Source organism: Sesamum indicum, linkage group LG2 (genome assembly GCF_026168435.1).
Source record: "Sesamum indicum cultivar Baizhima isolate 11 linkage group LG2, ASM2616843v1, whole genome shotgun sequence".
Lineage (NCBI taxonomy): Eukaryota > Viridiplantae > Streptophyta > Magnoliopsida > Lamiales > Pedaliaceae > Sesamum > Sesamum indicum.
This window is the reverse complement of record NC_142658.1, coordinates 21,563,099-21,683,428: the sequence shown is the minus strand read 5'-3', so window position 1 is coordinate 21,683,428 and position 120,330 is coordinate 21,563,099. Positions and strand designations below refer to the sequence as shown.

Here is a 120,330-nt window from a genome sequence, read left to right as displayed (position 1 = left end):
TTAAATGTGTCGAGTTTTCTCAATTTGAAGATTATTTTGAAAATTCCGTAGGGTATAGGACTAGATGTATCTAATTTTCTTTAAATTTTGAAATTATTTAAAAAAATTAAATTAGAAAAATAAAAGTATTAGACCCTTTATCATATGAGACTAAAAATATAATTTCACCCAATAACGACCAATAATGAAGGTCTGGTAATATTATTATTATATACATAGAAAAAAATATTAATTGATATGAACTATGTTACGTGAATCCCAAGATTTTTTATTCTGTTAATTAATATAATATAATATTTACACTATTTAATATTTTTACATTCAGCATCAACTCATCATATAATTAAAGAAAAAAAAATTAAAATAGGCAAGACGGGATTTGCTGTAGTTGCGTGCTTAACAATCCACTAACAATCAAGTGAACTTGTGATATATTTACTTAATTATTTATTTTTTTTATTTTATTTATATAACAATTGATATAATTAAGTGGCGAGGTTGAAATATTACAAGACTATATCTTTACATAAGTCAGAATTATAATCCTTACAATTATATAAAAATGTGAATATTATCTATATATGTTTAATTAATTAATATCATATAGATATATATACATAGTACGTACGTAGTTGATTGTCGGGGAGAGTTGTTAATTAATAGGTGATGGGTGATTAATTATTAATTAAATATTGACTAATCTTTTTTATTATATATACATACATATATATAATAATGCATATCATGTGTTTGATATTTTTACTCAAGAAAAGAAGGGCACGTAGGATTCAACACTGCTCTTTGTCTCTTTCTTTTGCTTTGGGCTTAAGCAAACCCAGTCAATCTCTTATATTTAATTCCCTAACAAATCTGTTTTCTTTATTTTACGGTCTTTTTAGTATTGAGCTTCAAATACTTCTAGAAGCAAAGTCATCGAATGTAGGAATTCATTTCCATAATTTTATATATTGTTTCGGGTAAAATATTTTTTTGATCTCATAAAATAAGAGTAGAATTTTTTTTGGTACCACAACTATACCAGATGATGCTTTTAGTCCCATAAAACTCAAAATCACGTCTTTTTATTTCCAAAAAATGTGATTTTGAGCCTTTTTAATCCAAAACTTACAACATATTTTTAGTCCCAAATAACGTCTATTTAGCTCCCAAAACCACAATGCACGTAACCTTTTGTGACTAACTTTTTTTTTTTTTATTTAATTTTTTTTTTATATACTCGTGGAGACGGTGGGGTGGGATAACCAATAATGTAAATGAATGTACGATGAGTAGGGGAATTAAGGTGGTACAAGTTAGCTGCAGTTTGGAATTGGTTATGTAAGTCGTTGTCCACTTGGAAAGCACTGGTCCTGGTACATGAATGAGTTCAGCTTAATGAATCCAAACTTTTGTTAATGCGTCAATATCAGTAGCTATATTGGTGGGCCAAACAACCCTTTATCATTAACCTCATAATCATATATTAATATTTCATTAACCACTTCTTCTTCTTTTTTTTTTTCCTCCTTAAAAGAGTTAACTATATATAATTATATAATTTATTGTGTTTCTTATAGAATATTATCTTTTTACATAATTTGATATGTTCAAGTTTTAAAATATAAATTATTTAATAAAATAAATGAGCAAGAAAATATATATTATTAAAATAGATTTATATACGTAAAGGGTCTACAATTAATCATTATTAACCCCTTATGTGCATATTAATTAATCAAATGAAGACAATTTTGTACTCATTCATTATACTTTAAATTAATCCTCTCCTATTTCTAATAGGTTTAAATGCATTTTTATTCAGTAATTTAAATTATTTGGCCTTTTTGTCATTCAACTTTCTAGTGTATTATTTCGGTCCTACATCTTTTAAATTTTAAGATTTTAGTTCTTTTTTTTTTTTTTTGGTCGGAGTTCACCATTCTCACTAAAAAATACACGTGCATCTCACTTCTTAGCATTTTATCCTTTTATTGTTTAAGATAGCATTTTGGTCATTTATCGTTTAAATTTTTGATATTTTAATTTTTTTTTTTGGCAGGAGTTCACCGTTCATACCGATGTAAGTGAACTCCAACAAAAAAAAAGATTGAAATTATCGATAAAATTAAAAGATGCAGGACTAAAATACTATTAGGTATGGTTATATATACTAGGAAAAAACAGATGCTGCTGGACCTCATTAAAATTCTTGTATTCTTTATTCTTGTAAGTTCAGCGTTCATTTGCAATAAATACTACTTAAAAAAATAATAGGATAAAAACACTAAATAACATAATTAAATTACGAGAGCAAATACATTTAATCCAATTCCAATACGTCATATTCTCGCTACTAGCTATATAGTAGGAGCTAGCTAGGTGCCAGAAGCCGAAAAGTATTATTAATGAGTTAATCATAGAGTAAGTATAATTAATTAAAGTGAGATTTCAGAAAGAAAATACCTAGAAAAGATAATAATATAACTATGAAAAAAGTATTATTTTAGTCTGCTAAGTATGTCTCATTTTAATTTTAGTCCGATAACCATGTCCATTTTTATTTAGATACAATAACTTATGAAATTGCTTACTTTTAATCTTCTGGCAGATTTTTGGACAATTTTACCCCTATGAGTGTATATGGACTAAAACTGCATTTCAAAAGTTGCGGTAAAATTGTCCGAAAATCTGCCAGAAGACTAAAAGTAAGCAATTTTGTAAGTTACTGGACCTAAACAAAAATGGACATAGTTATCGGACTAAAATTAAAATTAGACATAATTAACGGATTAAAATAATACTTTTTCCTATAATTATCCTATATATTATATAAACATATGTATGTTTATTTAAAAAATGTGAGTTATTTAATGAAAATAAGGGAGTTATGTTAATTGAAATATTAAGTTTTTAATACTCGTATATATATATATGATGTTGAGTATGTTATTATGAGTAAATGGAGACAGTGATATTCCAACAATATATTATAAAGTGTCAAGACTCTCTTCCGTTTCCGTAATAAGGTGTATTTTCCGTAAAATTACATCAACATCGTGAGTTTTAAAGTGAATAATATTTCACATCAAATTATCAGATCGCGATGGACAAGTGTATGCTGCATTATCCATATCCAATTTATCAAAGTATATAAAACTTACCAAGTATTTGGACTAGGTTTTTACGATCATGCACAAAAAAGTAGATTTTCAAGGAGTAATCCCAGCTCGATTCGTGAAATTGAGGTTCTATGATTATATGGTCATGTATTTGAATTTCATCAATGTACGGGATATTATTATATTTTTAATAGAAGTTGTCGTTCTATTTCAATAATTATTGTTGATTAAATATAGTTATTTGATATTAAGTATTAATATATAATTGATATAGTAGTCGGTAGTTGCCAGATATAAATGATACGGATAGTTACACTCCCTTTTCCTGAGATTTGGTGTAATTACACGTAAATCTTTTGGAGTTTGGGAAATTACAAATAGCACCCCTAAGGCTTGTTTTTGTCTAGCAAATAAATTCCACGTTAGTCAAAATTCACCAAATTTGTTGATATTAATAAAAAAAAAAATCTATAGTTACCCTTGATTGACTTATTGCATGTCAAATAAATCTTTTTAAGATCAAATTACCCTCATATATATCAGCAAATTCAATGAATTTTGACCAACGGATGGATTTATTTGTTAGAGAAAAGCAAACTTCAGGAGTGCTATATACAATTATTTTCCAAACCGTAAAGGGGTTTACGTGTAATTACACCAAATCTTAGATGAGGGGAGTATAATTATCCCTAAATGATATTGATAATTGTAATCAAATTACTCAAAATAATAATTCAAGGGATAAAAAAGAAATTAAATATTCATAATAGGTGATGTTGGATTTGGATGGAGGAAAAACCAAGGCTAAGGGCAGGAGACAGGATTTGAAAACAACCTAATAAAAGAAAGGGAGACGCTCCAAAAAGCAAAATGAAATCGAAAAGTTTGGTGAGCGTGAGAGGTTGATTTTATGTATAGGTGAAGCAGCAGCCAGCATTAATGCCATCAACTTAGCTAAGCTGCTTTGGTATTTATTCCAATTATATTATTAATTGAACTTTAATTAACTTTTTTTTAAGGGGAATTAATTCGCGTGGAATGCATGTTTAAATTTACCCCCCCTTATTTCTCTCTCTCCCTCTCTCTCTCCACTCTTTGATTTGCTTAAATTTCAGCTTCTATGCTCCTTACTATTTAAAGGTTGACTGCTAATTTTTTAACTTATCTCTCTCTCTCTCTCTGTGCATTGACACGACAAAGGTATTTAGAGAGAAAGAAGAAACCCAGCAAATCAAGTGAAAAGTAGCTCAGCCCGGAGACCACTAGGATTAATTCTTTTTCCCTCTCCAAAACCCTAGCTTTCTCTCTCCGCGTTTTATTCTATCATGATGATAGATTGAGTTTGTGGGGTGTGTGTGGTAATTGTGGTTGCCGGAGGATATGGATGGCAAGAGGAAGGCGGATCCGGAGTTCATCGCCGATTCGAGCTGGGAACTTGGGGGTGAGGACGTGGAGAACTTGAATCATGGGTATTTGTTCGGGAGTGATTATAAGGAGAGCAGCATACTCAGCGAGTTTGGATGGAATATTCCCACCGAATCCAGCGGCGTGTGTGGATGCGACGGCGGTTTTGTGGATTTGGACCCGATCGAGTCTGGTTTGCCGGTAAGCAGCGCCGACGGTTGCGTTTTGGCGGGTACGACTGCTCCCCGGGGCGATGATACGAGTAGGAGTTTGGAGCCGATGGTGGCGGTGGAGGAGAACGCTACTTTTGCTTCGGCTCTGGCGTCGAACCCGTCGATGTCGTCAAGCTCGTCCGAGGATCCGGCGGAGAAGTCGACGGCCTCCGGTGGCTCTTCCGCGGCTGCCGCGGCCAATCCGCCGGCGGACGCAGCGTGAGTATAGTGTCGTAGTGTAAAATGCATGCATTTTGTCGCTAATTCCAGGGTTTTTGATCGGTAGCGGAGGGGCAAACTCTGAATAAAAGAACTCATTAATTAACTCCTTTTGGCAGAAGCTATAACAGAACTGCAAAAGTAAACGCAGAAAAGCGCTCCTGCCGTGTCCGTACAGTTTTTGCAGTCTATAGTGTGGTTAGAAGCATCAAATTGTGCACGCAAGTTGGGGGCCGGGAAATTAGGTATTTGCGGAATTAAAGGCCATTTCAGGGGCTTTTATGGGTATTTAGGAAAAGCAAATATTCACGGGCTGGAGCACCGCCGCTATTTCGGCGGCAATGGCGTGCTTGCACAGCCTTTTGTTTTCTACTTTCAACTTTCACTAAAATTCTTCCAAAATACCGATACTTTTTCTCCCAAGTTATTACTAAATTTCCTCACAGAATTTCTTTTGCTTACAACATGAAGATGACGATATAGGCATCTCGTTCCAGACAAAAAGGTTCATCTTATTATATAATTCTTTTTATTTCACACAAGAAAAAGCTGAAAAATCTCATAACTATACACTCTGCATTGCATTTTATTTACTATAGATTTTTAGCTTGTACATTCTGTTCATGCATTTCCCAATCTTAATTGGTACAAATATTACGTTTAATATACATATATATATATATATGTAATCTCTTTTTCACCTCAGTTTGATGAAAGAGATACATAGAAACTTCTTTGAAGTCTTTGGCGACAAGTCATGGTTTTCGTCTTGTTTTCCAGTTGCATTATTCCTTATTTTTTATTTGTCAATATATGGATAAGATGGATACGTCAAAAATCTTATGGCACTATCCTTCTCCTTTTCTTCTTCTTTTTTTGGTTGTGTTTTTGCAAGTATATACAGAAAGCTTTTGATGTACCCATTAATTTTGGAAAATTCGCTAAAACTTACAAATGTCATATTAGGGTTTCCTTTTGTAACATGTGTGCGTTCAATTTTTGTTCCCAAAGTAAAGAGCCGTATAGATAATCCAGAACTTAATTATATGTATTAATAGTGCTTCTTAATAACATTTAGTTTTCCTTTATCCGTGTTTCTGTTGTGTTTGTAAGTACGTAGCCATTTTCATATTTCATGTTTCTTGGAGAGTCCAATTATTTGTTCTAATATTGCATATATCTCCTCATTTAGTTTTGCTAATTTTCTTTGGTGATGGTATATTAGCATTCAATTTTGTGTGACTTTAGTGAGAAGTTTCCTCACTCCAAATGAAATTACTAGTTTCAATTTTTTTTGGATACTTTTCACTATTCTTTTTCCTTCCTAAAATCCGAGGTACGTGTGAACATAGTTAGCATTAAAGTCATGAGCATACATGTCATCTTTATACTTCGTAATTCAGAAGATCAAATACATAATGAAGGTTGAAATATCTTGCAGGAGCAAAGCTAAAAAGAAAGGGCAAAAGCGTATTCGACAGCCACGATTTGCATTTGTGACTAAAAGTGAAATTGATCATCTTGAGGACGGTTATCGGTGGCGAAAATATGGCCAGAAAGCTGTTAAAAATAGTCCTTTTCCAAGGTATGTATTATGCATTCTTCACCTTACATATATATGCTATGATCAAACAAAAGTGAGGTTTAGTTTGATGAGAAATATAATTATTTAGTCATAATCAATTCCTTACATGTGCTAAGGCATATTTCTAATGGTAGGAATACTAGCTAGAGAAGCAGCATCTATGGTGCAGCTAATGACGCGTGTCTATGGATTTGGATATGCTCATACTTTTCGTTAGGTTCCTGTACTAAGTACTGGTCTTTTTCATAATCAGGATGCACTCAGTGTTTTGTGTGGTTATGTGCTTTCCATCTTAAAAAGTACAAAAGAGAAGAACCCAATAATGTGCTCTATCATAATGGGAAAACACTGCAATTGACTTGATTTAGGCTGAAATCTTTCTGAAAAATGGAAATCAATTTGTAGAATAAATTTCTGATAACAAAAACATGAATCTTGAGTGAAGCTCTATCCTTACTGTATTAAGGTACTTATGATTAACTTATATAAGTGAAACATTAGTGATGCTCATCAGTATTACCTTTTTATAATTTTGATTAGCTGATTCAATCCTCTTTCCTTGCAGGAGCTATTACCGCTGCACAAACAGTAAATGCATGGTCAAAAAGAGAGTCGAAAGATCCTCTGAGGATCCCTCAGTTGTGATCACTACGTACGAAGGACAGCATAGCCACCACTCAGTTGGATTTCCCAGAAGTGGACTTGTTTCTCAGGAAGCTGCATTTGCAAGCCCCATGGCCCCTTCCAACTCACAGTTCTATTATCCAAGGCTTCAGACGTATCCTCATGAAAACTCTCTTTCTATATCACAGTTGCCACCTAGCATTCAAGGCAAAGGTGGAGAATCAGGCCATAAAGGGCAAGAGGCGAGTTTGCAGCCTTCTGTTGGTGAAGGACTCCTTGGGGATATTGTGCCTCCTGGAATGCGAAATGGATAGCATGAGGTACTTCTTGCTTCTGTATTAAACAATATTAATTGGTTTATTAGATTGAGTTTGTTACCTTTTCTCTAAGTACAACTTTTTTTGTTAAAAAATGTGTTCGATTCCACCATCTCATAAATGTGTCCTTGCAGTCTGGATAGAGGGGGTTTATATAGTCTCCTAATATGTAAAAAGGATTGATTTCCTTACCTCAGGTCATATTGATAGAAACTTCCTAGCTAAACGAAAACGATCTCCTACAAGCTTAATATAATGATCTCTTTCAAAGCAATTGAGAATATGGGATCTGCGAAATCAGCATATTGAGAAAATATATTTGATCAAGAAAGAAATGTTTTTGGAAGAGGAATTTTCGTTGGTAAGTTTAATCGACTGGAACAGAATGATCCTTTTTCCCAGTGTGAAAGTGACGGAATATTAACACTTTCTTGAGACACACCCGGGCTAAAGAAAGTAATTGGCTTACCTTTGACTTGTGCTCCTTCCCTTTGAACTAGACAAGGGCACCGATCTACATGGTGTTTAAAAGTCTGAGATTTCTCAGGGAAGGGGATCAATTATTAGAGTATTACAAGTTGCCGAGAGTTCAGTGGGACCATTAATGAACTTGATCTTATTAATTCAGTTTAGTTATATATAGCTGACCTACTTAATAGTTCAGACTTCAGACGTGACGTTCACTGTTTGCTAGATTTCTCAAAAGGTGCTTTATTAAGCAATCAAGTAGACTTGGTTAATCTTATAATTTGTTGCAAGATGAACTAGCTATCACTATATATTAGTAATTCCCAATATACTTAATTAGTTGATCAATTTATATATAGCATTATTATGGATCAAATGTATACTTTGATTGACTGGTTTAAAACACTCAGCAGGTCTTATCCAAGAATGATGATGGTTACAGTGTTTGTGGCTGAATTTTGTTTACAGTTTGTATTCAGGCAGAACAGAATATATTAGAGATGATAGAGTATGGGCTACTGACAACTATATATTCGTGCTCCACATTGGTGAAATTTTGTTATTCACCTTTTCCAAAATGCAAGTTCTACTTTTGGGGGAAGTGCTAACTTGCTGCCCCCATTTAAGTGCAAAGTACTATATAGATGTAGACGTGCAATTGTCGTCCACAAAAGTTTTTTCTGTACAATATCATAAAGCTCATTAAAATGACATACTTTTTCCTAAACTCGTTCCCACCACAGCTTTTAATTTATTTATTGTTTGAGAGGAAGCTTTATTACATCTTGTAATGAGCATTATTTGTGGTTAGATGAATCAATAATTGATGATTCGAGATCAGTACTAGCTATCTAGCTATATATAATCTGATTACAAGATATGGTGGTCCTAATTATTAATGTCTACATTCAGAGACGAATCAAACTCACTGCGGTGACAATTAATAACATAGAGTATTACATATAAGATAACATATATAGAAGAATAGCATAATGATAAAAACTGCTGGCACCTCATCTATATCGATCAGATGCCGCATGCCGGCCTAAGTTTAAATGTCTTGTCTGAGCCTGTACATTTGCTGTGTTTGCTTTTCTGCAATATCATTATCATCTTGTTCAAAACATACAACCTAATCATTGTTATGAGTTCTTTTTGTATCAGCATACATAATCAAATGACGTCTACACGATCTTTTTTTTTTTTTTTTTATTGTAATTCATTGATATTGTAAATCATGTTGCATTTTATATATATACGTGTGTACGTCATATATGTGAAAATATTTTCTTAAATATCCAGATATTACATATTTCATACACTTCACACTTTACTTATGTAATTGAAGTTTATACAAAATACAATTTTAATCTACAATGGATGAATCGGGTTAATGCATCGTATCTAAGCTCTTTACTAGATCATCCAGAGATTATATTGCATGATATGGGGGCAGTACTGTTTTATGGTTATAACCTTAAATTGAAACATAAGTAAAATTTAACACTATATATATATATATATGTTTGTTTTACAGGCAGCAGTGCAGGAGGTGGGTGAATGGTGATGTAGTAAGCAACAATTAATTCATTCCCATTGATCAGGATTGATTTACTCTTCACAAATTGAAGTTCAATGCACATATAAATATTGTTGCCATTGCAGTTCATCCTTATTTACCATGGTATAAGTATTGATTGACCTAATTCCAGTTTTTAAGGGCTGGGGCTGTAAATTCTATATATATATCCATGCATAGAAAAATGTGTAATATTTTTCTGATGATTTATTGCTTTGAGGTAAATGTTAGTTACTGTTGAGATCTATATATTTAATTTGGTGGGAAATGGGACATGTTACTTTTTTGGCGTTTTTGTTTCTTGGGCATAACAATTTCTTTTGGAATGAATGTAAATATTTATTTGTGATATTGTAAATTAATAAATTATTTTTTATAAAAAAATAATAATTTATATCACTATATTAATTAAAATGGAGCGATAGGAAGATAAATTATTTCATCTTTAAAAATACAGGAGAATTTGTTGTATTTTAAAAATATAAAATGGTAAATTACTAAAAAAAATTATAAAAGAATAATTTACTAATATATAAACATGGGAATTGGTTGCATTTTTTCAATTCTTTAAAACACATATAGGTTTGAGTAAAATTCTACTAGTTATAGTTGGGCTATAGTAAGTGCATGTTTTCACTTTTGACATTGCGTGGAAATCAATGTTGCTTCTGTCGGCCGACAACATTACTTACTTTTAACCTTTTTCCCTTGGCTTTCGCAGTCAAAAGCTAATTTTCAACTTCATTAAATGAATGACCAACATATAATACCTACCCACCCACGCCCACTGTTTGAATCTCATTAATTGCGCCCCCCATTTTCTGTTTTATTTTTTTGTAACTGGACAAAATTAAAAGTTAACAATATAGGACTATCTTGTTTTAATGTTAGCATCCTCGCTATAATATGCATTTAATTTTGAAAAATAGATACATAGAGTTTCTCCTATTAAAATCTAATTATACCTCGCAAAACCCACTTTTGGATATTGATTCAAATTTTGCTTCATCATCAAACCTAATCAATTCATTTACTTCACTTTACAAGAGGGACTAAGGTATAAGATGAATACTTTTTCTTTTTTTTTTAAAAAAAAAACTACCAACTCAAATATAAACTAAAAATTTTAATTATTTCAAACTGGATGAATAAAATAGTTTTTGAAGGATGTATTGAATTGTTGACAAAGTAATTATCGCTGCGGGCGTTTGGTCTAGTGGTATGATTCTCGCTTTGGGTGCGAGAGGTCCCGAGTTCGATTCTCGGAACGCCCCTATTTTCAATTTCAGTTTTTCACATCCTCCAAATCCAACAAGCACTGTTCAAAATTTTAGAAACTGACCGGACTCCCACTTTGAGTAATTGGGCCCACAAAACCAACAAGTAGCTGGTGGGCCACATAACGGCCCAACGCAAGTAATTTTTTGCTGAAGAAACGTGCAATGTATGTCACTCTTACAATACAACACCTGTCCCTCTTACCCGTTTCCTCCTCAAAATAGTTTTCACTATTTTATTATTGCCATTCCCACACAACAACAACAGATCAACAGAATGGGCTTTCAGGAAACGCCCAAACATATTTCAAAATTCATATCTTCAACAAAAACAAAAAAACCCAAGTTGTCCAAAGAAAATGCAAAATTATTGCAAATGCTGTTTCATTTTTTGAAAAGATAAATTAAAAAATCTTGAAGCAGTAGCACTAAGACTTGTATGTAGATGGGACACTTTTTTGGGCTTTTAAAGGTTTGTTTAAGTGTACCTTTGCTTTTTATATCAATCACACTATTAAATAGAATTCAAAGTCAAGTAATTAAGTCTTTATTGATTTCATTTATTGATTTCATTAAAAAACTAAAGAACCAAACATAGAACAACCCACTCAAGAGTAATGGGATGATAAACGAGTCGGGTTCGAGTCAAGAACAAGTCAATTTTTTTTATTTTATTTTTTTTAAAATGCTTTCAAGAAATGACAAATTTAGCCCATTTTTTTTAGATTTAAATGGAACGAACGGTTTCTAGCACACACGAGTTTTGATCAGTTGCAAGTGGTACTCAAAATTTGTCGAAACGAGGAAATATCATCGACGAAGATGTGTCTAGTGGATAATATCAAGAACTTACTGAGCAAACTGTTCTGTCATTTTACTCCTAAACATTTGTCTTCTCTATATCTAGAGTTTGCTTGGCATACTTCACTGTATCTATCAGGCTCACCTTACAGCAGTGGAGTTAAAGGCAAGAAGACAGACTATGATGCAAGAAAAGGATAAAAAGTTGTGGGGTTTCAAATGAGCATGTGCATTGACAGTCTCTTGTGCTCTCAAGTCAAAAAAGAGGGGCTTCAAGTACTCAAATGGATCTCAAGGTTGGTTGAGTTGTGATAGTGATGATATCATGTTTCTTGAAATTCATCATTTCTGTCCGATTTGCAAAAGTTCACAAAAGATTAACTTGTCCCATGTTAGTAGCTTTTAGTTCAGTGCAAGGAACCATATATAAAAAGACAATGACTGCTGATAAGAAATGGCTGTTCTGTGAGAGCAACTCTACTTTCTTAGGAAGTACTAAGTTCTATTGATTGATGATTGAGACAAGATAAATACGACCGCCCGGCTGAATAACGACAGAGTGTGGCTTAAGGAACCAATGAAGGTGTGATCGAGGGAAAAGATTTGACAATATTAAAACTATGTAGTAAGCTGAATGTTTAGAACATTAGCCCTCTTCTTGAAATGCCCGATGGTAGTACATCTCTTCATGTTTCTGGGATTGAGAAAACCTCTAAAGACAATAGCTGAAGCAACATCAATGTATTATTCGGCCAACACTAATTAGTCTGAACTTATGAAAGAGGGAAGCACAACTGACTTCACCATCTTCAAATTGAATAACTAGAAGAAATGAAATGCTAACAGTATTCTTGGATACTACTCTGCGATCAGAGAACTAACATGCCAACAAAACTTCATTCTAGATATAATGTTGATGCTTCTAAATGAATGAAAGATAAATTTGAAGTAGTCTGCAAAAATTGCAGCATATTCAGGGAACATGCAGAAAGGGGTCGCAACGAGAGAGGATAACGAGTGCTGCTCACAGTCGTCATGGAGCAGTACGACTACTGCAGTTCCAATCCATCATCGAACAAGCAACATGAGGTTTGCTGTCCACCAGTTTTGCTATACACTAGCATCTTTGGGAATTAGCAGGACCACCTTTACACTTAAGTATCAGCCAAGAAGCCTTTCATGAAGTGTTTTTGTCTCAAGTCTACCAGGGAGAAAATCGTTCACGCCCGTCATCCTCATCTTCCTCGGGTGCAGGAAGATTAAGATCAAGCATATCAGGCTTTACCACTGGACTTCTATGGTTATTTTCTTCATGCCCACCAATGAAATGTGACCTCTTGTGGCCACCTAAGGCCTGGCCATTCTTGAAAACCCTGTTGCAGAATGGGCAAACATGCCCTTTGTTCTTCTTAGCTTTGATTTTCTTCTCCACATAGTGAGATGAGTTCTTAGCACTTGATCTTCTGTTGCTAGCAGACTCGACAAGCTTGCCAGTTGTTACGAATTCAGTAGAGTCATCTAGGCTGTTCTCACCACTTTCGTATCTCGATTCATAGAAAGCATTGTTTCGTTTGTGGCACGGTCTGTGTCCTCCAAGAGCCTGATAAGACTTGAAGGCCTTTTTGCAGTTGAAGCATTCATATTTACTTTTCTTCTGAGAAATGTTGCACGCCTCAGCATTAGGAGGTTCGTTTCTTGTTATCCTGCCATATTCATTGCATAATTCTGGATTTTCAGAAATATACCTTCTCCTTCTTGATTCAATCCTAGCAGAGTTTGAAGCCGTATTGTAGTCATTTTCCTTCACCAATTCTCTTTTTAGCTCTGCTCGATAACTCTTGCTTCTGTTCAAACTATGTCCAAATTCAGCACCATACTCCTCATAACTTCCATTCATAAGGGACTTACTGTATTCACCAAAAGCACCATTCCTTCGAAATCCATCAACAGATACATCAGACTCGGCCTTGGCACATTCATCCAAGAAATACCCAGAATCAGAGTTATCCGCTTGAGCAACTTCCAACACACTATCTTTTAACTTCATCATATCACCAATTTTCTTCATCTGGGGAATCTCATCTACCTCTTTGGGTGCTTCCCTTCTTTTAGTTCTCATGTCAATGGAAGAAGATTTAGTCTCTAAAATGACTGAATTATTATCAGAAGACTCCACAACTGAATTCACACCACCCTTGTTCCCAGAGTCCCTTGACAACAACATCAAACACATAGCTACTTCCTCTTGCTCTTCTCCATCAATCTCAGAAACAGATGAAGAACCATTATTAGCTAAAGAAAAAGAAGGTGACTTGACAACTATTTTCTTGTACCTCTTATTACTCTTTGAGGATCTGGTTCTCAGAATCCGGTCCTCGGCTTCGGTATCCGAATGACTATCCATCACCAGCTTCTGATTCTCACTGGTCCAAGAATGATCATCTTTCAAACCCCTATCCCTCTCAGAGTGACAAGCCATATGCCCACACAATGCTTTCAGAGATTGAAATGCTTTACCACATTGCTTGCAGACTCTCTCTTGGGACAAAGGGAAGCTAGAATCCACAGCCCTCCAAGATTTCCTAGGATTCTCTCTGAGGCCATAACTAGACTGCCCATTTCCAAATTCAGCAATTTTTGACTCATTCATCACACTCTGCTGCCCAGCAACACCCAAAGATGAAACCCTTTTCATGTTGGCCTCAACTTTTTCCTCAGATTCAGCAGAATTTGCTAGTACATGAGACCTCATGTGACCTCCTAAAGACTTCCCACATGGGTACTTCTTGTTGCACAACTTGCAAACAAACCTCAATTCTTGATCCTCCTCCATCCTAATTCAAGACCCAACAACTGAAGCAAGAAAAACCCAACACTAGAATCAAGATCAGCAAAAACAACTAACTCAACTTAAATTGCGCTAGAATGCAGCATTTCTCGATCTACCACCGCCCAAACAGTTCAAGAAACATAGGAACACGGCCCAGATCAGAGAACCAACATCGAAGTAGAAAAATGAAGTTGAAAAGGCTCAAATCTGGGACATGGGTTTGGGCACAGATCACACAAGTGATAGGACCAGGATCATCAAACTGGTCAGATGTGACAGTTCTTGGGAAGTAAACAATCAGACCCACAACAAAGAGAACACTCTTGAATCCCAAATCGATGTAATCTCGCAGAATAGAGAAAAAAAGGCATATAAATGACAACCCTCCTACCCTATATTAATGTCCCAAGATTTTGAAGGATTAAATGTGGAAAAAATCAAACTTTTGAACAGATGGGTCGCTAATGATGGCCTTGAACTAGCCACAGCCTATCAAGATAAAGAAATAAAACAGAAGCCAAAGACTCTTTCTTCCCAATATTTCTCTCCATCATATACATACAACACCTCTCTCTTTCTCTCTCTACATCTATATATCTTTTCTTGTTTGTGTGTGTGTGTGTGTGTTATAGTAGGAGGAGAATTCCATGCATGGAAGCAAAAATATGAGAAAGAGAAATAGAGAGAGAAATGAAATGAGCGTCAGCACGTGTACTTACTAGAGCAGAGTTCGTTCCCACTCAAATCAAACGGCCCAGATCTCTTGAATTCCTATTTTTTATTATTAATAATTAATAATAAAAATAATTCACACTGCTCATCATCTGAGTCTGACCCAGACACAATCCAAAAGGGCATATCGTAATTTTCATTTCTTGATTTACAAAACTATAAAGTAGTCATCTTTTTTATTCTTAAAAACTGCTCTGAAATTCCCAAAGCTTTTAAGGACTTTATGTCTCGTCTTCGTCTTGTCTTCTGCTCAAATGTCACACCATATGAAAGCTCCGAAATCCCGAACCCCTCAGCCGTTATTACCCTCTCAAATTCCCCCTTTTGCCCCTAGGAAACCACACATCCCTCTCACATGTTTTGCTTCATCTATATATTCCGGATCGCTTATAATTACATCATAATTTTAATTATTAATAAGTAAATATATTTATAATTAATCAATAATTATTATTAAATTACATTAACACCGTTATATTAATTAATGTACTATAAGATCATCCATGAGTTACAATTTCATCAATTAAGATTAGATCTCATCAATTTACAAGACTTTGCTTATTGGCCCTCGTGAAAATCTTAATCAGCATAATTAGGCCCTGTTGTCAAAAAAGAAAAATAAAAGAATTATTTTGAACTCGAATTAGAAAAATTTTGTCCAAATCAGATTCGAGTTTGTGAGTTAAATATAAGAAATAAAATTTAGAAGAGATGTTTGGAAGGAAGCAAGCATGCATTGTGTTGAAGAATGTAGCTTTTTGGTAAAGTTGATTAAGCTTTACAATCTTTGAGTATCTTTCATTATCAATTTTAGATGATGTTCAATTTTGTATTTCACTCTGTTATTAGCTACATTTTTGGGATTTGGAGAGGGACATTTCACTAAATTAGACTCATAATTTAAGTTTATCTCATGCAAATAACTCCAAAAATCTATGCCATTTTTTTCCAATTTGCTATAGGCCTATTTTTAGGTCGTAGACGTAACCAAGGCCTTTTCAGTGTGGTTCTTACCACTTCTTGTCTTGCAGGTCATGTATTGGAGACTCAAAATCAACCTAAATTTATCTACCTCATACGGTCTACACATCTGACTGAAACAAATGTTTATATTTAAAATTTATTTTTTTCAACACGAATGTAAAATAATTAAATTAAACCTGTAAAATTATAGATATCTTTCATATTGATTCTACTTCAACTTCAAAGCAACCCAATGTTCTCAACTTCTCAGCTACCACCAGAAATTAAAGAAAAGAAATGGCAGTAATAAAGAAAGGCTGAAAAAACCAATGTATGTATAATGATTTATTCTTACAGAATGTATTTCTACCAACATATGTATAAGATATTAGGGGTTGTTTGGTTTGAGGAGGGTACGTGTCCCAAGTGTGTGAAGCTTCTTAGTTGAGGGGGTTAGTTATGTAATAGGCCAACAGCCCAACCCAAACACATTAACTTTTCTTAATTTTAAGTAATTATGGTGGGCAATCTGAACTGATTTCTGCATTTATTGTCAATCCCAAGGATTTCGGACAGACGGGTCGCAATCAGATTGTGTCAAGTGCAACAAACAAGTTCTCACTTAGAGGCCTTCATGTTTATTTAAGTTAAAAATAGTTGTAAGGTTTTTTCTTTGTCAATGTTTGTAGTTTACTTTCATTTTTCATCTTTCTTTTTTTTTTTTCCAAACGTTTTTAACTTACGTTATTATACTAAAGTTTGTGCAAATGATCGTCTCAACTATCGGTAAGAATATAGTGTACCCTGTAATTAAAATATATATATATATATATATATATATGCAGTGTACTCAATACTATTTATATCTTTTTTTTAAATAATCAATCTAGAATGTAGTGATATTTTAGAATACTAGTGTCAAATGGCCATTTATCAGATATCATATCAATCACGACACGTTCTTAATATTATGTCGGACACGTCAAATAACATGTTTATATTTAAGCAAATTTTGACACAATTAAGAACGTATTTTGTATTTTTTAATGTCATGTCAGACACATTCACGTAGCATATCAAATATAATTTCAAATTCAAATAATTTTTTTTTAATATGTAGAGAAAATCAACAAAAAATATTAAAATTGTGTTCATGTCCATATATCATAGAAATCGAATTCGCTTCCATTTTAGCTCATCCCAATAGAAAGTGGACGATATTAATATAGCTCTATATGTGTCCATTTATAATTGAGGTGCAGGCTATAAAGATGAGTTCACGCGAACCCATCCTATAACTGTACCGCTGCTTCTCCGCTGAAGCAACACTTTCGATGTTGTTAGTTGGACCCTTAATTTTGCTTGATCTTTTATTTGAACTGACTTAAATCTTTGATTGATCAATCCTAACCGCATTTGTATTCTGAAGCAGGACAAAAAGGGGCTTGACCCACTTCTAAATCGGATCCACCATCCTGCCCGACCCTTGTAGGTACACTACTATCCATCACCTATAGCAGAAAAGGTCCTACCAAACAGTTATTACTAGCTGGCCAAGAATCAGAATGAGCTCATTGCGACCAAATAGCTTAACAAGAATCGAAATTCCAAACTGTCTGGACCATCATCTATTTGAGGAAATCCTTTTCCAGCTTCACAACAGCTACAAGAATTAGTTGATGCTAGAACGACAGCTTTTTCCCGCACAACAGTTTGTTGTTCTTGTTGATGAGGTCTTATTCAAGAGGTAAAATTGAAATTATCTCTGTAATCATGATAGTGCTTTTGTTTGTTTGTTTCTTTTAATGGGTTTTTATTTAACACTATTGATGTATTCTGTCATCTTTTGGCCTAATGAAGTGTATATGTATGAATTTGATTGGATCTTCCGAGTTTTCAGTTTCACAAAAGCCAACGCATATGTTGCCACCCAAATTTTCATCATTTTCTGAAAGGTTTTAGATAAAAAGTTGTCTGTCCTTTGAAGGTTCTGTTTGTATTTAATTTAGGTGATGACTTCAAAGTGATTTGGCGTGTCCTTTGGAGAGTGGATATTCTCTTTACCTACCTAATACCATGGGGAAAGAGGGAAAGACCATAACTGATCTTTCATTATTACTACATAATCGAGTGCAACATCCCATAATAATAAGCCCACAAATAAATTTTAGGATGGCCAAGCTAACAGCTTTTGTACTTGATGAAGCTCACGTCAATAAATTCTGTAAACTGAGATAGCAACTAGAGAGGGGCAAGACAGACTCTTTCGTTGCTAGACTTATTCCAATTGAGCATTAACATCTAGACACAAGTGCAATTTTACAATGTCTGAACAAGGTTGCGCCATTTCACCTCGATAGAGCATGATGAATACACCCAAAATCATCATTCAACCATCTAAAATCGAGGAACTGACATTGGCTACTGTTGGACTGAAATGTTAGTCCGATGCAATCAAGAATATCGACTCAACTTGTGGAAGAACAAAATTTCTTATGTATAAATAGATCGCTTCAATCAGCCACATATCAGGAAAAGGTTTTAATTTTTTGCTTTTCCTTCCCCTCCCCCCACCCACCCCTCCTACTATGTCTACTTTTACACAGTAATATGAAGTTAAGAATCAAAACTGTGGTCACCATACAACTTATTGGTCTCTTGACTGGACATTTTCTCTGTTCTATCATCAATGTCGACACCATCTTGCTTTTCAAAAATGCTGCCAGCAGCGTTGTCATGGTTTCGCTTGCTGCCCTCATCGTGGCTGACATGTTCGGGCTCAGACCAGAAGTCATCCACCCAGCTAGTGTCCAAATCCTGATCACCAAAAGACTCAACTGTGGAGTCTTCCTCTTCTTGTCCAACTGCATAGCACTCCCCATTGGGGCCTTGCTGATCATCATCATTATCAGTATCCGGATCCAATGAATAAGATCCATTCTGATACAAGTCTCCATGGGCACCTTTCTGGTCTTCATCGTCGTCGCTATCTATGTCCAGTGAGTAAGATCTGTTTTGAACAGCCCGCCTATGGAGCATAAAGACATTGAAATAGTAACTTACAAGTTCCCTCTTAGTTCGAGCTGGGAATGCGACTCTGAGGTGCTTCCAAAATTTTCTACCATGTGACACAGGATTAGAGAAAACAACCTCGTGAAAGACTTGTTCTTCCTCAGGGGTCCATTTGCATGCCACCTCATCACCCATATTAGAGAATCCCAACTCCTCAAAATTCTCATCCCCAATGGTCTCCCGTAATTTTTCTCTTGCTTCCGTTACATGTTGCTGCACACATCTCATGGAGCCCACATCGAGGCAGTCACAATCTGTTCTGCCACGTCCAACTCTGAATTCACCAATGGTTGAATCATTTGCGTCAGGCATTGAAATGATACAAGTCCCCATTAGTTCTTCCTCTCTGTTGTTGTCCCTACTAGCATTTGGATCCCACAGTGGGACTCCAGCTTGATGATCTGGTCCAATAGGAACTTCCTTCCTAGGAGAAGAATTCAGCAAAGATATGTATGGATCCTCAAACTGCTGCGGGAGTCGCCTTGGTAAGCCGAAATCAGTAAATGCTGGAAAATTAGACCAGACAGAGGTGTCCCCATTCACAACATCTTCTTCTCTACTGCTGCTGGTGACCAAAGATAAGGGTGCACTTGGCTCAAACTCTTTGCCCGCTAGAGATGCACTATATAAGTCACCATTTTCTAGCCGCCCATCGAACTGTGACTTACAAAAAATGCTCTTTGTTCTACCTAAAATATCATATGAAATCAATCAGGGATCAATGGCTACTGACTCGACATTATGCCAGATATAACCAGATAACAGATGTGTAATTTGCGTTATCACATGGTTCACCAAGAAGTCTTCATACAGAGGCAAAAACTTTTTTTAGAATATAAAGCATAAATAAAAAAAATATGTATTTATGCAGCTTATATTTTCTCTTCCAGTATGAATCTTAAGGAGAATGGTGTCAAATAGCAAACTTTTACCCGGAGAATCAACTGTTAAAGTAGTTAAGTGAGATTCCTCTGTATTCAACGTCAGTTTTTTGTTATAATCAAGCTGCTTAGGTTGCTTGAAAGAAGGCTCTGGAAAATCTTCTTCTTCTAAAGGACGTTTCATTCCCATCATCTGTATGGAAGAACAAAAGGAGGGACATATTGAATAAGATCGTCCCGGGGAAGGAAATTATAACCAGCAGGGAATGGATTATATAGGCAAAGCAAATGGTAATTTAATACATGAAAATCTCTCCAGAAAAGCTACAGGTGTCAAGAACCAATCCATTGCTAAAAGCAGAGGATTCAAGCTAACATGAGACAGACATGCACACAAAAATAATCTTGCAATAAAGAAGCAGATAATAAACTAACAATGACTAGTATAATTATGATCTTGTCGCACATGCATACAACAGAGTGTCATAAACAAGATACTGCCTACATCATTCCAGGAAAGTAGGAACTAGAATAAATATCTGACTTGTCAGGACATGGAAAACAAATAGACAACCTATAAAAACAACATACAACCATAAATCATCAACAAATGAGGCAATGTAAAAACCAACATGATTAAAGCAAAATAGCGGCAAGAAACATTAAATCACATTGTCATGATTCCGTAATGGTCGAAGCAAAGCGCGATCAATCAAAACAATGGATAACCAACCAAATCCAGGCAGATGATAACTGAACCCTCAAATATGCTTTCTTAATGATGAACGTAATTATTTCTTCACGTGCTATATCAAGTTTATAACTATTTTTTTCAGTGCCCCAGTAAGACAAGAGTAATCTACCACGTGGAATGGCATTTAAGTTTTTTTCCTGAGGACAACAATTAGTAATAGTGAACAACCACATGCAGCAAAATAACAAACAGTAAGATTAAGCAAAAACTTGGAAAAGATTAGAAAATAGTCATTAATTTTTTCTTCAATTATTCCACTCCATGCAGAACAACAAGAATAGTCCACAAGTAATTACGTAGAAGCCATACTACTTATTTTACTAAACTAACTACCTCAGTATATACAATAAAGAAAATTTTCAAGACCCAAACCACCTGAACATGCCCTCCCAAAGAATTATCGCCTATAGAAAACAGAGGTAAAGAAACCAAATTGATAGAAAAACCCTAACCCTGGATTCACAAAATCCACATAAAGAAAGCCACAAAAATGATACTAAAATTCAATTTAGAGAGAGACGTACCAAAACCCCAAGTCAATTTACGGGGATCCAAGGAGCCTTAAGATTCTTCAACCACGAATATGCAAACCCTAGATATCAAAAGATTTCCGAACAAAATTACAGTTTCAAATTCTATTGGCAGAGGGTAAACGAATTATAAACACCGTAGATAGCGAAAACAAAATTTTAAAATAAATAAGATGAATAAATTGTACAGATCGGAAGATTTAAAGTGAAAACCTAGAATTTCTTGGAATCAACGAATTGGTTTGATAGAGGGATCAATAGAAAGAGAATTAACAGAATTGAATGAAAGAATTGTCGAATTTGAAGATTGAAACCTACAACTAAAACAATTTTGGAAACTTCATTGCAGTGAAATTTGGAGGGAATTGGGAGAATTTGGGGGAAAAATTAGGTGCGGATCGCGCTTCTTTGTAGATGCGATGAGGATCCGAATACGATGACCCGGTTTCGATACACGTAGGAAAGCTCTTTACATAGCTGGATTCGGATTCTTTTTGTGCGTGGTTTCGGATATTTCAATTTTAATTGGTTTTGACTTCCTATTAAATCCAAAAAGAAGAGAAATAATAATAATAATAATGTTGGAAGAAAAAGTGAGTCCAAATAATAAAGCCTAATTAACTATTACAGATAATTGTGTTACAAATTTATATTACAGAAACAATAAAAAAATATTAATAAATATAATTACATAACAATATCAACAGCAAATGAGGAACAAAAACAAAAAGTAAATAAATGGCTCTGAGCCAAATCCGCTAAGGATAACCCAAAACTACATCAATTTCTAAAACCTAAAACACACCACCAAAACTCAATCATTCAAATAGCCACCAATGCTCAGTCACATATACCCAAACAACTACTTAGGTTTTCACTTTGGAAATTGTTCGCGAATAACACTTTGATCGCATAAAAGAGAGAGATGTAAATGTTCAGTTTTCTTCCGTTATTCTTCGCAGAAAAACTGGCAGCTAAAATAAGGAGGAACACATTGATGTCGGAGAGAAAGGGAGATGGCGGCGCAAGAAACTGAGAAAAGATTAGAGGTAGAAAATCGGCGAAGAAGGGAAAAACGAGAAGAGGGAAAGAATCACGGTGGAAGAAATGAGGGGTCAGGTGGAAATGGATTAGAGTTAGAGTTTTGCTAAATAGAAAAAAATAAATATAAAAGAAATCGGGTCAACTATGAGTGGGTCGGGTGGAAGAAGTGGGTTGAACCAGAGGACTCAGCCTGAGCAATAAAAATGAATAGCCATTCAGGTAAGTGATTTGTGGTGTGGGCTGGGCCTACCAACAAAAGATCATGGTCCATATTTTTGCAAGAAATAATAATATAAACATGATTTATTTTATTTTCTAATCTAGAAAGTGAAATTTATCTTTTATTATTAATATTCGATTTGATAAATTAAATGTATATACTAATATAATCATTCTATTTACAACATTTAAGACATAACTCGTCAATTATTGCTTTGATAAATTGCATCATATGGGAATAATTGTGGACATCCGGTCATCACTCATAGCAACGTACCATTTGAATATATTGCATCTCTTCAACTAATATTTTATAAATTCTAATAAGTATTTTATGATATGTTGAACTTTATAATAGTTTCTTAAATAAATTTATTAAAAATACTCTTTAATATAAAATTTTAAAAATATCTAAAAACTTATAGATGTTTAAAGTGTTTAGTAAAACATTTATTATATGAGATATATAAGCTAACTCCTATAATAAAATATTAAAAATCTTATAATAAGCTTACATATGCTTAGTTGATTTTTAAAAAATAATAATAAAGTATCTTCATATATATTTAGTTTAATTATTATATATTATGTTACAAAGTGTTATATCTATTTAAATATTTATATCAATAAATCGTATTTCTTTTACACATTTCACTTGATAAAATGTTTGATATGATAGTAATAATTAATTAGAAATATATTTTAAAATAATCCAAAAAAGAAATAAAATATGAACACGCACTATCCAATATTTTTTTTGAAGTGTCATTTTAAAACAATCAAAACCAAAAGAATTAAAAGATAATACCGAATTAATTTGTAAGATTTTAACACGCTCTTTTGATCTTAATTATATTAGTTAAAAAATTAAATTTTTTTATTCAAATATTAAATAATTTATTTTTGACATAATAAGATAATAAATTTTTTTCAGTGAAAAACTATATTAAATTCTATGTAAAATTTAAACAACTTAGTGAAACACTCTTTAAATTTAATTGAGTCCACAAAGAATAACAGCCCATTAGGAGGCCCAATACTAACAGGCCAGCCCAGGCCCACTCCAAACTGCGATGTATTTACGTCCTACATTTTCTCCTCTCCACGATCTCAAATTGGAAAATATCACCGGAAAGGCCCGACCCGAATATGGAACCCGAAGACGACGAAGAGCCGCCACCGGCTATTGCAATCAACGCCGACGTCGTCGTCGGCGAGACCCCACCACATCCATCTGATGTACTGCGCCCTAGTCAACGGCCAGATTTTGCAGAAGCTCCGGCCGTCGGTGTGACAGTTATCACAGGATATCTCGGCGCCGGCAAGTCGACAGTAAGGAAGAAATTGTAGAAACATAAAAAGTTTAAGACTCATAATTTAATTTAATATGCAGTATTTAAATTCTCAGGAGTGAATATTTTTGTGCATAAATGAATGCCAGTTTTAGGAAATGCGTATTTTTGTTTGTTAAAGGTTGAAGCTGAGGTCTCTGCTAAGTTTGAGCTGAGCACGAGTAGCTCGGGCTTCCGGTCTACTTTGAACTTTATTAGCTTGTATAGGATTACAATTTGATCCCCTGGTCAACTTTAGTCAATCTGAAGCAACTTGGCATAAAACTCACCAGAGTTGAGTGCCACTCGATTTGTACTTTGGTTTGTATGCGCATGTGGTGTGTGCATGTTTGTGTGAGAAAGACCGGGCGCTCATGTTTTTATTCATGTTATGCAGCTGGTGAATTATATACTGAATGGACAACACGGGAAGAGAATAGCAGTGATATTGAACGAATTTGGGGAGGAGATAGGAGTTGAGAGAGCAATGATCAATGAAGGGGAAGGTGGAGCGCTTGTGGAGGAATGGGTAGAACTTGCAAATGGGTGCATTTGCTGCACTGTCAAACATAGCTTGGTTCAGGCTCTAGAGCAACTTGTGCAGAGGAAAGAAAGGTAGAATCATGTTTCTCTGTGCTTCAGACTTGTTCCGTACAATCATATATTTTTAGAGGTCTGCGGGTTTCAAACCGCATTAAGCAAGGTATGGAATATGTAAGTGGGCACGAGACAACATTAAATTTCTTAAGTTTCACTGGATAGACTTTGCACATGGATCTTCACTTCCTACTCAAACTACTGAAAATTACATAGCATTGTAAAGCATCAATATAGAATTTTCCGATTTCAAGTTACTTTTTCTATTGTCCACAGGCTTGACCATATATTACTAGAGACCACAGGACTGGCGAACCCTGCCCCTCTAGCATCCGTGCTGTGGTTGGATGAACAGTTGGAATCAGATGTTAGGCTCGATTCCGTTATCACTGTGAGCTTCTTCTCAGGGTCACTGAATATCAAACTTCTTGTACTCATATTACTGATGACTTTGATATGCAGCTATTCGCTTATTCCTAAGATAACTTTTTAGGCTAATGAGTTTGCTCCTTCTCAGGTTGTGGATGCCAAAAATCTCCGATATCAGCTCAAATCAAACCATGACTCGTCATCTTTTCCTGAAGCATATTATCAGATTGCATTTGCGGTAATTGTTTAATTTGTTAGTGATCTCTTCTTCAAAGGTCAATGCCTCCTGAATCCTTTTGCTAGCTGCTACTTTTGGGAATGACAGTGCAGATGCTCCTTGATTTTTGTTTGCCGTAGGATGTTGTGATTCTTAATAAGGTTGATCTGATAGCTTCTGATGATTGTGGAGTTGTCCTAGAAGATCTTGAGAAGGACATACATAATATCAATTCCCTTGCCAATATTATTCATTCAGTTCGCTGCCAAGTTGACTTGTCCAAGATACTGAACCGCCGAGCATATGATGCTACAGTTAGTTACTTGTCTTACTTTATCTTTGCTTTCCGTCACGTATGTAGACATTCTTGTTTGAGATTAAGGTAAATGAAATTAACTACATAAAGTTTCCTTCTCATTTCAGCATGCCGCTCATTTGGAAGCTTTATTGAAGGAAAATAGCACTCTGTCAACCAGTGCTATCCATGACAGTGGTGTAAGAACCTTATGCATTTGTGAGCTGAAGAAAGTTGATATTGATAAGGTACTTTATTAACTAGATACTAGATAAGTGCATGTGAGGATAACTATAACATCCAGTGCTCAACCACTATTTCAAAGACAGATTATTTTAAATATGAATTCTGTGGGCATTCTGGGAGTGAAATATCTTGTCACCTGATTTCTGTATAAATTTTATGTTTTGGCAGTAAAAGATATTATATAGATTTGTGATCTCCTCTCCACCTTTACCCTTAATTTGTTTTAGATACTTAGACATTCTACTATAGTAATGTATTTGAGGTCTACCATGAAGCGGCTGTTTATTTGCATGTTCTGTCCAGGTAAAGATGTGGATTGAAGAGATCCTCTGGGATAAGAAATATGGCATGGATATTTATCGGTGCAAAGGGATTCTAACTGTTGTAAACTCTGATCAGCTTTACACGCTGCAGGTAACCCTTTTGAACTAGATTTCATAAGGTTCTTTCTTGAGCTGTGGTTTAGTAGGGTTTACTAACACCCAACTTACGCGCCTGTATATTTATGATCATGATTTTTGTTGTGGATGCAAGCTCAAATATGGTCCTGTTATTAGTTTATCACACTATAATTGAAATTTACTCGTTGAAGTTAGGGCTTGTTGGTAATGACAAAGAAGTTGTTCTTTTCTGTGGAGGACTTCACTGTTTCTCCAGTAACCAGTATACTTGAAAGTCTGGTTAAGTCTTTTATTTATTTTCCTCTCTTCACAGAAATAGCTAAGTGTTCTTCCTAAATGAAGCAGTAGAAGTACTATGCATATCTACTTAATGAATAAGAAAATCCTAAATGTATGCAAACAGATGTGCCTTTTTCTGTAGTAATGAATAGGAAAATCTGTAAATGTACTGTTACTGAGTGATACTTGAGAAATTTTCATATTTTTGTTTGAAACAGTAAATTGTGATAATAATTACTTTGAGCATCAGCCCTTTTTTAATCCTTGAATGGTCTTTCAACATGTTGCAGGCTGTGAGGGAAATATATGAGATTGTTCCGACCCGCAAATGGAAAGAAGAAGAGAGTAGAATCAACAAAATTGTTTTTATAGGTATCAATTTTCTCATACCCACTCCGACAATTTATTACGCGTACATCGGCATATTTTCAACATGGAATTTGTTTTTTTAGGGCGTTCATTAAATGAAGAGATTCTTGTTAATACCCTGGGAGCTTGCACCATGTAATACCCTGCCAATTTCCTGACCTATGGCATGCTGGTATTTTTCTTTGTTTCCTCCCTTCCCTTTTCTCGACTGATAGCGGATTGTAGTTCTCTTGTAATTTAACTAGCATACCTTGCCTGTTAATATTTTTCCCTTTTTCTCTTCATCTTGATACTGAATCTTATAATTTGTCACGACAAAATTTTGACTAGTCTATGAACAAACTAGGTCATTCTTACTCATTTTCCCCAGCAATTTTCCTTTGTGAATTTGCATTTATTAATCATTTATTTTAAGCACGCACTTGAAGTTCAAACACAAGACCTTCAATAAAAAAGTTTTTGTGCACAAAGCATTGATGACACATTTATTGATCATTTGGTTATTTGAGCAACATTGTGGTTTAAAAGGGGAAAAAATATACGCTATGTTTGGTTTCATGTTTTGGCATTTCTCGAGACAAGATAAAATACGCTCAATGTTTGTTTTTGTGTTTTTTACACCTTATTTATGTATTTTTTTGTTTTTCAATTTTCTATATATAATATATATATATATACACTTCTATATATAATCTAAAACAGACATGATTTGACAATGAACTATGCTTTTTGTCTCCCAAAATTACAACATTAAACATACAATATTTATATATAAAAATACATTAAATATACAATATTTATATATAAAAATATATATAAAGATATATGATTTGACTATGATTCAATAGTTTGTTTTTCAAATCCCAACATCAAACCTACACCACTTATTTTCAAATATTTTAAATTACCTCAACACACAAATTCAATATACCATCTATTTTCAATACATATTTATCTATCTCTATTTTTCTCTTTCTATCTCCAAAACATCAAAACAAAACAATCAAAACACAAATCCAAATATTATGGCAATGTTTGGATTCATATTTTTGTATTTTTCGAGATAAGATAAAACACACACAATGTTTATTTTTGTGTTTTTATACCTTATCTGTGTGTTTTTTTTATTTTTCAACTTTCTATATATAATATATATATATATATTTATATATAATATAAAGAGATATGATTTGATAATAAGCAGTGATTTTTGTCTCAAAAAAATACAACATTAAACATACAATATTTATACATAAAAAGATATGATTTGACAATGAACAGTGAATTTTGTCTCCCAAATCTCAATATCAAACCTACACCACTTATTTTAAAATATTTTAAATTACCTCAAAACACATATTTAAACATACTATTTATTTTCAACACACACCTATTTATCTCTATTTTTCTCACTCTATTTTCAGAACACAAAACAAAACACTCAAAACATAAATTCAGATATAAGGTATGATACCATTTCACAGTTGAGGACTATGCTTTTGGGAAAGTTCTGACTCACATGAGTTTGGCCAGATTTAAACTAATTATATGACAAGTACAATATTATTACAGTTTAAAAATTTGCGATTGCTTTAGTTTGGCAAATTTAACTTGGGTGAGAACTTTTCCAAAGTACTAATAACAATCGCAACCAATTAATTAATTCTTTACTTATAGAAATAGACTAGAGTTTATTTCCCAAGTTACCATAACATGAATTAACCCCTTAGGACGAATTATCAAATAATTCCCGACCTTTTTCTTTTATAGAATGCTGCCATCATGCTAGTTATGACACAGTTGTGTGAAACTTTCCCTACATATCCCGGCCACACGACATGCTTCATTTCATGCAATGTGGTTGATTTAGTCCGGCATGAGGCAATGCCTAAGTAACTGTTATTTACATTATCACATGTATACTCACTTGAATGATTTTCCTAACCTGTTCTAACCATATCATTCCTTCCTGCAAAGGCGTTGTTGGCGGGGATGGATTATCATTTCTGAAAAGGTTGGTCTGATAGAGAGAGCAGGGATTCTTGTCACACAGCTTCCCGGGGAAGCCGCGGAGATTGATCTGCAAAACGGGAGTGACTAGCGCCTGCTTGTATGCCAAAAACCATTTGTTAGAAAACGACGTTCAGGAACAAGAACTGTATGGTGATCATCTTGTGTATGAACATAATCTTGACTCCTCGTAATCACATCAAGTATCCTGGTATTACTGCCAACTAGGATGCGTGCCTGTTCGATAGAGGTTACATATAAAACTGCCTTGTGCTTTTATCTGGAAAAAGATGTCCTCAAAAGGCGGAGTCAGAGGTTATGACACGATGTAGATCAGAGGAAATGGTGCTGCAGAAGTAGCCAGGTTCAAGGAAAACAGTTAAATTACTAGTTACCAACAGTTACTGCCATAAGCCATGGAATATAAGACATTATAAGCAACAATTCTCATCCCAAATTTTGTACCCAGCATGAATGTCATTGCTTTAAAGGCTATCAATTTGTCTTGTTTCTTATCATCACATTCTGAGTTATAGCTACAAGCCACAACGACGAACAAATTCTCTTTAACCAAGCACGCATCAGATCACACCCTAGAAGTAGGTGGTAATGTAAGTGAAAGCTCTTCTAATGATTTGGTTGCTCTATTTCTTCGTCGATCTCTAGTTGACATTTTCTGGCCATACCTAGCAAATATATCTGCTAAATCAAACAATCCAACTTCTCTCAACTTCTCAGCCATAACCTCAAACATAACTACACCTTCTTCATTAGAAAAGTAATGCAAGAACTTGTTGTAATCAAACCTCGGCACCTCATGTCCTCTGTCTATCACTCTCTCCACATACTTGGTTGCTTCCAATGACTTCCCTGCCTTAACCAAACCTCCAACAAAAATCGTGTCAAAATTCACCAACAGATCTTCCCCTTTCCTCCCTCTCTTCCCCAAATGTCCCTGCAACAACATGACATATGTATGCATCGTTGGCTCACAACCTCGTTTTATCATCTCCCTGAAGACTTGTGTAGCCTCACTGGGTTTCTTCAACTTCAAGAGCCCCTTGATCATCCCATGATACACACGTATATCAGCATTTTCAGCCCCTTCAAGAACCTTAAAAGCCTCATTCACCCTTCCTCGACTCATAAGCCCATAAATTATGGAGCCTAATACCTCATTATCAGGTTTAATCCCTCTCATTTGCATTTCCTCAAACACCACATAGCTCTCCCCCAATTTGCCTCTCTTACACAACCACTTGATCACAAGCCGATACGTAGACAGCCCCAAATCATCCATCCTCTTCACCCTCATTGACTGAAAAAGCTTCAATCCCTCATCTAACTTATTATTCTTGAATAGGGTCTCCAACATAATCTCTGCTGCATCAACGTCAGGCTCGAACCCCTCATCCACCATCAAATTCCACACCTTTGAGGCCTCAATCAAATCGCCTACATCGCAAAATCCATATATCAACCACCTGTAAGTCACCCCATCAGGCTCAATGCGATCTCTCAACTTCACTACTACATGCTTAGCCTCCAGTACAAGCTTGTTTCTACACAAAGCTTCAACCACCTTGTTAAAGGTCTCAACTTTGTACTCGTATCCAAACCCATTCATCAAATGGAAAAACTCAACACACTTCTTTAACTCTCTAGCAGCAGCTAGTGTTCTCAATGCGATTATGTAAGTCTTGAGGTTAGCCAAACGAAGTTTTCCTATTTCGTGGCAGAGATCCCAGAAAAGGTCAATGTTTCTTGATTTTCCCACTATGTCAAGAGTCTTGTTAAACGTGGTTGAGGTGTGGGTGAAATTCTGTTGGGAAAGGGAGAATTTATGAAATCTGTAAACTGGTCGCCAAGAATATGGGAACTTGTTGCATACTTGGAGGAAAAACTCGTGACTGAGATGGAACGGTGTTTTGCTGAGGCTGGCATGCAGTTTCGTATCAGGTGCGTTTTGCTGTTGGTAGAGGACTGTGCAAACTCTAAGGAGGTGGGCTTCATCAATAGGGCCTACGGCACTTGGAACTGGTGGAGGAGAGGCTGCGGCGGTGGTGGTTAAGGATTGAAGGTGTTGGTGGAGGTGGAGGAGGTTTATGGAAGGTTTGGTGAATTTTGCAGGTCGAAGCATTAGGGACATGTCTTTGATCTGGGTTAAAACTGGAAACTTCTTTTTGGCTGGAAATACAAAGATAGGACTAGAGAAACAAGGACCGAAAGAAAGGAGGGTAAAGTGCAATTTGTCCCATATTTTCCTAAAAATATTTTAAATACCCCTATGTACACTAAAAAATTCTATGTGATACTCAAAATATAGCAAAAAAGCCCCTCGCCTCCGGAGATGCATTACACGCGCCCGTTTTCTTTTTTCTTTTTTAAATTTTATTATTTTAAATAATATTTTTACCCTTATTTTTCTATTGTTAGATTTCATATTATAAATGAATAGTTTAGATCTTATCAATACTATTTAAGTTTATAATTATATTTTAAATGTATTTTTATATATTTAATATATTCATTTGTATATCTTTAAAATAGATATTTATTTATATGTTTTATATATATATAGAAAGAGAGGGTGAGGAGCATTGGCGCGGCCAGGAAGGAGCGGGAGGGCGTGCGGAGGAGCCAGACAGAGAGCAGGCAGATCAAAAGGAAGGAGGAGGGGAGCGGGGAAGGGGGCACGAGCAATGGCGGACAGCGTTGGCTAGGTGTCAATTGTTGTGACTGTGAGGAGGAAGATAGCGATGAGGAATGACGTTGGCGGCAGTGAGGCGTTGAAGAGGCGGAGGTGGTGGGAGACGGTCGGTTGGAGAAGATGATATATTTATATATATATATATATATTTAATATATTTAAATATTTTATTCATATTTAATAAATAAAAATATTGTAAATGTTTACATAATATGGACTGTTAATTTAAACTAAATAAAATTTGAACTATTAAATTATGTGTTGAATCTGAATTTTTTATTCAAAATCTAATAACATTTAGCCGTTGATCTATTTTTTACAAATCTTAACCATTAGATATATAAAACGGAAGATTTAGCATAAATTAAGATACAAAATTAATTTATTGTTGAAAATTAAAGTGCAATTTCAAGAAGGGCGAGTGTGCTACAACTCCGGAGCCAAGAGGATAGTTTACTATATTTTGAATATCATCGAAGGGGGTTTTTGTGTTTTAATTTTTTATAAGGGGTATTTTAAATATTTTCAAAAACTCAGGAGGTGAATTGCATTTTACCCAAAGAAAGGATTCACATTGAACGAATCCAACTCAAACCTTAAAAAGAACAAGAACACACGTCTGTCCCCTGCAAGTTCCTAAAATTCCATGACTTCCGGGCCTGTTTTCTTGAAACGACACAACTGTCCCTGATCCAACAGTCCCGATTTTTTGTTTCTTTCCCCACCTCCAGTTTCTCTGAGTAATAAAAACCATCACGTTGGTGTCCCATTCATTCACTCTTCCGCAAAAACATAGAAGCTGCAGAAAGAAAAGGCCATAGATTCCTCGCAAGTTCCCGTTCAGATCTTCAATTCTTGAAAGCAAATACAATAAAAGAAATTAGGAATAATGTCGACGGAAAATGAAAGAGAGAATCATGTTTACATGGCAAAGCTCGCAGAACAAGCCGAGCGTTATGACGGTATAAAATATTTCTGTACAACTATGTACATTGTTGATGTGGTGTTGCATTTTGTAGATCAATGCATTTCAGTGTATCTTTATATGCAGATTTATTACAACGGATGATTTGTAATTGTTTTTTTATGCGGATTTGTTGTGTCCATATGGCTGTCTGAAATGCACACAATGTAAATATCAAGTGACCTCAATGGCAAACACGTATGCCCAAGGATAATGAAAAAGATCATTCATTTTTGCCTATGTAAATTAGCTTGCATCTTGATAGGTGGGAGATCAGAGTTGAGCTAAATTTATCTCGTTCAGTGTTGACGTTCAGATTGAAATCGAAATGAATACGAGGTTCATTTCCGGAAATTATGGTGTTTTTTATTTGGTTGACATTAAATAGGATAGTAGACATAGAATCCACAAAAATGCCTTTTTCTGAAACTTACATGCCATTTGTTTCACAGAAATGGTTGAAAGTATGAAAAAGGTTGCTAAACTAGACGTTGAGTTGTCGGTTGATGAGAGAAACCTACTCTCTGTTGGGTACAAGAATGTGATTGGTGCCCGTAGAGCTTCATGGAGAATCATGTCCTCGATTGAGCAGAAAGAGGAGTCCAAGGGAAACGAGAGCAATGTGAATCTGATTAAGGGCTATCGCCAGAAGGTGGAGGACGAGTTATCCAATATCTGCCACGACATTCTATCAGTCATCGACAAGCATCTAATTCCCTCTTCTCGTTCTGGAGAAGCTACTGTTTTCTACTACAAGATGTAAGATAATTTGAGATTATGTGAATTTATGCTTCGCTCTGTTCTTGATATTGCTTACTACTTTGATTCTTGCCTTATTATGATTATATCAATGGTGGTTCTTGATAGCTTTATCTATCTACTACCTTGTTTTGCTAGGAAGTCTAGAACTATTATAGCTTATTGCAGCATCATTAATTTCATATTGAATCCATTTGGTTCAGAAAAATAATAAACAAAAGTTTGGTGTTAAAATAGTGTTAAGAGGTAGGTTTTGATCGTACAGGTTGTCTAGAAAGTAGATAAGGAAAATTTGCCAGGAAGTTGCATAAGTTGATGTAATGAGAGACAGATGTTCAATGGGTTCCTCGTTAGAATGTCATCTTATTTTGTTGCTGCATTAGTTCAGTTGAACACATTTCACCAATCAATGTACTTGCATATTTTTTATTATCTGCCTATCAACAGAGTTAAAGCTAAGCGAATCTGTAGTTCTGCATTTACGGTCTTCATTCTTATTCTCTCACTTCTGGCTTACTCTAATTCAGGAAAGGTGATTATTACCGCTACCTTGCTGAGTTTAAGACCGATCAGGAAAGAAAAGAGGCGTCTGAACAGTCACTCAAGGGATATGAGGCATGCTAATCTATCCAAACAGAACAATTTATGAATCAGAATTAACAAAAAGAGTAAATTGTTTTTCTAATGTCTCTCTCTCTCTCTCTCTTTTTCATTCTCTATAGGCTGCTTCAGCCACTGCAAGTACAGATCTGCCATCGACCCACCCTATCCGTCTGGGTCTAGCTTTAAACTTCTCAGTGTTTTACTATGAGATCATGAATTCTCCTGAGAGGTACTCTTTCGTACTAATAGCTTTGCATGGTCTGATCATTCTTTCAAGAATATTGGAATCACGTGTGATAAGCTGTTAATATTGGCAGAGCTTGCCACTTGGCTAAACAAGCATTTGACGAGGCCATTGCTGAGTTGGATACTTTGAGCGAAGAATCTTACAAAGACAGCACCTTAATTATGCAGCTGTTGAGAGACAACCTCACTCTCTGGACCTCCGATTTGCCTGAAGATGGAGGTATGTAACAATATCGTAGTTACAGGACATACAAGTAACATATTTGTCATTGCCTCTCCAATTTCAGTTGAGTGATGATGGAATCCCCCAAGTTGTTTCATAGTCTAGACATAGATTGAATCTGTTCATTATAATTCACAGCAATATCCAGAGTTTCAAACGCTTAAACATGTAAATGAACTGGTTTGCACTATGCAGGTGAGGAGAATGCTGCCAAAGCTGAGGAACCCAAGGAAGAAAAACCAGAGGTGAAAATTCAACTCAATTCCCCTTAACATATCATCAATCTTTTCCATTATCAAGACATTTTAAGATGCCGTTTCTTTTGCAGAACTAAGTGCTCGACAGCACCTGCATCGAGTTACGTAGGCCAAGAACGTGTTCTTTGAAGGGTGTAACATTTCCAAGCCTTATACTGACTTGGGCACTGCGGACTGTTGGCAGTTTTGAGATATCTGCAAAAGAAGAGATTTTCAGGATTAACCTGCCTGCGTATTGCCTACCGTTTTCCCACCTTATTCCTACTGTCAAAAGCTTTTGGCTTTCGAGAAATTGTGTTTTTTGCATACAATGAAAATGCAATGAGACAATATCTATATTTCATGACATTCTATATATATATACAATTGGCTTGCTGCAAGTTTTATCCATCTCTTTTCATGATTGCATCTGCTCTATATTGGCAAATACTATCCTCAACTTCAGTATACCTGTAAATTCACCTGCACATTTGCACTTGCCTTCTGCTGATTTTGACAATGATGTAGCAAACACACACCCTCAATAAACGATCAGCTGGAATGTTGTTGTAGCCAATAAATCAATAGTAGTATAGGTACAGCTGTAGGCTCAACGAACCCAAAAATTAAACATAAATAAATAAAATCCATGTTGACTCACCATCAATTTGTTTCTATCCTATAGCCGTCATGCTCCACGCACCGCTTTATTCTTTTTCTATTTCTATTCTGATAATTCTCTTGATTATAATTATATAAGCTGAGTCATTTCAAGTATTCTTGTGGGGTTCAGACATCAGAAATGGGTGTTGATGCTGACGGCTACGGACACTTCCTCTTGAAGGCAGAATCTCTAATAAGAGAAATATTATAGCACACACAAAGAAAAGAAGAAAAGGAACTTCACCAGGCATGGAAAGTGATTCCCACCAATAAGTTGAAAATTAGTAATAGTTTGATAGTTTCCTTCTTGAGTATTATTTTCAGAAAGTGACTCATAACAGCCACGGCGCTATAATTTCCCAATCAGAACAATTGCAAACTCTACCTCTGAAAAGATCTCTCTCAAAAGGATATAATTAAACAAAAGGTCAAAGCATAAACAAGTTCTTAATCGTTTTTGTGGAAATCAAGCAGTGATAAAAAGAGAGCGTATACTATATGAGAATCTCTCTCTCTCTCTCTCTCTCTCTTGTTGAGTCTAAAAGTATTTACTCATAATTACCTGAAACTGATGTCTCAAAATTCCCAACTGTAATATGCTGTTAGTTTCACAGTCTCAAAGTTCAGTTTCTAGTTTCTTTGCTTGTTTTCACCCAACAGCTAGCAATCCTTGTAGTTTAAAGCCGTCTGATTTTCAGAACTTGTGTCTTGGATGATTAAGAGTACCTTTTCTCTTTGATATCTCCGCAGCGCTAAACTTAACTTTGGTGTCAACGTTAGATTTTGTTCCTTCATATGTTCTTTCTTGTTTTTTCATATTCCGATCATAACATATACTGTTTGACTTCGAATTCTCGTGAATTGAAGTTGGACTCTTACTTACTCTCCGAAGTTTAACATCAGATCTTTGCTTACCCATGGCTTCAATCTCTAATTCTGCTCTCCTTCAACAATCAAGATTTTCTACTTTGTACAAACAGCATTGCAGAAATTCAGCTGCATCGTTTCTGCATAGAAGTGGACATCTTACTTCAAGACCAAATCATTTGGAGTTTTCACCACTGTCAAAAAGGAGAGTTCTCTCTGGACCTATAGATTTTTCTGGCAAGTCCTGCAACAGTCTTGGACTGAATGAAATCTTGAACCGCCATGGCTCTCCTGAATTTTATACCACAAGAGCTGCAGCTGCTGATGCTGATGCAGACGGTCATGCGATTGAGATTTCAAACGGGTTTAAACTTTATAGACTATTAGAACCAAAACACTTTGGTTATACAATGTTTTGGGTAATCATAATCATGTTGGTTGACTTATGGCAGGTTTGCTGCGCCGAAGAGCTTTGCAGAGAGATTTCCAGCTCTGGTTACCGGTTTCTTTTTCTTTACATGGTTAGGTTTTGTATTCATCTGGATTTCCAAGTTCGTATTTAAATGAGAAAAACTTATAATTGAATCATGCACCAGATCAAAATTGACGCTAACAATTTTTCATCCAAATGAGTGTTGAAATTGTTAATTTATACTGATGCAGGTATTTCCTGAATGTCATCTTCAATATACTGAACAAGAAGGTCTACAATTATTTCCCATATCCATAGTAAGTTGTCAGACTTGAATAGTTCTCTACAGATGCATTCAAGAACTGCATACTCAAGACTAGTGTGTTAAACTTAGTTGTTCCTCTGCTTCTATGGATTCTTCTACTTAACCAAGATATAGGAAATTCATTTTCTACTTTCTATAGTTTTGTCTCAGTGGTTCATCTTCTGGTTGGAGTCGTATACTGTATGGTTAGCTGGGCTGTTGGTCTACCGAAACGAGCTGTGAGTTTCATCACATCTTCAAGATCTTTGCATAATCTTCTTGATTAGCATGTCATACGTTCCATATTCAAGTTTATGACTGTTATAAGCAGCCGATTGACAAGGAACTATTGGGCGTTCTCACACCGGTGGCATTTTGTCATGCTCTTGGACACGTCATGTCAAACGTATCATTTGCAGCTGTTGCTGTCTCCTTCACACACACCATCAAAGGTAACAAAACTCTTAACACATTGTAACAATTGTCATTTTCCAACAATCCTAGATGTCTGCTTTGCTTTTTAACACTTCTGAGTTCCCAATCAAAGACTAATCATCTGATCCAATTTGTGCTTGGGACAGCCTTGGAGCCATTTTTCAACGCTGCAGCTTCGCAGTTTGTATTAGGCCATCAGATTCCCCTGTCCCTGTGGCTGTCATTAGCCCCTGTTGTGATTGGTAAGTGAAAACGGATAAGATCTCACCACTACACAAGTACTTTACATATTTTCTTGGGAAAAACGGTTCTTGGAAGATTGATTTTGTACTCTTCTGCACAACTAATTCTTCAGGGTATCATATGTTACTAAAAATCTTATTTTTCAAGCATTGAACTTAACTTTTAGTGGACAGAACCTCATTGATAACATTCAATGGCTATTCCACTAAATAATTGCTGATAATTCTGCATCTCTGTCCAGGTGTGTCAATGGCATCAATGACGGAACTATCGTTCAACTGGACTGGCTTCGTTAGTGCAATGATTTCAAATATTGCATTTACGTACAGAAGTATTTACTCAAAGAAAGCAATGGTAGGATCTACTAGCAAGTCAATCATAAAAACATAGGGATGTAAGACCATTTGGTGTATCCTTAGCCTATAAAAGTTTTGTCTATGACAGACAGGAATGGACAGTACAAACGTCTATGCTTACATTTCGATAATCGCCCTCTTGTTCTGCCTTCCACCAGCAATATTTGTAAGTTTCCTTGAACAAATATGATGAACTGATTTTGGACAGAAGTCCCTTTTCCTATTTCTGCACAAAGGAAAAACACGAAGAGATTGAAGAAGGGTTCGTTTGTTTCTCTTTTGCTTTCAGATTGAAGGTCCCCAGCTAATGCAGCATGGGTTCAGAGATGCAATTGCTAAAGTTGGTCTTCACAAGTTCTTGTCTGATCTATTCTGGATTGGAATGTTCTACCATTTGTACAATCAGGTAACAAACAAGATCTATTTTTACATTGTCACCTAACCAGTGACTTGATTCTTGTTTTTCAATTTCGTCTAGCACAAGACATGGTTCTATTTTTCTACCGTCCCTAACAACTACAGGTAGCTACAAATACATTAGAACGGGTTGCCCCACTTACACATGCTGTAGGAAATGTGCTGAAGCGAGTCTTTGTGATTGGATTCTCCATCGTAGTTTTTGGTAATAATTTCTCCAAAGCTTTAAATTTTCATATCATATTATACAGCTCTACAAAAGAGCACACTCTAATAAAGCACACTGACAAATACGCACATACAGCACATGTAAGTTAATTCTATGCCATTGTTCTGCCTTGATGATCTGAAAATAAATATGGCAGGTAATAAGATCTCCACACAAACTGGGATTGGCACTGGAATAGCCATCGCAGGTGTTGCAATGTATTCACTCATTAAGGCGAACATCGAGGAGCAGAAACAGGTAAGCTGTAGCCCCATTTGCACATATTAACAAAGCCACTACCTCATTCAGAGTACATTGACAAAACCTGATCAAGAAAGGGACTGATGAATTTCTCCATTGTTTCAGAAGGCTGCTCAAACTCATGCATAGTGAGGCCACAACAGCTTATAAGCAGAATTCACATGCAATTTCTCTCAAGTTGATTGCAATAAAGCCAGGATACGAGGCGCATTCCGCTTTACTTTCTCAAGCAATTTCTGATTTCAAAGAAAATCCGGAAGAACAGGCGATAGTTTACAATGTTCCAAAATTTGGCAACATTTCCTAATTGTTTTATGCACTCGTTCCGTTAGGCTACTCGCAATGATCAAACAATTCTAACACAAACATCTTGGCTGAACCTTCTTATTGAAGACAGAAAACCATGTTAAGGGTATAACACAACCAGCTCTTAGATAAAAGAAGGGCTGAGCAGGTCATTAAATTTAGGGAAACTGTACAATCTCTTTCCTGGAAGTTGAAAATGATTTGTTGGCCTACATATTTGTCCATTACTACAATATCTCCAGAACCATAATACAAGTTTGCGATGAACCTACAGAATATGAAATATGGCAGCAAAACTTGCAAAATTAACCCAGAGTAGGTGCAGACCTAAAATGATAACATCACCAATTAGTGAAGCCTGCACACCAGAGATAATTTATTTTTAATCCATATGGCCTATGGTTGTAACCATCACCAGAATGTCTGAAGTTAATAATTAATCCTCTAATTTTCCCTGAAACGGAACCAAGAGATATCTCACATATCAGCTGCCGAAGAAGGAAGCTACCTATCAGCACTCTTTCTGCTCAGGCCCGAAACAGCTGTCCATAGTTTACAAAGTTGGAGATCAGCACAAAGCTAATGGTAGAGAAATGGAGAAGACTTGACAACTCATATCTTCAGCACAGTGCAAGTCAACCTGCAAGCATAAGCAGCAGGAACTAAGTTTGACATATTGCAAACCGGAACAGTAAACCTGAATTAATATTCACATGAAAAATAACAATTTTCATCCAAAATTTTCGTAAAAGAAAAACCTTCTGCTGAAACTTCGACCAGAATAAAAAAGAGAAAACTACTTCTAAATATACATATGATTTAATGAATCTTGGGAGCTTACCATCATGCATAATCTGTGGTGTATTGAAGATTAAACAGTAAATCTCGGCGAGTTTCTGTTCCCATTCGAATTTTGAACTGTCTAGCCAAGGATTCCACCTTGTCATCAGATTCATAGTCCATCTCTCGAATACATCGCCTCCGGACCTTTTTTAGTATTTCCTTTGATGGTTCATATCCTGCATATATCTGTTCCAGAAGTCTTAAAGTCCACTTTGGGGTTGATTGCATATGCTAGTGCTGAAATGACAAATCTAATATAACATATAAACCAATCATTACACAAGGCATGCAGAATACCATTTCATCAATCACGGAGAGAGCGGCTTTAGGATCCCGCTTAATAAGATGCGCATCAATAAGGAGAGAATATGTGGTCGCATTTGGTTTGACGCCTAAAGCAACAAAGTGCTCAAATACTTTTACAGCTTCATCCCTCTGCAACCAAAAAAAAAATGCCTCTTATTGATTCAGTAGAAGTAAACAGCAACATTTACATGCTGGATGCAGGGAAGAATATTACTTCAGTATTCATTAACATTTTAGGAGTAAGCATCTCATGTTATCTACTAATTAAGGTTACAATCAACACCTTTGCAGCCCATACATTAAGTAGAGCTTCATAAGACTATCTATGGAATGCTAGGCCACATGATTTTAATAGAAACTCTTACAAATGACAGACTTTGAGGGTACAAACAGATAGAAGGATCAGGAAGTATAAAGAAGCATTGTTAAATGGCCATGTAGAATTCCAATAGTACAAAATCAGATGGTGCAAATAATATCAGGATCACCATGTATCTTGTTCAAATCTTTGAGTTTGAGGCCAAACAAACAAGTTTTCTGGGTTTGAAAGAAGGAAAAACACAGGGAAGAACACTAGAAACAGTGCTCTGTATAAAATAACTATGAGCAGCGGGGAATACTACTTCAATAAATTAGTCAATTGGATATTTTGAAGTCGAAGATTAGTGGGAGAAAGGTAATAGTATTATAGAGTTGCAAAAAGGGGAAAGAAGGGGGATCTGGGGATGCACATCAGTTACCTTGCTGAATTTCCCAAATGCACAGATCAGGGCATTGTATGAATGGATATTGGGGGTCAACCCAAAACTGGAATCAATTGCACTAAAAGTCTGGTAGGCACGATCAACATCCCATATATTTGCACATCCAAGAATTATACAATTGAGAGCAGCAACAGACTTGTATGGAACATTGCCTTGACTTAAATTCTCCAGCTGATAATAAACCTGAACGAACACTTCAAAAATGCAGTTAACCGCAAGAACGTAAAGTGCAGCATTATGCACTTGAACAGCCAATGCGAGCGACAAGCCAGAGATTAAAGAAAGTGCACTTGCAGGCAACTTTATGTATCTTTAGTTTCAGAAGGAAGCATATTGGAAAAATACATGAAGAAAGATCTAAAATTCCTACTTACAGTAAACTAATAGTTGTAAGGCAAGAACTTACAGAATCCAAAGTGACAAAACCATTCTTGGAGCATGCGGTGACCAGAGGATTTAAAGAATGAAATGGAGAGAATAGATCCTCTCCATCTTCTTGGTTAGAATTTCCATGAGCTGTCTCAAATTCATGCAGAGTACTAAAAGCTTTCTGTAGGTTCCCCAAATTAGCATGGGCATATATTTTTCCGAGGTAAGATTCAGGATTCGGAACCTTCTTTTGGCGCAATGACCGCTTGAGTACAGCCCAAGAAACATCCAGCAATTTAGAATTGTAAGTTCTACCAGCAGTTCCAAGGGCAGAGATAACTAATCCTTCATCTACAGAGAGAAGAACAGGAGGCTTTGCAGCCTCCCCTCGAGCAATCCATTTGGCGATGAACTCAAGTGCATAATAGGTGAGCTCACTGTTATCTGATTGCATAGCAACATCAGCAATATAATTGCATATGCGCCAATCGGGACATAAGGATTTGTTCTGATCCATTTTCTGAAGACATCCATAAGACCAGAGTCAGTTGTCAAAATACATGAATAAGCTCTAAATTATTTGAGTAGAATAGCTATATGTATATATGCACCTTGCATCTCTCTATAATTGACACCAATGTGTCCAGCCTCACATTACTAACACAAATTCGCACACAATCCACGAATGCCTTCATTGACAACATATATCCAGATTTCAACGTCAGATCTATATACTTCAGCGCAGAATCAATCTGGTTTTTTGAAAGAAGCATGCCAATAACTAAGTCATATGACTCATCATCAGGCAAAGATTCCTTGAATTCTTTTCCTGTCTGGAGCATCCTGAAATCAATAAAGTAAAGACTCACCCATCAAGCAGTAAATTCTGTAATCATCTTTTTATATATGAACAGAGGAAAGGTTTCATAAACCAAATATTGGGTAACTAAAAATTAAGCTAAAATGAATCATTAAAGAGGATTGCCCTGGCACTTTACAACCTGTCCAAACACTCAAAACCCCTCATGAGATATTGAAAATACAGTGCCAGAAATATCATATATTTGTACCAAGTTTATTCTCTGTCCTCTTACTTCTCATTTGACAGCTGAAGTATCATATCGACAAATCATACTGCAAAAATGAATTTATAAAGATGACAGTATTAACAGGTACAATATCAACATTACTCTGACTAAACATCAAAAGAGAGTTATCCTCTAATGCTAATCATTCAACTGCTCAACAATATATAAACAAATCCCACAAACAGAAAGCAAATGCTAAAAATAGGATGCCAACTTTAATAGTGATATTGAATCTGTTCTGAAGAGACAAGGATTGATCTAGCTTTGAAAGAGCAAACATGTAGTATTGCCTAACACACATGAAGTTTGGTCACCACTACAAACGTTACTATTTTATGAACTTTCTATCTTGTCCTTGCTATTTATTGCTTTCCCCAACCTCCATATAACCAGATAACTTATTAAGATTCTCCACATGTAAAAACATATAGTGATGAGTCTACAAACTTCTAGTATATATACAAAACCAAATACTTGCACATGTAAATGATGAACCAATATAATACCCCTTTATTGTTCCCAAGGAAACTCTCACATTCAGCAAAGAGTTTGTGAGAGCAGAAATAACTACAAACTGCTCCCTCCATCCAAGCAAAATAGTGGAAAGGAACAAGTAACTCCATCATGCCCAAAGATCCTTGTACAAAGACACAATTATAGTTACACTTAACAATCAGTCAATGCAAAAACCTGGAAACCCCTAATGACATCAAAAAGTTTTATATAAGTTCTTTTTAACTTCAGTTCCAGGAATAGATCCCTGACAAGACCAAAAATGAATCCCATCACAAGGACATTTCAATAAATCTGTATCACTCGTAAAATTCCATATATTACGTTGGTTCCACGCCTCAATTACCAATGAACGCTGAAATGACAACATGAGGATTTATCCGCATCCAAACCCTTTGAGAGCAAAACAAATTACTCTATACAAAATTCTTCATATCCATGTATTGGCGCAAAAACATCCAATAAGCAACCAACTAAATGTTCCCCTCTAGCACACCTTTTTCACTATAAAATGTGTTCTTTCAGTAATTTTAGCTTTCTCCTACTACAAATAATTTATGCGCATTCCCAACAGCTTTACTAGCTTCACATATGGCAAGTCCACTCACTATGCTTCTTGCCAATTCATGAGGTCATTCATCAAATTCATGTGCACATCTAATGCTGCCCCTTTATCTACCCCCTTACCCTAGTCCCAATCTGAAACATATAGGCTCGAAAGCTGACCTTGTTGATAAAATTAACTTCACATATGCACCATAATAACTGATAGGAACCAAAAACAACAAATAATAAGCACAAAAAGTCTGTGATAGCAATATAAACAGGATAAGGGCAGAGTCAATTGGCACTATAATACAGAATTTTGTAAAGTCAATTACTCATTAAGAAACACGAAATATAATCCTTTTCTTCACATGTCCAACATTATTCACAGGGAGCTAGACTATTCATAACATAACCATTGTTTCCCCTCAAGGAATTCACCAAAAAAGTTCAACCTTTCAATTAGTTTCTCCGCTGCAAGTGTTTCACCAGCCTTCTGCATAGCCTTAAGCACAAGATTACAGGATGCAGTATTAGGCAGGATCCCGAAATCATCCATTTGGGCCACAAGATCGAGCAATTCGCCAGCAGACGCCCCAATCATAAAATTCGCACGTAGATAATGGTTATAAAGATTTACATCAGGTTTGTTTGGCTTTCCGTTCTTATCGAGAGACCTGATCCACAACTCGAAGAGCTGCTTCATATCCTCCCACCGACGCAACGTCATCCAACCTGCGAAATGATTCATCAAGCCCTGCGCGTCAAGTGACTGAGAAAGCACCTGCATTTTCGCAGCAGTAGTGTGTTGGAGAAACCCCAAGCCGACAGGAATAAGCGCCCCATCTCCGGCCGAAGATGCGGATGTAGGGTTCCGCCAGTTTTCTTTGTAGCGTGGGCTGCCGGTGGCGGGGTTAGGCGGGAGCTCTGGAGGCGTCATCGGAGGCTCGGCCAGCTGCGCCTCTTGGTGGAGGTGAACGAAGGTGGAGATGGATTTGAAATTGTGCGGCCAGACGAACCGCCGTGATCTCGCCAAAACTGCGATCGGCGCCATTCTCATTCCTTATGGATACAGATATTTCTACGTATATGTAAGCGTAACTATACTTTCACGCATATCCCATACGTTGAGACAGTGGGAGTTCAGCCTTTCAGTTGCTAGGGTTTTGGGGGAGTTTGAAAATTGGCGTTGGATTTGCTAATGGCGGACATGACTCTTTATACAGTAGGGTTAGTTTGGGAATTTCAGCTATTGGGTTTTCAGATATCTAGACATATAGGGTCATTATCGGAAATTCTCACTTTGGGCCTTGTTGTTTTGGGTTAGGGTTCTTAACGGAAATTATTGGACTGACCGGTGAAGTTTGCTGTATTCGGTTGGGCAGCATCCAACGGTCCACAACATCAGCGAGGCTCTACCGAGATCCAACGGATGATATTAACTGCTTATTTTTCCTTTGTTCTAGTAGATATTGAACTGACAACAATATATGGGCTTGGCTGAACTCTAAACATACAGGCCCAATCCATTACCCACTATTGGGCTCCATGTCTACCCATTTAAAATCTCAATCTTATTGGGCCCCATGTCAAATTAGGTACGAATTCTATTGATGTGAGTTTATAGTCTACCTTAACGGCGATCAAAATTGTTACAAAATATTGGGATTTGTATTTTAAGTGTTTTGTTTTTGTGTTTTAAAGATAGAGAGAGAGAAATAAAGACAAATAAGTGTATGTCAGAGAGAGATGGTCTGTTTGGATTTGTATTTTGAGATAATTTAAAATATTTTAAAATAAGTGGTGTAGGTTTGATGTTGGGATTTGGGAGACAAAAATCACTTTTTATTATCAAATCACATCTCTTTTATATATATTTTTATATATAAAGATTGTGTTTTTTTAAAACAAAAACTACTGTCCATTGTCAAATCATGTCTCTTTTATTATATATATATATAGAAAATTGAAAAATAAAAAAACACACAAACAAACTAAATATTAAGTGTGTTTTATCTTATTTTGAAAAATGCACAAACATAGTGTTAAAGTTAGAGTTTTGAGGATGTTGTTATTGAGTGACAGCAGAAATGAGAAACCAGATGCTGGATTTGTGATTGTAATGATGATTAAGGTATGATGATTAGTGTACTTAAGTAATTAATCTGCTGTATGTGTGTAATCAAACAGAATAGGAAATGGGTAGGTAGGTCCCAACATCTTTAATTATGGGTTTATTAAATAGTCAAAGGATTATAATTAATTTATATGCATAATAATAATAATAATAAAACCGCGTTACAGAAAGAAACTTTTATGTCTTAATCTGAATGTAAGAAAAAGTTTAGTACACCAAATTTATGCCCTCTTTGTAGTTTACATATAATAATAATAATCTTCAGGTACACGTTTGGTTTGGATTAATATTTTAATCTTTTTAATTATTTGGCTAAACTTAAAATGGAAAAATAATTTAATAATTGCTTCTTAGAAAAAAAAACTTTCATATTAATGCAAATAAATGCATGTGCTCAGAATTAGATGCAAAATGCAAATAAAGTGGTATTAATGCCAACTGAATTTCCTCCTTGTATCCAACTCAAAAATTTAACACGTACGTTCTCCTTATCAAAATGTTTCACCCCCTGCACATGATTAAATATAGAATTTTATTTATATTTTTTTTATTAATAATTCAGTTAGTTTTGATTAATGATTTATTTATTACAGAACAAACGTTAAGAATATATTTTCTAAGCTATTAAAGGTTTATAAATGATTACACCAAATCTTGTAAGAGGGCCGTGTAATTATTCCTAGTTTCAAGAATAAAAAATTGGAGAGATATTTATATTTATAATCTATATCTATACTAATAAAGATATATAAAAAAAGAGGGCTATCCGTACTCACAAAGGGTGGTTAATGAACCACCATATTAATTTTTTATAATTTAAAAAATACCCTTCAATTGATAAGATAAACCTACTTAACAACTTTTCAAGTTATAATAAGTTAGTTTTATTTATTTATTTATTTTGTTTTTTTATTGTGGTGTGTTGGTTTATATATTTTGCTCTTATTTATAATATATTTTATAGCATGAAAAATTATTTAATGGGATAATTATATTTACGCTCCTTGATCTATGACGTGTTTACACAAACCACTCATATCTTTAAGATAATTATACATACACCCCCCTAAAAATTTTGTTCATTACATAAAATATCCCTTATTTTTTGGTTGTCAAGACTAGTTTATGTAATTATACAAAAGACAAAGGTGATTTGTATAAATAGACCGTAGGTCATGGGTATAAATATAATTATCTCTTATTTATTATATGCACGTAGGGATGGCGTGCGACAACATCTAGTACTAATATGTAAAAAAAAAGGCACTTTGTACTCATAAATGATGATTAATGAAAATGCCATACCAATTTATAAATATGACAATTACATACCTGATTAGATAATTTTAAAAATCAATTATAATTATTTTTTCTTCAAAAGTAACCCACATTATTTTAACAATATTATATAAATTCTTTTGTTATGTTCATAATACTGAAATTTAGTTTTTTTATTTTTTATTTTTAAAAAATATATTTTATTAATTTATATAAATTTTATTTTTATTTATAATACATTTTTAAAATATAAAAACTTATTTATCATATAAATGACGCTAGTTTCACAAAAAAAGAAGGGGGATTTTGCAAAGGTATGGGGGTGTACCGGTGTAGCATGAAATTAGATGCTGATACTCCAATGAGTGCAGGGGGGACAACCATCACAGCGACACCGCACCCAGAAAAGATTGCCCAAAGCCAATTACTATTCGCTACCCTGTCCTAGTGTGGGGCCCTCTCCTGCACCGCCCTCTTGCTAAAATCATTACGCCCTATTTTCCGTTTCTTTTTATTTCTTTTTCCATTTTTGGATAAAATAAATAAATTACTAATTCGAATTTTTGTAATATTTAATTCGTAAATATTGGGTTTAATTCTTAGGGGTGTTTGAACATTTAAAATAAGTTTAAAAAGAATGATTTTGATTAACATTTTTTTATTTTTAAGTTATTTAAATTAAATTGATTTAAATAAAAAATTATAAATACTTTCTTAACAATTTTGTAGCTTATTTACAAAATTATAAATATTGAATTCTTTTTTTAGACACTCTATTTTTAATTTTTGTTTGTATTTCTAGCTTTTATTTTTAAATACTCCTAAGTTTCACTTTTACTTAATTTAAACTTTTTACAAATTTATTCACATTATAAAAATATAAACTATTTCAAAATGAAGGGCATAAAATCAAGTTGAATAATATATATTTCTTATTTCAGGTGCAATAAATACAAGAATGATTACCCTCCCTTTCTCTGAAATTTAATGTATTTATGGTGTGAAAAATTGGCATTTAATATACATGAGGTTTGCTTTTGTCCCTCCTTAGTCAAAATTCATGAATTTGATGATATTAACAAAAAATCAAATAAAAATTCATATTTACCCCTAATAGACTTATTACTGATTTATTGCATATCAAATAATTTTTTTTGTGATCAAATTACTCTTATACATCTTCACATATTATTGCAAATAAATTTTTTTATGATCAAATTACCCTTATATATTTTCACATGTGATGAGGTATAATTTCATCGTTATAAGGATAGTTTAATTATAAAAAAAAATAAAAAATTCACCTGCAATAAAATAAGTCAATTAAGGGTAAATATCGATTTTTATTCATTTTTTTTAATTCAGTAAAATTTGATTGATGGAAAGACATATTTATTAGATGAAGCAAACTTAAGACTACTAGATGTAATTTTTTAAATAATAGAGAATCTATGTATAATTAGACCAAACTTTAGGGGAGAGAAATATAATATCACATAAATACAATTTGACTTAATTTAAAAAAAAAAGAATAGAAGTAGAAATGAAAGCAAGATTTAACCGGGGCATAAACCCAAGATGGGTTAAGTTGTGATCATGGGGATGAGTTTATGACCGTTTGAGAGAAAAGCCCAAGACAGACACATGTACATGGTACGACACACGCACAGAGAGTCAGCGTATATGACAGAAAGCCTTTTGAGCTTCGGTAATGCTCAATTCCCCAAAAACTCTCTCACCAACCATATAATAATAGTAATAATACTGTCTAAACTCAGACATCATCATCATCATACATATAAAAACCCCACTTACATGGACAACCTTTCCCACAGTCTAATCTCCCTGTCTAAAAATCTCCATTCCTCCACTTCCAACACTCTTTCTTCTTCCTCATCCAACCCTCCTGCCTGCCTGCCTGTTTAAATAGAAAAGCTCTTTTCTTGAGGTATTCATGGCTGCTTTTGTAGTGGGTTTAGTTCTTCTCTTGGCCATGTCCGCTCATTCAGGTAAAGCTCCTCTTCCTACCTTTTGCTATTTATGTCCTTTTTTCTACAGTTTATACACCTCTTTTTTCACTGATAGAGGCTCCTAGTCTGTAAAAATTTGATCTTTTACTCTTATAGGCATGGTTTTGAGCTCTCATGATGTGTCTTCTGGCCTGATTATTTTTCCTTTTATGTTATTCTGCAGATGCAAGCTATTGCGTGTGTAATAGTGGGTTGAGTGACAGCATTCTTCAGAAGAACATAGATTATGCTTGTGGAGCTGGAGCTGATTGTTCAGCAATCCTTCAAAATGGGGCTTGTTTTAACCCAAACACTGTCAAGGATCACTGCAACTATGCTGTGAATAGTTATTACCAGAGGAAGGGTCAGATCACTGGAAGCTGTGATTTTCAGGGCACTGCCACTGTTACTCAAACTGTCCCTAGTAAGTCTCTCAAGAAAAAAACATCTGAATCACCCAAAGCCCTTTTTCTGTTCTACAACTGTCTTTGTTTGGATGCTGACTTGAGTTCTTGTTTGCTGATGATTAACTGCAGACGCAGCTTCTGGATGTGTGTACCAATCTAGCCCCAGGTTTGATGTTCTATATCCTTTATCCGCAGTTGTTGGTGTCATGTTATAGCTAGATCTTTTCAAATTATGAATCTTTGAAGAGATTATTTGATGATTTGTAGTCTAGAAGGAGAGTTTATTGGAGTAAAGCTTTTCTGGAACTTGTGCCAAGAAATGAGCTAATATGTTGAAAAATACTGAGTTTTTGGCTGAGTGGGAAAAGGACGGTAGATCCATTTCTCTTTCTCTAGGGTCTTATAAAATAGAAATGGTTGCAGTCATGCCTAAGAAAGCATCAATATATTCATGTGAGCTGTCATGATGTTGATGTGTAAATAATGGTGTCTGTTCAGTTGTCTTGTGTTTCTGGTACCAACCATGATGCAACTCAACCTTAATCAACCTTAATCAAACCATCAACTCAACCTTCACATAATGTCATTTTATATTTGAAGTTAGGTTTGCACTCTGCTGTCATTGAACGTGCTCCCTCACTTGTGACTTATATTTTAAATAAAATGTTCATTTCCTAGTTGAATCTTGTGTAGCAATGGAGGCAGCACAACGCCATCTATAGGAGGAACTCCAAACACTGGCGGCAGCACCACCACCCCAGGCAGCACAGTTCCAGGCTCTACGGGTATTGGCCTCGGCCCTACCGGAAGTGGACTCGGCAGCTCAGACAACAGTGCTAGTGTGACAGTTTTAAACCACAGCAGCACCTTTATGCTTGTTTCTTTAACTCTTTTAGCCTCTGGCTTGATGTGGGCAAGAATCTAAAGAAAGAAGACTAAATGCAAGAATAGATGGAAGGGATGGAATCATGACATTGATGGCTATATATGATGATGATTTTGCAAGAAGAATTAGTTTCATCTAGACTGAAACTCAACTCCACTTGGGCTTTTCTTTTTCTTGTTTTCCTCTCTTGTGGAAAAAGAAAGTGGGAGAATTTGATTCTCCTTTACAGTGGAGATGTGGCTGTTTATGGGATAGTCTCAAACCTGTTCTCTTCTGTTTAGAATTTTCCCATGTACATCTAGATAGGGAAGCAGGAAATTTATTAATATTAGTTTTTCTTTTTGCTTTTTGTAGTTTTTAATGCGATCTGGGGTTACCCTTTTGAGTTTATGCTTATTTCGTCAAGTCTCTTTGTTATCACACCAACATAAAAAGTAGCTTGTATGACTTTTCTTCGTCTTCTTTTGATCATGCAAAGATATGGATTCTTTGAACCACAAGTGATTCCTAATGGTCCAGTTTTAACTCAACAGGCAGCTGCAGGGAATTGACACTTAAGACTAGTCCACCCCCACCACCCACACATTTCTCAATTTCTCATCTTAAAAGCAAATTAAATGCAGCTATATCTGTATGAACAAATAACTCTGTTAAGGGCTTATAGTTGCATCACTTGAGTCCTCCATAAAAACAGAGTAATTTCTCAAGACAGGATAAAACTCGGTGTGGCGATCTTGCACTCGGCTTGAACAAATTCTGCAATTAATTTTGAAACAGCGGCAGGCTTCTCTACATGGGGGATGTGACCGCAATCTGGTAGTTGGCGTATGATTGCGTTTGGTAATTCACAATGTAGTCTCTGTTCAGGAAAATCGAGTCAGAAATTAAATCCTTTGCATCTCCAATGTTTTCATATGGCAAAAACTGAATTAAAGTGGTACTAACCACAGCAAGCTTGTTGTCAATGATCTGATCATCTTCTCCCCATATAATAAGTGTTTTCTGCTTTACCTGTGCAGCATCAAATAATTAAGCAATGCTTCTTGACTTGTAGCATAAAACAAGATAGATATAGATTAAGTGATTTCAAGTAAGATGGACAAGATCAGTTGTGAGGCATGCTGTCGGGGTTAAGTTGAGAGTCGCTTCAGTTTAATTCTTCAGGAAAAGAAAATTGAACTAGGAAATGATTAGCTTAGCCCATTCTGCCAACAAGAACTGATGTTTGAAATAAAACTACAAACTTTTCATGTGGAATGGAGGCTAATATGAATTGTTCACCTGATTCGGTTAAAAGCCTCCAGGCATCCATGTCAATTTTATGAGCATAAAAACAGAGAGGTACATGTTGGCATGATGTGTAGCATTAGTATTGCCATACCTTTTTGATATCTGGACTGACATTGTAGCCTCCACTGATCATAAAATCAACAGTTGCATCCTCCCACCAAGGTAATAGACAATGTAGACGACCAATCTGGGACAGCACTACCATAGTTATTACCTTTTGTTCTAAGTAACAAGGTCAAATAACACATGATAAAGAAGAAGAAAACGAAAGCAGAGCAGTGTTTAATTTGTATATGTAACCACTGACATTGGCCCAGTCGAAGCAGGTACTCCATGATAAACTGTTAAATGCCAATGAAGTCGCATATAGGCGCAAAGGTAAGCTCTTTAACAGATTGACCTGTGCAGCAGATTAATATGGTTAGGCGTCAATATGCATATAGATCCTGAGGCATATGATTAGAACCGCAGATACAACAACTATCATGGAAAATCAGAATAGAAAGTAAAGTAATCGAAGTACCAGCTGAAAACTGACCTCAAGGGTAACAGCACACTAAATGTCAAAACACAGTGATGTCTACTAATCTTCAAGGATAATCATTTTTGAACAGTTTGTCTTTTCTATAGTTAAATTAAGTTTGAGCAGTTAGTCAAATGAGACCCAAATATGTCAGCCAACGAAACTCCGAATTGCAGGTGAATTTATTCATCTGAAGGCATATTTCAAGCTACAATTTCAAAACAATGATTGATACTTCTTAGTATCTTCATTTCCTTCTAAAAGCCTCAAGAGAAATTATCACTTTTCAATAATGAAGATTGCTTGCCTTCAAATTAACATAACTCAAGAACCAACATAACATGAGAACTCAAATTGTTATGGAACTCACCCCAGCATATGCCACCAGTTTAGGTAACTTAGCAAGGTTTCCAGTACCTTCTGCATAGACACTTGCATCAATCAAAATCAGCTTATCAACCTAAAAGGATATAAACAGCAGGAAACTCAAAAATCATGCAAAATCACTGACAATAATCATGGGAATAATGCTCAAGTAGTCAAAGGGATTGTCCACATGGATTCATGGCCATGTGATACTTACAGCTTCTGGGTACTGGATTACAAAGTCAATGGCAACTGCTGCCCCAAGACTTGGTCCGACCAATGTCATTGGCCTTTTTATATAGGATTTCCAAAACTGGAGGAAGTAACAAATTGTAAGCTAAACCCTTCACGCCCACAGTCAACATCATATGTAGCAGTAATCAGTCAAAAAATTTGCTTGTCACTCTCCATAGGGATGAGAGGTAAGGTTAACCAAAGGCAGTGATCGGAAGCAATCATAAAATAATAATGCTTAAGAGTAGCATCTTGACTAGCCAAGGCAGTAAATAAAGCACAGAGACAATAGGATATGACACTGCATCATTTTTAATTGGAATTGTACGCAACAAAATTTGATCAAATGTACAGGTGAGAACCTAAGAATTAAGCATTTAATTCCATAATTCATATTGAAGAACAATACAGAAACAACTTAAAGAGAACATAATGAATGGCACAGATGGAGGGAGTTTGCACACCTGATAGAGGTGATCACGCTTTGAAGCTACACTGCATGAGGGAAGCTTCTCTAGTAAAATGCAAGGACAAAATAAACAATAAGCATGATAATTGGTAGGTACAGAAAGAATTCTCCTGAACTTAGTTACAGAAATGTAAGAAGAAAACAAGGGAGCCAAATCAAGAAAGCTCGCCTAAGTCAGAGAAGCCCCATCCAAGTACATCAATGGCCCAGGTCTCCAGTCCTTCCTCCTCAAGCAAAGGAAGTGTATATCTCCATTCTAAACAGGAGCTGAAGGATAAGAAGGGATGGATTGTGAAAAACCAAAAGAGACCAACATTCTCGATAGGTCAAATAAATTTCACATCACTGAACCTATCAAAACCATGAAGAAGAACCAGAGGACTCTTATCAAGCTGTGTTTTTGGCTTCACACAGCTACTCATGATGCAAGTTTTTGCCAAACTTAACTGCAGAGAAGGAAGACTGTCAGTTAACTCAAAGTTTGAGTGTTGAAACCATGACCAATCAAACTAGAGAAAAGAAGTGTGCTTATAAACCAAAACATTGTGCAACACTAACGCAGTGAGTTAAGTTGGATAGGTTACTTCATCTTCTCATGCCTTTTCTACATCCCTCTAGAAAATTAACCCACCAAATTAAGAATGCCCTGCAGTCCAATTTTACCATTAAAGTAAAAACCTCTCGCAAAATTTTATCACTCATCACAATGGCAACTTGCACATAGCTACTATGCACGAACCAACATGAATACAAGAGACCCACTAGATTAAACATGCATTACTGATATAGAATTTTATTAAACCAAAACAATAAAAAAAATTGACGAAACCAAGTGAGAACAAAAAATGAGACAACAATGAGAAGAGACCCACTAGATTAAAAATCCATCATATCCAAACTTCAACATAAAGATCAAAACTTTCTTGCAAAATAGTGAAAGTTTAATGGACAGAGTCTCGGTAGAAGCCAGCTTGCTAGGGGAAGGGTGACAGTCTTCACTTTTGTGGGAGAATGAAATTTTCTGCCAACGGAAAAGCCTACAAATTACGCATGCAATTGAATTCACAGCGACGACAGAGGTTTAATGCACACACACCAAAAAAAAAAGAGAATTTTCATAAACACCCAGCAAAGTAAACATGCATTAGAGTTCAATTACACCGCGAAAACCAAAAAAAATCGCCAAAAGCTGAATACATGCACAGGCAGTCGTTCAATCCTTGAAGCCAGCTTTCTGGCAAATGGGTCCTTAATCTTCTCAACTTCACTAGGAAGAAATGCGGGAAATTCACTCGCCGACACTTTGTAATTATGCTTGCTTTTTGGCCCATGGTACATGAGTCTCTCGGTTGATTTAGGTCCGAGAATCGGTGGAGCTACGGAGAGATTAGCGATGAGCATGGTGGGCCGACCCGGTTACCCGGCCTGTGAGGTAGAAGTATGCGCACAATTCACACCTGCTACCTTGGATATAATTTAAAGGGCGCCAAGATGAAAGGTTCATCCGTCAAGTTTTGTACAGTTTCAGTATAAGTCGTTATATTTTTTTGAAGTAAGGCTATTTGAAGAGAACTTGGAATTTTTGGTGCTCTGTCTTGAGACATCGAAATCAATGAAATATGAATATTTTAAGAGAATTATAATTATTTTTAAAATATATTCAGATTTGAAATAAATGTATAATAATTATAACTGAAGTGCTGTGCAAAAAAAGTTACATAAAAGATAAAAATATATAAACATTTTAGTTGATTTAATATATCTATACATTTATATATTCAAATAAAAACACCCTTTTTAATATTTTAATAATATTAATCTGTTTTTTTTTAATTTTTATAATTATTTTATTGCTTTTTCATTTTTCTCTATTCTCAACTTCATGTTTTCCTGTTATCTCAATTTCCACATCTCCTTTTCTTTTCTCATTCATTTATCAATAAATTATTATAACTTTCTTCAATTTTTTTAATATTTTTATTTATTTAATTAATAATTTTTAATGATAATTAATTTACAGAATAATGATTATTTTTACAATAAAAATAATTATTATAAATATTAAATCATATTGTTCGTAATATATATTGGAGTTCAGTAACACTATATATATTGGTAATGACTAATGAGTAATTCTATTTTTAACTATATTCTCTTTTTCTGCAAATACTATTTATTAAGTATGGAGGTATATCAATTAAAATACCTTTAGATATATATTTTATTTTATTTTGAAAAATAACATTTTCTTTAATCATTCGATTTCTCGATATTTTACTATTATATATACTTAAATTTAAAATATTGCAAATGTGAAATTAAATAGATAACAAATTAAATATTGAATGTGCTCTAACGACAATTGAATTGTATGTGATGGAGATAGTTTACAGTAATAACTTATAGGAAGAAGTAAGAAAAGATTAAATTTAATGACACTATCCTTATAAATTTACACCCACATAAATTATTAATTATTAAATTAAAATAATTTGATCATTACGTGTTATTTCAAGAATTTACTATTCATTTAAATACAAATTCACCACTATGTTTATTTTTATTTTCAAGTTATTTTCGAAATGAGTCAAAGCATATTCAATGTTTGTCATAATTCAAAAACACCTTATCTTAGTGTTTTCAACTGTTTTAGCATAATTACATAGATATATATACACACAAATATATACATAAATAGATCAAAAAAACATGATGTGCAATAATTTGACAATAATAGTAATTTTTTGTCTCACAAAAGACAAAATTAAACATACAATACTTGTTTTAAATTATCTTCAAAAACAAATCTAAACATACATATTATTTCTAAAACATATTTATTTATTTTTGTTTATATTTCCATAAAACACAACAAAACACTTAAAAAATGAATCCAAACAGCATGCAGAGGTTTGGCACCGAATTCCCATAAATGTTAATAATCATTTTTTATGAAAATGGGCTGGAATTGATGAGGAGAGTGTGTTGACTGTGAGTGTGAAAGTGATGGATGGTGGTAGAGACAAAGTTCGCGGTAAAAAAAGAGGGCGTGTAAAAACAAAAACAAGTGTGGCAGGGTAAGAGGGCATTTGGTCTAGTGGTATGATTCTCGCTTAGGGTGCGAGAGGTCCCGAGTTCAATTCTCGGAATGCCCCTTTTCAGTTTTGGACTGTACGTATGTATTTGCCCGCGACTATGTATAACTCTACTTGGGTTGGTTGTCCGTATGCTTCCAGTTCCATGTGTGGGCTTTCAGTGAATGGTTTTATGGTCATGGCTTTGTGTTTTTTGTTTACACAATAGCAGGAAGGTGATATTGTGGGATGGATGCTGTCATGTCATGATTCACACAAATAACGACAATAACAGGGTCTTTGATTTCGGCTCTTGTTTATCAACCCAGTAACATCATCATGTTTGACTCCACAATTTTGACTTCAACTGTTCGGATAGAAATGCCCATAACTTATTATTATGGGAAACAAACAACCTTAACCGTCACCTTCCAAGAATCTGCAAGAGATTTCCCTCATCAGCAACCCCTTTGAAATGAGGTAATATTAGTCCTTGATTGTAAATGTGAAGTGGGGTGGTGGAGTTTGTGCATGGGGGTCTTTTCAAGAACGGATTTTTACATCATCTTTCAGCGGCAAATGCTAAAGACTAAGGAGCTTTCTGGTTTGTTTGTCTTAGACTTGTTGTTTTATACTAAGGAATTGAAACAAGAAAACATATTTTCTTCATTCTCTGAAATTTAAGATGTTTTTCTGTTGATGGGCTTTGATGTCTTGACTTCATCTAGTGTTAGAGCCAACTAGCAGATTTTATCTGCAACTTTTTTCCTTTCATTTTCTTGCACTTCTTCCCAGTTTCTTGTAATTATAAAAAGTTCTCTTATTGATTTGAAGTCCTATATTTGACAGACTTGTCCGATTCTTTTTTATAGGATTGTTTGATTGATATCTTATCCATCTGAAAGAATAAGTTTGCTTTAGTGGATTGGAAATGTATGTGGTGGAGAGTAAAGGAGGAGCTATAGCATGTATGCTCCTGTCATTGTTATTGTTGGGCACATGGCCTGCGATTCTGACTCTCTTAGAGAGGCGTGGTCGTCTCCCTCAGCACACTTATCTTGATTATACAATCACTAATCTCTTGGCTGCTTTAATTATCGCATTCACATTCGGTGAAATTGGAACGAGCAGTATCGATAAGCCAAATTTCATAAATCAGCTAACTCAGGTGAGGCCATTCCTTGTGATTGTCAAAAAATTGTTTAGTTGAGCACAATTGATATTCTGTGAAAGTTTGCAGGAAATTGATTGAAATGCTATTTGGTTTAAATATCTATCAGCAAATGCAGGAGAGAATCTCAGTAATATAGATTAATATTTAGGCAAGGAGTGAAATTTGAATCAGCTATTCGACAATTTAATGCAGGATAACTGGCCGAGCGTATTGTTTGCAATGACCGGTGGGATTGCTCTCAGCCTTGGTAACCTGGCAACACAATATGCTTGGGCCTTTGTTGGTCTGTCTGTTACTGAGGTGATTACTTCAAGCATAACAGTTGTCATAGGTACAGTACTTTATATTTCATATATGGCTTGTTTGCATTGATGCAGAACGAAACACACACAGACACACACGTGCGTTTTTGTGATTCATTGGCTTGAGGTCTCTGATGAGACTTTGTAGTTACATATGCTGTGTTCTACTTATCCAGGCACAACTTTAAATTACTTCTTAGACGATAAAATCAACAAAGCTGAGATTCTTTTTCCTGGTGTTGGATGCTTCTTGATTGCCGTTTGTTTTGGCTCTGCTGTTCATTCGTCCAATGCAGCAGATAATAAAGCTAAGCTCACTAGTTTCTCCAATGATTATGAAGACGGATCAGTGTATGTGCATTAGTATAGAGTTAATTTTTTTTTTTTCACATTACCAATACTTACAAGTCATGGTGTTAAAATAAGAGCTTACCGTATATATGTGTGTGTGTGTGTGTGTGTGCCGTGATATCAGCTCAGTGAGATTATATGAGCTGACAACCCCTGGAATCTGTACTTCTATAAGGATTTAAATATAGCTCGGTAACAAACAAAATCAGGCAGACGCGTTTAGACTAAAAAGCATACAAGGGTTCCATTAGTCCCTCCGTTTATTTAAGTTTGAGACCCATGATGATTTATGCTAAGTTGATGTGAAATATAACTAAATCTGGACAGGATAAAAGATGAATCTGTCTCCGAGGAAACCTATGCAAACAAGGGTAAGAGGATATGACAATGCAGTACTTGCAATTTTATGATCAATATTAGTAGATCAGCTGCTTTTACTTGTTCCTTTTAACCTCTTGGAGCATTGAACGTACACATCTATAGCTGAAAATCTCGAGAACGGAACTGCTACAAAGGAGAAGGCAAAATTTGGGACTGCAGATTTTCTGATAAAGCTTGAGAATAAAAGGGCAATAAAGGTTGTTGACCTCTTTCACTACAGTAGTAGTCATCCTAATTATCATCCGTGCATTTTAAGATTAATGACCGACAAATATTTTGAGGGCTTTGTCATAAATCAATTTTTTCAGAGAAAATTTACATGTTTCTGATGGCTCTGCTTGCAGGTACTTGGGAAGGGAACTTTCATTGGTTTGGCCATAACTTTCTTTGCTGGAGTTTGTTTTTCTCTCTTTTCCCCAGCTTTCAACGTGGCCACCAACGACCAGTGGCACAAGTTGAAAGACGGCGTTGCCCACCTAAGTGTATACGCTGCATTTTTCTACTTCTCGGTTTCCTGCTTTCTGATAGCAATTATTCTAAACATCAGCTTCTTGTACCGCCCGGTGTTGAATTTGCCTAAGTCTTCGCTCAAGGCTTATGTATCAGACTGGAACGGCAGACGTTGGGCCTTCTTGGCCGGACTTTTGTGTGGGTTCGGAAACGGTCTTCAGTTTATGGGAGGTCAAGCTGCTGGATATGCTGCAGCTGATGCTGTTCAGGTCAGTTCCGTTATGCAAATATATAGACACTAAGTCTGCTAAATTAGCCTTTTAAATATCGGTATAACTAAACTGACACAAGAACTAAATCTTAGTCAATCATCAGCAGATGCATGAATATGCTCACAATTCTATCCCATAACTCTACTTGCACTGCAATCATCGAAGGAAGCATGATTTTGCAACTGTTTTCGTTGTTGCATAACTGTAGGCACTTCCACTTGTGAGCACATTTTGGGGCGTGCTTCTGTTTGGCGAGTATAGAAGATTGTCAAGAAGAACGTATGTGCTGCTCGTTGGCATGCTGTCGATGTTTATTGTTGCAGTTAGCGTGCTTATGGCTTCATCAGGTCACAGAAAGTAGATATAGTTTCCAATTTCCAGGTCTGTTGTCTGTGTTGTTAGTAAAGATCATCAGGATATATAGCTTTTCGGAGTCGTTCACGTCATGTACTTGACTATAAACAAACAAATTAACAAGAAAGGGAAGCAAACGAACTACTCTGAGTATGTAATAAAAATAAAATAGTTCTTGCTTTTCTTTGTTTTCAAATCAGAACAAGATTTATATATTGGCCCTCAAATACAGTACCAAGTTTTGAAATAAAATTAAACTAACACATTCGCTAGAAGGAGGGCTTGAACCTCCGACCTTGTGGTTAACAGCCACACGCTCTAACCAACTGAGCTATTCCAGCTGTTGTTGTTTACTGTTAACAATGGAATAAACCTAAAAAATAATTCCCAACAAACAAACCTCCAACTCAAAAATCAAACCTTGGAACAGTCCTTCAACATTCCCATTTCAATTGTAAAACTGCTGAGGAATGGAATGGAAATCATTCAATACTTTCACCTAACAGCACTTCATTTTCCATGTCATGTCAACAACTCGTAAATGTCTACTTGCTTGCCACTCACTACCTCAAAAGTGCATATCCATCACTGGTTTTTGCATTGGACACTCTGTTTAACGGAATATTAGAATTGCAGTCTCCTTGGTTCGCCAGCACAATTACCCTGTGTTTGCATGGGTAAAATAGTATATAAGAACCCCTTTTTCATGCCCCTTTTAGTGTGGGCCGGTGTTCTTGTTGATATCACCCGAAAAATGGGAGCATTTGCTTATTTTTTCGTTGTTTCGCATGTGAATTTTTCGAGTCGCTCTTCCAGAGAAGGTGGATTCAAGAAGCCTGATTTTACTTCTTTTAATGCTGCGTTTGGCGGCAGTTTGGAAGAATCCTCAATTTTGGGCGTTACCCCGAAACTATTTTTAGGAATAGTTGGCGTATTTGTATGCTGATTAGAAGGTTATTGAATTAGATGACTTAAAAGGTATATATATTTTTTTAATCTGTGGACTTAATTTCTGCATTTACAGCTAAAATCCCTTTCAAAGATTTCTAGATATGTTGTCATGTGAAAAATTCTTATCAAAATCAGGTTTGATCGAGTACAACGTATAGCAATTATAATATACTTACGTTAATCACTTTTTTTGAATTATACATTGTTAATTGATTCAAGTTCAACTAAAATCAATCTTAATTAGTGAGTGGTCATTTCATGTATAAAGGAAAGTACAATTGGTGTCCGTATGATGTGAAGTTACTGAAGAAAGCAAAAGACTCAAGAGTCATGACAGATGTTCATGCTCTGTTTTACCATCATTTCTAATTGACCTTAGATACTGTGGTTTTAGAAGAATACGCAACATACTCTTGGCTGGATCCCATATTCTCCAGGCTCTGCTTTTTAGGACATGAAAAACAATCATCTTTCTCCACAAAAGTTCTCTTCTCCTTTTGAAATTACCTGTCCACCTCTAGTGTATTAATTAGTCTTGAAGATATGATGCAAAGTGATATCAACTCTCCCTGCCCATTATCCATGTTACTTCACATGAGATCATGGCATTGGTTACTCACTCACAATTTGATCACACTCTTCTTGATTTACCCACTTCTGGCTATTCCAAGTATCATCCCCCTCAATGGTACATGTCATGATAAATGTGGCAGCATCCCCATAAGCTTTCCATTTGGTTCTGGTTTTGGTTGTGGGCATCCTGATTTTTCTCGGTACATAAATTGTAGTTCTGGGATTCTCCAGTTCTCCACCGGCACTGGCAGTTACACGATATCTTCGATAGACTATGCAAGCAACACTCTTGTCATTGCCGATCCCCTTATGTCTACTTGTTCGTCAATGCAGAACTCTGGAAGCTTTACATTGGATCGTGCCAGCCCGTTTAGTATAATGCCAAATAATATATTTGTGTTGGTGGGATGTTCCACCACGTCTCCGGTTTTTGATCGTAATGCTGATTTTTGTGATACAGGTTCTGGTTTGAATGTGTGTAGGGGTTTGTATTCTTGCAAAGGGGTGACAGGTATTGGACTGGAACCAAATGCACCAATATCTACGTGCTGTGTCTATGATCCGGCAACGTCACTTAGTTCAGGGTATGGTTTGGATCTTCCTAAGCTTCAGTGTTCATCGTACTCGGCAATATATGGATTTGGAGGGAATGAAGGGGATCCGATGAAATGGCAATATGGGATTTCATTGCAATACAACGACTCGTATTACAGTAATTCGTGCAAGAATTGCGAGGATAGTGGAGGATTCTGTGGGTTCTCTGGTTCGGATGAGTCGTTTGCTTGTAAATGTCGTAACGGTGTCAACTCCACCATCAATTGCTATGGAAGAGGTTAGTTGCTCTTATACTGTTGCTCAATTTGGTATAAGAATAGTCGGATAATTACGCCCAACACTCCTGAATTCTATTACTTAAAACAAGAATTTGCAATATGTTTATGATGTAGTGTTATAGAGATTGGAGCAATATTAAGATTACATATTCTTGATGTGATCAGGATATGGTTGGAGTGGGACAAGCAGACACAAAATTCAAACACCATTGACAATTGGAGGTAAAAAAGGCAATACCTTTTTGACTTTATGTTCAGCACCTCATCTTCACTGAACAGTCTTTTTCCATGGGATGCTTTCACATATGCCTGCTTAATCACTTTCCAGAAACTCCTCAAAATTACCATTACTTTCTCTACCTTGTAATTTCTTACACAGTAACTATCAACCATGATTTACAGTGTTCTTTCTTTAACATTTCAGGGTTCTTGCTTTCATGGATGATTATTGCTTTCTTTTAGACAAGCACTTTAGCTGATTTCTGTCCTGAGTTGGAGAACATTCGAAACTTGTCAAATTCTTGGGAGGGATCGATGCTTTTAATGAGAAGCAGTTGTGTTTTTTACATCCAGATTGAGTGGAAATTTACCTCAGTGTTTCAAAGTTAACTATATATATCTATCATTGCCTATGTATTTGTCATAGTAATATATGCGGCAGCCCATCCTTAACGCCCTTGGTATGTACTACAGTAAAAATAAAGTTGTTAATTTGAGATTTGTTGAACTTCAAAAATTTTCACAACTTTTCAAATTAGAGCAATATTTATAATTATGACAAATTTCAAATAAGTTAATTATAATTTACCATAAATTGAATCATCAATGGTTTAAGCGTACCCGTGCACAAAAATAAAAAAAGTACCCGCGCACGTGCGTGGCGCATGGTATAACTGAAAACGGTGGCGCCAAAGAAGCCGAAATTCGGTTGGTATCAAGAATTCTTGAAATTCACATTCCGGAAGCCTCGCTTTCCCTTCCATTTACGTCCCATGGATCCACGCCCAAATTCATATTCCCCAAAATCCCTAAATCGATTCTGGGATTTTCCCCACGATTCATAAGTTCCCATGCAATCTTTTTTCACAAAGAAGCTCGTTTGAGCATAAGGTAAAAATCGAGGAAAAATGAAAGAACGCATGGTTTAATAAGAAGTATCACTGATTTGATGGAGGCATCATCTGGTTTCATAAGAATTCATCTCTTTTCTCTTAACTCTTGCTTTTCTATGATTTGGGCTCTTGATCTTATTGGTATATGCTGTTACATTTGAATTTTCTTTATAAACCAATTTCTATTATTCCTTCCCCCCCTAAGGTTGTACTTTGTTTGATATGCAGATATTGTGTCTGAACAAAGGAAACGTAGCAGATGATTGCCGGTGGTGCCCGGCAAGACTTTATATAGAGGGTAGTTGGCATTGGTGGCATTGAACTTGGGATATTGTTTAAGGTTGGTTGATCCCTACGATTTCTCTGCACTTACCTGCTAATGCATCAAATAATTTCATCTCCACGATGACGAACTGTTTATTGAAATGCTCATTCCAACAGCAGCTGCAGAGAGATCAGTGGGTTTCTACGTGGAATTGTGTTAATGTGAATTTTGCAAGAAAGAAAATGCATGCATGAGGAAAAATCCTTGTGAGGATCTTTTCAGGAAAGAAAGTAAACAGGAGGTTGAGCATTGATAATTTTGAAACTTATTTATTTGTGCAGGACCCAAGAATGTATTAAGGATAAGTTTGATTTGTGTCAAACAGTTTGTCAAAGAGAATTCCTTCGTTTGCAGGGAGCACGCGACAAGTGCTCAGTCTGCTGCTACATTCCAGTTTAAGCATGGTCATAATTTAGTGAACCGTTGTTAAGAACTTCTCCATGTTGTAGAAAGATGATGCTTTTTGCCTTTATTTTAGAAGTCTACCATCAATTGACCATCCTTGAGTTTTCTTAATACTTTCTGTTCTTCCAATCAAATTGTTGTTCTTGATTCTATTGTTTAGCAAATATTGATTTGAACTTAAACCACACCCGAGTGATGATCATGTTATCAGTATATCAAATTTAATATCTATTTACTGTCTTTATTACAGTTATGGAGTATGGACGGTGAGAACAGGAAGCAGTCAAAGACAAATGGTAATGTGTCAAATGATTGGGGTGAGACATTCAAAACATTGAATTCACCTTCCATATCTGAAAGTGATAGTGGTTCAGAGACTAAGCTAGAGGAAATTGAACGTAGCTCATCCAAGATTTCAGAGTCTTCAGATATCGTGTCTTCGTCATCATCCAATTCGTCCTCTGCTGATTTCTTCCCAGTGAATCCTAAAGAACTTCCCAAGTCCAGAGTATCAATTGACATTCCCAAGCCTAATGAGGTCACCAAACAATTGTATGAAAGTGGCAAAACTGATGTTTCAATCAAGGGCTGGCATGGGTTGGAAGAGTCTGCCAGAGACTCTCAAGAATCCAACTTCTCAGATGTCACCCATGAATCTTTTCAGCCACACATATTGCCAACTCAATCTCCTCCAGTCCAAATGATGGAAAGGCCTGGAAGTTTTGACCCTCACAAGATTCCTGCTTCCATTTTCAATAGACAACCATCGTTGAATTGGAGTACTGAGTCCAATGAGTCATTGTTCAGTATATCCATTGGGAACCTTAGTTTCTCTAGGGATGCATTAAGGATGAGTACAGACATGTACAGAACGGGAGAACTACCCAAAAGAGGAGAACTTTTCAAGTCCAGGGAAATGCCTCTATCTCGAGAGCTTCACAGGTCGGGGGAATCGCATAACTGTAGAAAAGTCAAGTTTGCTGATCTCAATAAGACAGTTGGGTCAACAAGTTTCAAAGAAACATTACCTGCTGCTGAAGGAGTAGAACCTAATGAAAAGACAGACACATCAAAGAATATAAGTGAACATATGAAGCCTGGAGTAAAAGGAGTCATAGATAAACCAAGTAGTGATGTTCCTGAGGCTTGCGTTAATGCACAAAGTGATACAAATGTAGACGAGTCCAGTAAAATTAGCAATCAATCTTCTGCTAATCCGATGTAAGTATCATTATGTCTTAATCAACTAAATCAGTTAGTAGTCTTTATCACATGCTTTACTCGTTTGTAGTATGACTTACGTGCGGAATATGCCATCTTATGTTGCGGAATATGCGATCTTATGTTGCAGAAAGGAAAAGAGGGCTTGTCCATTTTGTCATTGTTTGTACTGTTGCTGTTGTAAGTGGCCTAGCTGCTGTTGTAAATGGTCATGTTGCTCCTTTAAGTGGTTTTGCTGCTGTTGCAGCAGGTCTTACTGTCACCTTAAGTGCCCAACCTGGTCAACCTGCTGCGAATGCTGTATGTGCCCAAGTTTGTGTTGTAGCTGTGCTTGCTGCTACTGTTGGAGACCAAGACCGCACTGTGATAATTGTGAACCTTTTTACACGTATGCTTCTCTTTTGCTCCTTTCAGTCTCATTTCTGGTAATAGAAAAGCTGGTGTCATGTAAAAGTACATCATTACTATCTACTTTGTACTGATAGCAGTAATTTGGTGCAGGGGTGCAACGGTCGAACCTAGCAAGAATGTTACGGCTCCAATCTACAGCATGGACGCTCCGTTATGTCCTGCCAGGAGTCAAGTCCAAACAGTGGCTTGAGAGAGCAACTAACTATAAGAACTGTCGAAGAGGGCATCTACACTTACCTTCGCATGTCTAGGGAATCAAAGTTGTTGTCCCTATTGCTAAAATAGGCTATATCATATACATATACGTATTTCTTGTGTAACTTACGATCGTACGGGTAGCATAGGTTAAAACCTTTTCTAGTTATATTTTTGGTGATAACTTGGCTACCTGATCACCGTAGAGAACGATGAGGACTTCTCCCACCACAACACATACTCATAAAGATGAGAAAAAAAGAAAATCTTTAAAGTGTAACTGTAATGCAACATCACAAGCCCCAAATGGAAATAATTGCAGTTACATACAAGAAAATCAGTTGTTATTTTCAAGGGCCAAACGGACAACATTCAGCAAATAGAAGCAGTCACAAAACATTTGAGGATAATATAAATATGTAACTCGTTTAAGCGACAAGAGGGTCCTTAGCTCAGTGGTAGAGCATTTGACTGCAGATCAAGAGGTCACCGGTTCGATCCCGGTAGGGCCCTCATGTTTTGTTTTTCGATCTTTTTATTCTCTTCCTTTTAAACCCTGTTTGGAAATGGTTCAACTTTGGAAGCGAACACATTAGACATCCCATTGCTTAACCAGAATCAGCAGTGATCATCCAAACTTTTAATGTAATAACCCATGAATACATGAGTTTAGCACATTAGTTAGTCACAAAGGATCCTTTCCAAAAAATAGAAAAGCCACTCTTCTTTACAAATTTTGGCAAGAATCTACCCCTAATTTGACATGCAAACACCACCATTACAAAAGAGAAGGCGAGTTCCGGTTTATTACTATATGCTTGAGCGGGTGATCAACGTCCGTCCCTCCAGCGTGCTTGATGAACTCTGCTGGTGAATGGAAGCTGCCATGGCATATGCACATTATTCTAACTTCTTCTCTTTTACCATATCTGTACAGTATTCCGTCCACCCTTCTGCCATTGGGTCCATCTCCTACTGTGAAAACACAAGGCATATCGTCCATTGAATTTGTTGGGATTTCCCTCCCTTGAGTTCTTGAGGAGTCGGCACGCTTAGATGGGTTCTCCGTCTCAGATCCTTTTGCTTGACTAGTGCTTTCTCTTCTGTTGGACCCTGAAGAGGGGATGTCATGATTGCTTCCTTCTTGCAAAGACTCACCACTGGATCCTGAGACAGATTGCAGCAGAATCTCAGAATAAACACCATTTAATCAAAATAAAGTGAATTTTATATCATTGACATTATTTGGCAGCAGATGAGGTAGATATCTCCACTGACGATCTTTGGAACTGGTGTTTCAACACGTCTCCAGTCGTGTTCAAGATATTTCCTTCTTTCTGCTAGATACCTCAACAATATTAGATACGCTTACTCACAGGTAGAGAAAGAACCTATCAACATAGAGAGATGAGCTAAAGGATGACTAGTGACGAAAGATGATTATAACATGATTCAGCTCCCAAATCCTGGAATCTTAAATTAGGGCTTAGGGGGTCAAAATAGTGAAGGAACAAACTAAACACTTTGATCTGTGTCTCTAATTCATTTGATACTTCATACGAAAATTCATTGCAGAGATGGGCAGATAAATCCTGATTGACAATTGATTCTATAAACGAATCCAGAACAAATCAATTAGTTCTGTGCTGCCTGACCGTTAACAGCCATTCATTAAATTAAGCTCATCCCACAAACTAAATACCTCTAACGTTCCTTAAACAACATGATACAGATGTATATTTACTAAAAAATCTGAGGAAATAGTCCATGCGAGATGCTTAGGACTCGTCTCAAAGAATTCAATGAAATGAATCAAGAAAGCACCAAGGTGCCTTTCTTTCACACAACCTATCTTAGTAGCTTTTCCCTTCTGATTGTTTTCCAAAAGAATCAGCAGCGTGATCTTTACAATAATAGAGAAAGCCGTAGATAACGCGATCAAAATAGAATCTTTGTACTATATCCTGATCAATGCAACATCATTGAAAATTATCCAGATACATCATATTTAGCAAGCACTGCTCATTAACCAGTCAAATTTTCAAGAATTAGAAATACCTTCTGAAGTCTTACTCTCCAAATCCGAGGCAAGCAAAGAACTTCCCCTTTTCGATTCAATTGATCCTAAGCCTTTTCCCACATAACTTCCCTTTCCTTTAGAACTAAACTCCTCCAAGCTCAACTTTCCACGGCTACCACTTTCACCTACTTCCTTATCACCCTTTAAATTCCTCTGCTTTTCTGATCTCCTCCTCTTAGCCTCCATTCTTCTCAAGGTCTGCAACTTCTTCCTCTTTCTCCACTCCTCCTCAGTCTCCACCGGCAGCGAAGAAGTCCTAACAAGGCCTGCATACGCCGCAGTGGACGGGGCCACCGCATCATTATCATCCCTCACCAGAGGTAAACAACTTGCTACAGAAGAAGACCGCACCAAATTCATTGAATTCTTCTCCACACCGACTCTTCCACCCAATGACAACCCAAGATTCAACTCAATCCCCTCATCATCCTCTTTGGCTTTCTCATGTTGGCTACCACCACCCATAAACCGCTGCAACAAGTCTCTTGAAAACCTGTTTGTTGAAATGCCCAAAGAAAGATTCTCCATTTCTGAAGTTGTAGTAAGCTTTTTACTATCATCACTGTTCCCCATAGGACCAACAGAGAACCCTGCTCCCAGAAAACTATAGCAGCTTCTATTTCAACTACATGATGGCTATATACTTGCATGTTTAAGCACACCATGATCTTTATCACAATAGCCCAGATGTAAAAACCGGATCTTTAACTGCATATTAACTTGAGAAGGTCCAAGATTCAACTTTTTCAGCAAAATTTAAGCAGCAAGATCCTGAGTGCCAACGAACAAACTTCAACCGATAACCTTCTTCCTCATTTCAGAAAAACAAGAGCAAGAAGCTGTCAAATACTAGAATCAATAAATCCACAATGATAATGAAAAAGTGAAAAGTGGGCTGTGTTTAAAATACCCAGAAATTCAATATAAAATGCGCGAGAAAAAGAAATAGGAAGAGAGAGAGAGAGAGACGTTGCATAGGAAGTGAGAGATGTTTGCTTACTGCTTATGTTTTGTGTGTGAAGTGTGAAGTGTGAAGTGTGAAACACTAGAAAGAGCTTCGGGAGAGGGAAGGAATAGAATGACGAAAATGACCTAGGTTGGTAGGGATTGGTGGGGCCAGGGACAGTACTGAGACCGGACAAGTGGCGAAGTAAGAGAGGGAGTAGAGCGACACGTGGGTCTTTCTGTATTGTCCCTTTTGGGTACTGTTTTTTGCAACATGTGTTTTTGGATAATTTTACGCTGCGATTAACCTCATCTAATCTCACACCCACACCACCCCACCCCTTTGCTTCTCAAAATTATTAGATTGCATTATTATATTCAAGACATTATAAATTATACAATTAAAAAAAAATTATTACATTAACAAAGAAAATATCAATTATATATATGTATTTATATTCGAGTAGCATGAATGTATATATATCATTTTTATTCAAAATTTAGGTAAAAAATTATTTATTTTTATTATAAAAATATTTTTTATTAAATTTTTATTTAAAACTAAACTAATATATACTATTGATAAAAGTGTTTTAAAAAAAATTAAAACAAAATATGTCAAGAAATGCAAATAAGCTAATATTGAGCAGAAATAATTATACTTTTAGTTTGAGAGGAGAGTAAAATGCAAATTTCCATAGTTCAAGGGCCGAATTGTTACATTCATATAGTTAAAGGGGATAAAATGAATTCGTCCCTGCAACACCTCTGCTATTTATTTGATGAAGAAAAGCCATAAATAATTTGTAATGAGCTCGAGTGCAGCATATCACTACCCAGCTGAATAAGAGCGAGAAAGCGCTACGCGGAGCACGCTGGCGTGGAAAGCGGCGGACGCAGAAGAAAGCGTGTTTCTACTACTCCCCTTTATTTTTCTGGAAGGAAACGTGTATCCATCTCGCCGCAGCCACGTGTGATGCGATGTAAAGCCGCAAATTCTGTCCGGCTGCTACAAAAATTAATAATTCAAGAGGTGTTTAAATATTGAAGCAGTGAAAAGCAAAAATTTAAATATCATTTATTTGTTGTATAGACAAGAAAAGTGATACAATAAACATACATAAAATAAACAAAATCGAATAATTTATTTAAGTTTAATTCAATATTATATCATAATAAAAAAAAATTTGCCTCACACTATAAGTAGACATGTTTTAATATATATATATATATATATACATATAGCAGAACTAAGTTTGACCAATTTAATTCAATTTTGACCAAATATCAATTTTTGGTGTTTTTGAATTTTTTAATTAAAAATAAAAAAATTATTAGTTAGAAATATCATCTACTTAAATATATTAAATATTTATTTTGTATTTATTCAAAAATTTATCTCCAGGATTATAATTGATTTTTTTAATCATAAAAAAATTATTAGTTAAAAATATTATTTACTTTGTATTTATCCAAAATCTTATCTTGAATATTATAATTAAAATTTTAAATTATCAATAAAACATCAAGTGTTAGAAACATCACCTATTTTAAATATATTAGATATTTATTTGCATTTATGAAATTTTGTCTTCAAGATTATAATTGAATTTTTTAATTGACAATAAAAAATCTTATTTTTTAGAAATATCATATATTTTAAATATATTAAATATTTATTTCGTATTTATCTCAAATTTTAGTGGGCTCTGATTTGTCTCAAATAATTTCTAGTCATGTCCATGTCCAAAGTGATGAGTTAGAGTCATCATAGCCCCCGTCCCAGCTTCATTGTTGCGTTTATGGATGTAAAAAATTCTTGAGTCTTGAGGAGTTTGAAAGTGCTATATTGGCGAGAGCCAATATACTCAAACTATTAAGCAGTATCGCTCTAAGCTCAGAGAGTGCAGTCGCTTTGCGGGAGAGGATTTCATATTCCTTAACCCCCTTGTGACTGATGAGGATGTAGCCGAAGAAGGCGAGGTGGAAGTTGTGGACGAGTGACCAATTGAGGGTGCTCATGTCGACGTTGGGGGTTACTGTGCTTGACTTACCTCATAGCTTTCTTTATTTAGTTTATATTTTGTAACCGAGATAACATAGTTGTTATTTTTTAATAAATTCTCTTCATGCTTATTTATTTATTCTTGTTGTCTTTCTTTTGTCGTTTATTTTTTTGGGACTTCTTAAGGGTCCTTTATACAATGCTAACATGTATTTGCTTGGGAGCTTATCGGGAGCTCTTTCGACCAACTTTACAGAACTTCTTAGGAGTTCCCCTCATTGTTTTTTACGAAACTTCTTATGAGTTCCTTTGGTTATTTTTAGGGGTGGTTGGGGAACTTTGTAGGAGTTTCTTTGACTGTCATCTATGGAACTTTTTAGACATTCCTTTGATTGTTTGTAGGCGTCGCACAGGAACTTCGTAAGAGTTTCTTCGAGTGTCTTCTACGGAACTTCGTAGGAGTTCCTTTTATTGTTTTTACGGAACTTCTTAGGTCCTTTGATTATTTTTACGGAACTTCCTAGAAGTTCCTTCAATTATTTTTAGGCGTAATTAGGGAACTAATGGGTTCCTTGGAGCGTCTTCCTACTTTTCATTTCATTTCCAAATGACAACTAAGTCACCTATTTGAAAGTTCCTTTGATAGACTCGTTGTTTTTTATGAATTTGATAAGTCTGACTTGAATCTTTCTTTTTTAAAATATCATTCTTACTTTATTTAGTTTGATTTCTTTCCTCCATTAATAAAGGTTGCAAAAGTTATACCTGTTGCAAGCTATTTATAGATTTTTTAAATTGCATATTACGTAAATTATAGATATATAATGAGTCCATACATATCAAATTTATGATGCATTGGGATTGGATTATATATTTCTGTTAAATTAATAAAATAAAATAAAAAATTTATTTAAAAATTATAAATATACTATAAAGGAAGAGGTCTTGATACGATCTTCGTAACATATGGCTCCACGTCAGTACTGAAAACTGGTGGTTGGATGGGAGAGATGGGTGATAAAAAGTGGTAAGTTTTGTTTGTGGTGTGCGTGGGGACGCATGGTGGGTGTGAGTATTATTTGAAAAATTGGACTAATATTTATAGGATTGGGGAGATAAAGCTTATAAAATCTTCGTGTGTAAGTAGTAATAATATAGGCATAGCTGTCACTCTGCACCTGTGCCTGTGGGTGTGGATGACGAGGTGGTCCTAAATTCCAATCATTATTATTATTGAGGATAAATTATAATTAATTTTTTTAAAATTAATATAATTATAAATATATTTTATTGTTTAAATATTTATAAATACTCCATTCAAATAATAAGTAATTATGTAATTTTTAGATGATGAAATGGATATTATTATTTTTTAAACAATAAAAAAATATTTGTAAGTATACCAAATCTCAATAGAGACAATTATAATTTATTTTTATTATAATTCATTCATGCCACTCCACACACTCCTCCTCTACTCTTTTTCATTTTCTTTTCTTCATTTATATCTTCAATGGAACCTTCTTTTTCTTCAGGATCTTCAAAAGTATATCACAAAAAAAAAAATTATATGTAGATAGATTTTCATCAATAAAAATATTAATTATAACATTTCGATAAATATATCAAAAACGTGCGAGTAAGATGAAACTCAAGAGTGAGAAAAAAGTAGTAAAAAATATCATTAATTAGACAATCGTGAAAAATCAAGTACATTAATGAATTGAATCCCAATTTAAGCATAACGTACGTAAATTCAAAATTATTTAAGTTATTAAAATTTGAAAAAGTTTTTATTATTTTCAAGAATTCAAGTGCTATTCTTACATCATTATATTATCTTTGTACGTAATAATTAGATGGATAGTAAATTTCAAACTATTTGAAAAACAAAAAGAGAAGAAGAAGAAGAAAAGAAAAGGATGAAGGGGGGCAGAAGATGCGTGAGGGAAGATGGTAAGGTGAAAAAGAGAGGTGAGTGAGTGGTGAAGATAAGGATTTAAAAGATTCGGGCGCATTAGTACAACGGCTTCCACGTGGTAGACACGAAATAACTGAAAGGACAGTCAGAGGAGAGGTTTCGGCGTAAATGTGTTAAACGTGTTGGGTTGGGTGCACCAGAAAATTCAGTGCCTCCTCGGTTTCGATTTGGGGAAAACACACACAAATTCGGGGAATTGTAGGAAATGTCCCATAAAGGGTACTAATATTATTATTATGAAAATTATAACACCCCTTTACCCTTTCTCATATTAACCCCATCTTTCTAATGAATTGTAAAATTGCTAAATTTAGTTTGTACCGGAAGACAAGAATGTATAAAAATTAAAGGTTAGAGTGTCCGAAATGTTTTTAACAAGTATAATATTTGGTTTAAATGAATTTAACATAAACAGTTCAAAAATACACGAGCTTTTGAGATTTTTACTTGAGCCCACAATCACTCGTCCTTAATTACTCGGACACTCATCAGCTTGGTTGTTCGATTGCTTGGTTTTGTTCTGAAACGCCCCCTTGTTAGTAATTATACCGTCTCTCTGTCCCTTGAAATTGCGATATTGCCAAGGGGCGGTCAGTGGCAATGTTGGCCTAGTGTTGTGACCTGCATAGATGAATTAACTTAGCTGATAAAAGTATGGAATGCCATGTAGAAGTCTTGGATGAATTAACTTGTACTCAGCAACAAACAGGAGATATGCTAATCAACTTACCTTGATCGGCAGATCTCTTGTATGAGATGTAGGCTTGCTTTTCGCCAAAATTAACACGACTAGCCTGGGATACAAGTAAATCATTAACTACAAACTTTGAGAGAGAGGTATGTAGATTCAACGTTATATAGATACCTCTACTGCACAGCCTGCAGAGTGTGCAGATTCAAATTCCACCAATCCGCAACAGAAACCGTCCTGACAAAGAACGTGGCATGAGAAACTTAAGAGTTGGAACTGAAACATGAATGTTAAATCAAATCAAACACAAAGCAGACCTTGTGCCTTCTCATTTGGATACTCTGCTGACTTCTCCCTACCGGCCCAAATTTCGTAACAACCTCCAGAATACCTTGTCTATCTATATCAAATGGCAATCTTTCTATATATATGCTCCTCCTACCTGCTAAGAGGATCAAATAAAATAACAGTAAGTTATTGATCAGTAGCCTAATACTTCTGTAGCTCTGTGAACAAGTTGGATAAGAGAGAGGAAATCAACCTTCTTGACTGGAACTGGTACTAGGTGTACCAATGCTGTTCATTGCTATCTTTGCCGTGGCATTGCTTGTGGATACAACATTGCTTGGAGTTGATATTTTTGATGCACCGGCACTACCAGGGGCTGACACTTTGGCTGGTGGCGGAGCAACCGCGATATTCTTGGAATATGAAGGAATTCTTGCAGTTCTTGAAGAGGTTGCAGCCCTCCCTTTTGCCAACTGTAGATAAGCAGAAACCTTTTAAGAAAAAGATTTGTAGAAATAACGAAATTTGCATGGTTAATGATAACACGAGATAACTCACCACAGAAGTATAGGAGAGTTTCTGGGAAACCACTTCAATGTTTAAAGTCGGTTCAAGGACTGAGGTGACTCAACGGAAGATGCAGAAGCAGGAGATATTGCCAAAGTATCAACTTCTTCCTTGATGCTTCCATTTCCAATTTCAACTGGATCTTCTGAGCTTGAGGAATCAGTCTGATCTGTTCTCTGAGCAACTCCACTAACATTTGAAGGCAGTGCAAGAACTGAGTCAATAGAAGCTGTTGCAGCCTCAGGATTAACATTTCTGTCAGCATTTCCATTATCATTTGGATCTTTGGCGTCTAAGGAATCAGGGGTATTTTTGCAGGTATTGCTTTCAACATCTGAGGATGGTGCAAGAACTGCGTCAGGGGCTGTCGCCACCTTAAGATCAACTTCTTCATTGGCAATTCCATTTTCAATTGGATCTTTGGCATCTGAGGAACCAGAGTAATTTGTTTTGTGGGCGACTACTTTATCATCTGAAGGGGGTGCAATAACCAAGTCAGAGGCTGCTGCAAGCTCAACTTCTTCATCAGTATTTCCATTTTCTGTGGGATCTTTGGTGTCTGAGGACCCAGGGTAAACTGTTTCGCAGACTTCCCCTTTGACATCTGAGGGTGGTGCAACAATCAAGTCAGAGGCTGTTGCTGCCGCAAGCTCAACTTCTTCCTCGATTTTTCCATTTTCAATGGGATTTGCCTTCCCCTGGAACATCTGAAGGTGGAACAACAACAAAGTTTGAAATTATTTTTTAAAAATTTTCGATTTGAATAAAGCCTTAGTAACTTTGACATGAATGTATTGTAATGTTATATACTTGCACTATATTTAAAATCTTGTAAGTAGTTGAAAGGGAGATTTAATTTTATTTATAGAAACTTCAAATATATTTTAAATGAAAATGTGATTATATAATACAAAAAAATAGATTTAGATTTTTGTCCTTACATATATGGCGACTGCAGATATTCCTTTCTGTTGAAAACTAAAAAACGTTGATGGTGTTAAAGTAACAGAGCCCCCGGCGAGGATCGAACTCGCGACCTTTCGCTTACGAAGCGAACGCACTACCACTATGCTACGGAGGCCTTTGCTTTGAAGAATGCATAAGACGTTAATCACCGGTACACTAAAACAGCGGTGTTATATTTCAAAAGCGCGGTTCTTCATTTGGGCAGTAAGATGGAGACGAGTAGCAGCGCCAGCAATGACGGTGGCGGAGCCGCCGCGTGGAAGGCGGAGGAAGCAATTGCCGGAAACGTCGAAGCTCTGCAGGCTCTGCGGGAGTTAATATCTTACCCGATACTTTACTCTCGGGAGTCCCGAATACTCGGCCTCAAGGTGCACGTTTCATTTTCTCACACGGCAGCGCGCTTGATATTCTTCATATGCATATTTCTGAAGAAAATCACATATTGTTTCTTTACTTTTTATTCTTAATTCTTCAGTGGCGTTGTGGTTTGCTGCTGTACGGCCCACCTGGCACGGGGAAGGTATATTAAACTTAGCGCTCCTTTCGCGTACTTGTATCAGTTATTGAAGTTTCGTTTTTAGTTTACGAGTTTCTGGTATTTGTAGACAAGCTTGGTTCGAGCTGTAGTTCGTGAGTGTGATGCGCATTTGATTGTCATTAGGTAACGCGACCTGCCTTTATGGATATCAAAATCTTTTGAAGTATGTTTGGAAGTTATTTTGTGCAAATGAAATGACCTTGGCACAAACGTCACGGCTGTTAACTATTGTTTTCTGCACTGCTACATGTAATGGATGGAAGCAGAAGTCAAGCTATACAAGTTTGTTGTTTATGATCAGTTTTACTTCTTTCCAAAGTTCACTAACTGGTTTGAATCTTTTGCTGGTTATATCTTGCAGTCCTCATTCTGTTCATAGATCACATGCGGGAGAAAGTGAAAAAATCTTACGCGAGGCTTTTGCTGAAGCAACATCTCGAGCAAAATTGGGCAAGCCTTCGGTTATCTTTATAGATGAAATAGATGTACTTTGTCCTCGTCGAGACTCTAGGTACATGCTAGTTGTACAAAGATTTGACCTTTACATTTTCCTTTTCCTTTATCATGATATTTGTCCATTTCTTATGTGTATGGTATGCGCTCAACTTCATGATACTTTCTCAACTCTTTAATTGAGGCTACAGTTACTAGAGAAGAAGTATTTGATTTTGAAATGGAGAGGCAATTACCACAGGGTAAAGAAAATTGGGACGAAAGAAACAGAAATGGACAGGTAGTAAAGCATGCTGTTGATGTTAATTCACTGGCGACTGATCATGCTATTAATAGGTTAAGTATTTCACATGGCCAAATTGAAGGGCTAAACGATTTGCAAAATTGCTTAAGTACTCCTTTTTCATCTTTTCTTCTTTTGACACGATATTTGTTTTCTGTGTTTTTAAAGATAGCATATATTTATGCTGGAAAAAGAAAACATTATCCACATGTGATGATACTTCTGTTGTTATATTTCTACCGGAAACAGAATCTTACTAGGTGATACCTAATCTTTTCTCTATGAATTTTCTCCTTGGACAATAGATTGGTATATTCTCATCAAATGCAGAAACTTGCAGCTAAAAGAGGATGAAACAGTTTTACATGTTGCTTTGTTTGCTTAAGGCCTGGTGTCAGTATAAGTTAGATGAAAATACATTGTATCTTCAATTGCAGGAGGGAACAAGATATTCGTATAGCTTCACAGCTCTTCATGCTGATGGATGCAAACAAATCTTTATCAACATCCGGATACCATTTTGTAGTGGTTGCATCAACTAATAGGTAGTCTTTAGATCATGATCTTTGCTGTTTCTGTTGAATTTCTCATTATTGGCTCCAGTCTTAGCAAATGTTGAAACAAATAATCACTTCAAAGATATGATCCCGCTTTCCTCTTGTTATTGCTGAGGTGTGCTTTAATTGCTATTATTTGGTCCAACTTGGATTTATAGGAAAAGAGAACTACAAGTTTTCTGTTCATCAAACTTTTCTTTCTGTACAAGCTCGAGTAATTTCTCAATGGGCAGGTTATAGCTATATGCACAGGGGATAAGATCAATGTTTTAATTACATTTTGTTTACTGTTATTAACTGCTATTCTTGAGGATATTTTTTATATACTTTTGTTATCTTCAGAAAGAGCAAGCTCACTTTGAGAACCTTATCTGATATTAGCTGGGTGCCGTACATGTCTTTCCTTCCACAAGATAAAGCTTACAAGAAAACCTGTTCCCTGTTAGTGCTCTAATGAGACTGGCTGATAGAAGTATGGTCGACTCTGATAGGAGTGGATTTCTTATATTAATTCCAACTTGGAACTAGCAGAACAGTCCAATGTTGTCCTCAAAATAGATGGCTGTTTATCTTGAGTTTTCTGATTTTTCTTTTCCTCTCGTTATTGCTCATCCATGTTCATCTGTAAGTGTCTCAACGAAATCAATTATTTTCTGTCTAGAGTGGACGCAATTGATCCTGCATTAAGACGCGCAGGACGTTTTGATGCTGAGGTTGAAGTTTCCACACCCAATGAATATGAGCGCTGTCAAATACTAAAGGTACCCCATTTGACTTCTATGTAGTACGCAATTTTTCTTAAGAGCAGGTGCAAGCCTAACATGGCCATTTGGCCTTAAAATATTCTATTCCGGTTATGGGAGTTATTTTTTTCCCTAAATGTCAGCTCTACACAAAGAAGCTTCCGTTGGATCCCAGTGTTGACCTAGAAGCTATAGCTGCATCTTGCAAGGGTTATGTTGGGGCAGATATAGAAGCTTTATGCCGTGAGGCTACCATGTCTGCATTGAGCAAATCTTCTGATGTACATCAAGATGGTGGAAATTGTCTGATAACAGTTGATGACTGGAAGCATGCTAGATCAGTGGTTGGTCCCAGTATAACAAGAGGTGTTACTGTGGAAGTTCCTAAGGTCTCTTGGGAAGATATTGGAGGATTAAAAGATTTGAAGGTCTGAAGCATAGCCATTATCTTTTTTATTCACAACAGAGCATTATATAATATCTGATCTTTTGTTTTCAATATGTGGGACAGAAAAAGCTTCAGCAAGCAGTTGAGTGGCCTTTAAAACATTCTTCAGCATTTTCACGGCTGGGAGTATCACCCATCCGCGGTATTCTTCTTCATGGGCCTCCAGGATGCTCGAAAACAACCCTTGCAAAGGCTGCTGCTTGCGCTGCGCAAGCTTCTTTTTTCTCTCTGAGGTATAGTCCCTTATTTCCTCCTAACCGATATATTTAGACTGGATTTTAACATTTTAATCTTATAAGAGGAGAAAGTTTGGCAACAAAAGTTTACACTTCGTAATCTTCCCATCACTCTTACAAGAGGAGAAAATACTATTATTGTATTAGTCTGAAGGTGATTATTACTGAATCTTCTGGTGGTGGTTAAAGATGTGGACAAAGCACTTTTCTGATTGCAATAACCAGTTTTATGCTTGTGAACCCGTGATTTGTTGCTCACTAAAATTACACTTTGCATCAGTGGTGCAGAACTATATTCCATGTATGTGGGTGAGGGTGAAGCTTTGTTGCGTAATACATTTCGAAAAGCTAGTCTTGCTGCACCTAGCATAATATTTTTTGATGAGGCTGATGTGGTTGCTGCCAAAAGGTATGTTTCCTAATTAGTTAATCAATCAATATGTGCTCTCATGTCATTTGATTATCATAGCTTAGTGGATCAGTGAAAAATTGTTCCTAGTAAACTAGTTATACATGTTTTTCATTTCTATGTTCAAATCCATCCATGGAAGTGTGAATACTTTTCAAGTGTTATATTGCTTTATAAGTCCAACCAACAGCGAAGGATTCCTTTTTTATCTTAGTAAATTATAAATTCTTTTATATGATAGTGTTCCTTCATGCAGTTTGCTTGCTTAGTATTGAACTAGCATGTCTGCAGCTTCTCTATTTGCCCTATCTGATGCCTTGGCTCTTGCCATATGGAATTACGGTTCATAGTTTCTCCTATTGATTGCACTTTCATCTAAATGGCAGAGGAGGAAACTCAAGTGGGAGCTCAATCGTTGGGGAGCGACTTCTGTCAACTTTGCTAACTGAAATGGATGGCCTAGAGCAGGCTAAAGTGAGCTGTAAAGTTATTACTTTCCTTCCGTGCTCAAAAATAAAATTAAAATTTTGATATTTATATTAATTCTTACATCCCTGTTTTTGTAGGGAATTCTTGTTTTGGCTGCTACAAATCGTCCTCATGCTATTGATGCTGCACTTATGCGTCCTGGACGGTTTGACTTAGTAAGTTGTCTGTGCTCTCGCTAGCAAATATTTATTCAAATTCTACTGATGTGCCCATGGGGTTCCTAGTTACATTGCCTATTAATGATGTTTACTAACTATTAGTTCTTTATACTTGAAATGTGCAAAAACAAAACAATGCTGTGCTTTTAAGTGGAAATTAGAAAGTTCAAGTTGAATCTTACATAACTGGACTATTATGTCAAATAGGTGCTTTACGTCCCACCGCCAGATTTAGAAGCTCGATATGAAATCCTCCGTGTACATACACGTAACATGAAAGTAGATGGTGACGTTGATCTCCACCAAATAGCACAAGATACTGAGCTCTTCACAGGAGCTGAGCTGGAGGGGCTATGCCGTGAAGCAGGAATTGTGGCTCTCAGAGAGGACATATCAGCCACAGTCGTGTGCAACAGACACTTCCAGATTGTAATGAGATCACTAAGACCAGCGCTTACCAGAGAAGAGATTAATTCATATGCTTCATTTCTGAAGAATCCAAATCTAAGGCCTAACGTCCTATCTGAACCCAGCTCCAAATTGAAAAGCAAGGGTGGTAACAAGAGTATATTCCGTTCAGCAGCTCCTGTTACAGTTGGTGTTATCAGTTTGATTCTATATGGTGTTGTAAAGTATATTTCTCACCAGATTGATACTACATATACAGAACTAGTAAGGACATAGACGTTTTCATGTTATTGCGCGTGCAACATCAACAACATGAATACTGTTATAACTTTATTTATCTCTTTCTATGTATAAGGCAAAGGACGCCCAGGACATTCCAACCTTTCTTTTATTGTATGTCTGTACTTCAAGAATCCAATCAATTGAGTGTTATTATTAAGCTGGAGCACTTAATCTTATATCCCATCAGAAAAGTTATTAACATCAAACAATCTGATCTTTTCCTAAGGAAGGTGGTCGGATCCATGCACTTGAGAAGTACTATGTATTCCGGTTTTAATGATAATGTTGAATGCTTCTGGACCTTGGATTTATTTTTCATCTGCAGCACAAGTAATTTTGCTGTTGAACTGTGAATTAGAGAGCCAACGTGCGGGTAGATGAGCGTATCAAGGAGCCTTGGTTTGGATCCCACATCGACTGAATCTCAGAAAGGAAAGGGAAGTGGTAGTATAAAAAAAGAAGGAGAGGCATTGTGCTCCATACTTACCTGGACGGGGTCAATGGGTGATCAATAAGGCCCATGGCCTAGGTTGGCGACTTCCATTGCACTTTGGAAGGGCGCCCGCCTAAGGTCGGCCCAAGTGGTCGAGCCTACGTCATAATTTGTGGTAGTGGGGGCCTGCGTTCGCGCGGCCCCTGCCCAATTCTCGAGTAAAATTTGTCTAGCCAATCAATTTACAAACACAGTGGTCCAATTAGTCAGTCCTGGTCTTGGCGCTTGATTAGTATGAGCTTTGCCACTTCTCGAGTCTTAATTACAAAGCTGGTCCAAACAAGAACTGGGGGCTCCTCCGAAACTCGCTGGAATACAAAATAGTAGAACAAGCACAAAGGGTTACAGCTCAGTAGGTAGAGCACCTTGTTTACACTCCCTTTTATAAGTAAATGGAATTTTATGGAAGGAACTCTCTCCCAGAGCTGCAGGACTAACCACTCTAATAGAAAGTTATTAGCAAGTTTTACACGAATTGTCAAATGGATGAGATCGGTCAGAGTGGTCTCGGTTGGAGATGGTATTGCACGTGTTTATGGATTGAACGAGATTCAAGCTGGGGAGATGGTGAACAGTTGGGAGTACAAACTCTGAAACCTAATGAAAATCTTGGAACATATTGAACTGAATATGAAACAGGTAAAAAGAGAGTACCTAAAACTCTGTTATCAATAGCTAGCAAGTTTTCCAAAAATTGACATGATGCTGACCTAGTTCGAGAAACTCAAAAATTTTGCAACAGATTACACGCCAACCAGCCACTGCTGGCAACTAAAAGAACTACAACCGGTAGCAAAATCAAAGAATAGGGACTGCGACTGATCTTTCAGAGTAGTTGGTGCATGCTAAGGCAAGAATTTCACTTCCTCAGAATCCCGATCCTCTTGCGAAAATCCTCCTCCATAAGGGGAATACCATCGTGCAGCTTGATTCTTGGCTCCCACCCTAGCAACTCCTTAGCCTTTGTTATGTCCGGTTTTCTTTGGCGAGGATCGTCCGGTGTGTTCTCCACCTTTATGATCTCAATTGCTGGGTTGATCATCTGCAATAAGCCAATCACGTTGTGCTAATTTCAGAAAGGCATCTTGATGCTGACATGGATATCAAGCGTATGTATGTTCCAATCACGCCTCTAACATAAGACTTGTTTTTTCAAGACGTGACAGATGTGCTTCCGTTTGGGGAGTAACTGGACCATGCAGAAGTATAGAAAGTTACCTCCTTGACGGTCTCAGCAAGCTCAAGCATTGTGAACTCACCTGATGGAGTGAAGGAGGAATCAGATGGGAATGAAAAGAAACATTGGATTTATTGTCTGGTAATCGAGTAATGATGTTAACTTGGATTGCCAATGTTGATTGGACCTGTATTATCTCCTTCCATGAGTCGAATAAGACCATCAACCATGTCTGCGACATAGCAAAAGCTTCTTGTTTGTGTTCCAGGCAACTGAACTGTCAGAGGTTCGTCACTGCACCGCATGTCGTTTAAGAAAGTGAATTACAAATTACAGGCCTACATACTGAGTTGAGCAATGAAGAGGAGAACAGCACTAGAGCTCGAAGGAATCAAGACATTGGTCCTATGTCCGTCTGTCTCTCTTGGAGGGGATTTTTCACACAGTGCACTTTGGACAATGTGTGCAGGAGACAGAGAACTGGAACCATGACGGGATTCAAGCAGGGGACTTTTAATTGAGAAAATGGTGATCAGAGTATTACCGTATTGCTTGAGCTAAGAAATTGCTGACAACACGACCATCATCGATATTCATCCGGGGTCCATAAGTGTTGAAGATTCTTGCGATCCGTATTTCTGTCGAACCATTTCATATAGTTCGGAACTTTGATACTACTATACCAATTTGAGGTGTTTAAAATAAAATGAGCTGATATATATGTAATCAAAGAAGGAGCGCAATTACCAATTCCATGCTGCCTGTGATAATCAAACATCAAAGTTTCAGCTACTCTTTTTCCCTCGTCATAACAACTTCTAACTCCTGCAATTTGATCACTTCATCAGTGACTAATTCATTTGTGCTTTAACATACTGACATATTATTTGGTCATAGAACTTTAAGGCCTTGTATACTTGTGGGGACTCTGTGGATATCTTGAGATGTCCAGTCAAATTCCTTGTTTACTTACATTGAGGCCGGCCCTTGTGATAGATAATGATAAAATGATTGTTTAAATCCCCACCAAGTTCGGTGGGATTTATTATCTCACCACGCCCACTTGAGGAGGTTTTCATGTGATTTTACATGTTTGTCCTTTGATATAAAAATATTCGGTCCAAAATAATTCCAATTCTCGATATTTCTACAAAATTTCTTAATTTCTTTCTGTAACTTATTTCCCAAATTTAGTTTTATCCCGAACCTTTATCAATACAAGTAAATAAGATATATAGTGTGATAATTTAATCTCATCCCACATTTTATCCATTATTAATGTATCCGAACTTAATTCCATCCCTCGAAGTAACAAGCCTTACAGGGTTATTCACACAGGATTTTATACCAATATACAATATATGCAAGATAAGTAGTGAGCGTAAGAACCTATGGGGTTGACATTGCCCCAGTAATCCTCAGTCTGGGGATGCACAAGAGGATCACCATAAACCTCCGATGTTGATGTCAGCAGAATCCTATTCAAACGGGATGGAGAATGATTAACATATCCCCAATAAATAAACTGACAAGAATATGGATAAATCATCATACCTTGCTCCTACTCGCTTAGCAAGTCCCAACATATTCAACGTTCCAATCACATTCGTCTTAATTGTCTGTTGAGTATTATTGCAAGGGGCAAAAGAAGGAACCGAAAATAAACAAATCATTGTTCACAGATCTATCAAAGAAACACTACTGTGTCTTACAAAATCATGATGTTCCAGACAATGAAACAATGATGAGAGAGAGACGACTGGCCTTCACAGCATTGTATTTGTAGAAGATTGGGGAAGCAGGACAAGCAAGATGGTAGATCTTATCAACTTCAACTAATAAAGGTTTCGTGATATCTGCAAAAGAAAAAAATCAGTGTACATTGAATCACAAACAAAATTTCAATCAAGAATATCTGATAATAACTGTAAACAACAGTGACCATGTCGAATAAGCTCAAATCGCGGATGATCAAACCATTGCCTCAAGTTATCCTTCGAGCCAGTGAAGTAGTTATCCGCAACAATCACCTGAGTACAGTTTTTAAGAAATTATACATGTTGTAAAATATACACAACTACTGTAAGAAAATAAGCAGTACAAGTGCTTACCATATTCTCTTCATTTTCCATAAGTTTGTCAACTAAGTGAGAGCCAATGAATCCAGCACCACCGGTAACCAAAATTCTCATGTTCGCCTGTCATCAAGATGTCAGTAATTATCTAAGCAAAAATATCCGTAATCTAAGGTGAAAAAATGACAGAAGAGTACTAGTAATCAGAACTCATTGGCACAATGGGATAAAACAACTTTTTACCATTTCTAATGTACCGACACTAATAAACATATGGTGGTTTGATTGATGAAGAACGGGGAAAATACTTTCTAGTACCTCGGAAGATTGCACTAAAAGACAAGCAAACAAAAGGAAACACAACCCCCCAACTCTTCACAATATTTTGTCGAGCACCATCTCTATGGTACCTTAAAAAATTTTGCTCTTCTCAACGGTGAAGGCTCGGGAGGTGGCTTGCTACTTATGTTCTTCCCTCCATTTGACTCTTCCGTAGCCATTTCTGCAATTTCTACTTCAGTTTCTGGACTTCATAGCAAGTAGATCAGATTAACTATCAATCCAGATTAGATCCACACACAAACAACAATCATTCACATATAAGAGGTCTGCATGTGTTCAAATACATACTCCGGTCGTCCATTGTACTTGAATTATCCAGAAATTTAATTCTTGGTATTGTAATTCTGATATATTGAAAAATCGTCACGAAGAAGCCTTTTGGCAAATTTAACGGGATTCCATCATTCAAATCTTTTAAGATTTCCGGGCACATTGTGATTCTAATGAGAAACAACATCTCTCAATCTCAAAACCCAAAAGATGAATTAAAATGAAGAAAAGTTATAACAATTCTCACTCCAAATTTTCTTCAATGCAGATTCATAATCTAGGAGAAGATTGAACCTTTTTCTGTTGGTAAAATAGCCTAAAGAATAAATCTTTACGGCGAAGAGAGAGCAAATTCAAACACCAAATCAGGTAACATACAAAATAAAAGCCATGCAGCCAAAAAAACAGACGGTTTCAACACAAGCTATGAAATTCCCACTCAAAAAGAAATTCTCTAATTTCATTGCTGATTCATGTTACCAGGAGAGATCTCAACACACAGACGAGTAAACCAAATCTCCATAATTAGTAAAATCAAATCTTCAGTGCAAATCAAACTCGAATCACTCAACCAAATTAACCAATGCCAATCTGAACCTTCAGCAATCACAACGCTACTTCAACACATTTATCATAATGAACACAAACAAAAGAATCCTCCCTCACAACATCAACAGAGTCTACCGCACAAAAACTCATATTCAACGGAGGCACAGATCAAAAGTCGGAGCTTTTCTTTCTCAGAAATTACCAAAAAGAAAATAAAATATATGTTTTTGAGCAAAGTCGAGCGTCGTTCACCTCTTAATATCTATGTAAATGTATGTGTATATGAGAAACCTTCTTAAACTCATATGGGAACAACAAATAAAGACTTGAACTTTATATACCACAGCCCACACACAACCCGTATCCTCAAAACCCGTGATCTACAAACAGAAAATATGGATACTCGAGTAATTTAATGAAAAAGAAACAAGAAAGAAAAGGGTCCGCCCAACGTACAAGAAAAATGGTATCTTTCGATTATCAGGAGGTTAGAAAAAAGTGTCATCAAATGATGAGAGTGAAAGACAAATGAATCCTTGAAGATTACATGCTACCAATACCATCTCATTTTATTGCATGTTCAAAACTAGAGATTTTGATGTTTCAGCGTACCTTGGCTGATACACCGCACCTAAACCAAATAGCTTATGTAATGAATTCTGAAAACCAAACTAAACCGATTACATGGCAAGTGTAGTATATTTATTTTTGATTGATGTATAATTCTAACTAATTAAATGATAAGTAGATTACACTTACTCTATAATTGATTTGATTCGACTAAACCTAATTTGAATAAAAAAAATTCAATAAATTCAACTCTCTTTTGTTACAATGAATTCAACATTTGAAGCTACTCCTGTAGCAATAATGCTTCAACTTCAATCACATATGACATAAATGTGAGTAGTTTTGTTTTATGATATTATTATTTATATAATACATGTATAATAATTTGTACTTTTACTTAATAATTCATTAAATGACATTCACTTGTGTAGTTTATGAGTCGCATTATATAAAAATAATTTTCCATGGGATCAATCTCTACATATATATATTTTGGATTTTATTTTTTTATTTATCTTAGTCAATTAAAACCAAATTTAAATTGATTAAATTTTTATCCCAATCCTTTCTTGTTGATGGATGCGTGATTTTGATACTAGTGTGTGTGAAGGGCAATCAATCAAGAGTTTTTCAAAGAATAATTATTATTTTTAAAAATATGCATTTCATTATGATAAGTGAAAAAAATGGTAAATATTATTTTTGGCCCCTCAACTATGCCATTTATTTGGATTTGGTTTCTTATATTTCTCTATCATCAAACTTAGTCCCTACGGTATAAAGATTCCATTAACTTTAATTCCTATCTTAAATATCAGTTAAAATTAATAAATTAAAAAAAATATATCCATATTTGGGACTGGCCCAAGATCTTCTAGTCTTGTGTTAGTGGGTCCACCCAATTGAGCCAATTTTTTTTTAAGAATGTATGAAATATAATTTTTACTTTGTATTTGGTAAGTTGATTGTCTTTATCATTTTACTTCTACATTTTTAGTACTTTAATCCAATAGTACTCTAGATTTAATTTTTGCAAAGTTTATTCTAAGTTTTTTTTGCTTTGTTCTTATCTAAGTTTATCACTGTAAGTTTGTTAATCAAATTATTGTTTAAGTTTATTATGTAGTTTCAACTGCTATTTCTTTTAGTTATAATTCTTTTTATTATAATTTTTTTCTGATTTAATTTATTATTTATTTATTTATAAAATAATCATAAATTTAAAAATACCTCAATGTTAATAAAAAAAAAAGGCCCGATTGGTCGTGCTAGTTCTGGACAAACCCGACCCACTATTCAGTTTGAACTTTAACTATACGAGAAGCAAATCATTGAAAGTTAGAAAAAAATATACAAAATCAAATCGAAATTGTATTGTTCAATTATTATTAAAAAAAAAAAAAGTATAGATAACAAGTGAAAGTTTTCACGGGGGATTTTGATATTTCACTGATTTTGCGGGGTCTTGGATGCTTTATTTGGTACAACAGATCATGCGGATTTTAAATATTTCACTGCTTTTGCGGATTCTTGGATGTTTTATTTGGCATAGAATCTACAAATAATGAAACTTATTATGGGGGGATTTGGATATTTCACTAATTTTGGGGGTTCTAATTCGATTTGACTACTTTCCTGCATTAAAACGTGAATACCTCATTATATGTCTTTGTGTTTGTACACTCTGTCTGTACGCAAATATAACTATCGCCACTGCCACTTTGCTATCACCAACCCCCTTTCTTGAACCTCTGCCACTCACCGACAGTTGCTCCACAGCACATCCTGACCTGGAACAAGAAGAAATTGACTGGAAGCAGCAAGTTCACCCTAAATTAATACGCCATGGCTCCATACTGATGAGCGGATTCTCCTCCGCTAGATCTGACCTCAAAGCAGCAGAGGTAACTCAAAACCCTTAATTCTTGATCGCTCCCTATGTCATCTATCTATCTGAATGTGCTAGTTGAATTTTGCTTAAGGTGTTTGTTTAGTTGCTGATTTGACGATGGGCAATGATTAGATGGTACTTAAGTGGGAATTTTTTTTTGCTTCAATTGCGGTACTTCTTGATGCGATTCGTAGAGCAGTTTTAGCTGATTAGGTGTCATTGTCAATTTATGATTTCAATTTGGTGGCGAACCCAATTTGTTGAGATCTTGTAAAGATTTCATATTTCCCCCAACTTTTGATGTTAATCAGTTCCTTTTTCCAATTTCTAATAGCTTGCCTGCCCCTATTTTTCAATTAATTCTTTATAAAACTCTATTACTGTTTATCTCAATCCATGGGGAAGCATATTCAAGCAATCATTATGCTTTCGTGTTCAGTTTGATCTGATGTGAAGTTTTAGATGAGAGTTTAAAAAGTGAATGCTTTGAATCTTTGCACTATTGCACTTAAATTAATAGTTGAGGAGTTACATTGTCTTGATTCCTGTTTCCCTTTTTTAATTTTCCCAGTTTTCGGTATAATCATTAGGTAAAACTGTGACTGGAGAAAGGCCAGGAAACATGAATACAAGGAACTCTTACTTGGATAAAAATGATTGAACTGATTGGTTCATGAGCTAATCTCGCCTAAACATGGATTCTTGTAAGCTGTTGAAAGATGCTAATTCTGCCCTGAAATATTACACGGACCCAAAAATAGGAGATATTCAAGAGAGCTCAAATGAGTCCTGCCTCTGTTTTCCATTATTCGTTATTTCTTGAGCCTTTATCAGTTGCATACCTTAGGGATAAAGTTTGAATAAAGTTGGCATAAAACAAATAAGCCTTCCAGGTATTAGAAAGTCAATGTTCTTTGATATTTTTAAATATAATTTTGTCTGGAAATACAGCTTAGTCTTGATTTTTTCTTGCTGCATGGTGGTTATATCTGCTTTCCATTTGGACAGGTTTGAATTTTGTGATCTGTGAATTGGAGGAATGGGTCGTGGAGTTAGCTGTGGTGGAGGACAAAGCTCACTAGGGTACTTGTTTGGGAGCGGTGAGGCTCCAAAACCTGCAAAAGAGAATGTCCAGTCTGCTCCAAGTGAAACTAAGGCTGTGAGTAAGCCTAATGCTGCTGCACAGCCGGTTGATATTAGCAAGCAGATCCCTGCAGGCATTAATACTAGCACTGCGAACAACTACGTAAGAACAGATGGTCAAAACACTGGCAATTTCATCACGGTATGTCTCCTGTTGAGACAACTTTGCTGTATGTTGGGTGCTGATTATGTTCCCTTGTCATAGTATTTTCATAATTAAAAGGCATATGGTATAGACTTCCTTGAAGGGGAACACCCTAATTGCTGATAAGAGTCATTTTTCTTTTAATATTTTAATACTTGTTACCATCACTATCATTATCAGTGTCACCATTGCCATGCGCACTTCCAATGACTTCTTGTATGTTTCCCCCCTCTTTCCTTCTCTTGTTTATGGTTATTTAGGTTTTGATATTTATATGATACTTGTTTCTGTCTGTGATGTTTCTGCGCGGCTTCTATGCTGTATTAGTCAAAAACAAATGTGTTAAATTGAGAAGTCCTCACTTTTCCACTTGCACATAAAATGTAATCCATGGAGTTGCGAATTAGCCAATGTGAGCCAATTTTGTGTTTTTGAGCTTGGATAAAAGATCTGTGAGCTGGTTCAAGGTGGAGGCTAGATTTAAGAAATTTAGCTTGTCCACTAGACTTTAGTTACGATTTGAGGTCAAACTATGTAGGCCTATGCTATTGGCATTTGTTGGATATTTAGTTCAGTTCCGTTGCTTATGATACAGTAACTTCTCCGACTCCATGGGAGGTTTGATGTAGTAATGCTTTTTATCTTGTATATATGAATATACTCCTATTAAATACAGAAAGACAGCAAAATGGACTTAGATTTGGTGACATTTCGGTTCACAAAGGTTCAGTCTATGATAATTGCTGAATGCGGTATGTATAAGTTTCAGAGTGCTATGTTGCCATGGTGTTTCCGAAACAATGAACATGGAGAGTTAACACAAAACAATAAGAGAATGATTTAGGAAAAAATCTGAGTTTAGAAATGCATGTTAATGAGCGTCTTTCCATGTTTTTCCCATCATTTAATGTAATTGTCAACATTGGTACTAATTTGATTATTCATATGTCACAGGATCGACCATCAACAAAGGTCCATGCTGCCCCTGGAGGAGGCTCTTCTTTGGGTTACCTGTTTGGTGGCAACTAAGGCGACTTCAAGACTGCAAGCCTTATCCAGTGTCTTTTGATTTCTGTGAAATTTGTGGGTACATGAGACAGTATTTTCAGCTTTATGATTATCAAGCTTAATTGTCAATTGTCACGTATATGTGGCCTGGTGTTCCTTGTGTAATATGGAGAGAATGACTCAAATATTCCTGTACTGCTTGAGCTAAGAAATTGCTGTCAACATGATCATCATCGATATTCATCCGGCTCCATATGTATTGATTATTATTGCCATTTTTATTTCTCCGAAGCATTATATAGTTAGGGACTTTGATACACTATTATACCAGTTTGAGGTGTTTAAAATCAAATGAGCTGATATATATGCAACCAGAGAAGGAGAGCAAATTACCAATTCCATGCAAACATAAAAGTTTCAGCTACTCTTTTTCCCTCATTAAAAATCAAATCTAAATTGCTGAAATTTTTATCCCAACTTTTTGTTGGTTTTGATACTAATGCGCAATTAATCTAAAGTGTTTCGAACATATTATTATTTTTAAAAGTATGTATTTCATTTTGACAAGTGAAAGAAATATTGAAAATAAAATAAAAAGAAGAATGTGAAATGAGAAGTCATTGAGATGTAAAGAAATGATTGTGAGAGAAAAACAAAAGTGAAAGTTGTGAGAAAATGTGATCCTTTCCTTTTCTTTTTTCTTTTTTTTTCCCTGACAAAATGGGAAAGTATCAGTTGCATTATACAAATTCATAGGTAGAGTTGTGCCTGTGTCATGTGTTGTCTAGAGTCCTTGTACTTAAACTACTGTTACAAAAGCAAAGGTCTACACAAGATACATAATGAGTCGCGTTGGGTTCGGCTATGCTGACCCAGGCCTGATTAGGATCAAATTGGTCCTCGACCAGTCTTAAGTATCAATATTTAGGATCGGTCCAGTCTAGTACCCCAAGATCTTCTGGTCTTGGGCTAGTGGGTCAAATAACTGGGCCAATTTTTTAATTAATATATGATAAGTATTTTTTATTTTATTCTTATAAATTGACTATATTTATAAATTTTTAATATTTTTGAAACTCTAAAAATTTTATTTTTATTGTTTTATTTCTAAATTTTTAGTATATTAATTAATTAATACTCTCTGTTTATTATCTAAATTTATTATTATTAATTTGTTAGTTAAATTATTATTAAACTTCATAATATAGTTATAGCTACTATTTATTCTAGATATAAATTTTTATTATAAATTTTTGTTTGATTTAATTTATTATTTATTTATTATTCATAAAAATAATAAATTTAAGTAACTTTTTAAAAGATACCTCAATTTCATAAAAGAAAAAATGAAACAGGCTCTACCAAACTAGTTTGTAAGTCGAAAACTACCTAAAACTATTTCAAGGCTCAGTAATGGGTCAATCTTGTGCAAAACTTTTCAATTCTGAGCTCATCTGACCCATTATTCACCTTGAAGTCTAACCACTAGGAAATTAAATTATTGAAAGTTAGAGAAAAATATACAGACCAAAGCGTTGGAGAAATCAAAATTGTGCAGTTCAATTATTTTTAAAAAAAAAGGTATAAATAACTAGTGAAAGTTTTCATGGGGGATTTTGATATTTCACTGATTTTGGGGGGTCTTGGATGCTTTATTTGGTATAAAGATCATGGGGGATTTTAAATATTTCACTACTTTTGAGGATTCTTGGATGTTTTATTTGGTATGGAATCTACAAATAGTGAAAAACTTTTCATGGGGGGATTTGGATATTTCACTAATTTTGGGGGTTCTAATTCAATTTCAGTACTTTCCTGTTTCTACACTCTGTCTATACGCAAATATAACTATCGCCACTGTCACTTTGCTATCACCAACCCCCTTTCTTGAACCTCTGCCACTCACCGACAGTTGCTCCACAGCACGTCCTGACCTGGAAGAATAAGAAATTGACTGGAAGCAGCAAGTTCACCCTAAATTTATACGCCATGGCTCCATACTGATGAGCGGATTCTCCTCCGCTAGATCTGACCTCAAAGCAGCAGAGGTAACTCAAAATCCTTAATTCTTGATCGCTCCCTATGTCATCTATCTATCTGAATGTGCTAGTTGAATTTTGCTTAAAGGTGTTTGTTTAGTTGCTGATTTGATGATGGGCAATGATTAGATGGTACTTAAGTGGGATATTTTTTGCTTCAATTGGTGTTTCTTGATGCGATACCCGGAGCAGTTTTAGCTGATTAGGTGTCATTGTCAATTTAGGATTTCAATTTGTTAGCGAATCCAATGTGTCGAGATCTTGTAAAGATTTCATATTTTTTCCCAACTTTTGATGTTAATCAGTTCGTCATGTTTTTATGGGTTCAGTTTGATCTGATGTGAAGTTTTAGATGAGAGTTTAAAAAGTGAATGCTTTGAATCTGTACACTATTGCACTTAAATTTATAGTTGAGGAGTTAGATTTGTCTTGGTTCTAGTATCCGTTTTTTTATTTTTGTTTTGAGTGTAATCATTCTGGTGAAACTGTGACTAGAAAAGGGCCAGGAAACATGAATGTTAGGAAACTCTTACTTGGATAAAAAATGATTAAGTTGATTGGTTCATGAGCTAATCTTGCCTAAACATGGATTCTCGAAAGCTGTTGAAAGATGCTAATTCTGCCCTGAAATATTTCCAAAAATTGTTATTTCTTGAGCCTTTATCAGTTGCATACCTTAGGGATAAAGTTTGACTAAAGTTGGCATAAAACAAATAAGCCTTCCAGGTATTAGACAGTCAACGTTCTTTCATATTTTTAATTATATTTTTGTTAGGAAATGCAACTTACTCTTGATTTTGGTGCTGCATGGTGGTTATATCTGCTTTGCATTTAGACAGGTTTGAATTTTGTTTTCTGGGAATTGGAGAAATGGGTCGTGGAGTAAGCTGCGGTGGAGGACAAAGCTCATTGGGCTACTTGTTTGGGAGCGGTGAGGCTCCAAAACCTGCAAAAGAGAATGTCCAGTCTGCTCCAAGTGAAACTAAGGCTGTGAGTAAGCCTAATGCTGCTGCACAGCCGGTTGATATTAGCAAGCAGATCCCTGCAGGCATTAATACTAGTACTGCGAACAACTACGTAAGAACAGATGGTCAAAACACTGGCAATTTCATCACGGTATGTCTCCTGTTGAAACAACTTTGCTGTATGTTAGGTGCTGATTAGGTTCCCTTGTCATAATCTCTTCATAATTAAAAGGCATGTGGTATAGACTTCTTTAAAGAGGAACACCCTAATTGCTGATATCAGTCATTTTTTTTTTATATTTTAATACTTGTTGCCATCACTATCATCATCACTATCACCATTTCCATCCTCACTTTCAATGACTTCCGGTATGTTTCCCCCCTCCTTCCTTCTCTTGTTTATGGTTATTTGGGTTTTGGTATTTATACAATATTGTGTATGTCTATGATGTTTCTGGGCCGCATTTATTAGTTATAAGCAAATGTTATTAAATTGAGAAGCCCTCACTTTTCCACTTGCACATAAAATGTAATCTATGGAGTTGCGAATTAGCCAATGTGAGCCAGTTTTTGTGTTATTGGGCTTGGAAAAAATATCTGTGAGCTGGTTCAAGATGGAGGCTAGACTCAAGAAATTTTAGCTTGTTCACTAGACTTTAGTTACGATTTGCGGTCAAACTATGCACAGACAGCTGGCCCAACTTAGTCTTGTACGTCTATATGCTATTGTCATTTGTTGGATATTCAGTTCAGTTGCATTTCTTATGATACAGAAGTTCTCCAACTCCACGGGAGGTTTGATGTAGTAATGCTTTATCTTGTATATATGAATATACACCTTCTAAATACAGAAGGACAACAACATTTACTTAGATTCGGTGACATTTCAGTTGACAAAGGTTCAGTCTAGGATAATTGCTGAATGAGGTATGTATAAGTTTCAGAATGCTGTGTTAGTATGGTGTGTCCAAAACAATGAACATGGAGAGTTAACACAAAACAATAAGAGAATGATTTAGGAAAAAAGCTGAGTTTAGAAAATGTAAGTTAATGAGTGTCTCTCTATCTTTTCCCCATCATTTAATGTAATTATCAACCACTTCATGCGAGTTGCTTGATCAAATATACTTGATGTTTGGTACTAATTTGATTATTCATATGTCACAGGATCGGCCATCAACAAAAGTCCATGCCGCCCCTGGAGGAGGCTCTTCTTTGGGTTACCTATTTGGTGGCAACTAAGGCGACTTCAAGACTGCAAGCCTGATCAAGTGTCTTTTGATTTCTTTGTGGGTACATGAGACGGTATTTTCAGCTTTATGATTATCAAGCTTAATTTTCAATTGTCACATATATGTGGCCTGGTGTTCCTTGTGTAATATGGAGAGAATGACTCAAATATTACTGTATTGCTTGAGCTAAGAAATTGCTGACAACATGACCGTCATGGATATATCATCTGGGGTCCGTAAGTGTTGATGATTCTTAGTGTCCGTATTTTCTGTCGAGTTATATAGTTAGGAACTTGGATGCTAATATACCAATTTGAGGTGTTTAAAATCATATGAGCTGATATATATGCAATGTAAGGAGGGGAGCAATTACCAATTCCATGCTGCCTATGATAATCAAACATCAAAGTTCAGGTACTCCTTTTCCCTCATCATTACAACCCCCCTAACTCCTGCAATTTTATCACTTCATCAGAGAGAGATTCATATGTGCTTTAACATATTAACATACTATATGGTCATAGAACTTTAAAGGGTTATTCACGGAGAGGTTTATACCAATATATTGAGCTAATTATGCAAGATAAGTGGTAAGTGTAAGTGCCTAAGAGGCATTGCACCAGTTTTCCTCAGTCAGGGGATGCACAAGAGGATCACCATAAACCTCCGATGTTGATGGCAGAAAAATCCTATTCAAATATGATGGAGAATGATTAATATATCCCCAATAAATAAACTGACAAGAATATGGACAAATCATCGTACCTTGCTCCTACTCGCTTAGCAAGTCTCAATATATTCATATTCGTCTTAATCATCTGTTGAGTGTTGTTGCAAGGGGAGAAAAGGATTCGAAGATAAAAAAATCATTGCTCACAGATCCATCAAACAAACACTGGCGTCTTACAAAATCATGATGTTCGAGATAATGAAACGATGATAACATAACAAAATTCTTCATCAACTTGCCGGGGGGAGAGAGAGAGAGAGAACACTGACCATATCGAATAAACTCAAATTGTGGATAACCAAACCACTGCCTCAAGTTATACTTAGAACCAGGAAGAAGTAGTTTCTATCCGCAACAATACAATTTTGAGAAATTACACATGTAGAGAAATATACATTCGGTGTCTAACACAGCTACCGTAAGGAAAAAAAAAAGCAGTGTAAGTGCTTTTTTTGTCAAGTGGGAGCCAAGCAGCACCAGTTGCCAAAATTCTAATGTTCGCCTGTCGTCAATGTGTCAGTAATTTATCTATGCAAAAATTTTCATAATCTAAGGTAAAAAATTAGTTGAGCACCATCACCATCTCTATCGTACCTTAAAATATGATTTTGCTCTTCTCGGGAGGCGGCTGCCTACTTACATTCTTCCCTCCATTTGATGCTTCCCATAGCCATTTCAGTTTCTGATTCGGAACCAAATACATCAGACTAACCGTCAATCCAGATCAAATCCACACACACTTGGTTGCAACACAAGCTATAAAAGTCCCACTCCAGAATAATTTCTCTAATTTCATTGCAACATTCACTTTACCAGAAGAGATCTCAACACACAGACGAGTAGCAAATCCCCTTACTAATAAAATTTGCTTGAAATTCAAATCTTGAGTGCAAGTCAAACTCGAATCGCTCAAAAAATCAAACCAACACCAATCTGATCAATCTTCTGCAATCATAACACTACTTCAACACATTTATCATAATTGCCAGAAACAAAAGATTCATCCCTCACAAGATCAAAGGAGTCTACAATACAAAATCACATATACAAACAGATGCACAAATAAAAAGATACATTGCCCAGATCTTTCTTTCTCAGAAATTTACCAAAAAGAAAACAAAAGAAATCTTTATGAGCAAAATCAAGCATCCTTCACCCCTTAATATCTATATAAATGCATGTGTATATATTTTTCACTGGTATGAGAAACCTTCTTCAACTCACGTGGGAACAACAAATAAAGACTTGACAATTTTATATACCGCAGTCCACATATAACCCGCATCCTCAAAACCCGTGATCTAGAAACAGAAATTATGGATACTCAAGTAATTTAATGGGGAAAAAAGAAAAAGAAAAGGGTCCGCCCAACGTACAAGAAAAATGGTAGCTTTCGATTATCAGGAAATTAGAAACAAGTGTCCTCAAATGATGAGAGTGAAAGTGAAATAAGAATTCTTGAATATTAGACATGATTACATGCTCCTAATTAATACCACCTCATTTTATTGCATGTCGAAAAGGAGAGATTGATGTTTCAGCGTACCTTGGATGATACTTGAATTACTGTTAAAAGAATAAATAACTATTGACACTTTTCATGGGGGATTTTGATATTTCACCAATTTCGCGGGTTATTTGGTGTAAAGATGATGGGCGATTTTAAATATTTCACTACTTTTGGGTATTATTGAATGTTTTATTTGGCATAGAATCTACATATAGTGAAACTTATTATGGGGGGATTTGGACATTTCACTAGTTTTGGGGGGTTCTAATTCAACTTGACTACTTTCATGCATTAAAACGTGAAGACCTCACTGTCTGTACGCAAATATAACTGTCGCCACTACCACTTTGCTCTCTCCAGTCCACTTTCTTCAACAACTCCTCACTCACCGACAGATACTCCACAGCACATCCTGATCTGGAAAAATAAGAAATTGACTGGAAGCAGCAAGTTCACACTAAATTAATACTCCATGGCTCCATACTGATGAGCGGATTCTCTCCCTCCGGTGGATCTGACCTCAAAGCAGCAGTGGTAACTCAAAACCCTTAATCCTTGATCTCTCCCTATTCATCTATCTATCTGAATATGCTACTCGAATTTTGCTGAAAGGTGTTTGTTTAGTACCTGATTTGATGATGGGCAATGATCCGATGGTACTTAAGTGGGATTTTCTTTGCTTCAATTGCGGTATTTCTTGATGCGATTCTCAGAGCAGTTTTAGCTGATTAGGTGTCATTGTCAATTTATGATTTCAATTTGGTGGCGAGCCCAATGTGTTGAGATCTTGTGAAGATTTCATATTTTCCCCCAACTTTTGATGTTAATTAGTTCGTTTTGATCTAATAGATTGCCTGCCCCCATTTTTTAGTTAATTGTTTAAAAAACTCTATTACCGTTGATCTCAATCCATTGGGAGCATATTCAAGCAAACATTATGCTTTCGTCGTTTTTTTATGGTTCAGCTTGATCTGATGTGAAGTTTTAGATGAGAGTTTAAAGAGTGAATGCTTTGAATCTTTACACTATTGCACTTAAATTGATAGTTAAGGATTGACATTTGTCTTGATTCCTGTTTCCCCTTTTGGATTTTCCCAGTTTTGAGTATAATCATTAGGTGAAACTGTGACTGGAGAAAGGCCAGGGAACAGGAATGCTAGGGAATTCTTACTTGGATAAAAATGGTTCATGAGCTAATCTTGCCTAAACATGGATTCTTGTAAGCTGTTGAAAGATGCTATCTCTGCCCTGAAATAGAAACACCAGCCTAAAAATAGGAGATCTTCAAGAAAGCTCAAATGAGTCCTGTGTTTTCCATGGTTTGTTATTCCTTGAGCCTTTATCAGTTGCATCCCTTAGGGATAAAGTTTGACTAAAGTTGGCGTAAAGCAAATAAACCTTCCAGGTATTAGAAAGTCAACGTTCTTTTATATTTTTTATTATAGTTTTGTCAGGAAATACAGCTTAGTTTTGATTTTGTTGCTGCATGGTGGTTATATCTGCTTTCCATTTGGACAGGTTTGAATTTTGTGATCTGGGAATTGGAGAAATGGGTCGTGGAGTAAGCTGTGGTGGAGGACAAAGCTCATTGGGCTACTTGTTTGGGAGTGGTGAGGCTCCAAAACCTGCGAAAGAGAATGTCCAGTCTGCTCCAAGTGAAACTAAGGCTGCAAGTAAGCCTAATGCTGCTGCACAGCCGGTTGATATTAGCAAGCAGATCCCTGCAGGCATTAATACTAGCACTGCAAACAACTACTTAAGAACAGATGGTCAAAACACTGGCAATTTCATCACGGTATGTCTCCTGTTGAAACAACTTTGCTGTATTTTAGGTGCTGATTACGTTCCCTTGTCATAATATCATCATAATTAAAAGGCATATAGTATGGACTTCTTCGAAGAGGTATACCTTAATTGCTGATATCAGTCATTTTGTTTTTTTAATACTTGTTGCCATCACTGTCACCATTTCCATCCTCACTTTCAATGACTTCAGGTATGTTTCCCCCCTCTTTCCTTCTCTTGTTTATTGTTACTTGGGTTTTGGTATTTATACGATGTGGTGTCTGTTTATGATATTTCTGGTGGCATCTATGCTGTATTAGTCAAAAGCAAGTGTTATTAAAATGAGAAGCTCTCACGTCTCCAGTTGCACATAAAATGTAATCCATGGAGTTGTCAATTAGCCAATGAGAGCCAATTTTTTGCTATTGAGCTCGGAAAAAAGATCTGTGAACTGAGGTCAAACTAGACTTTAGTTACGATTTCAGGTCAAACTATACTCCACTTCAAACTATGCTCCGACAACTGGCCCAACTTAGTTTTGTAAGCCTATATGCTATTGGCATTTGTTGGACAGTTCATTTGCATTGCTTGTGATACCAGAAAGTTCTCCAACTCCATGGGAGGTTTGATGTAGTAATGCTTTATCTTGCATATATGAATATACTCGTTTTAAATACAGAAAGACAACAAAATTGACTTAGATTTGTTGACTTTTCGGTTTACAAAGGTTCAGTTGATATTTGCTAAGAGGTATGTATAAGTTTCAGAATGCTGTATAGCATGATGTTTCCCAAACAATGAACGTGGAGAGTCAACACAAAACAATAAGAGAATGATTTAGGACAAAATCTGATAAAAATCTGAGTTCAGAAATGCATGTTAATGAGTGTCACTCTTATGTTTTTCCGATCATTTAATGTAATTGTCAACCACTTCATGCGAGTTGCTTGATCAAATACTTGATGTTTGGTACTAATTTTATTATTCATATGTCACAGGATCGACCTTCAACAAAGGTCCATGCTGCCCCCGGAGGAGGCTCTTCTTTGGGTTACCTGTTTGGTGGCAACTAAGGGCAAGTTCAAGACTGCAAGCCTTATCAAGTGTCTTCTGGTTTCTGTAAAATTTGTGGGTACATGAGACGTATTTTCACCTTTATGATTATCAAGCTTAATTGTCAATTGTCGCATATGTGGCCTGGTGTTCCTTGTGTAATATATGACTCAAATACTTAAATCCCATATGTGTCCGTCATAAGGCTTCAGTTTGTAAAAGAATCAAGATACATTCTGTTGTGTACGTTATGCTTTTTTCCAGTTCTTGATACTTGATCAAGCCCTTATTGCTTACCATCACGGTGACTCCAAGGGTTTCATTCTCCGAGACCCCAGTCCAGGGGATTATGAAGAAAGCCTGTGTCCTTTTTCTTTGTATGTTTCCGGACTCTTGAGTTTTGATCTGACATTTTCTCCTCTGTCCAAAATCATGAATTGCATGGGATGGTTGTGCTTAGGGGTGGGAACCCATATGCATGGTTACAACCCAACCCATTTACTTTTGGATTGCTTTAGGGCTTAAAATTTTTTAATGCGAATTTAATATAATTTTGTTTAAGTAAATTTAAATACATTATGAGTCTTAAATGAGTTTTAATGGATCCTAAATGGATTTTAATGAATCATATTTTTTTTATATTTAACTTTTTATTAGTCAATCAAAAATCATTTTTAATAATACAATAGAATTAATGAAAAATATTAGTAATATCATGAGTTCATTAGGCTTGTATTTTATTAAATAAGTTTAATTTAATAAAATTCTATTAAATTATGGGTCTTATGTGGTCTTTTCAAATTTAGTCATCTTATATTATAAGTTGTATTAAAAATATTATTATTTGAATTTTTTAAACATAAATATAAAAGAATGGGTACGTTACGTCCCGTTTTGAACCTCTTCATTCAAGCCAATTTTGATTCCAACCCATTTGACACCACTAGTTGTGCTTGTGCTTCAATCCCTTGATGCATGGCCAAATTCTGTCTTCAGTTATTGTGTTAAGGTTTAGGAACTATGCTGGTAGTTGAATTTTGAAACGTCATTTTTGTTCAATTCTTCTGTTCAAAGACATTTGGGCTAGAGCCCAACTTTCTTTTCAAAAAAACCAACACCCATTGGACGCAGTTCAGCACCAAAAAGTAGAGCGTGTGTGTGTATTTTGATGATTGATGAAGACCAAGTTTGAACAGCCATTGTTTCAGACATTTGAACAAACACATATTATGCATTTCATTTTAGATGAAGTCACCCCTACAAAGATTATTCTTGAGTGAATTCACAAACCCACTTCTATTTTGACCAATGCACACATGACATAATTAAATCATATACAAATAACACAAAAAATCAGCATCAGAGAAAAGCGGACATGTCCATATTTGGCAGGTCCACAAAAACCCCATTCTTTAACGTGAAACAGACACTTCTCTTCCCACAATTCGACAAAACAAACTTAAATTTCATTTATGTGAAAGTTGCATTCCAACCGTACTTAGGCGCATCATCATCTCATCACTCCACATTCTTGTCATCGATTTGTCAGCCAAAGAATAAAGTTTCGTTGGTACGTAACCGAAAATAACATGGGAGAGTTAAATCGGACGATGCAGACAAAGTGAATAGGACCACCTGCGGCTACGGAGGAGGGAAATCATAAAATATCTTGGGAATTAGTTGGGACCAAAGGTTTCTTGCAGCCCTAAATCTTCCAATTTTCAAAGATTGTTACTAAGTTGCAAAAGAAACAAAGGGAGGGTCTGTTTCATTGGTGGACTTAATTTTATTGTATGCGGAGGATTTGGTACTTCCACATTCACAAATTGACTATTTCTTTTGAGAGTTTTGCTTACTAGATTTTATAAATGTAATTTTATGCGACAGACCTGATTTTTTGACGTATTTAATATGATATCGGAATTAAATATTAAATAATTTTTCTCTTTATCATACAATGATGAATGATTTTCTCCTTTAATATTTTATTTGCATATGAAGATATATGATTATCTTTTCTAACAGTTTAAATTTTAGATAAAACAATCATTCAACTGTCATTACGGGCCAATATTCTTATTTATCAAAATTAAGGGTTCGTAAATAAGATTGAATAATTATGGTAGGTGGTAGTGATTAATACGAGAGGGAGAGAAGTAGGAGGAGGGCCAAAGAGGAGAGATGATGAGACATTTATGAAAAGGACAATCAACATTAATTTGTTGGTATATTTATCTTAGAAATGGATTAGAAAGGCATAAGCGGACAAGCATGTTCATGTTCATGATCCTGTTCCTCTTCCTCCTTAATTACATGAATAAATGAATATGATCAAACTACTGCTTCTGCAGTTCTTCTCCTAAAACAAGGTAGGGAAATGAATCCCTCAGCCTCAAACAAACATCATTCCTCCTAACCAAAACAACTTTTTTTTTTTTTTAAATATATATATATCAGACATGAAAGGTCTGGAGAAGCCTGTAGAGCTGTGGGATGGAATTAGGTGAACCAACAGAAGATTTAATGTGCAATTAGCCACAGGAGAAATTGAGAAAAAAAAAAAAAGAAATTGGAATATTAATTTCTAGGCTGACTGTCTTCTTGATCCAAGGCCGAGGGTTAGATGATGTCCTCAATCTGGTGGGCTTTCCAGTTAAATTTTTTCGATGATTAAGTCAGTTTGTACGAAATAAATCTGAAATTATCGAAGAGTAGACCTCTTGTCATTAATGAATATCAATCTATGAAACTCCAATTAAATATTTATGAGGGTCCATGTGTCAGAGTTTGTACAAACCACGTGTGAAGCAACCAATCATCAGATAGACTGAGGATCAGTGATTGGTCTTCTATCAAACCCTGAACTGTGAACTCTTGTCTTGTTTGGCAATTTCATAGTTTTGGAGGAAAAACTCCATCTTTTAAAGAGTTTTGCACAATATAACCCCAATCACTACTAGAACTCATTCTTTGTGATTAAAATTACAGCCCGGATTTGAATTATGGAATTAAAGGATATTTATTAAGATGAGAATAACATAGTTTGAGCATGAGAATTTGGACTCAATATCCACTAGACTAGAGTGTTTCCTTGCAAATATTTTATTAATTAATGTAGGTAGCTTAAAAGAAGGATAGATAGATATATAGGATTTTCTTGTAGTAATTTGGACAAGCAACTTAAATTTGTGAAGTCATCATTAATAATTTGTGTTGCTGGTCCACAATGTCTGCAACTTGTGCATTATATTGCATGATCAGAATTCAATTTCTACCACACATGATGTGTTTTATATATTTCAGCTAAGAAGATGTATGTTTCTCTTTTTTCTTTTTCTTTTTTTTTTTTTTTGGGTAGTAGAAGAAAAAACTAATAATTAAAGAAAAAAAAAAGGTGAAAACCTGAATGCATGATTTCAAGATTCCCAACTACTGATGGTCCAAACTTACTGGGAAAAAGTGTATATATATATATGTGTGTGTGTGTGTGTGTGTGTGTTGATTAAAAGCTTTTGTATTAATGATCCCAAGAACGAAAAACAATGGCAGCTAAGGTTGTCCAATTACATCTCAACAAGAAGGCAATAATGCAAACCTTTTCCACCTCATAATTATGTATAGGTGAAAGTAATTAATTTAGTGAAGTTGGAATATTAAATTAATTCCTTTTTTTCCCAAAAAATCATAAATACCAAGACTTTGTTAGATAGAGAAAAAGAAGTGCTTTGGTTGAAAGGGTCTTGTCAAGAAATTATAGCTAGTTGGTTGAATGGACATAAGAGGGTAGTTGAAATATAGAATCAATTTGAAAGTGCTATTTATTTATTTTTATTTATGTTGTATGTTAAAATTTTAGAATATGTCGGAAAATAAGAGTTGAATATAGTTTGAGAGTGTGTTTTCGAACGAATCAAGTACATGTATTATTATCGAAAAAAATAAACGATCGTAAGCTTTGGAGGAGCAGTCATTTATGAAATTTTATTACTTTTACTATAAGAAAATAACTCAACAGCTACAAAAATTTCACTTGTAATTTTTTTTCGTTGCTATCGAGCCATTTTCGTGTAGTGTTTTTTAATACGCTTAATTAGCTTTTGAGGCATAATATTCTATAAATTGTTGCTAATACGGTATGGTGTATTTTTGGGTGAAATTTGTAAGTTTAGATAGTAGGTATTGAAGTTGAAGCGGGTGTTGATGGTTCAGGCTTCCTTCCTTACAACAATTGAATAAGGTCCCATTACATTGAAAGATTCCTGAAAACGGGGGGTAGCAGTCATTACAACTCTTCATCTCTCATCACTCATCATCATATGTTGTGGGGTTGTGATTCCATACAGTTCCCCACTGTTGATTCGTCGACATTCATGCCTTTGATTAGATTCCCACCCCCCCCCCCCCCCCCCTCTCTCTCTCTCTTGTATCCAAACACTGCTGTCATAAACTTGGTTTTGTATGAATATAGGAATAGGCATACCGTATATGTTACATGGATTGAAATCGCATATTTTCGCTTTCATCCACACAACAATTGGTCTTCCCTACAAAGATAGAGATTTATGATTTGCATAATAGATAGGGAGAGTTAGCATGTTTGGGGGGAATATTAATTAAAGTAATTAAGAAAGAGAATATATATTATCCTAATCTAAAACATATATATATAGAAATGGGATAAGTGAGTGAGAAGGAAATTTATTAATATTTGGCACTAAAATATAGTGAATATAAAGTGTGCAAGTGAGTAGGAGATTGTGAACCTCTCAAATTCCAACTACTGCTGTTTGGTTTCACTCTTAATCTTACCCACTCAATAAATGTAATACCCACAAAATAGCTCTTCTCATATATATTTCATTTCGTTTTATTTAATTAAATTAAAGTAGTGTCTGATTGTAAGAATATCATTTTATTTTTTAAAATATATATATACATATTAAATTAATTATGATTAATCATGTACTTGGTATCTTTTGTGTATTACATGAATGTGGTGTTGGTGGGACAATTCAAAATCCCGTTATTAATTTATTATTATGTTTCTTATTAAACTTCAGGCAACCTATGTATAACATGTACATAAATTATTTTATTTATAATAATAAAAAGATATGAAGTGTACGTATATATGATTAGTGTGAAATGAAAAGAACAATTGTGAATATATAAGCAGAGTAATAATGGAAGTTAGGATCTGCTAACATATTTATTATTATTATTATTATTATTTGAATGTAGAAGAAAAAGAATAAAGATATGGATTTGAGAAGCTTATAATGATGCTATTTATTTATGGCAAGTCCTATTAATGTAGCTACCAACACTGTCACAGTTCATCCTTTTTCCCTTTCACCAAACACACACACTAAAAACATTTTCTCTCATATTGTCAAAATCGGTGTTTAATTTTCGTTTTTGATGGCATCTAACCATAAAAGAAGATCCAACGGTAACTAAAATAAGAAATATTATATATTAAGTAAGTGTATAATGATTATTTTTTAAAAAATTAACATCGTTAGTTGGATTTAAAGAAGAGGAGGCGATTGAACTGAGTTTTACAAAACATAAAGGGGCTTTTAGCCTATTAACAAGAGAGTTTTTTTTGCAAACCTTTTAAAGACATGGGGATTTTATGCATTTTGTCCATTTTTTAACCCATTTTTTTTTCTATTTTGGGAAGGGTGTTTTTGTAATCAACCTACTTTGGTTCTTCAGTTGAAATTTAAGAAATTCCAAATTGATTGAGTTTAATTGAACGTAATATAATTATATGATAAACACGTATATATATTTATTGTCTAATTAATTTATAAAAAAATAAATTATATAATATTTATAATATGATTAATTTAATTCAATTAAAGGAGGATAATAATCTTCCCAAAAATTGTCGATATAAGGCACAAGAAATAAGAATGACGTGAGTATATAAAAAAACGAAGGGCTTCTTCTTCAGAGAGTTCATCCCCATCTTCTTTTATTCTTCCACCTCACTCAGTTTCTTCCTTCTCTGACACCCATCTTTCTCTTCTCTTTCCTCTGTGCGTTCTCTCTCTCTCTCCCTTCTCTGCTGGGTTCTATTTTGAGATAAATTACTAAGTAAAATTAAGGTGTTTTTATTACTTTTATATGATTTCAAGAATGCAATTTTCTTGTTTTCTTGCTGTGGGTCTTCAGAATCTGATCTTTTTCGTGCAAGAATGTCCGACTACACAAGTTTTTTGTATGTGGGCTTTGACTTCAAATGTTGTTTAATTTACTTATTTGGAGGTGCATGTGCTGATTTTTAGTAATTTGCGTCTTGATCCTTTTGTTTTCTGATCCTCATGATTGCTTTCGTGTTAATTGTGTTTTATGTGTAATTTGTTTGTTGGATAGTGAATCCATGTTGTAATTGGGTTGTAAATTTTTTCTCTTTGAGCTGTTTGGCCTGTGCGTGTGATCACACTATGGTGAAACTGTAGTAGTTACGCTAATGCTACTCAGAGTTCTTCTTAGTTGACTTACCAATAGACCAGAGGCGAAATTTCAGTTCCTTCTTGTTTTTGATCAATTGTAATTGTGGGTTCTCGGTATAGGAAAAGATCAATCTTTTCAATATTTTTGTGTCTTTGAAGTGAATGATGTGCCCTTTTGTATTTCTGAATGTAGTGCGCTGTGTTGTATAATCCTTTGCGAGAAGTATGGCTCTTTTTGTGGATAGAACGGCCGACACAGAGATGCATATTCTTGAAAATGCTGATGACATGCGTAGCGATTTGGCTGAGTATATTGCAGAATTATCAGAGGCTTCTATAAAAGAGCGGGGCGTTTTTGCCATTGCTTTATCTGGTGGTTCACTTATCTCCTTCATGGGGTATATAAGTGCATTTATATCCAAGTGTTCATTACTTTATTGCTGCCCTTTTGTAGGATGAGATCTGATTTTGAATTTTTGGTGGTAAGCAGAAAGCTCTGTGAAGCCCCTTACAACAAGACTGTTGATTGGGCCAAGTGGTATATATTTTGGGCCGACGAGCGAGTGGTTGCCAAAACACATGCTGATAGCAATTATAAGCTTGTGAAGGATGGTCTCTTGTCCAAGGTGTATTTCCAAATTCATATGGTGACTCATGCTCATTTTCTATTGTTGGAAAATCGATGAAGTTTTAAGACTTTTGTATAATTATTGTTGTCGTCTTTGGTCAGTTTGTGGCAATTCTCCTGTTTTGGATATCATTTACTCATATGTAGCTGGGATCCTGCACACTTCCATTCCTATTGTTGTTCTTGAGATTTGGTAGTAATTTAGCTGAAAGTAAGATGCAATTAACATTGGTATAGTATCATAACATTTCAGAACCACTAGCCTTGCATATGATAGTTTTCCTCAATGACTTAATCTTAATGTCATTAAATTCAAGGACTTTTTGGATATGGCATTCCTGGGCATGGGTAGATCTGCACAGAGATGAACAAGATCCTTGCTCCCCCCATTTTGGAATGTTAAACTTCATATATTAGCTCTAAGAATCATTTAAAAGGACTCTTGCTATTTTTGAGCTGGTGGAGCATTTTATTACAAATATTCTGATAGCCAAACGTGGGCCATTTTGATAGTTATATTACATATTCAACTCAAGAATCTTGTGAGATTTCTGGTGTTTTGTGTTTCAATTTTTAATCAAGTTACACTAATTGTTACGAGAGTAAGCTTGTGTTTTTTTGTTCTTTTTTGGTGTGAAAGTACGTAAGGAGACGGGTGTTATCTATTTGGACCTTCCCCTTTGTAATGCAATGTACATCTCTAATCAGTAATAACTGAAGCCAGATATTTCCTTTGTTAGCAAAGTTCATCACAAAACATAAATCCTTATTGAGAACTTAATCAGTCATTATTAGACATAAATGGTGGTAGTGGAATTTGCATTCTTAAACGAGGGTTTAAGAACCAGTTACTTCTAGTGTTTGCTAAGAAAAGGAAGGGGACTAACGCAAGTTTCTTAGACCTATAGCAGACCTCTGGATGGTGTTCTAGTAAAGATTTTAACAGAAGCCCATATCCAATGCATTTTCCATGATCAATAATATTCGTTTAGAAACCTACCCAAAAGTTTGTGCTAAGAGTGGTTTGGTTTGTTTGTATACTGTGAAGATGGAAGTGAGTCCATTGACCCTATGCTTATTGTCTTTAACACAGATAGGTTAACACAGATACTGATTCTTTTTTAGAGGAAACCAGATCTCCCTGTTCTATTTAACATCTCCAGGGAGTACAGAAGTTATGGAGGTTGTCTAGTACTTATAATTGTAGAAAGCTTGTTGAGAAAGGTAAATCTGGGACTACTTGAATGTTCCAGTGCCCTGCTGCAGACAAGTCTAATGCTTTGAATGACAAATTAACAAAGAACTAAGACGTTGAGGGTGGTTTTATTGCATATGGGAGAAATCATGCTTCCAATAGCTGATGTTCAAATTCTTTTAATAGCATTATAGTTTGTGGTTCCTGTCAAAATTCAATACGTATGACTTGTGGTCTTTTGTTGTTCCTTTGAGACTCTGCAAAAGTTTGATATATTTCTCTTGGCCATTAAGGAGAGGCGAAGTTGAGATTCTGAAAGCTCAGTTACTTATCTCTGTATTTGGGAAGAAACTAATACTTCTTGTTGATGGTGCTACTCTTTATTTTCCATATCTGGACATCTGAATTATACACTTGGTGACCGTTTCAGGTGCCTATTGTTCATAGCCACGTGCATTCCATCAACGACTCAGTGACTGCAGAAAAAGCCGCGGAGGACTACGAGTTTGTCATCAGACAGCTAGTTAGGACCCGTGTGATCAATGTGTCCGAAATTAACGACTGTCCGAGATTTGACCTAGTCCTCCTTGAAATGGGCCCAGATGGTGATGTTGGTTCTCTATTTCCTAATCACCCTGTGCTTAAAGAGAAAGAGCAATGGGTCACTTTTATAACAGATTCACCCAAGCCCCCACCTGAGAGAATCACATTTACTTTGCCCGTCATAAATTCTGCTTCCAATGTTGTTGTAGTCGCCACTGGTAGGAGCAAAGCAGACATTGTGCACTTGGTGTTCGATGAATTCTATTCAGAATTGCCTGCAAGGATGGTCCAGCCAATCAATGGCAAATTGGCGTGGTTTATGGATCAAGGAGCTGCCTCAAAAATTGGACATAAGAGTTGAGCATTTATTGAGGATGCCTACTGTTTTATGTAGTGTCGAACGTGGAAGCTTTGCCTGTTTTCACCTGTCCCGTGAAGGCTTTTTGCTTTCCCTGAATTTCTATTTCCAAAAAGTACAAGAAAAGAACATTCTCTCATGCTTGAGCCTTTCTTCTCAATTTGCCTTCTCTGTTCATTGGAGGGATCGGAGTAATATAACTAGGGGACTGGGACCTGAGGAAAGATAAGATAAAACGTTAAAAGGGGGTGTTTACAGATTGTGCATTCTTTCTTTTGCAATCAACTCTGTTTTTAACTTTTGCAACCAAATCTGATCATACTGTTAACTTCTGCCAGCTTAGTTGAATCATTTACCGTTTCTGATATTTCCGCACCTAATACCTATCTGTGCCAACCAGTTGCATGCAGCCCAATACCATTTAACATCTTATGTCATTCCTGGCAATTACAAGCTGTTGTTAGAACAAATGCTAAAAGAGTGAAATAGTATTATAGGCTGGTGATTCTCCATATGCACAAGGTGGACAAATTCTCGCACATAATGGGGACTGATTCGCTGCACAATGGTATGATATCCTCGCACTTCTTCGACCAACACCAGCCCTCAGAAGTTGCCAAATAAAACACTTAGGCTGAGTTTGCTGCATTGTGTCATTCCAAGCCATCCCAATTTATGCAGCCACATCACCTACCAACTCCAAACTAGGCACCAGCATTTTGCTTCAAAACCACTGCTTCAGCCTTTGCCATTGGTTCGTCCTTAACATGGCCTCCTTTTTTGCCTTCTCGTTCCTCAGCCATTTTTTTCCTATGCAAATCTTCAGCTGCCTGCATTGCCTCCCGCTGCTCAGCTTGAAGCTGCTGCATTTCCTGTTCCTGCTGCTGTCTTTTGAACCAGGTGTCAGCATCCGCCCAAACTGAAATATTTTAACATATAGGTTAGCATTTATCACAAATTGGCTTCTCATTTCAAATAAATATTGATGAGCAAAATAATCAGCTCAGCGGTGGTTGGAATGTAGTGCAAGGTGCTAATATCCAAAACATTAATTCAAGAAAGTAAAACTCACTGACCAAGCCAACATTGAATGGAGTGCTAACTGCCTTCTTCACAAAATGAACATATCAAGCGGCTAGTACAGCTATTCACCACACAGAGAAGGGTATAAATCAGTTCGTTAATGCAAAGGTTTCTAAGGTAGTCTGTACATAGTGCAGTAAATGGAGCAGAAAGGACCATTTGTCTAATTTCTGTGAAGTTGAGACCACCACTCATCGCCCCTTCCAGCATGCACACACAATCACAGAAGCCAGTCACATCTCAAGACATGCAAACTAACTAATTCCTGTTCTTTATTCTTATTGATACGCTCAGAATTTCCAGGATGCCACTAGACCAGCAATGACCCCATAAGTACTATAGTATTCGGAAGCATGGAAATTGTCATTAGGGAAAGTCAGGAACCTCAACAAGCTTCGGCCACATCTTCTAGATACCAAAAAGTTCTTCCAAATCAAGAGCCCAATCATAATGCACATGGCTGAATGCTCAAAAGGAAAAGGGTAGCATGAAAACCACAAGCCAGGGCCTGAAGTAAAGGAAGCCAAAGAAATGTTGAAAGTTTGAAACAATAAAATTGAACCATAAGACACAGAGAGGAAAGAAAATAAAAAATATTATTCTATGCATGTTTCTGCTTATGTTCTACTCTGTCCTGTTTCAGACAGGTGCTACTACCACTATACAAATTTAAGTGACTAAACACATGATGTATATAAATATTAATATTGAGACATCTGCAGCCGGATGTGCAATTTCAATCTGTTCATTGAAATGCTAAATAAGTCCATGCCACATTCTACTCACACAACACAAAGAATCTAGCATTACCTCTGATAACTAATTTTCCTATTCCTCTGTCCTTTTCTTTTCCTTCAGTTCTTAACAACTAGTAGGGGATGAACAATCTATTTTGAACTATAAAGGAAAATTACACCATCATGTTACTCTGTGAAAAGTTTACAGCAAAAATATGGCACTGAAGCTACATATTAATCAACTCAAATTTGCTATTCAACAAATGCAACAGAAAGAATAATAAACCACAACAGGAACATTATGATCATACGATGCAGAAGTCCAAAATTAGCTTTGGAAAAATCATTCAAAACCTACTTGTAATATAAAGAAACGAATATCAAATGGATTGAACCCCTATTAGCCCATCACAACCGAAAGCACTGTACTTCAGCTAGGTGTTTATAACTTCCCATTTCAGTACATCCCAAAATCACAGGCCAATCTCTAAATTTCAAGCTCAAATAATAGAGACTCTAGTTCATATATCAAGGCAAAACCAAAAATACCTGAAGAACCCAAATACAATCAAATCAAAACACCATAGACCAAGCAAGTTGTATTCTTGTTCACAATGTATGATGATACTGGCTCACCAAATTCATTTACCAAAAGCGCCTTGTTATCTAGAGCTCGACAATAGAATTACCAGAAAAAAACTAACTTTTACCGACAAATTATCACATCGTAGTGAGTTGCATCAGCAATAGAATACCCAAAAAACTCCACACCAAATCTACTACAAATATCCAGCTGCAAATAAGAAATTATATTCGACAGCTCCGAAGGCGTCCAAGCAACCAATGGTCAATCATATACGCCTTGAAGTTTCCAATACAGATATTAACCAAAAAAGGATTGAAGTATACACTTACTAGGTTGGGCGGCCCAGCCTTGTTCCTCCGGCGCTTGATGCGCTACGGCAGCGCGTAGTTAACCGTGAGCACGCGGCCGTAAAGCTCAGCGCCATCCATGTTGTCCATGGCGGCCGCGGCGTCTTCCCTTTCGAGGAAGGTGACGAAGCCGAAAGAGCGGTGCTTCTATGTAGCCTGGTCCAATGGTGTCTTCACATCCTTAATGTCTCCGAAAGGGATAAATGCAGCGTGGAGTATGTACTCGTTTACTTCCTCCGCCAATCCCCCTACATACAGCTTGTTCTTCTGCACTCCCTCCTTCATTCTTGTATTATCAACTCAAATCAGTGTGTTTTGTGTGTGTGATCCGTCGGCGGCGGTGGCTAACTTGAGAGCGGCTATTCTCTAGAGCTTTCCGGTTTAGTCTCAGACGTACCCCCTAAGCTTTGGGGGAGTTTTCAAATTACTCCTCAAAATTAACTCCTTTTTTCTTTTCCTTATAAAATTATCATTTTTATTTTCTTTTAATGCACAATGATATTTTCTTTTCTTTTTTTCACTAAATTAACCAATTGAATATAAATGTTCTCAATCCTCATCACGATTTTCTTAATGAAAAAAAAAAAGTTAGAATAACCGGTTACAGCTATCCCAATTAAAAATATGTAGCCGTCATTAAATGTTTTTATTTTTTTTTTGTAATAACACATTCTCTAATTTGGTCATGATATGCAGATAACCCTGTTAACATACAATAAATTAAGCACCACATTTACTAACAATCAGTGTTGTAAGTTAGTCACAGTCGTATATGACATACACATAAAATGACGAGCTCTACAATTTTAGTGAAGTCTATTACAATGACATTTAAGTAAAAAATTCAACACTTGAGTACAGATTTGAAATGCATATAAGTGGATACGATGAAGTGACCATGGTATAAAAGTACAAATAAAATAAATTCCCATCCACGTTAACAAAATCAAGTTGATATTCACATTTAATTAGAGAAAAATTAACAAGATTGCTCGTAATTACTCAAAATGATGCAGTCGTAGTTTCTTGACATGTTGTGGAAATACAGAATGCAAACAGTTCAATTGCACTTTCAGTTAAAGCTCAATGGAAGCAATGGCTGCACCATAATCACTGGCAACACAATGTTTAAATTAAACTCATTGAGCAAACAATTTCTGTAAATGACCAAAAACAAAATTTGGTTTCTGTCCGGATTTTGAGCATTAGGGGGCCAGGAGAGTTTCCTACAATAAACCCAATGGTACAAAAATATTCATAAATTAGAACTCCGTCTGAGTGGCCATGAGGAGATTTGACATCTTCTACTTCTTCCTCAAGTACAAGAAGCCAACAACCACCGATAACCCGACGACAGTTACCGGTACAACCCAGTATTGCTTACTGAAGTTCAAAACTTTCTGTGGAAGGCCCTTAAGATCTTGCTTCTTGGATACAATCTCCAGCTCTGGAATAGGAGGCGGCGTTTGATCAAGTTCCCCGATGCAGTATTGCTCCATAAGCTCCCTTGCAGTTTTGCTATGCCCAGCATCTTCGAATTCATCAGTAGCATCTTTTCCTTCAAAATAAGAAAAAAGATGGAAAAACCAGTTATTATTGTTCCACAGGCTGCCTATGTTAGTACTTCGAAATTGAAAACTTTGGGGGTCACTTCTTTTCTTGCTCCAAAGAATGAAACAGCCCAATTTAAAGCATGTATGTAAGTATATAACAAACTCGTACCAGTAGCCCTAAGTAAAACATCATCTCCACCAGGATGTTCGTCCAAATATGATGACACATCATACACCTGGTAATTCAGAAGCCAGGGGTCAATATCTACTAATAGATAAAGCAGAAACAAAGGTAAGATATGAAGAGTAAAAAAGAATTCGTGGTCTAATGGTTCACAAACATAAAGATATTGATGCCATTATCTCAACCATCTATCCATTTTTGGTTGTGTTCCGGGACACAAGATGACTTATATTATGATTAAGATTGATCTCCTAGTTGTCAACTAATTCTCCACATTCCAAGAGAACTTATGAAGACTAGGAATCGGCATGCATTTGATGTGTGTGCACGTATACATATTATATATTACATATGTAATTGAACAGTTTTTATCATATTTGTTTAACTCAATGAAATAGAAGAAAGACAAATCAAATAATTTTATCAAAACAATTAAAATATTTTAATTTTAAATGTGCATGAGTAGGAATTTATTGACAAAACCAAATGATTAAAGAGAAGGTTATTTAAAAAACAATATCTGAGGGCATTTTAGTTAACACACGTTTTGCTAACCAAAGTTAGAAATTATAACACCCTTACACTCAATAATAGTGTAGATACTCATAATAGCGATTCAGAAATTAAACCATAGAGACTCAAAGGCATATGAGATACAAACAGTCCTAATCTAACAGAGGCAACTACAGAAAAGTAAAAATGAGAATAATTGTTCAATCATTAAATGAGATACATCAATTCAATGCCTACATAGTAGAACCACCAATCCCATTTGCAAACTCTCATTTAAGATGTTTCTCTTTGTTTCTACTTTCCAGGAGACAGAGAGGTAAGAATATGTGTGCGTCTGAGAGTTTTTAATATGTTCAATATTTTGTTTTGTGTTAGTGCAACATAAATTAAGATAAGTGACAACTCACTGAACTTTATGTTTTGTAAAGAGATGGCAAACATTGAGAACATTTTTGGCTGCTTTTCAGATAATGAAAAACAAACACCGACAACGACTAAGCTTAAGCCTTCCCACATTAATAGGCTACACACAGAAAAGAACGGTAACAACAGCAACTGCAGGAACAGAAATACTTACAAGACTTGATTTGGTTATATATAAAAAAGATACCCAAATGCATAAGTAGCATTATTACACAAATTGCTCTTTTCCCTTAAGCAATTTAACAGCAAATTTAGCAGCAAGCAATGAAGATAAATATTTGCTCCAACAAACAGAAACTTCAGAATCAAGATCCCTCCAATATTAATACCTGAAACCAATACCAACTCCCCCACCAAATAGAACCTCACTGTAATTTGTTCTGTACAGTGAACATAACAATCACAATCCCAGCTGAAAACACAATTTTGAAGAGCAAAACATCAACTGAAAATCATAGAAGACTTGACCCATTTATCCAAATCCAAGTATCTCAGGAATAAAATACCAAGACCCAAAGTAGATCATAAAACTAACTATATTAATCCAAAATGTCGCTAAACAATCACCAACTGTTAAACTACAGGCTAAATTATTTAACTTCAGACGACAACACAAGTAGAAAAAGAAAAAAAAAAAAAAAGTACTTTACCTTGCCGTCGATTACAACCCAACAATCGTCTTTGGTGTTGTGTTCAGATGCTTCTTCCATTGTATAAATCTTTGTTAGCGTTGGCATATTGTCTGGCCTCTGCTATCCTCCGGGCGAGCGCGCGCGCGTGTGTGTGAGAGAGAGAGTGTGTCAATTTGTCAATTTCTTTCTCTGTAAACTGTCTGCGATTGGTCTTTGGAGGGCTTAGCTTTCGTGAGAAAGGGTCCTTTCTTCTAGCTAGCGGGCCCGAACTCGGCTCAACAGCCACTTGACAATATAAGTTTGGGCTTTGATATTAATGAGATGGTCTGGGCTTATCCAAATTATGACCAAAGAAATATTACTATGAATCAGGTGATGTCTGAACCTTATCAAAACAGGTAATATATCTTTACTTCGCTCCACATTAATTTTTAATACTCCTTTTATTTTGTTAAACTTTATAATCGTTTTGAAATATTAAAATATATCATTTTCTTATAAAATCACACGCAAAATTATTTGGTAGTTTTTTTAGTTAATTAATTACTAGTATATTTTACTCAAATTAAATTAAAAATTGACGTTTTATATGATAAGTTATATCGATAACGATGATTATATATACATGCAAAAACAAATACCATTATGTTATTTCAATTAACAATAAGCTTAAATAAAATAGAATTAATTTTATTTGGGTGTATTATTTTGCTTATATAACCTAATAATGTATAGTCTATCAATCGACATTAATTGCCAGAATATGATTTATTTATTTTTTCTACTTGGGATATAGTGATGATTAATCATCCATTATTCTTAATATGCTGATTGTTTATAATTAAGACTGAGTTATCGATATTTTATATTGTAATAATGCACACTACATCAGACCAATGTCTTTGATTTGAAATTAATGACAATGTTCATCTATTTATAATGGTAATTAAATTGCTGTAATGGACAATCTATATATATATAGGGAATAATCCAAAATTCATATCATAAATATCACAAAAATTAATTACATGTTATGATGATTTCCGAATATAGTAAATAATAAACTGAATTGATTCTTGACAATTAATTCAGTAAAACAAAATTAAAAGACAGATAGGAAAGCATTTGCCTCCATTAATCTCTAACAAAAAGTTTAAGGAAACAAAATCTGGACCAGGAATGACATTAACCAAAAACCACAAGAATCTTAATCAACCATATTCTAATTTTCTCTTAAATACTTTCCTAAGATTGCATTTATTGATATAATCCCATTTTCATTGGATAGGCACATAATTCATTGTTCCTCAGACTAGAAAAAAAGAGCCTATATATGTCTGGAGGGGTGCATATATGGTTAATTAAGATTATTACACACCACTTCTCATCACTCATAGACTACACAAACACACACAGAGATAGATAATTAGTCTCCAAGGTTGTCTTGGGATGGTATCAATGGAGGGTTTGGATATGGTGGTTTCATGTCTGGCTTTGGGCCTTCTCTTCTGCTTCTTTGTGTTGAAATGGAATGAGTTTAGATACAGCAGAAGAGGGGTGCCCCCGGGAACCATGGGGTGGCCTTTTTTTGGTGAGACTAATGAGTTCTTGAAGCTAGGGCCTCAGTTCATGAGAAACCAAAAAGCAAGGTCTGTTTCATTATATGTATATCTATATTCTCTTAACTAATCTTGTTCTTCTTAATTAATCATAGTAAATCGAATCGTCTTTCATTCTTAATTTTCGCAACAAATCATTGTGGTTCATTGGTAAGGATTGCATGTTGTTACACTTTTAATAGGGGGACGTGAATTTGATGGTACTAAATATATGTCCTTGTTCTTGCATATGAGGTCATTATGTAACGGTGTGGTATCATTCTATTTTCTCATCTTTTCCCTTGTGTTAATTTTAAAATTTTAAAATCAGTTCTTCTCTTGGTGTTAGTTTGTCTGTTTATTTATACTATTTATTAAGAGAAGGTCCTTATAATAATTATCATCATTGAGAAATACCTAAAATACCCCTCCATACACATATTTCCTCCAAAAATGACCATATTTTGTTATTAATTAATTCAACCAATGATTTATATTCATACACGTTTAAAGTTAATTCATTTTATTAGTTTCAATCAGTTATTAATTTTATTTTTCGGCTTATTTTATTTAATTAAATAAATATAAAAAAATTTAAATTACGCGGAGAACCTGAGTGTACTTCAATTGTTTAAGTAAAGAAAAAATTGCTTGAAAACTAGAAATGGGGTAGTCAGGAGTTGTATTTTATCGGAATTTTCTATTCTAAATTCTTATTACATCTTATATGTTAATAAATATATACACATCATCTTTACGAATGTTACTTTATTCTATTTAATTCAAACCTTTATTCACGTAACAATGTATATATTTCAAATAGAATATAAAATAGAAAATTCAATCCGTACGTACAGGTTGCGAAGTGAATTACTTTCCAAAAATATATATAATTGAACAGCTTTATATAATTACATTATACCACACCTTAAACGAAAAAGTACTAATCTCTAGAAAAAAACACTGAATTTGATAAATGACAATTACATATATATATATATATATATTTCATATGAAATAATTGAGTGTTGGTTCAAATTATGCATGGATGAACAGGTATGGAAGCGTTTTCAAGTCCCATATACTCGGAAGTCCGATGGTTGTCTCGACGGATGCGGAGCTCAATAGATTTATCCTGTTGAATGAAGCAAAAGGGCTGGTGCCCGGATACCCACAGTCGATGGTGGATATCTTAGGAAGCCGGAATATTGCTGCTGTCCATGGCTCTACACACAGATACATAAGGAACAATCTGCTGTCCCTTGTCGGAACCCCAGTGGTCAAGGACCGGCTGTTGCCGCGTCTTGATAAGCACATGAGGCTGTTCCTCTCCAACTGGGATGGTAAGACTATCGACATTCAACAAAAGACCAAGGAGGTAAGTACCAACAGTTTGGTCTCGTCTGCAGAAGCGTGACTGAGTCTGATTTCTTTATAATGATTTTAGTCACCTATGTTGTCCAGATGGCGTTCGCTATGGCTTTCAAGCAGATTGCGGAAGTTGAATCAAGTTCAATTTACGATAGTTTTAAGTGCGAGTTTGATAAGTTTCTAATAGGGACGCTGTCTCTTCCTGTCAACCTTCCAGGGACAAACTATCACCTGGGATTTAAGGTAAGGTGTGGTGACGTATTGGTTGATTCCTCGTATGTACTATGCATGCAAGAAATTTGTTGTTTAAGAATTGGTGAGTTGTGTGTGTACAGAGCAGGGCAGATGTGGTCAAGACTTTGACAGAATTGATGGAGAAGAGACGTGGGGCTACTGCAGGAACCTATGATGACATGCTAGCGCATTTGTTAAGAGACGGGACGACGAGGTACGGGCTGACTGATGAGGATATTATTGATCAGATAATCACGATATTGTATTCGGGATATGAAACGATGTCGACAACTTCGATGATGGCTGTAAAGTATCTCCATGATCATCAAGAAGCTCTGCAAGAACTCAGGGTACGTACTACTACATCAAGACCATATAGTTTTCTTTTTCCCAACATTTTCATTAAACTCACAACTAGTGCTTATCGATGTAATATCTTTTACTAATTTGTGTTGTGTTTCTGTCAGGACGAGCATTTTGCCATACGAAAGAGGAAAGCAGCAGAAGAGCCGATCGATTGGAACGACATTAAGTCCATGAGGTTCACTCGTGCTGTAAGCCAGTTGCTAACACACCTTAAGACGTACTAATTTTGGCAAAAACAATGTTGCTGCATCGTAAGTGCTATTGGTATTCTGACAGGTTGTGTTTGAAACTTTGAGACTGGCTACTGTTATCAACGGGGTGCTAAGGAAGACAACACAAGATGTGCAATTGAACGGTATGATCATGAGAAACAAACTATTCCATTGTCTTAATTTGTGTCTTTTCTTTCCTAGAGACTTTTGTCACTTCCTAGGTTCCATTTTCATACTCTCTTCCAATTCTTTAATCAGGATTTACAGTCCCTAAAGGATGGCGAATCTATGTCTACCTGAGGGAAATCAACTACGATCCGCTCCTCTATCCTGAACCCCTAAAGTTTAATCCATGGAGATGGCTGCAGGTAATTAGTTACGCACTTCAGTATCGTCCGCTTTAATAGCAAAAATGTTCAAGTCCCTTGTTTTCGTTTAGTGTAAGATGACAGTACACACTGACGACTACATATTGGAATGTTGTAGGATGAGAAGTTAGAGTCAAACAACTATGTTCTGTTGTTTGGAGGAGGAAGCCGGTTGTGTCCTGGAAAGGAACTCGGAATAGTTAAGGTTGCTACGTTCCTTCACTACTTAGTAACTACATACAGGTAAGTAACCAACATTGTACAAAAAAAAATGCCTTACCATTTTGCAGGCACTTAACAGAGGGAGACGGAAAATTCTAACCTAAAATCAGGTTTGACCAGAACTAAACAATTACATGACAAGTTTAATATATTTGTCTATGATTGGTGCACAACTCAAGAAAAAAGACCAATCATATAACAATATATTACACTTGTTTTGTGATAGATTTGATTCTTTGGAACCTGAATTAGGTCAGAATTTCTGTGACTAAGAGAATGATTCTTAGCGCTGATTTGTATTGCAGATGGGAAGAAATTGGAGGAGAGAAGATGTTAGAATTCCCAAGAGTGAAGGCACCCAACGGATATCACGTCAACGTGATGAAGATTTAGTACATATCACAGTTTCATGCATGGATCGAACTGAAAACGCGACTCTGATGCTCTCTATGACTTCTTTCTTAGTATAACAACTTTTCTTGTATGTTCTCATTTCCGTGTAAGAAATCGTTAAACATACTCATGATTTATGAATATACATCCAACTGTGGGAGTGGACAACTATTTTGGAATCATTTGAAAAAGAGATAGTAATCATGGTATTCTCAGAAAAAGAAAATAAAAATGTGATTGATCATTTTATTTGAATTGTAGAAGTATATATTTAAGATATGATTAAATTAGAATTAATAATGCGTGGGCGCGAGCTAATTCAAAGGACGGATAGAAAGGTTAAAGGCCGGCGTGAGGGCCCATTTGCAGAGCATGTCGTCCCTCCACATTCTGGTCTAGTTCAAGTGTTAATTTGATTTGATTTTATTCTATTTTATAAATAATTTACAAAGTATCATCAGTCTAAAAATTTAAATTATTAGAAATAAAAAATATTAAACATTAATACCTTAAGAAGTCTATCAAATCCTACACACAAAATTTTTCTTTCGTAAATGTACGTCTTGTTTGGTCTAATTCTGACATCAAATTAAATAATCACTCTAATTATACTTAATATTTATACTAATATAAAAAGAAAGACATTTCATAAACGACGATTTATGACCTGCAACATAATCTTTTTGTTTATGTTGGTAATACATCTAAATTATTTTGTTTTATAAAAATTATGATGTATTTATATATATTATTTATAATATATTTTAAAATATAAATTATCATTCATTATTATAAGTATAGAGAAATGATGTGTCATGACAAGGAATTATTAATAGGTTAAGAGTATCGGATTGCACGTGACGGCGTGTGGTTTACAAATTACAATCAAGACTACGTGCAAACATATTGCAGACTACGGTGTCTCCACGTTCGTAGTATCCAATAATTACACTGCCCATGTTGAAACAATATTATAGTATATTCACATATTACTGCTGTCGTGTCGTTTTCAACCTCCCCGTTATTCAAACCATGTAATTTCGGGGTGCGTTCTTCTTACTTTCCACATTGAAAATTTTGGAAGTAGGTTGTGACCGACGGTGTGGAAATTAGTAATATGAATATTGCAATAGCTGACTTGACCCAAAGGGTAGTGGGGAAGTAGAGGAGTCTTAACGATTTGAGGTTGACGGAGCTGGACAGGAGCAAGCTGAACTGTCATCCTCTGAGTACTCGGTCCAAATAATATATGATTTATTACATATTTAATATATTCAAATTAAAGACTAATATTAGGAAAAAAAAAAATATAACGTTACTTATGTGGGAGTGATATTTCTAGTCCTGCATAATATTTTTCCTCGAATTAGTCCTGTAATTCTAAAACTTTTGACAATTTTCAATCGTTTTTCGGCTAAATTGCCCAGAAAATTGTGTGTAACTTGCA

The 120,330-nt window shown here is 35.6% G+C and overlaps 21 protein-coding genes, 1 long non-coding RNA gene, 6 other non-coding genes and 2 pseudogenes across 46 annotated transcripts; 18 read left to right on the top strand and 12 right to left on the bottom strand.

Moving 5' to 3' along the window:
* Nucleotides 1–4,191: 4,191 nt before the first annotated feature.
* On the top strand, nt 4,192–9,795 carry WRKY57 (WRKY DNA-binding protein 57). Of its 3 annotated transcripts, none has more exons than XM_088877828.1 (5): nt 4,192–4,954; nt 5,074–5,199; nt 6,396–6,539; nt 7,105–7,483; nt 8,362–9,440. In XM_088877828.1, the coding sequence occupies exons 1-4, from the start codon at nt 4,500–4,502 to the stop codon at nt 7,475–7,477; spliced, it is 1,098 nt and encodes a 365-aa protein (XP_088733954.1). In that variant the 5' UTR covers nt 4,192–4,499; the 3' UTR covers nt 7,478–7,483; nt 8,362–9,440. The 3 variants fall into 3 exon arrangements, with proteins under 3 accessions (XP_088733954.1, XP_088733953.1, XP_088733955.1); XM_088877827.1 differs by lacking the exon at nt 8,362–9,440 and adding an exon at nt 9,486–9,795 and having other exon boundaries at nt 4,196–4,954; XM_088877829.1 differs by lacking the exons at nt 5,074–5,199; nt 8,362–9,440 and adding an exon at nt 9,486–9,795 and having other exon boundaries at nt 4,209–4,954.
* A 934-nt stretch (nt 9,796–10,729) lies between these two features.
* On the top strand, nt 10,730–10,801 carry TRNAP-UGG (transfer RNA proline (anticodon UGG)). The gene has a single exon. It is a non-coding gene; the product is annotated as a tRNA-Pro (tRNA).
* A 1,530-nt stretch (nt 10,802–12,331) lies between these two features.
* LOC105156502 (uncharacterized) lies at nt 12,332–15,138 on the bottom strand. Its single transcript, XM_011072651.3, has one exon. It carries the CDS (start codon nt 14,436–14,438, stop codon nt 12,807–12,809), a length of 1,632 nt encoding a protein of 543 aa, XP_011070953.1. The 5' UTR covers nt 14,439–15,138; the 3' UTR covers nt 12,332–12,806.
* Nucleotides 15,139–18,394: 3,256 nt separating this feature from the next.
* LOC105156500 (ELM2 domain protein) lies at nt 18,395–21,818 on the bottom strand. The gene is made up of 4 exons (XM_088875786.1): nt 21,581–21,818; nt 21,362–21,429; nt 20,135–20,276; nt 18,395–19,891 (listed from the first exon to the last, which is right to left on the bottom strand). Exons 3-4 carry the CDS (start codon nt 20,274–20,276, stop codon nt 18,747–18,749), a joined length of 1,287 nt encoding a protein of 428 aa, XP_088731912.1. The 5' UTR covers nt 21,362–21,429; nt 21,581–21,818; the 3' UTR covers nt 18,395–18,746.
* A 1,910-nt stretch (nt 21,819–23,728) lies between these two features.
* LOC105156499 (Cobalamin biosynthesis CobW-like protein) lies at nt 23,729–29,265 on the top strand. Its single transcript, XM_011072649.3, has 10 exons — nt 23,729–23,962; nt 24,359–24,576; nt 24,835–24,949; nt 25,076–25,165; nt 25,285–25,458; nt 25,568–25,687; nt 25,989–26,099; nt 26,656–26,737; nt 26,818–26,906; nt 28,712–29,265. Exons 1-9 carry the CDS (start codon nt 23,780–23,782, stop codon nt 26,871–26,873), a joined length of 1,149 nt encoding a protein of 382 aa, XP_011070951.2. The 5' UTR covers nt 23,729–23,779; the 3' UTR covers nt 26,874–26,906; nt 28,712–29,265.
* LOC105156498 (Pentatricopeptide repeat (PPR) superfamily protein) lies at nt 28,710–30,964 on the bottom strand. Its single transcript, XM_011072647.3, has one exon. It carries the CDS (start codon nt 30,891–30,893, stop codon nt 29,331–29,333), a length of 1,563 nt encoding a protein of 520 aa, XP_011070949.1. The 5' UTR covers nt 30,894–30,964; the 3' UTR covers nt 28,710–29,330.
* A 1,078-nt stretch (nt 30,965–32,042) lies between these two features.
* GRF12 (general regulatory factor 12) lies at nt 32,043–34,914 on the top strand. The gene is made up of 7 exons (XM_011072646.3): nt 32,043–32,416; nt 32,871–33,177; nt 33,705–33,792; nt 33,900–34,009; nt 34,098–34,246; nt 34,445–34,494; nt 34,578–34,914. Exons 1-7 carry the CDS (start codon nt 32,344–32,346, stop codon nt 34,581–34,583), a joined length of 783 nt encoding a protein of 260 aa, XP_011070948.1. The 5' UTR covers nt 32,043–32,343; the 3' UTR covers nt 34,584–34,914.
* A 603-nt stretch (nt 34,915–35,517) lies between these two features.
* Nucleotides 35,518–39,169, top strand: LOC105156496 (triose phosphate/phosphate translocator, chloroplastic). The gene is made up of 12 exons (XM_011072644.3): nt 35,518–36,379; nt 36,468–36,536; nt 36,679–36,744; nt 36,892–36,970; nt 37,063–37,183; nt 37,313–37,408; nt 37,651–37,763; nt 37,854–37,931; nt 38,055–38,171; nt 38,288–38,387; nt 38,548–38,648; nt 38,757–39,169. Exons 1-12 carry the CDS (start codon nt 36,066–36,068, stop codon nt 38,778–38,780), a joined length of 1,278 nt encoding a protein of 425 aa, XP_011070946.1. The 5' UTR covers nt 35,518–36,065; the 3' UTR covers nt 38,781–39,169.
* On the bottom strand, nt 39,115–44,596 carry LOC105156494 (Tetratricopeptide repeat (TPR)-like superfamily protein). Its single transcript, XM_011072643.3, has 7 exons — nt 43,842–44,596; nt 41,851–42,082; nt 41,277–41,759; nt 40,847–41,053; nt 40,098–40,235; nt 39,799–39,986; nt 39,115–39,597 (listed from the first exon to the last, which is right to left on the bottom strand). The coding sequence occupies exons 1-6, from the start codon at nt 44,444–44,446 to the stop codon at nt 39,801–39,803; spliced, it is 1,851 nt and encodes a 616-aa protein (XP_011070945.1). The 5' UTR covers nt 44,447–44,596; the 3' UTR covers nt 39,115–39,597; nt 39,799–39,800.
* Nucleotides 44,597–48,587: 3,991 nt separating this feature from the next.
* LOC105156492 (Carbohydrate-binding X8 domain superfamily protein) lies at nt 48,588–50,508 on the top strand. The gene is made up of 4 exons (XM_011072641.3): nt 48,588–48,810; nt 48,995–49,234; nt 49,347–49,383; nt 49,911–50,508. The coding sequence occupies exons 1-4, from the start codon at nt 48,756–48,758 to the stop codon at nt 50,140–50,142; spliced, it is 564 nt and encodes a 187-aa protein (XP_011070943.1). The 5' UTR covers nt 48,588–48,755; the 3' UTR covers nt 50,143–50,508.
* A 225-nt stretch (nt 50,509–50,733) lies between these two features.
* Nucleotides 50,734–54,501, bottom strand: LOC105156493 (alpha/beta-Hydrolases superfamily protein). The gene is made up of 10 exons (XM_011072642.3): nt 54,183–54,501; nt 53,337–53,431; nt 53,155–53,252; nt 52,981–53,030; nt 52,500–52,595; nt 52,287–52,376; nt 51,701–51,793; nt 51,485–51,580; nt 51,049–51,114; nt 50,734–50,962 (listed from the first exon to the last, which is right to left on the bottom strand). The coding sequence occupies exons 1-10, from the start codon at nt 54,384–54,386 to the stop codon at nt 50,807–50,809; spliced, it is 1,044 nt and encodes a 347-aa protein (XP_011070944.1). The 5' UTR covers nt 54,387–54,501; the 3' UTR covers nt 50,734–50,806.
* Nucleotides 54,502–56,068: 1,567 nt separating this feature from the next.
* TRNAP-AGG (transfer RNA proline (anticodon AGG)) lies at nt 56,069–56,140 on the top strand. Its single transcript has one exon. It is a non-coding gene; the product is annotated as a tRNA-Pro (tRNA).
* A 44-nt stretch (nt 56,141–56,184) lies between these two features.
* LOC105156491 (ureide permease 1) lies at nt 56,185–59,525 on the top strand. 2 transcript variants are annotated; one of them, XM_011072640.3, is made up of 8 exons: nt 56,185–56,539; nt 56,932–57,227; nt 57,426–57,564; nt 57,712–57,886; nt 58,214–58,257; nt 58,370–58,464; nt 58,612–58,986; nt 59,198–59,525. In XM_011072640.3, exons 2-8 carry the CDS (start codon nt 56,991–56,993, stop codon nt 59,348–59,350), a joined length of 1,218 nt encoding a protein of 405 aa, XP_011070942.1. In that variant the 5' UTR covers nt 56,185–56,539; nt 56,932–56,990; the 3' UTR covers nt 59,351–59,525. The 2 variants fall into 2 exon arrangements, with proteins under 2 accessions (XP_011070942.1, XP_011070941.1); XM_011072639.3 differs by having other exon boundaries at nt 56,188–56,663.
* An 85-nt stretch (nt 59,526–59,610) lies between these two features.
* Nucleotides 59,611–59,684, bottom strand: TRNAN-GUU (transfer RNA asparagine (anticodon GUU)). The gene has a single exon. It is a non-coding gene; the product is annotated as a tRNA-Asn (tRNA).
* A 977-nt stretch (nt 59,685–60,661) lies between these two features.
* On the top strand, nt 60,662–62,268 carry LOC105156489 (uncharacterized). Its single transcript, XM_011072634.3, has 3 exons — nt 60,662–61,699; nt 61,866–61,922; nt 62,125–62,268. The coding sequence occupies exons 1-3, from the start codon at nt 60,838–60,840 to the stop codon at nt 62,160–62,162; spliced, it is 957 nt and encodes a 318-aa protein (XP_011070936.1). The 5' UTR covers nt 60,662–60,837; the 3' UTR covers nt 62,163–62,268.
* Nucleotides 62,269–62,566: 298 nt separating this feature from the next.
* Nucleotides 62,567–65,553, top strand: LOC105156490 (uncharacterized). Of its 4 annotated transcripts, none has more exons than XM_011072635.3 (5): nt 62,567–62,810; nt 63,041–63,152; nt 63,793–64,763; nt 64,894–65,151; nt 65,265–65,553. In XM_011072635.3, exons 3-5 carry the CDS (start codon nt 63,802–63,804, stop codon nt 65,362–65,364), a joined length of 1,320 nt encoding a protein of 439 aa, XP_011070937.1. In that variant the 5' UTR covers nt 62,567–62,810; nt 63,041–63,152; nt 63,793–63,801; the 3' UTR covers nt 65,365–65,553. The 4 variants fall into 4 exon arrangements, with proteins under 4 accessions (XP_011070937.1, XP_088733608.1, XP_088733607.1 ...); XM_088877482.1 differs by lacking the exon at nt 62,567–62,810 and adding an exon at nt 62,817–62,953 and having other exon boundaries at nt 65,014–65,151; XM_088877481.1 differs by lacking the exon at nt 62,567–62,810 and adding an exon at nt 62,817–62,953 and having other exon boundaries at nt 65,011–65,151.
* A 257-nt stretch (nt 65,554–65,810) lies between these two features.
* On the top strand, nt 65,811–65,882 carry TRNAC-GCA (transfer RNA cysteine (anticodon GCA)). The gene has a single exon. It is a non-coding gene; the product is annotated as a tRNA-Cys (tRNA).
* Nucleotides 65,883–65,977: 95 nt separating this feature from the next.
* On the bottom strand, nt 65,978–68,480 carry LOC105156488 (ninja-family protein AFP3). The gene is made up of 2 exons (XM_011072633.3): nt 67,428–68,480; nt 65,978–66,536 (listed from the first exon to the last, which is right to left on the bottom strand). The coding sequence occupies exons 1-2, from the start codon at nt 68,020–68,022 to the stop codon at nt 66,148–66,150; spliced, it is 984 nt and encodes a 327-aa protein (XP_011070935.3). The 5' UTR covers nt 68,023–68,480; the 3' UTR covers nt 65,978–66,147.
* A 6,455-nt stretch (nt 68,481–74,935) lies between these two features.
* Nucleotides 74,936–75,007, bottom strand: TRNAT-CGU (transfer RNA threonine (anticodon CGU)). Its single transcript has one exon. It is a non-coding gene; the product is annotated as a tRNA-Thr (tRNA).
* Nucleotides 75,008–75,075: 68 nt separating this feature from the next.
* Nucleotides 75,076–80,053, top strand: CDC48B (cell division cycle 48B). Its single transcript, XM_011072632.3, has 12 exons — nt 75,076–75,260; nt 75,368–75,412; nt 75,498–75,553; nt 75,792–75,941; nt 76,604–76,711; nt 77,385–77,484; nt 77,610–77,894; nt 77,978–78,147; nt 78,431–78,559; nt 78,946–79,033; nt 79,126–79,203; nt 79,414–80,053. The coding sequence occupies exons 1-12, from the start codon at nt 75,102–75,104 to the stop codon at nt 79,888–79,890; spliced, it is 1,845 nt and encodes a 614-aa protein (XP_011070934.1). The 5' UTR covers nt 75,076–75,101; the 3' UTR covers nt 79,891–80,053.
* Nucleotides 80,054–80,375: 322 nt separating this feature from the next.
* LOC148789272 (U1 spliceosomal RNA) lies at nt 80,376–80,536 on the top strand. Its single transcript, XR_016064326.1, has one exon. It is a non-coding gene; the product is annotated as a U1 spliceosomal RNA (small nuclear RNA).
* Nucleotides 80,537–81,020: 484 nt separating this feature from the next.
* On the bottom strand, nt 81,021–85,232 carry LOC105156486 (UDP-glucuronic acid decarboxylase 5). Of its 7 annotated transcripts, none has more exons than XM_020691897.2 (12): nt 85,055–85,230; nt 84,052–84,169; nt 83,678–83,764; nt 83,509–83,596; nt 83,331–83,422; nt 83,121–83,185; nt 82,956–83,044; nt 82,314–82,391; nt 82,111–82,204; nt 81,730–81,860; nt 81,608–81,648; nt 81,021–81,431 (listed from the first exon to the last, which is right to left on the bottom strand). In XM_020691897.2, exons 1-12 carry the CDS (start codon nt 85,105–85,107, stop codon nt 81,249–81,251), a joined length of 1,119 nt encoding a protein of 372 aa, XP_020547556.1. In that variant the 5' UTR covers nt 85,108–85,230; the 3' UTR covers nt 81,021–81,248. The 7 variants fall into 7 exon arrangements, 6 of the variants coding, with proteins under 6 accessions (XP_020547556.1, XP_011070930.1, XP_088733549.1 ...); XM_011072628.3 differs by having other exon boundaries at nt 81,754–81,860; XM_088877423.1 differs by having other exon boundaries at nt 84,052–84,164; nt 85,055–85,213.
* A 1,906-nt stretch (nt 85,233–87,138) lies between these two features.
* LOC105156485 (protein SPIRAL1-like 1) lies at nt 87,139–89,802 on the top strand. Its single transcript, XM_011072625.3, has 3 exons — nt 87,139–87,276; nt 88,272–88,548; nt 89,506–89,802. The coding sequence occupies exons 2-3, from the start codon at nt 88,303–88,305 to the stop codon at nt 89,578–89,580; spliced, it is 321 nt and encodes a 106-aa protein (XP_011070927.1). The 5' UTR covers nt 87,139–87,276; nt 88,272–88,302; the 3' UTR covers nt 89,581–89,802.
* Nucleotides 89,803–91,447: 1,645 nt separating this feature from the next.
* On the top strand, nt 91,448–94,045 carry LOC105156484 (protein SPIRAL1-like 1). Of its 2 annotated transcripts, none has more exons than XM_011072624.3 (3): nt 91,448–91,607; nt 92,434–92,714; nt 93,731–94,045. In XM_011072624.3, exons 2-3 carry the CDS (start codon nt 92,469–92,471, stop codon nt 93,803–93,805), a joined length of 321 nt encoding a protein of 106 aa, XP_011070926.1. In that variant the 5' UTR covers nt 91,448–91,607; nt 92,434–92,468; the 3' UTR covers nt 93,806–94,045. The 2 variants fall into 2 exon arrangements, with proteins under 2 accessions (XP_011070926.1, XP_011070925.1); XM_011072623.3 differs by having other exon boundaries at nt 91,452–91,607; nt 92,438–92,714.
* A 751-nt stretch (nt 94,046–94,796) lies between these two features.
* Nucleotides 94,797–96,284, bottom strand: LOC148789271 (uncharacterized). The gene is made up of 2 exons (XR_016064074.1): nt 95,120–96,284; nt 94,797–95,027 (listed from the first exon to the last, which is right to left on the bottom strand). It is a non-coding gene; the product is annotated as an uncharacterized LOC148789271 (long non-coding RNA).
* A 128-nt stretch (nt 96,285–96,412) lies between these two features.
* On the top strand, nt 96,413–99,119 carry LOC105156483 (protein SPIRAL1-like 1). Its single transcript, XM_011072621.3, has 3 exons — nt 96,413–96,569; nt 97,554–97,830; nt 98,819–99,119. The coding sequence occupies exons 2-3, from the start codon at nt 97,585–97,587 to the stop codon at nt 98,891–98,893; spliced, it is 321 nt and encodes a 106-aa protein (XP_011070923.1). The 5' UTR covers nt 96,413–96,569; nt 97,554–97,584; the 3' UTR covers nt 98,894–99,119.
* Nucleotides 99,120–104,782: 5,663 nt separating this feature from the next.
* Nucleotides 104,783–108,200, top strand: LOC105156481 (putative 6-phosphogluconolactonase 2). Of its 4 annotated transcripts, none has more exons than XM_011072616.3 (4): nt 104,783–104,920; nt 105,531–105,735; nt 105,828–105,963; nt 107,591–108,200. In XM_011072616.3, exons 2-4 carry the CDS (start codon nt 105,563–105,565, stop codon nt 108,062–108,064), a joined length of 783 nt encoding a protein of 260 aa, XP_011070918.1. In that variant the 5' UTR covers nt 104,783–104,920; nt 105,531–105,562; the 3' UTR covers nt 108,065–108,200. The 4 variants fall into 4 exon arrangements, with proteins under 4 accessions (XP_011070918.1, XP_011070919.1, XP_011070920.1 ...); XM_011072617.3 differs by having other exon boundaries at nt 104,810–104,989; XM_011072618.3 differs by lacking the exon at nt 104,783–104,920 and adding an exon at nt 104,961–105,102.
* Nucleotides 108,201–108,461: 261 nt separating this feature from the next.
* LOC105156482 (uncharacterized) lies at nt 108,462–111,262 on the bottom strand (annotated as a pseudogene). The gene is made up of 2 exons (XR_016062855.1): nt 110,797–111,262; nt 108,462–108,980 (listed from the first exon to the last, which is right to left on the bottom strand). The product of XR_016062855.1 is annotated as an uncharacterized LOC105156482 (transcript).
* A 628-nt stretch (nt 111,263–111,890) lies between these two features.
* LOC105156479 (cytochrome b5) lies at nt 111,891–114,339 on the bottom strand. The gene is made up of 3 exons (XM_011072615.3): nt 114,138–114,339; nt 112,537–112,603; nt 111,891–112,372 (listed from the first exon to the last, which is right to left on the bottom strand). The coding sequence occupies exons 1-3, from the start codon at nt 114,222–114,224 to the stop codon at nt 112,119–112,121; spliced, it is 408 nt and encodes a 135-aa protein (XP_011070917.1). The 5' UTR covers nt 114,225–114,339; the 3' UTR covers nt 111,891–112,118.
* A 1,176-nt stretch (nt 114,340–115,515) lies between these two features.
* On the top strand, nt 115,516–119,034 carry LOC105156751 (cytochrome P450 85A-like; annotated as a pseudogene). The gene is made up of 8 exons (XR_016062858.1): nt 115,516–115,768; nt 116,774–117,331; nt 117,424–117,672; nt 117,790–117,876; nt 117,965–118,043; nt 118,159–118,268; nt 118,387–118,511; nt 118,796–119,034. The product of XR_016062858.1 is annotated as a cytochrome P450 85A-like (transcript).
* The last annotated feature ends 1,296 nt before the right edge of the window (nt 119,035–120,330 follow it).

Bases quoted from the DNA above. Each gene is read 5' to 3' on its own strand.
- LOC105156483 (XM_011072621.3), top strand. From the start codon at position 97,585: ATGGGTCGTGGAGTAAGCTGTGGTGGAGGACAAAGCTCATTGGGCTAC. The intron at 97,831-98,818 runs GTATGTCTCCTG...CATATGTCACAG, and splicing joins ACACTGGCAATTTCATCACG to GATCGACCTTCAACAAAGGT.
- LOC105156502 (XM_011072651.3), bottom strand. From the start codon at position 14,438: ATGGAGGAGGATCAAGAATTGAGGTTTGTTTGCAAGTTGTGCAACAAG.
- LOC105156500 (XM_088875786.1), bottom strand. From the start codon at position 20,276: ATGATGGGAATGAAACGTCCTTTAGAAGAAGAAGATTTTCCAGAGCCT. The intron at 19,892-20,134 runs GTAAAAGTTTGC...ATGATATTTTAG, and splicing joins TTTAACAGTTGATTCTCCGG to GTAGAACAAAGAGCATTTTT.
- LOC105156494 (XM_011072643.3), bottom strand. From the start codon at position 44,446: ATGAGAATGGCGCCGATCGCAGTTTTGGCGAGATCACGGCGGTTCGTC. The intron at 42,083-43,841 runs GTTGAACTTTTT...TATTGATTTCAG, and splicing joins GCGGAGAAACTAATTGAAAG to GATGCTCCAGACAGGAAAAG. The intron at 39,987-40,097 runs GTATTCTGCATG...CTTCTGGAACAG, and splicing joins TCTCCGTGATTGATGAAATG to ATATATGCAGGATATGAACC.
- LOC105156492 (XM_011072641.3), top strand. From the start codon at position 48,756: ATGGCTGCTTTTGTAGTGGGTTTAGTTCTTCTCTTGGCCATGTCCGCT. The intron at 48,811-48,994 runs GTAAAGCTCCTC...GTTATTCTGCAG, and splicing joins GGCCATGTCCGCTCATTCAG to ATGCAAGCTATTGCGTGTGT. The intron at 49,235-49,346 runs GTAAGTCTCTCA...GATTAACTGCAG, and splicing joins TGTTACTCAAACTGTCCCTA to ACGCAGCTTCTGGATGTGTG.
- LOC105156489 (XM_011072634.3), top strand. From the start codon at position 60,838: ATGATGCAAAGTGATATCAACTCTCCCTGCCCATTATCCATGTTACTT. The intron at 61,700-61,865 runs GTTAGTTGCTCT...TGATGTGATCAG, and splicing joins CATCAATTGCTATGGAAGAG to GATATGGTTGGAGTGGGACA. The intron at 61,923-62,124 runs GTAAAAAAGGCA...TTAACATTTCAG, and splicing joins AACACCATTGACAATTGGAG to GGTTCTTGCTTTCATGGATG.
- LOC105156498 (XM_011072647.3), bottom strand. From the start codon at position 30,893: ATGTCCCTAATGCTTCGACCTGCAAAATTCACCAAACCTTCCATAAAC.
- LOC105156486 (XM_020691897.2), bottom strand. From the start codon at position 85,107: ATGAGTTTAAGAAGGTTTCTCATATACACATACATTTACATAGATATT. The intron at 83,423-83,508 runs GTCACTGTTGTT...TTTCTTTTGCAG, and splicing joins ATTTGAGCTTATTCGACATG to ATATCACGAAACCTTTATTA. The intron at 83,045-83,120 runs GTATGATGATTT...CCGTTTGAATAG, and splicing joins GCTAAGCGAGTAGGAGCAAG to GATTCTGCTGACATCAACAT.
- LOC105156481 (XM_011072616.3), top strand. From the start codon at position 105,563: ATGGCTCTTTTTGTGGATAGAACGGCCGACACAGAGATGCATATTCTT. The intron at 105,736-105,827 runs GTATATAAGTGC...GGTGGTAAGCAG, and splicing joins TCACTTATCTCCTTCATGGG to AAAGCTCTGTGAAGCCCCTT. The intron at 105,964-107,590 runs GTGTATTTCCAA...TGACCGTTTCAG, and splicing joins AGGATGGTCTCTTGTCCAAG to GTGCCTATTGTTCATAGCCA.
- LOC105156499 (XM_011072649.3), top strand. From the start codon at position 23,780: ATGGAACCCGAAGACGACGAAGAGCCGCCACCGGCTATTGCAATCAAC. The intron at 25,688-25,988 runs GTACTTTATTAA...TGTTCTGTCCAG, and splicing joins AGAAAGTTGATATTGATAAG to GTAAAGATGTGGATTGAAGA. The intron at 26,100-26,655 runs GTAACCCTTTTG...AACATGTTGCAG, and splicing joins ATCAGCTTTACACGCTGCAG to GCTGTGAGGGAAATATATGA.
- LOC105156490 (XM_011072635.3), top strand. From the start codon at position 63,802: ATGGACGGTGAGAACAGGAAGCAGTCAAAGACAAATGGTAATGTGTCA. The intron at 64,764-64,893 runs GTAAGTATCATT...CTTATGTTGCAG, and splicing joins CAATCTTCTGCTAATCCGAT to AAAGGAAAAGAGGGCTTGTC. The intron at 65,152-65,264 runs GTATGCTTCTCT...AATTTGGTGCAG, and splicing joins AATTGTGAACCTTTTTACAC to GGGTGCAACGGTCGAACCTA.
- CDC48B (XM_011072632.3), top strand. From the start codon at position 75,102: ATGGAGACGAGTAGCAGCGCCAGCAATGACGGTGGCGGAGCCGCCGCG. The intron at 75,261-75,367 runs GTGCACGTTTCA...TTAATTCTTCAG, and splicing joins CCCGAATACTCGGCCTCAAG to TGGCGTTGTGGTTTGCTGCT. The intron at 77,485-77,609 runs GTACCCCATTTG...CCTAAATGTCAG, and splicing joins AGCGCTGTCAAATACTAAAG to CTCTACACAAAGAAGCTTCC.
- LOC105156484 (XM_011072624.3), top strand. From the start codon at position 92,469: ATGGGTCGTGGAGTAAGCTGCGGTGGAGGACAAAGCTCATTGGGCTAC. The intron at 92,715-93,730 runs GTATGTCTCCTG...CATATGTCACAG, and splicing joins ACACTGGCAATTTCATCACG to GATCGGCCATCAACAAAAGT.
- LOC105156491 (XM_011072640.3), top strand. From the start codon at position 56,991: ATGTATGTGGTGGAGAGTAAAGGAGGAGCTATAGCATGTATGCTCCTG. The intron at 57,228-57,425 runs GTGAGGCCATTC...AATTTAATGCAG, and splicing joins TCATAAATCAGCTAACTCAG to GATAACTGGCCGAGCGTATT. The intron at 58,258-58,369 runs GTAAGAGGATAT...ACACATCTATAG, and splicing joins GGAAACCTATGCAAACAAGG to CTGAAAATCTCGAGAACGGA.
- LOC105156493 (XM_011072642.3), bottom strand. From the start codon at position 54,386: ATGCTCATCGCTAATCTCTCCGTAGCTCCACCGATTCTCGGACCTAAA. The intron at 53,253-53,336 runs GTTCAGTGATGT...CTTATCCTTCAG, and splicing joins CTTCTTCATGGTTTTGATAG to CTCCTGTTTAGAATGGAGAT. The intron at 53,031-53,154 runs GCGAGCTTTCTT...GCATTTTACTAG, and splicing joins ATGGGGCTTCTCTGACTTAG to AGAAGCTTCCCTCATGCAGT.
- WRKY57 (XM_088877827.1), top strand. From the start codon at position 4,500: ATGGATGGCAAGAGGAAGGCGGATCCGGAGTTCATCGCCGATTCGAGC. The intron at 5,200-6,395 runs GTATTTGCGGAA...AATATCTTGCAG, and splicing joins GTTGGGGGCCGGGAAATTAG to GAGCAAAGCTAAAAAGAAAG. The intron at 6,540-7,104 runs GTATGTATTATG...CTTTCCTTGCAG, and splicing joins AAAAATAGTCCTTTTCCAAG to GAGCTATTACCGCTGCACAA.
- LOC105156479 (XM_011072615.3), bottom strand. From the start codon at position 114,224: ATGCCAACGCTAACAAAGATTTATACAATGGAAGAAGCATCTGAACAC. The intron at 112,604-114,137 runs GTAAAGTACTTT...CTGAATTACCAG, and splicing joins GGGTTGTAATCGACGGCAAG to GTGTATGATGTGTCATCATA. The intron at 112,373-112,536 runs GTACGAGTTTGT...CTTATTTTGAAG, and splicing joins TGTTTTACTTAGGGCTACTG to GAAAAGATGCTACTGATGAA.
- LOC105156485 (XM_011072625.3), top strand. From the start codon at position 88,303: ATGGGTCGTGGAGTTAGCTGTGGTGGAGGACAAAGCTCACTAGGGTAC. The intron at 88,549-89,505 runs GTATGTCTCCTG...CATATGTCACAG, and splicing joins ACACTGGCAATTTCATCACG to GATCGACCATCAACAAAGGT.
- LOC105156488 (XM_011072633.3), bottom strand. From the start codon at position 68,022: ATGGGGAACAGTGATGATAGTAAAAAGCTTACTACAACTTCAGAAATG. The intron at 66,537-67,427 runs GTATTTCTAATT...AATCTGTCTCAG, and splicing joins GGAGAGTAAGACTTCAGAAG to GATCCAGTGGTGAGTCTTTG.
- GRF12 (XM_011072646.3), top strand. From the start codon at position 32,344: ATGTCGACGGAAAATGAAAGAGAGAATCATGTTTACATGGCAAAGCTC. The intron at 33,178-33,704 runs GTAAGATAATTT...ACTCTAATTCAG, and splicing joins ACTGTTTTCTACTACAAGAT to GAAAGGTGATTATTACCGCT. The intron at 34,247-34,444 runs GTATGTAACAAT...TGCACTATGCAG, and splicing joins CGATTTGCCTGAAGATGGAG to GTGAGGAGAATGCTGCCAAA.
- LOC105156496 (XM_011072644.3), top strand. From the start codon at position 36,066: ATGGCTTCAATCTCTAATTCTGCTCTCCTTCAACAATCAAGATTTTCT. The intron at 37,184-37,312 runs GTAACAAAACTC...TGCTTGGGACAG, and splicing joins CTTCACACACACCATCAAAG to CCTTGGAGCCATTTTTCAAC. The intron at 38,172-38,287 runs GTAACAAACAAG...TAACAACTACAG, and splicing joins TCTACCATTTGTACAATCAG to GTAGCTACAAATACATTAGA.